Consider the following 144,179-nt stretch of genomic DNA (forward strand, 5'->3'; position numbering starts at 1 on the left):
CCAGCTGAGCCCGCCCCAGAGCGCCGACAGCGGGAAAACACCTTCCCCTTCCCCAGCCGCACCACACAAGGCCCGGCCTCAACGCTCAGTCTTCCCGCCCTCCGCCAACCGCGGCCGCCCCGCCGGCGAGAAGGGGCGGGCGGAGCGGCGGTCCCGCCCCTGCCGGAGGAGGAGGGAGAGGTTTGCCGCCGCTGCTACTCTCCCGCCGCCGCGGGGACTCGGTGCCGGGCGGTTGCTGGCGGTGCCTTCTGTCCGGTCCCGGCGACGATGTCCGGCGGGAGCAGCCGGCAGCGGGCCCGTCCCTCCTGGCACAGCACCTTCTCCCGCTTCTTCACCAGGAGCCCACCCGGCGAGGCGGCGGCGGGAGCCAACAGGTACGTGAGGGACAAGACCTGACCGGGCCGGTCGGGTGGCCGCTGCCGTCCTCTGCCCCGTCCTACCTGCCCCCAGCCGCGGAGCGGGGGACGCGGGACCGTTCCGGCTGCGCCTTCCCCCCGGTGGATGTTGGGACACCAGTGGGTGAGGGAGGGAAACGAAGCGGGGGTGCGTTCACTGCGGGCGGGGAGGGGGAGCTCCCCGGGCGCCGCGGGGCTGCGGCCCCGGCGGTGAGGTGCCGTAGGGCGGCTCGGCCGGTCACGGGGCAGGCGCGGGCCTGGCTCCTGGGCGAGAGCAGGCTCGGCGGCGGGCGAGCGGCGGCCCCGGGCGGGGCGGTGGCCTGTCACACGGAGTTTGGAACCGGAGGTGCGTGTGCGGGTGCTACCCGGGCTGCTGGCAGCGCTTGAGCCCGCGGTGGTTTTAATTTAACCCAACTTTGGCACGGCGCGGGAGGGCCTCTGCGGGCTTGTGTTGGCCGTGGGACACCAAGGGGCTCTCCTGGGGGTTGGTGGTGGGAGAGCACCGGCGTCCCGCGGCCCCGCCGAACCGTGGAGCCCCGGCTGAAACACGCGTTTGGTGCGGGAGGGAGACTCCGGGGCCGGGGCCGGGGCCGTGCCGGGGAGCGGGTGTCGGCGGTGGGGCTGTTTCCCTTCCTTGGACACTGAGAGCAGGTCCGTGAGGGGTTAGAGGGGGGTGTTTGTTTTTCTTTTGGACTGGTGTAAATCAGACGTTAATGCAATATAAATGTTACTGGTGTGCTTAAGCCTCAATGTAAAATCTGTAGTTTATGGAAAACTGGGTATTAATAACTATTTTTCTTAGTGCAGGGAGACTTTGCAAGATAAAAAGGTTTGGAAACTTGTTGTGTGTTTATTCCTCTTCCTTTTTCCTTTCCTTTTTTTTTTGGTGGTTGATTCCTACATGTGCATAGGAAAGAAGCACAGCTGAAGTTTCCTTCTGCTTCTAATGCAGCCTCATTACTGGCCCTGGTTAATTAGGGTATTTTTGTGGTGAAAAGTTGCCAGCTGGCTAGGCCTTATTTCCTCAGGTGTAGTATTTATTTTTGCATTTAACATGTTAGGTTTAATCTGTGAGTCATTCTCGATACTGCATACCTTTATGTTTGAACCGGCAGAGAGGTAAGTGCGGTTTAGTCACATAGATAGTGGGTATCACAGTAGTTCTTTCAGTGAGAAACCTTTAGGATCTTACTTTGTGTGGTTTTGGCAATCGTGAAAAGCATCAGGGCTTATTGCTATCTTATGCTGACCATCTTAAATGGTCTCTTAAGTGCACCACGAGGACTTTTAACTTTAGAGGTTTTCTTTAAGTATTCAACCAATACATCACCAAGGATTCACTGTCTGTTCATGAGCACGAAGCATTGCTTCTAATTTCCTGGGGAAAAAAAAGTTAGGAGCAAGGCTGCTGAATCAAGGACATCTTTACTGCTGTGGGAGTAGCGTGCCTGTTGTGTCTGGTGAGGTGGTTAAGATATGGGACAAGGAAAAGGCTTAGATATGGCTGAGGACCTGAAGAGGCAATACGAGAGGTTTCATCGAAGCCCTCCTTGCCAGCTCCCTGCAGCTGTGGTTTGGAATAAACAAGCATAGCGGTCGCTTTGGTGAGAAGGAGGGTGATGCTAGTGCAGTGGTTTGTGTGCTGAATAGCCTATCTGTAGATAGCGCTCATGGTAGACCTACTCCACTTAACTTGGAACTGGAGTCTATTATCTCTTTCTAAATCACAGTTTCATTTCCTGCAGATGGGAGCCTTACCTTTATTAGGAAGCTGGGATAGTCCAGCTAGGTACAAAGAGGCTCGGGTCTCTTGGCCTTGTTCTTGAGCTCCTTGCACAGTTAACTGGAGGTGCTTTCACTTCTGGAATGGAAGCAAGCAAAATCCCTCCCTGTGTGAGGAGTTCCATTTGGTATGTTAAGGAGCTTTTTTGCGTTGTGCTGGGTTGCAGCGTGGCACGTTAGTCAGGAATGCTGACGTTCTAGTATTTGGTTTCCACTGGCAGCCTTCTTCACAGATTAGCGTAATTGCATGCATTAAACAGCGCTGGGTTGGGATGAGTGCCGCAGGTTTGCTTGTCACGTTTATTTAGTGAGCTTGGCGGTGTAGAAAAATGGATGTCCGAACAAAGCGTGCGTGTGGTGAGGGGGAACCAAGGCTGCTCTCTGGCTTTATTGTTAAGGTGTGGAGTGTGTGAGGCAGGTTGGGGAATACATCTTCTGTGAAGTGTTGCAAGAAACGTGTAATATACCAGGAAGGTTAATTTCCTGTTCACATTATTGGCATTATATATGTTGGAACAAGATCAAATCTGAAATATATAGAAAGAAACTGATGTATGGAGATACTTAACCTACCATTAAGTTCCAGAAAAGCAGAAGGCCCAAGTAAAAAGGGCAGGAGAGGGAGCAGGATGTTATACAGAACCAAATACATTCCCAGTGTACCTGCATTGACCTCTGGAGGCACACATCATGCTTAATGCCTGTGCAGAACTTGTCGGTTTCCTAAATTTTAAAAACATGCAAAAATGAGCCTGTGTATGTCCAAAAGTCGTCCTCCATTTGCTCGCACAAGTTAGGCAACAGCAACTGGATGGAAGCCCCCCAACCCTATAGCCGCCCTCAGCTTGTCGGGGTAGGGAGCTCTCACCCACTCCTTCTCCAGGCACTGAGTTCAGACTTAGCGTAAAAAGAAACAAAACCCAAACCTACAGTGTCCCTGGTTTAAAATGAGAGGAAAGAATTACACTGTTTGTTAATCACTGTCTTAGACTCTTCTGAGAACCTCATTTGATGAAGAGCTTATGTTAATAACTTACCCCTAGAGCAGTTTGTAGCTCTGATGAACATGAGAATTGCTGGAGGCTTGCTTGCTTGTGGAAAGAATAACCCGTGCAGATTAGTTGCAAGTTTCATAGCAGCAAAAAGCACACCACATGCGGTAACAGCTTACTTGGCTTTCACATGAAATACAGACAAATGTGACGCATCTCCCACCGAGATTATGCTTGTGAGCATAAGTGTGTTCATGAGAGTTGGGGCTGCTTTGAACAATGGCTTAGGCACAGTTCTTTATCATTAACTTCCATCAAAGGCCGTCATTATGCTCCACTTGCTTATTTGCTGTTTTCAATAACACAAAATTGATTATTTGTTACCACAGTGCCTGTCTTGGAGTAATCTAAATCCCCAGGGTGAAAAAGATCCCATTGAATTTTCACTGTTCTAATGGGAGTCTGTTTGGTTTGGGGTTTGTTTGTTGTTTTGGTTTGGTTTTAAATGTATGTTGCTTTAGTCCATGTGGGTGAAAACAGAGCTGTTACAGTGCAAGTCAATCCACTGCAGATTCCTTCAGAAATATGCAGCTTTGGTGGCTGAGCAGTTGTTGTGTTGCAAATAAATGTGACCTTTCAGGTCATGCTAGAAGCTGCCAAAGAGGTGTAACACTTTTCACTGAGCTCTTTAACCCAGAGCTACCACCAAACTCTCCTCTAAACTATGGATTTATTTTGTTAGTTATTCTGAGTGGTGTTTAGCAGGTTCATTTTGGGTTTATGTTTTTCCCTCCAAGTGCTGTTGGTCGCTTGGTCAAATAACTATCAGTGCAAGTGTGCCTTTGTTGGGCTTGTCTAGATATTTCTTCTGCATCGCTGAAGTGTACCAGAGACATTAAACAGGGAATAGCATCCTTTTATTTGGGTTTAGAGGGCTTTCGGGTGGTTGTTTTTTTTCTGGCTGAGATTATTGTTCTGTTCATCCATTAGATTCTAACTAAGAGCTTTCAGAGATGGAAGAACTTTGTTTATTCTGCTTGAGGAGAGATTAGAGAGTCTCTTTCTTCCTCTGGGGCTGCCAGTCATTGTTCCTGTTTACAAAGAACATGTATTTTTGTAGTTGTAAAAACTGCCCATTTGGGGACTGCTGGGAACTGATTGAAAGGGGAGTAATACGTTTCAAACTTAGCTCTTTGGAAGTTACTATGGCCTGGCTGGTCTTGATTCAGATACAATTGGCACCTCTGAAGAAATCCATTGTTTGCTGGGAAAATCAATCTCTGCTTTCTAATAAACTTCCTCCCCCCCCCAATAGGTTTTGTTGTTAAAATTTAACTCAATTTTGAGTGTACATCAGGGATGATGGTTTGTGGGACTGGCAAGTGGAATACTCCCAACATAGAGAAAGATTCCAATTAGATTTCCCTAGGCAATAGGCATTATGAAAATTTTCTGTTCATTTGTTAATTTGGGGGTTTTGTTTCTTTTTGCTTCCTAGGTTTTCCTATTATGACTTTTATTGCAGGATGGTTCAAAATGGTAGCAAAGGCCCTGATCCAGCAGGTTACCAAAGTGGTTGCCTGTCAATAAATAGATAAATAGTTTTGTGCACTGTTGCGGGACCACTTGTTGTGATTAGAATTAGGTGCATACCTAGATGTCTCATGGGACTGGGGTCAGAAGGAGCAAGGCCAGCAGCTGGCCATGTATGTGTGGGACATTTCCTAAAGGAAATGGTACTAGAGTATTAATTATAATAGTAGCGTTCTGTGGAAGAAACAAAGCAACTTCCCCACACACATACACCACTCTTTTTTAAATGTTAGCAGTGTTGTCTGCTTGCCAGTTATTGGTGTAAGTGCTAGTGCTAATAAAAACCTGTTTCTCAAGTCTATGGCTTTAAGAAAGAGAGTTCTGCAAAGATGGAAACTCCTCAGCCTTCTCTGGTGAGCAAGAGGCTCACAGGTGGAGAAGAAGCAAAATTCAGAGCATGATGCTGTGGGGATTGTATTTCTTATAATTGAAACTTCTTAGAAGTATGGAAAAGAATTTCTGGAAGCGTTTTTTGATTTCATACGTTGTTTGTGTATGTACACACTCAGTATATACTATTATACTTCCAGACAGGAGCCCAGCACTATGTTGCCTAGGCTTTCGGGGGGATACCTCTATTCTTCTGGTATTTTAATTTTCACTTCTGAAATAATTCTTAGAGTTTCTAACCAACTTTACAGGATCACTTTTGAATACTTTTAAGATCAGAAGTGTGGGTTTCCTTAGTTATAGAATTTTAGAATCACAGAATGGTTTGGGTTGGAAAGGACCTCAAGATCGTCAAGTTCCAACCCCCTGCCATGGACGGGGATGCCTCACACTAGACCGTGTTGCCCAAGGCTCTTTCCAGCCTGGCCTTGAGCACTGCCAGGGATGGGGCATTTACCACTTTCCTGGGCAACCTGTGCCAGTGCCTCACCACCCTCACAGTAAAAGAATTCTTCCTTATCTCTAACCTGAACTTCCCCTGTTTCAGTTTGAACCCATCATCTCTTGTCCTATCGCTGCAGTCCCTGATGAAGAGTAGGGAAAGTCATTTTGCTTTTTCATGTCAATTTTGCTGCATGAAATACAGTCTCTAATCGTATTGTGTTAATGTGATTTCATGACTTGCGATATTTCAAAATGCAGTCTTTGCTTTCTCGATGTTGCAGTGTTCCTTAAATTGCTAAATATTTCACTGAAGGCAGTATATCTGCTTAAGCAGCTTGGAGGTCTTGGGTTCCAAGTATATGAACACTGTGGATCTGTGCTTCACCTGTCGACAGCATTGTGTAGGGAAAAATGTAGGAGGAAGTATTTCTTGTGAGCACACAAAGCAAAAATGGGAGAACCGGAGAAGTATTTTCTTGTTTTGAACTAGTAGCCTTGTGTGCCTCTACCAAGAGTGTTCTGCTGCAGCCTGACTCTAAGAGCTTGCTACATTTTACTGGTGACACCAGTCTCTCTTGCTTGTTTTATTTCCTGGGTGCTTCTTCTCAATGACATCTTCTTAAACTTTTGTTATGCGCTTTTTATCTGGAGGACAGCAATTGCTGCTGCTTTAAAGCTTTCCTGGATGTTTATTTTTAATGTCTCCTATTTTCAAGCCTTTTGTAAGTACCGTCGTTGATCCCCACTCCTGCAAACGTGCGGTTTGGTAACAGTTGTATAATGGGCTGTCCGTTCTCTATTAATGCAATAATTTTAACTTTAATAAACTTAAATCATTTATAAACCTATGTCTGGTATTATACCAAGTTATGTGCTAGTAACATATTTATTTTGTAAGAATATTGGAAACTTTAAGCAACCAGACTGGCAAATGTGGAGCAGATTCTACATAAATGTTGGTTACTATGCTTGACAGATGCCAGAAGAAAAACCTTGATGTAATCTGGTATAATCATACTGCCCAACAGCAAAGTAGGCTCTACTCAGAAGCATTTGTATTTCTTTTCTCTAGCTTTTGTATGGCTATTCAGTTCTCTCATGTAAAACGGCTTAAGTTATTCAGCACGGATGATCACGGGCCATCATACTTATTTCATTTTGTTGTAGCCTTTGAACTTAAAGGTGCATACATGTTCAGTGTAAAGACATGGTTTGGTTCTTGTATTTTAACTGTAAATTTGCATTGTAAAATGTGGCATACCTCTAATTTTACATCATCTTTATTTTCCCTGATATTTTGAGTTGCATTTTGAAAGAGGATTAGAAAAAAAATCTCTTCGTTTTATACTAACACACTCCATGTAGCTCACACAGTGCTGCTAATGCAGAACATGAAGCTGACCTAGCTTTGCAGAGAGCAGTATGTGAATAAGCAGCATAAGCAGGTCTGAAAGGAAACATTGTTTCAGTTGAAACAATCTAACTTGCCTAATGCTGTCTATAATCAAACCAATTTCGAAGTGGGATAGTTTAATTGAATGTAATACATCTTGTGCAATTCCAACACTTAAATTCAACAGCTGATTGTTAGCATTTGTTTTGACGAAGTTTCTGCCTCCTCCTGGCTCTGTTTTGTCCTTTACCTTTCTCTGCTTTCTGTTCCTTTGCTTCCACTTCCCTCCTTATTTGTTTTAAACAAAACAGCAGCCTTGCTTTCCTTTGACCCTGTAATTTCAAACTCACTAACTTGTTTCTGTAATTTCCATTTATCTTGATGTCTCTCTGTCTCCTGCCCTATGTGTGTGGCCTAAGTTTAAGCACAGGCGTAGGAGCCAGAAACTTCAGATTCTAATTTCTGTGCAAACTCTCCCCCTCTCTTTCAGACAAGCCCCAACAGCTTTGCCAGAGATGAGGAGCAGACTTTGTTACTGCTGTTACCATTTGGTGTCCCAGGAACACCATTAGCATTGGGAATCTTGCTGAGAAGTTGGCCAAAATTCTTTATTTGAAGCTTTTCAAAAAGGCAATATTCTCTGGGGGGGGTGGAGGGAAAGAAGGAAGGGAGCAGAGGAAAGAGCTCTTGTTACTATTTTATATTATATTATAAAATACTATTTTATACAATGGTATTTTAACTGTCATTTGATGCAGAAGGCAGTTTTTAGGAATCTTCATTGATTTCCTGGTGTCTTGTTGCCACTGAGCTTTATAGTTTTCCTTTCGGTTAATTTAACCTATTATGTTTAGTGTACCCCTGCTCATGTCGTTCGATATACATGCTAAAAGTTTGACTCTTTAATTGTCTGAATTCTCTTTGTAGATCAGGTTCTCATGGTTCTGCCTGCCTCACAGTGCACAAATGGCTTCACCAATGTGATATTAGTATCTAGAGTAAGGTGTTGGTATTTCACTTTTAAGCCTATTATATTTGGTTGAATTAAAGGGTAAGGATTGAATGTTGATTTACCAAGGGTACTGGATGACCTCAGGTGTTGATAAACACAATGTTGGTCCTAACGTCACTGGAGGATGGGAATTGTCGAACTCAGTTTTGTTGATGAGATTGCAGCTTTAGTTGATAAACTGCTGAAATAGTATCTTTAGACTCCTTAAGGCATCTGACTTGGTGCGGATGCACCAATTAAAGTAATTGCAAGTGTAATTGCAGTGGGCTAAATAATTGACATGTGGAGAGATATAAAAAGACCAGATGTGAAAAATAATTTTCTACTTTATGTATTTGAAGAAAATTAAAAGGATCTATTTTTGAATCAATTTATTTGTTATCTTCACAAGTAATTTGAAAGAGGACCAAGCTGGAGCATGTAAAGTTTGCAGATGACTAGAGCAATAAGTGTGGGAATTGCCGTACAGATGATGACATTAAAAGCAGACTAAGTTGTGTGGTTGACGGTTGAATATGAGCTTTGCATAAAGCAAAGTGGTGGCATGGAGAGAAAATGTGATTCTCGGATGTTTAAGTAACAGAGTACATGTATTCTGTGAATGACCTCTGGTTACTAGAGTACCTGAGTCTAGTTGTGGTGTCCACTATTTATTATGGAAAAGATGCTGCTGAACTAAAAAGGGCTCTGAGAAGAGCTCCAGAACAATTTGATGTCTGGAAAGCCTCCCTCACACAATAAAATTAAAGTAGCTCAGTAGCATTTAGTTTGTCTAAGAGAAGGTTTTGAAATGACAGGGTTACATTTTGAGGAATGGCTCTGCCTCAAGGTATGTAACTGGAAGGGAAATGAGAGTTGAGTGCTTCATGTCAGTAGATATGTGACTTGAAGAGGATATTTGAACCTGAGGCCTTTGTAATCTGTCCCACATAGATGTAGGTTGATCCCGTAGCTGAGAGATGAGGGTTGACGAATTAAACTAGTTAGCTTAATTTCAAGTAGGGAATTTAGTAGTAGTTTACGTGGGAAAAGTCGTATTTACAAATGTACATTTTCCATTGCTTGATGGTTGTTAATCAAAGCTTGTGTCTTCTGGTCAGGTGTTAAAGGCTTGTCACAAGTCTCTCTTGGTAAAATTTCTTAATCTAGATTATGCAGGAGGCCAGCTTCCATAATCATAAGGGTCTGTATGGCAAGTAGGGTAACTGCTACACATAGAAAAATACTAATCAAAAGGTCTGAATTTTTAGCAGTTATCTTTTCAATTACTACTTGGAAGCCAGAACAGAGAAGAAAACCATGCTAGTTAACCTATGGCTCTTTGCATATGTATATGCATCTGTATATACATATGCATATACATCTGCTCTTTGCAGATGTATAATACAAGTTTCATAACAACTACTAGTCTGTGGATGTGGTTTGAGACTGTAGTGTGTTGAAACTTCGTGGAGATTGGATATTTGATAGTATGGTTAGACTCGTGGTTTTCTGCTCATTCACATTCTCCATGGAGGCTCTTGCACAGATGGATTTTGAGTACTAGGTGATGAGATCCTTGTTAGCAGTCTCTCTGTTGCTCTGTTAAAATATCCTTCTGGAAGGTCACCACTGAATGCGTTGCTGTGTTGGCACTAAGTAAAATAGGAAAGAACTCATGACACCAAGATCAAATGAGGTGTTGCTTCCCAGAGAGGAGCCTTAGTTTTGTTCAGAGAGAGATAAAAACGAGGGCTCAGGAGCTGGCATTACAGCCCAGAATGCTGAAATAAAGAAACTATCAAGAAAGGTAACCTAAAAAATAACATTAGCCTAAGTGAGGACTCCAGCAGAGAGTGAATTGCATCAACAATCCCAAAAAACACATCATCTTGGGGAAAACTGTTTAGAAAATATTGGGGAGGAGATGTCACAAGTGATGTCATGAAACCTAGATAGATAAATATGTGTATAGGTCAGGCTTAGTTTATTAGCATTATGCCACTAAAGCCAAGTGTAGAAGCTTTTTGCCTCTTGGCCCCCTGGGGCATCTTTCAGGTTAAGCATTGCTTATTCTCCCACCATTGCAAGTCATCACATTAAATGGCTAAGTGGTTTCTGAGGTAATCTGAAGAGAAAACCAGTTAAAACCAAGTGATGACAGCTTAATACAGTAACAAAGAGGATTTGACTTCAGGGAGTCATCTTTCCCTGAAAAGAGAGATGGCAAAATGGTAGAGCACTTGCCTATCTGGTGACATCTGGACTGCATGAGAAGTACATGCTGGAGCTGCCACATTGGAAGACACTTTGCTTCTGAGCTGTGGGAGGAGGGAGAGTTCACATCCAGTGTGGCTCCAGTTGAGCTTTAGCCAACTGTCCCTATTTACTTAAGAGACTGCCCACTTACTTCCCCCTTCGCAAACAGCAATTAGCAGCCCTGTACCTTCTCCTTGTAAAAGAAACCTAAAATGTCACAGTGGTTTCTTTCCATTTGGTGAGCTCTGTGTGTGGTCAGCCTCACCAAAACTCGTGTGTTTGTGCTTTATTGCACTTACATGCTGCCTGTAGCTCATGGGGTTTTTTTATCTGACACAACACGTTCACAATCTGCTGCGTGCATAACGTGGGTGGGGTAGATTAATAAAGGAAGAAGGGGATGGGCTTTTAATTTGCAAGTTCCGAGGAATTGTTATGAAGAACGAAGATGGAGGAAACAGACTTCTTGCACCATACAGGGATGCCGTGAGGGCCTTTTGAAGATGTGGTTGGTTGTAGTTGTCTTGTTCTGGTTTTAGAGTTGGAAAAGATCTTGCAAAGATGTATTTAAATTTGCTCAGTTGATTTCTTTTTTCTTGACTGTGATCACTCATGTACGTTCACTAACCTGAGGCGCACACTTCTTACATGGCGCCTACTTTTTGTGTGAGCAACAATGTAGAATAATATCTCCCTCATACAAATCTCTAACCTCCCCTGCATAAGTGTAATGATTAAAAACTTGGACCACAAACCTGCTGCTGATTCAGACACCACCTGTCCATGTATTACAGAAAGGTCAAAACAGAATTTCAGGAGCAGAGGAACAGAAAGCATTAGAAAATCACACAAAGAAAGGTTTGTGCAGAAGATACAGAACGGGATCTTTTGTAACTTGAGATCAGTCTTGATTATTTAAAGAATGAGAGTGATGCTAATCAATTAGGCATGCTGGCATGACAATGTAGGAGATCCCTCAGCCTTTGCTGAAGATTGACCCATCCATGTTGGATGCTCTGATATGGAAGAGAAAAGGGAATGTCTGGCAGAAATAGCAGCAGGAAGGCAGTAGATTACAAATTTGAGTATTTGAGAGGCTTAGTTCCTAGTCTTAATTTTGACAGTGTCTTTATTATTCTGGGCATTATTTAATAATTCCATACTTGTGAGGTTTTTTCTTCATCTATAGAATGAAAGTTATATCTGTATAAGTATGTTAAACAAGTGGTTGTGACAGTTTGCAAATAACTGCCTGTATACTTCAGAAGTCTATGGAAGTAAGTTGGTGTAGCAGGGGTGTTTTCTGTCTTCCTGGGATCTCTTCCACTTCTTAAAAGCAAGCGCAAAGGTAATTCAGAACTTGGGTTAGTAGAGCCCTATTGCTGGGTATATAAGGTAACAACAGTATGTGAAGCATAGAGTTGAAGACTCCGGAGCTTCATCTTCCTAATTTAGCAAGTGCTGAAATGCTCTTCAAGAGCTGGCTGGCTGATGCAGTAAACCAACCCGTGTGGTTAAGCACAAGCCCAACTCTCTATGTGCTGAACCGGAGATAGCATGCTGAGTACCTGCCATGGCAAAGCGCTCCTAAAATGCACCAATCTGGAAAAGCTCAAGCAAGGTTGAAACTCTGTGGAGCCAAACTTTATTAGTAGAGATGTAGCCCAAACAGGCGCGGGGTAGAATCCTTAGTTCATGGTAAGCCTGTACGTAATACTAATCTGTTATTTTCAGTTCTTATCAAAGGCATCAGAATTTGGTGGTGCAGTATCATGTAGCTATGAAGTCAGCATTTCTAACAATATTTAGTTGCAGAGATTGTCCTGTAGAAAAAAATATATATATATATAAACCCTCTTAGAATACAGTTCTTGAAAGTATAACTTTTAACCACTAATTAAAAGGATAGCCTGGGCATATAAAAAGAAATTGAATGGATAATTTTCAGCATAAATACTAAATGTCTTACACATTTCCCAAGAATTAATTTTAATTGTGAATGTCATAGCTTAAGAATTGTGTTCACTACGTCTCTGGATAGACTTATATGGACAACATGGTCTTATGTTGCAGTGTAAGAATACGTGTGGCATAATTACATGAGCTCCACCATGGGATTTTTTCAACAGGGAGCACAGGGTTGTGTGTGGGCCTATGAGCTTTATTACTGTATTTTCCTCTTCGGAGAACTTTTGGAGAAAATACCGCACAGTGTTCCAAAATTTGCAATTAGTGACAGTAAAGTTACTGATGCAATGATAAGAAAGGGAAACCCCTGAAAATAGTAGGGGTTGGTAATAGGAAGTGGTAAGCTGCATCATTTGAGCCCAGTGAGCTATAGGCAGCCTTTGCTCCAGTCCAAGTACCAAACCTGGCATCAGTTACTGTGGCTGTGATGTTTAGGCTGTAAAAAGTATCTTGCCTCTTTGGGAAAAACAAAACAATTTTATCCTGAACAATCCAAAAGGCCTGTTTGCAGCAAATCAAGGTTTTGTAGTGTAAACTTCATTCATTCAGCATGAGTCATTCTGTTTCAAAGATCCATTTAGAACTAGCTAAGGGTAGAAGAGGTTCACAAAAAGTAGCTGCAGTGGTAAAGAGAGCTGCAGTGGTTGGTGCTTGCTCATTCCTGCCTGTTGAGTGGCATTCATTGCCCCTTCATTAGTGCTGGTACAAATCACTGCACTGTAAACTGGATCACAGGCTGATTTTTTACTGATTGGAAACTTCTGCTGCCCCCTTGATTTTCTTCTGCAAGACTATGGCCCTAACTGAGAGCCCTGCTCAGTTGAGTTAAGGATGGGAAGGGATAGCTGAGGCTGAGAGGAGGAAGGTGTGGAGGGTTCTAGAGCTGGTTCTGCTGACAAAGTCTGCTCATTGAGGAACTACACCCTAAAGCAAAAGGTTAAGGAATGTAGAAATGCTAGTGTAAACCATGAAAGGGTATGGGGAATTGCTTCCAGGTTTAGGTTTATTTTATGCAGGAAAGTAAAGTTTTGATACTTTTTTTATTACTTGTTGATTTTTAAGATGCTTATCTGCTGAATTGCATTCTTTTGGGTTTGGTATGTACACTATGGAATTTCACAACAATCTGTCCAAGCCTGGCTAGCTAGAAGTAATGCAGGCATATACTCTGAATACAAAGTAGGAAAGTGAAAAAAGTTTTGGGAACATATGAAGAGAAGAGCAAAACAAAGTGATAAAAGGGTGCTGGTGATCTGTGCTGGCAATACTGAAAGGGAGAGAGGATCTCATTTGTAGTCTGCAGACAAGTTCCATAAAGAGTGATCTCCTGAAGCCAGGAAGAATGTCTGGTGGAGATCAACATCATTATTCTGCTTTTATGTACAGGGAATTCTTGTTCATGTCAAGTGTATCAGCATCAGGAAAAGCTGTGCAGATCTGATAAGAGTGGGGGGGGTATATAAAAAAACCCCAAAACAAACAAAAAAACAAACCCCGAAACAGCACAAAACCAAAATGTAATGAGAAACAGTTTTATTAGTGTGCCAGATTGTCCAGAAGTGGTTGTGATATCTCCTTCATGAAACACATTAAGAGCAGAAGAAATTAATAGGGTCTGCCCTGTCTTACAGGGAAGCAAAGAACAGGCAAGACTTTTTGTCTGATGCTCTCCCTGAAAAAGCATCTTTGTGTTTATGAATGCATTATGGAAGATTACCTGGGGTGATGTGAAAGTACATGGTTTTCAACTTGAAGATGATCTTTAAAAGAGAGGAAGGAGCTTTTCTTTTGATGTGTCTGAAAAGATTTAGAAGGTCTTGAAAAACTTAATTGCAGGAAAGTGCTGTTCTCATTTTTATTCAGGGAATGTTGCCTCTGAGCAGCTGAGAAGGAAACTAAGATACAGTCAGACTGGCTTTTGTATTTGTGTGTATACCAACGTATACTTAGCTTGGATGCCTAAACCACAGAAAGAGGAAAACCTTCATTTTTGGAAGTCTTAATGAGACATGCTTACCTATGGTTAACAGTCAGCAGCAGTAGAAGTTCCAGTATGTTTAAATCCTTTCTCCAAAGATAGAACCATTGGGCTGGAAGCGACCTTACAGATCACCTAGTTGTACCCCCCTGTCTGCCATGGGCAGGGACGCCTTCCACTAGAGCAGGTTGCTCCAAGCGCTGTCCAGCTTGGCCTTGAACACTGCCAGGGATGGACAGCCACAGCTTCTCTGGGCACCCTGTGCCAGTGTTTCAGCACCTTCATAGTGAAGAACTTCTCCCTTATAACTAATAGAAATCTGCCCTCTTTCAGTTTAAAGCCATTCCCGCTTATCCTACCACTCACTACATGCCCTTGTAAAAAGTCCCTCTCCAGAGGGGGACTTTTTGTAGGCCCCCTTTAGTTATTAGAAGACTGTTAGAAGGTCTCCCCAGAGCCTTCTCATCTCCAGGCTGAACAGCCTCAACTGTCTCAGCCTGTCTTCATAGCAGAGGTGCTCCAGCCCTCTGATCAAAGCTGGATGCAGTACTGCAGGTGGGGGTCTCACGAGAGCGGAGTAGAGGGGCAGAATCACCTCCCTTGACCTGCTGGTCACGCTCCTTTTGATGCAGCCCAGCATACGGTTAGCTTTTTGGGCTGTAAGTGCACACTGCTGAATCATGTTGAGCTTGAAATCGTGGCAGAAAGACACCAAAATGCAAATAATTGGGTTTTAATTTTTATTTAAACAGCTTTCAATTCATCTCTTCCTGCAAGTTCAGAAGTAAGGGCTTGTCCATTTGTCAATAGCAAAGCTAAGTTTCTGAAATAGATGAGGGTTTTATGTGAATGATTATGACTTCTCTGCAATCCTGAGCATTTCTCACATGATATATTGGTACAAAGTTATTTTAATTCAGCTTGTGATATGCAATGCATGAACTGAAGTCTGTCATTAACATCCTCTAACATTTTCTTTGAAACATTTGTGCTTTTAAGCTGCATGTAGCACAAAGGTTTTGATTAGAATGTTTTCAGCTGGATTGTGCTTAAGGATCCTTCTAAGAATCAGAGGCAGGGGGAGAATGGTTCCCTTCATTCCAAAGATGGGTTCTGAAGAAAATTTTGACCAAGATAAACTGGCAATAGGGGTATATGAGACTTCGGATTTCTGGCGTTTAGAATGAAACAGGGAATGTTTCCTTGGCAAGAACAACATACCTGTTGTCACCTTCCTAAACTTTCGTCTGAATTTGCTTGCAAAACCATTTAATAGATCTTCACTGAACAGTGGTAGCTGTGATTTGTGGTGTTTCCATCTGCTCTGAGTACATTACACTCAATCACAGTCCTCAATATAATGGCTTGGAGTAAGTTCTAGCTGCCAGGTGTGCCAGGTAGTGCCATGGCAGTGAGTGCTGCTGTAGTAGATGATTGGTTGAACTATGCCACCTTTTGTTTTGCAGCAGAAAATAATACACAGTAAGCTAGGGTTTGGGTTAGCTGGAAGAACTGAACCGCTGTGTGCCATTTCTGAATGCTTGTGTTTGACAACCTATATGAGGTGAAACTGGCTTTTTGGAGCTTGGCTTTTTTCAGTTGCAGTATATACAGAATATGGGCTGTGGTTTGGAAAATAAGTTCTTCTGTCCTTTTAAGTTAGTGTTGTCTGGTGTTTAAATTGAATGATTCTGTGTTTGCTCTCCGGTAGACTTGAATAATACAAGTCCTCAGTGTTACAAAATATCTTTGTTTTTCAGTTCTGAAAACAAAGGGAGCGAAGCCATAAATTCCAAGAGCCACCAAAAGGAAAACACAACTCTGCCTGCACTTTTTAAGGTATGATTTTAATTTACTAATATTTTATTGAGCTAAAGCCTGCTACCTGTTCTTGTGACCACTTGCTAGTGTTCTGATGTTGGATGTATCCCCACACTGCAATGGGGCACTTGGTTAGGGTCCATTATGCCAGAGTGGGTACTAATGCACATGCAGAAGACAGAAGACCTGTCTGTGCTTCACATTCTTAAAACAAAACTGATGTCTTTACTTACATTAAAGAAGTGGGAGTCTAGTGCTAATTCTACATGTAGTTAACCAGTGAAGAAGGAAGCTATTATTTGTATGAAACTATGGTTTCGGGCATTCCTCTAAAGCCCCATTTCTACATATTTTATAAATATCTAACCAGCAAGTGTTTGCCTGCCTGAAGGTCCACTGGTTGCCAACCAAAACACTGTAAGATCTTTCTGCTGAAATGCATATGCATGTCAGCTGTTCTTAACCAGTGTTATCCATGTTAATCATGCTTGTCTTGTCCTGTAAGTATTTTACTGCAAAAAAAGGACATGCTTCTCTGTGATTAGGGCTTTTTTCCTATGTCACTTGACACAACATGGTGGTATTGTAAATAATTATGTACAGGACATTAATTATGGACAGGGCCTGGAGATGACAGCCGCCTTTGCTGCTTTCCTTTTCCTAGTTGTTTTAGTTTAATGGGGATACTATTGTGGCTACTTCCTCTAAAGGGTCTTGTCTAGCCTGCCAAATTTATCTGGGGATGCCACAGGCTTCTTAACACACTGAATCTGAGATTTCTATCCTGTGTTGCATTTATTGAGCACTAACAGCGTATGAAGAAGACAGTGGTGATCTTCCTGTATGGCCTAGAGTAGTTGCATCTTCAGTATCTAGGGTCCTTTTGTTTGGGCTTTACCAAAGGTGAAGAGACACAGCAGTTGCCTCTAAAAAGACCAGGTTTAGTCCAACAGGATTATTAGCTCAAGAACAATTCCGTGCTGAACAAAGGTGGGAAACAATGGAGTGGCACTTGTTCAGGAGCTCTGTGGCTTCAAGCCAACTTTTGTCAGTTCTGAGCTCCTGGAAAATGCTACTGAATTCCTTCCTGTCACCATAAATCATGGACTATTGGTTTTGTGGGCAGAAAGGAATCTGATAAACCAAAGACATTCTACTATAAGAGAAGTGAATTTTCTGGCTTTTTTCTTAACCCTATTTTTCAGTGTTAGATCAGTGAAACATTCAGAACTAGGTTTTCCTGTTGAAGAAAGTTTTGACTGAGGAAGGGGAATCATTTAGCATATGTGCACATGGCATCAACACCAGGAACTACTTAAAAGGCAGTATGAAGAGAGCTATGTCTCAAGGAACAAGTGGGATATGGAGGTGGAGCAAAGGGAACACAGCAGGTTTAAGTTGCCTGGAGAGTGTTTCTTTCTTGCCAAAACCTAAATCTCATTTCTTTTTCTAATTTAAAAAAGCCCAGATTCAGAATCTTTCCTGTCAAATCTAAATTCATTGCAGTAGAGTTTTCTACTTGGAACTTGTGTTTTTGTAATGCTGTACTAAAAGTAGGTGCCAGTATTAATGCTTTAGAGTTTTGTTCCAAGTATCTGATTGGCTTTCTTTTTCTTTCCATAACTTTTTGTTTAATTGTATTGTCTTTGACCTATGTTCGGAAGTCTCACAGTGTACATTACAGTATCTTTGAAATAATACCTGGTGTTTGTATAGGCTTTAGAAGAAAGGTGCGGTTTTCATACTACTAGAATGTGCTGGCTGTTCCACTGAGAGCTTCCTGTCTCGCTTACTTCCCTCTTTCTTAAGCTGATCAAAAATCTTCCGATTCACTTGAACAGTTTCATATGCATAGTAATGAGTACTTTTAGCACTATATATCCTGTGTGCACTGAAATTACAACTAGATAGTAAAAACTGAGGAGGTGAAGACAGTATTTTCTACTGCCCTCCCCTTTTTTTTGTGAAGATCTTTTTCCTACCACTGCTTCCTCCAACACACACTTGCATTTTGATAATACTACACTGTCCAATGCCCAACACTGTCCAAAATAAGCTGTCATGTGCAAAGATCACTAGAATGCAACTGAACACTGGAGAGAACTGAGGCTGTCTCGTTTGAAAGGGGTAATGTATGGTATTAAAAGATGTTTCAGGTTTTTTCATTGAGTCAGCTGGAAAAAAAAAGAAAACAGGTTTTGTTGGTATGGAAAGTGTACTTTGTGAGGAATAGTCTAAATCTATGTATCTGCATGGATGGGGTTTGGGCAGGTTTCCATTCATGTGCGTGTGTCTGAACTGTACTCCTACCTAGGCCTTTCAGGTAACTAAAGGTATTTAAAGGTATATTTTAGGCAACTAAAAGTTGAAACCATATTGTGTCTGTCTGGCACCAAGTTAATGAGTTATCATGTTTCTGATAGACTTACGTGTAGACTTGCATGCTATGATTTTGTATATTCATTGGCTATCTCAGTGGGAGGTCAGGAGCAAAATTAAGTCTCATTTAGCAGCAAAGGTTGGATGCCTAAATTATGTCTGATAGGGTGAATGAAGCTGAGAAACGTGCTGTGCTGTGGTAGTTCTTTGGCTCTTTGAAGCACTTTAGTTACCAGTTCTGTACTTTACCCCTACTATTTTTCCCCGTGATTAAATATTTAGCTCATAGAGGGAGGAAAAGCTATTTTAATAGTCACCTTATGAAAAGATGAAGCCTAATCTTTCTGTGCCAAGGTGACTTTATCAATCATCACTTGACCACTTTTGAGAAAACATTACTGGAAATATATGTGCCAGAAAGTTTGCCCCACTATTTACAGATTCTGTTTCGCTGCTGTTTCTTTTAACTAGAGCTGCAAACAGTGCTCTTTCTGAGTAAATGTTCTATTTGATTGATGTAATTGTGAAACAGATGGTTTTGTGGATGTAAACAGGTTTTGAACTTCATCTTTAGTGTTCTAAGTCTCTGTATTACATAGTGTCCAGTACACAGTAGCATATTATTAACCTCACTTCTAGCGCTACAGGGACTTTATTTCTATAAGGAATATTGCAGTAGTGCTTCCTGCAGAACTATGTTTCAGGTAATGCCCTTAAAACAGAGGTTTACAACTGGGACGTAGGTACCAGTTGGGTTGTGTGGAACCACAGAAAATTTGTGCTACCAAGTAAGCTAACACCTCTATTGTAGTGAGTGATGTGCTGGAGAACGTCATGTTATTAGAGCTTTGAAATCACACAATGCTCATGTTGTATGTGCTTGTGCCACAGGTCTAACCTACCTGTATTACAGTATGGAAGCAGTAGCAGTGGTGATGGGTGCCTGGGTTAGTTTCTGTAGTAGTAAATGCCTTAGGTCCCAGGCTTGCCCTGTCTGAGGTTTTCATCCAGCCGAAGGCTTTGCCTCAATAGTCTAGACAAATTCACTTGCCTGCCGATCATACCCAGATATCCTTCCTGTAGCGGCCCATGGAGGAAAGAGCATATTCTCCCACAAGTGATTAGGAAAGAATTCTTAACCATCTCAGCATAGCTCACTTAAGTGAGCTCTGTCAAGCACATGCAGAAGTTTGCAAAAGTAGGTATGAATGTGATATATCAAATGTGTAATTTAGAGCAGTATTTCAGTAGCATTAAATATTTTACAATTTGGCCCATAGGCTCAAGCTTGGGTGCTGGTCACCTGGGTTAACCAGAGACAGTCTCAACCTTCCTAGGAAACACAGGGGCAGAAATTACTGCAAAGATTATCTAGTCCACTGCTCTGCCCCAAGGTGAGATCTCTGTATCTGTCGTACCTGACAGAAGTTTGTTTAACTTGTTCTGAAAGACCTCGAGGGATGGAGATCTCCAAGATCTCTGCAACTTCACCAGACAACTGTTCTACTGATTTCATAAACCTTATAATTAGAATGTCTTTTTAACATCCCATCTAAAGCTTCCTTGCTACAAATTAAACCTGTTGCTGATTGTCCTCTGACAAGTACTCCTGTATGCTGTGAACATGGAGAAGAGATTATATTGTTCTGTAGCCCTGCTTTCTCACATGAATTTCATTTCAAGATAACATAAAGATGGCTATATTTAAACAGCAGACATGGGTTTAGAATTTGATGGCAAGAACTGCAGTTACGTGATAAGATGGAGCCAGATTCTTTTTGGGGTTGCAACAAATAGGACAGGAGGTAACTGGTGCAAGTTGGAACATGGGAAATTCCAGTCACTTAAAAGGACTTTTTTCCTTTTTTCTCTTTCCCTGTTTACCATACGAGTGGTCAGATATTGGAACAGGTTGGAACAATGAGGTTGCAGAATCTTTATCCTTGGAAATAGAAGCCCTGCTCTAACTAAAGCTGTTTTGAGTAGGAGTTTAGAATACCTGACCTCCTCAGCCACGTTCCTTTCAGGCTAATTTGTTCTGTAATTCTCTGTCACATCATTTTTCATTCAGTGTGTGAATTCATATAAGTTTGAAAAAATGTCCCATGAACTTGCTGAATATATGTAGCTGTTCTAGGAAATATCCCAAATTCTGACCTTAAAGTTGTACAAGAAGTTAGAGTTCATAATTAAGCCTACTGTCCTGGCTTTATTTTATATTGTGTTTATTTCATATGTATGTTATCTAACTAATTTCACCTTCAGTTTTTTATTTCACTTCAAATATCAGGGAATCATCAAGTAAAAGAGAGAAAATTATTTCATGTCTGTGAAAACATTTTCACTAAAAAGCAAGGGAAGTGTAATACTGCGAGAATTTAGAGGAAACAACAGAAATAAGCCAGATATTTCTGTTCTCTCCGACTCTTACTAGATAATGGAGTAATGAGGCAATGGTTACAATTCTTAATCTTTAATCAGAGCTTTACAGTAATTTCAGGAGAAAATTCAGAAGGGAGAAATTTTGCAGTAACTGTAAATGGTGTGAACAGAGTTTTTAGCTTTACACTTTGTCATTCCAGAGGCTTTCACCGAGTTGGCAATTCCCTGCGAAGGTGGCCTAGCAGAAGCTTTATTTCAGATTGGTACCTCCTTTACCTTTCCATTCAAAGTGGTCACCCTTGCCACCTGGGGGTTTGTTTTCTTGTCAGGAAGGATGAGTCTGGATACTTCTCAGGTTTTAGGAGAGCGCTAGAGTTTCAGACAATCATAGAATCATAGAGTAGTTAGAGTTGGAAAGGACCTTAAGATCATCCAGTTCCAACCCCCCTGCCATGGGCAGGGACACCCCACACTGAACCGTGCCACCCAAGGCCTCATCAAACCTGGCCTTGAACACCGCCAAGGATGGAGCATTCACAACCTCCCTGGGCAACCCATTCCAGTGCCTCACCACCCTCTCAGTAAAGAATTTCTTCCTTATATCCAATCTAAACTTCCCCTGTTTAAGTTTTAACCCGTTACCTCTTGTCCTGTCACTACAGTCCCTGATGAATAGTCCCTCCCCAGCATCCTTGTAGGCCCCCTTCAGATACTGGAAGGCTGCTTGTTTCATCTTTTCTTTCCTCGCCTGACAAATCAAGTCTATGTTAAGGACTCCTGGATGTTTTAAGAATTCAAATGGATAAACAAGTCCCATTCCTGAACTTTCAACAGAGGCTTTCCAAGCGTTAAATAGTCACGGAATTTAAATAGGTTTTTCTTTTAAAAAATGCAAAACTTACGAAGTGTAGCTAAAAGTCTCTTCCTGTTGTTTAACTTTTACTCCTGGTTATGAAGATGCCATGATTTCATTAGTTCCCTAGTTATTCTTATCTTCCGGGGTGGTCATGACCTGGTTTTTTCATGTCAAAACAAGCAGAGAAAGGAGGATGTGAAAGGAAAACTCCACAATATAAAAAAGCCAGAATATTCAGAGGTTCAAAGCATCAGTTACTTGTAGAGATACAGAGCTCACAATTAACTGCAATCCCCCCAAAACACCAAGGCTTTGTTAATCTTTGGGGTTTTTTTTTTACCTTTTTCTGATTATTTAAAACATATTTTTTAGTTAAGACTAAACAGTTTTTGTCAGTGGTGGAGCCCCCTTGCATCCTCTCTGTCACCACTCAAATTACCGGCATAAATAGGAAACCCCCAGTTTGATTGTGTGGTTTTTAAGTCCATTTTTCTCATGAACACTAGCAACAGTGGACTTTTAGGTGGTCTGTGCTTATCATGTATTTCACTGGCTTTTCCTGAATTTTTCTTAATAGCATGCTGGTTTTCTTGTTCCTAATCTCCCTCACTATGTCTGGTCCGTTTTCCTATATATTTTGCCTCCCATTGGTTGAGAATGCCTAACTTCCTCACAGTAGTTGGAAAAATGAAAGCCTATTTCCTTTGTGGAGTTAACAAACCTCAGTGTGTCCCACTCATTGCAAACAAGTGGGAGATTACACCAAAGAAGCTTTAGTCTCCTGGAGAAAGGAAATCTGCTGAGGAACATCAGTAATGTTTAGATTGGATATAAGGAATGAAGTTCTTTACTGTAAGGGTGGTGAGGCACTGGAATGGGTTGCCCAAGGAAGTTGTGAACGCTCCATCCCTGGCAGTGTTCAAGGCCAGGTTGGACAGAGCCTTGGGTAACATGGTTTAGTGTGAGGTGTCCCTGCCCATGGCAGGGGGTTGGAACTGCATGATCTTAAGGTCCTTTCCAACCCTAACTACGCTGTTATTCTAGTGACTCATTGTGGGGCTATATTAGTCTGCCAGCAATTCGAACTATTTCACTGTGGATTTTGTTTAGCGTGCAAAATGTACAAACTGTAACATATGAATTAGATGCTCATAACTGTTAGCTGAGATGGCTGCATTTCATTTATGTTGAAAGGTCAAAGCTAAGGCTAGGAATGTGGTTAATTTTACAGTATTAGAGGTAGCAATGTCTAAACATGCTACTTTGTGCACACAACACTTCAATCTGAAAGTCTTTTAAACTGTTTCTACATATTGGCAAACAGAAATTCTGGAGTAGTGCTGTGACCATTTCTTGGATGAGTCAGTTGGGATGTTGGGGTTAAATGGCTTTGGTGAATCAATGACAATCCTAAAATCCTGATAGCTGGCCATGTTCTCTCACAACCACAAGTGGGATGCACTGGTTAAAGTGCACACACAATACACAGAATGTCCTCCGTCAGCAGCTCCCAGTGCCGCAGGACAGGCGGTCTGTGGTCTGTGCAAGGTCTCCACGCGGCTGTCTGGAGTTTCTGCTTCATAATGAGCATTCGTTTGCTGGGAGTGCAATCTGAAATGTCTGGCTGTTGTGGCTGGAAGCTAATTCTTTGTTCACAGAGATCTGTGTTTTAATGCTGTTAATGTTTTCATTTCATTCACTTGTTAGGGCAATAAAAGAGATTGTATTCTTGGCAGACAGACATAACTCCCGCTGAATGAGAACCTCTGGCAATTTGAACTTCTGCCACCCGACTGCTGAAAGATGCCAGCTACCAGGGTGGCTGTTCTCAACTGATGCGGGAGGCAAGGCAAACCTGGCAAGGCAATCCATCTTCAGGGTGCTGTTGCGCTGCTGGAGCTGCTTTCTGCAGTTTGGGGGGCACTTACTGGTAGCAAGCCTTGTCTCCGATTGCGTAGGTACAGTTAGCCTTTAGGCGTATGTCTGTGCTGCAGTCAGGAGTGTATTACAGCCTGGAAAACATACCTAGTCTGCCATTGAGTAAATTAGCTCACATGAGAGTCACGCTTGAGACATGGCATCGTGGGCTTGTCTTCTGAGTCCCGACTGCCAGGCTTCCCTGCAGCGGTTGCTGCAGAAAGGTGAGCCCGCACAACTTGACTGCACAGTAGATGCAGCTTCAGTTACTGCTGCAGTGTCTTCAGTCACCTGATTTAAGTCATAATCTTGTTTCATGCTCTGCTGAGCTTCCCTCCTACACCAGCCTCATTGCATGTGAGGCCACAGGACCATAGGATAATTCAGATTGAAAGAAGCCCAGGATGTCATGTTGCCCAGCCTCCTGCTTAAAGCAGGCTCAGCTGTAAGGTCAGGCAAGGTTACCCAGGGCTTGCCCAGTGAGACTTTTCAGTAACTAGCTGCTAAAAGAATAAAAGCTAATTAAAGCTTTATGAAACATGTCACAAGCAGGAAAGCTCATGGAGAGTGGGAACGGGGAGGTAAGGGGAAGTCTGATGACAGTCTGCAGGCAAAAGGAGCAGAAAGACAACACCATGGCAGGAAAACTTGTATTTGCACCAGCAAGGATCTCAAAGGGGATCTGGCAGGTAGGTTTTCAGTCAGAAACTGTTGTTTGTGTGGTAAGCCTGGGAAACTGTTGGTACTGCTCTGACACTGGAGAGGACTTTTCCTTTTGTGAGTTTTATTTTCCTAACTGATGACATGAAGTATAACTAATACAAGAGTCACTGGTGGTGTGAATATCGAAGTGCTTAAGCCTAACTGCAACACAGATGCAGTTGCTCTGTTGAGGTCAACTAAAGGCCCTGACTGTTGAAAACTGATGGGATTTACCAGGGAAAGGGCTAGTTTGTGTATACCCCCTCTTGTCTTTCTTTCTTGAGCATTTGCTGGGGGTTTCTGTCAGTGACAAACTCGGAGAGAGGCATGGGAAATGGTAAGTGACGTTAAGTGAAAGTTGTCATGATACTGCCTTGTGGAATTGCCATCATACTGCTGCAAGTCAGGCACTGGTGCCTGGAGGCTCCTGCTGTGCTAAAGGCTTACTGGCTTTACAGCTCGTGTGCTTTTGTCTCAGTAATTTGAATTTGGCTTTAGCTTGAAGTGCAGACTTAGGAATCTGTAGTGCGAACAGTTCAAATGTTCAAACTTTGAATTGAGCTTTTATGGGCAAATGTTAAAGCACCGATAGCTCACGCTGTCTTTTTTTGCAAAGGTGAGGTGAAGCAGGAGGGAGAGTATATGGAGAGTAGGATTGATTATATTGAAGGGAAGAAAGAAGGATTTGCATAGTTTCTGTGTTGGGACTTAACATCCGCATGTATCTTCAAGTTAGCATGGTGTAAATGTTCTCCAGGGCTTTTTTTATGCAAGAGACTATTTATGGTTAAAGGTATGGAAGGACCCTTTCATTTCAAACTTCCTGTTCTTTTGATTTACCAAAAGATAAGTAAGGAAAGAAAGATTAAAGGGGAAGGAAAGTCTAAATAGATTTCTGTTTCTGGAAACAGAGACTACAAAACAGCTTTTCATACAGGGCATGAATTATGTTTACAAGTAAGAAGCACAGGCTTTACAAGCGTTAAGTCTCAGAGCTGCTAGGGGAAGCATTTCACATGTGGAGATGTAGCCATATTTGAAGTCTTAGTTATCTGTAGGAAAAAAGCCCCCACATGAGTTCCTGAATACAAATTACTTTAGAAAAAATAACAAACAAGTAATAACAAAAAGCTGCTAAACTTTGTCAAGTTTTTAATATGTTTTCTTTTATAGTCAATGCATTTAGCTGTTAAATTCATAGATATCATAGTAGTTAATATAAAAACTTACAGCCTGTAATGGTTTTATCTGCAGAGACAGTAATGAGATTTGTGTGCAGTTCTTGCACTGAGATATGCTTTTAAATTGACAAATTTGAGTGAATGATGCCAATCACAGAACAAGGGAGAATTGCCTTCCCTCACCAAAAGTTGTATCAAAACCTGATATTAAAGAATGCCAAGGTATTAGAGTAAAAGAAGAAACTGTGGCAGTAGAACTTTGAAGATGAATTGTAGAATCATAGAATGGTTTGGGTTGGAAAGGACCTTAAGATCATCCTGCCATGGGCAGGGACACCACATGCTGAACCATGTCACCCAAAACTCCGTCCAACCTGGCCTTAAACACCCGCAGGGATTGAGCATGTATCACTTATCTGGGCAATCTGTTCCAGCACCTCACCACCCTCACAGGGAGGAACTTCTTTCTTATATCTAACTGGAACTTCCTCAGTTTCAGTTTGAACCCATCACCCCTTGTCATATTGCTACAGTCCCTGATGAAGAGTCCCTCTCCAGCATCCTTGTAGGCCCCCTTCAGATACTGGAAGCTGCTCTGAGGTCTCCACGTAGCTTCTCTTCTCCAGGCTGAATAACCCCAGCTTTCTCAGCCTGTCTGTATGGGAAGTGCTCCAGCCCCTGTGCATCCTCATGGCCTCGGCTGGACTTGCTCCAACAGCTCCATGTCCTTATGTTGAGGACACCAGAACTATACATAGTGCTGCAAGTGCTGCAACCCTTGTTTCTGTTTTGCATTTCCTCATGCAAAGTACTTAGTTCCTATGACATAAAGTTAATTGTTCAAGAGATTCATCCTAGGTTTGCATGTTACTTGCATAGTTAGCCTAATTCTGAAAATACCAGCTCACGCTGTTGTGCATCTGTAAGCCGTACTGTTGTTTTCATTTCTGGAGCGGGCTTGGGTAGAGGTGACTTGTAAAGTAGTAAATCCTTGAATACTACAGGGATGCCTACATCCCCTTTTCTGACCCATCCACTAATGATTAGTGCAGTATGTGGGGAAGCAGGTGGGATTTGTCACAGGTGGGATGAAAAAAGGCTAGAGTTTGTGTCGGCCTGCTTTAGGAAGCTTACTTAAATGTTTAATGTGGTGAAGTGTCTTGCCTCTGTGAAGAAAACAGGTTGTATGGATTTATTAAGGACAAATTAGTGCCATTCATTCAATTTCTACTCTCACATAAACAACTCTATATTCAACACATACATCTGATCACTTAATATTAAGAAATTGTACCTGCTGTTTGTATTAAAAAGGTGAAAAAGTTGTTTCTTGAAGATTAAAGAGCAATGCTCCAGCATCACTAAGTATAACTTGCAAGGTTTTAAGAAATTGCTGTTCCCAAAGAATTATACTGTGTTCATTAAAACACTTTTTTCATGGTTAACATGGTCCTGGATGGACTATTAACAAATCAAGTTGGAATAGGATTAGTGACCTAATGAAAATGGTAGCATTCTGCTGAGATTAAATGGGTAGGTGTTGCCAAATTCAAACCAATTACTCTTACCCAAAGATATTGTTGACAGAACTAAAATTTGGATAGGACTTTTTGTTCATGTTCTCCTTCTGAGCAGAACAGATTTAATTTAAGAAAAGCAGGGGTAACTTTGTTCTGCTTTAATGAACTGGGTTGAAACAGGGATTAAAATTACAAAGGTTTTACTGGAGAGATAAAAGAGGCAGCAATATCATATGGCACCCACCAAAAAGGATGAGGATCAGGGGGAAGGTATTTCCCAGAACATCTTAGTCCAGGGAAAGAGCATTTGCAAATTGTGAAGCTGAAAACATGGTTAAATGTGGTGTTTGTGAAGCCTACCGGTGAAGCTGCATCATCTTTAGGGGCAGATGGTGTTGGCAGAAGTTGGATGGGCTTGGGCAGTGGTTCTTGGATCTGTAAGAGAAGCTGAAGAGAAACAAGGGTGTAAATTGATGAGGAACAGAGCTTGTGTTGTCCTTTGGGGTGGATGCTCAGCTGAGTTGTGGGAGGATTTAAATAAGATAAAGCCCTGCCTTAATTATTTGCAGTTAGCCGGCAGAGCTGATGGTTCAGAAGGTTCTGGGTGCAAGGATAGTGGGGTAGGACTTTGGCTGTATGGAAACTCTGCAGTTTGAGCATGGTAGACTATGGACCTGTGTGAGAATACAAATAGATTTGGAAATAAAGCTGTGCAGTTAACTGTCTATGGAGTTGAAGAAAACCTGGCTAAAGGGTGCAGCATGGCAGCGAGCAGGTAGGATCAATCTTTGGCACATGAGTTGAGTTTGTTTTATCCAAATTCTGTTCCTGATTCCCCTGGGTTTTTTGCAAGCGCAGGTTACCCTGTGTTTGAGGCTATGGTATGTTTGTGTTTTGCTGTCGTGTTCTTGCATATATTTGCAAGCTGAAAACTGTTCATCTCACAAGCACATGCACATTTGTTTGTGAAACTATGCTTTTTGAGCAGATTGGAGTCTGAAGTGTGAAAATTTGTTCCTTCTCCCTCAATTTTCCTGCCAGTTGAAGCAATTGTTCTCCATCTGTCCTGCTGTATTTTACTTCCACAGCAGCTGCTTTGTGAATCTTCTAGCCTATGTAGTCCTCTTGACTTTTCGTGGAATAAGGACCTTTTCAGTACAAAAAGAGAAGAGAGTACAAGGCTTTGTTCTGAAAATGAACCTTTGAACAACAGATCTGAAAGAAATACAATGCTTAAGAGAAAATTAAAATTGAGGAATTTGGGAATGTGGGAAAATGACAGGAAACATCATCTTTATGTGCTTCTTGTATTTCCCTTAGGTTCGTCAAAATGAAGAGAAGAACCATTCCACTGAAGAACTTAGCAAGTCTGAAATCCAGGAGGAGCTGAAAAAGGCTAATAGCCTTCCCAGTTTGATTCCTGGAATCAAAACAGCGGATAAAGACAAGCAACCCCGAGAAGGTTTCTTTCATTTTCTTGGGAGCTTATTTAATATTGCCACAAGATCTTCTTTGGTAGAATCTAAACCCTCTACCTTCCAAGATGAACCCAACAGATGTGAAAAGGATTTACAGGACACGAATACCCTTCTGGAGGACATGCAGGCAAAGAGCCCGAAAATTGAAGAGCCTGTCTGTTCTCCAGCTAGAATAAAAGAGGATTCTGTAAATAAAGATGATGCTATCTTAAATAATACTGGGAAAGATGGCTCACAGGATCTGCCAGGAGGCTGGAAACGATCTGCAGGTGGACGAAAGTAAGTTTAATAATTTAATATTGAGTGTGTTAATGTTTGTGCATGTGTGTGTGCACAGAGCTACCTTGACTAAGTTCTGCTGACTATATAATGAATGGCTGTCATTTCTAAGGATGGTTGGAGTGTCCCTGGCTCAACTTTGTGAAAAGCTCTAGTAGCAGCTACCTTAAATAAATGAGGAAAAGTAGACTATATATATTGTAACTTTAAAGACTGTTTTCTAGAAGTCTTCTGAGTGTGGATAGATACAGTGTAGATCTGTCAGTTAAGAGATGGTAAAGTTAGGAATACATGTGGTATGGTAGATCTACTTAAAAAAACCCAAAACAAACCAGCTATAAAGAGCTCATTTCCATCCGGATTGTGGGCTGAATAAAGGTTTGAATGTTTGGCCTTTTTACATCCAACTAGTTCAGTGGTTTTACTTCTACAAATAAGGTTTCCTCATTTTTAAATTAACTTTCCTGGGTTATTTGACTTGGTGATTTTCGCTTATGTGTTTTGGTTCCCCCTGTTCTTTGGGGTTTCCCTGTAATGTAAAAAAGGTTCTATAAAATACTCAATTAGCTTAAATGTGGAAGATCCTTAACATTCCTGTAATATTTCCAGAAAAGATTAAAAGAAAATAAAATGGTGCCAAAGGCACCAATGTGTGTTTGAGAGTAGAAAAGCGAAAACATTGGCTGTGGTCCACACCATGTATTAAAAAAGTCTTTCTGACTGTGCCATAAACATAGGCAATAGTATTTAAAAACCATTTGTAGCTGTTATGTTGAGTATTTGACTATATGTGCTGAACTCCAGTACAGCATAGGTTTGGAGTTAGGTGTGTATGTACACATATGATACCTGTCCAGTTTTTGGTAGGTGTGTAGATTATGGACTTGTTCACAAGCAGTGAATGTGTAAGTGATGTTTACTCAGATTTGTGATACTCCATGGGATATTGATTTTAAATTTAAGCCAAAAGTAGTGATTTGGGGTAACCATTAAGCCTGTCATAGTGCTCTTGCTTCTATTGCAGAATGGGAGGATGTACTGAGAAGAAATACATCTTTTTCTCTTTTAAAGCTAATTCAAGTTGTGCTCAGTATATTTATCTGTGGCATGTGAAGTGTTTAATCTCCATGTAGGAGGTCAGAGATTCCAAAACTAGCTGCATAATGAATTTCATTTCCATGTTGGGGATGTCTGCAGCACTATGTCCTTATTTATTATTCAGTAGACTAACAATTTGAGGTATCTTGTCATTCACCTTTATATTATAAATGTAATGGCTCATCAGGGTATGGATAGGAGCTGTGATACCTTTTCAGGTGAGACTGCTTCCACCAGCAAAATACAGTACTGTTTGTAATTGATAATAGCGATGGTTGTGTTCTCGTGAGGACTCTGGTTTGGTCTGTGACGTGTGGTTGCCTAGTATTTATTGCAGATTCTTATCGTAGCGGCACACATCTGACAGAAGCCGTTTCCAAAGTGCATGCAGCAGCCCAGCACCATCACTTCACTGACTAATACAGAGGAAAATTTCTTGTTCTTTTAGTTGTTACCTGGAGAGGCCTGGGAGCATTGCGTTATTCAGTCTAGTCCCTGAACAAACTGTGTTTCTTCAAACTTGTTGGACAGGCTGGCTTCTTGCATCAGTCTTTTGCCTGCTATTTGCTGTTTTGGTAGCATACTCTGGGAACTGATATTTTCTTGCCTCAGAGAACTTAGTCAAAGACAGTAGTCATGAATTGATCTGTTTCACTTTTTACCTCATTCCATGTGGTTTCTTATGCATTGTATCTCAGCATTATTTCTGCTGTACTTTCTTCAACACTTGCTCCTTTTCTCACTCTTGCCACCCACGGTTACTGATTGCATTATTCAGTTTGCAGAGGTAGTTTGTTCTCTATGCAGTTTTTTTCCTTATGCGCTTTCCCAACAAAGTCAATCCTTTTATATGCTGTGCTCCTCTAACTTACCTAGAATTTCTCCTGTATTCAGACAAATATGAATCTTGGAGATGCAACTGAAGGCCCAGTATGTGGTGAACTAAACATGGCAGTTGGATCCCACAATAAGTGGATTGGTGGCAGCGATGGTCAACCCTTAAGAAGTCAGTCCTTCTCTTCTTGGTTTTCATCTTCAGCCCCCTATCTGATGCAGTAAGGAGCTGATGCACACTTTGCTTCCAGGTAGAAATCTCTGACTGCCGATGGCTTTTCAAAGTGTATGCATGAGCTTTGTCTGACTTTCCCATTGTATTGATACCTCCAGGCCTGTGGATAGGAACTGTGGAAGTGCCAGAATGTTTCGGGATTTTTTTGCTGCTCTGTTCATTTGATACTGCTGCATTTGAGATCTTGACCAGGAAAGCCGATAAGGTGCTGGATAAACTGTGCACAGCTTAGAGGGTCATATGGTCTTGGTCTTCGTATGCTTCTTGTGAATTCTTCTTTAGAACGGTGTGCATTAATAAGTTTGGCTTACAGACTTTGGAAGGTGTGAGCATTAACTTACTGAAGTGACCTTCTTGCTCTGTGCAAGCACTTTTGAGTTATTTTGGGGTTTTTCAAAGTTGTGGCTGGCATTTTCATATTGACCATATTTTGACATTGACCTAGATTGTTAGATGACCTATGCGAATCAGTGTAGATTTGTCTCAGTACAAATGACCTGTCTTATGGTCAGGCAAGCATTCTAAAAATCTGTGTTGCTGGCTTGGAGGTAGAGGGAAGTTGGTCTAGATACAGAACAGAGGTTTTCTGTGGAAAATTCCTATTTTAAAATGGAAGAAAATTTGTGGGGTTTTCATTGTAGCTGTTGTAGAGTTGGCCAAGCAGCAAACCAGTCATTTTCCTTTTAGGCTCATGCTCGAAGGTAGAGTATACATCCTGCTCTATCTGGCTGAGGATGCAAGCAAGTTAATCTCAATGTAACTTTCATGTTTGTTTTTCTCTGACTAACTACACGATGGGAACTGTGTTTCTGAAGCAGTTAGTAAAGAGAAATGAAATGACAGTGCAGAAGCAGAGGTTTGTGCTGTTTGCCTTTTTAAATATTTGAATAGAGGATAACTTTTTTCCTGTTATGGAAGTGATTATGCCATGTTCTTCTCTTTTAATGTTTCTTCTTCTTTAATCATGCCATGTTTCTTCCTTTAAAAGTTTAAAGGATGCAGAGCAGGTTTTTGTCTTCAGTACTAGCGAGCTTCTTTGCTAAATATTAACTAACTGGTATTCATTTAGCATAGTTAAACTGTAAAAGTGCCCCCGATTGCTTACAGTTGGCTAGGTAGCTTTGTAAAAAAGACTAAGAAGTAGTTGCAAGTGGGTGCTGAAACCACGCAAATAATTGGGGAGTGTGGAAGCTGTAAAACAAAGGAACAGGAAGGTCCATGGATACCATGAAGGGAAGGGATGATGCGAATATGGTCTTTCACTAATCTCTTAAGGATTGGGTCCCAAAAGATAGAAGAGACATGCTAGTGATCTGTGTAAATTCAAAGGTACTACTGATTTTATTATGTTAAACTGCAATTTTAGCATTTAATGTGAAAGCAAATGGAAGCTGAGATCTTTACAAATCCTTAAGAGAACTGCATCATTACTCTTACAACTGTTGCCTTTGTCATGAAGAACATTTAAATTAATTGGTTAATTTAAACTACTGTCAAATATTTAATCGGAGGTTATCTGTGGTTAGGGAGGAGGTTGCAACAGTAAGTGAAAGAGGGACTGTTGTTCGATTGCATAACCTAACCCAAAACCAAACTAGAACTAGAATACATAACAACTTTCAGAACTAGAATACATAACAACTGGTCTCAGATGCCTCTACCCAGACAAATTCATTAACCTCATATCCTTAAAGCAAAACTTTGCGAAATACAGGGAAATCAGACTGCTCTGACCTGTAGGCTGAGGTTAATTTTGCCCTCAGTAGGAGGTTTGGCACTTGCTAAAGGCTCAAGTTTCCAGGCCTTGAGCCAAAGAAAGTGGGAGTCATGAACTCAATCTGTGGAGTACGTGTTTGTAAGGGGCAAAACGTGTAGGTCACATTATTGCTCCATCACCCTGGCTGGTTGGCTCAGAGGTAATTGTACCTGAAGGGCTTCTGCTCTTTAAGTCCAGACAGTGGAAAGTGGTAAAGAAAGAGCACAGAGAACAGAACCATGATAGATTTGGCTAAGTCTAGACAACAACTACTGTGGACATAATAATTGTAGCACTGAAGATGGCTGAGAGTTGGGTTGGCTAAGTCTGGAGTTACTACATCCGTTAGTCTTCCATTTGTCTGGGATGGTTGAAGATTTCCTTGCTCCTAGGAAGTGAAGCAAGCAATTGGGCTTGCGATGTTCTATAAAAGGTTAATGGTGAAGAGGTGAGGTTGGTAAAATGTAAGATACAGTTTTGAAGTGATGCTTAAAAAGCTGGGAGTGGAAATGAAAAATGCAAAGTAAGGTATGTACTAAGCACAGAAAAATCTCTTGGGTAAGATGGCAACTTCTGAGTATAACAGACCACTGTGGCAGAGGGTTAACTATAGAAATGAGAAGTTCATGTTTAGTTTTAGCCTTTGCATTCCTCCTTAATGACGTTAAAAGCCTGACTTCTCCCTTCTGTTATGAACCTTATGGACTTGGAAGTGCGAAAGAGCTCCCAACCCCACAACTGCAAGGATTTCTAACTGTAGGTCAAAGAGGTGAGGGGGTGATTTCAAAAACAAATGCTCAAAACAGAATGCTTTTACACTGCACCCTACCATGAGCCAAGCCATAGAATCATAGAATAGAATCATTGTCCTCATAATAGTTAAGCGAGATCATTGCAAACTATTTAATTCAGGAAATTAAACAGAAAGATAGCCTTGAGGGGAGACAAATTTCTGACCATTTATAGTTCTCCTGTATTCCACATTGTCAGGTTTTGTGAGGGGTTGTTTTGGTTTGATTTATTTTGAAGTGTAGTAAGCCTGTTGCTATACATATAATTGCATGGTATTTCCCATCTTAGTACTGTCAAAAAAACCTGACCTTTTATTTTGCTCTGCTGTAAATATGTCTAATAAAATCCTTCAGGTCTACATAATTCTGGTTCACATTTCTGTTTTGGAGCTTGTCATTCACCCTCGTGTTACAGATCAGATGCAGGCTTGTCGTGATACAGAAGCTATATACCCCTTTAGTTTGTCTGATGGATTGCGTATTGCGGTTTTGCTTCAGTCAGTAGCGGCAGCATTCATCTTTCCCTACAGATGCCTTTGGCAGACAGTCAAGAGTAAGTGAGTGGAAAATAAATCACTTAATTCCAAGCAATGGTCTCACCAGGTAATTCCTGAGGAACAAGGCAGAAGAGTGGGGAAGCTGCTGCTGCACATCTGTCTTGTGGTCAGAGCTATGTCCTCTTCTATAATTGCCTTCCCAGATCCTGGTTTACGTACAGGACCTGAACATTTAAAACCGTAAGTGTGCACAACAGCACAGCAGTGTCCATCTATCTTTGAAAGCCTTTGTTGGGTGATGACAGTAAGAGGAAAACAAGCACTGTGTTGATTACTTTGATTATACTAATACCTGCATAACAATTCTCATTGTACAGGCAACTATACATAGTTATATAGTAATAAACAGCCCATCAGAAACAGGGAGACAGCTGCTTCCCTTTGTAGTAAGAGGTTGCCTTGGTCGTGGCTCTGAAGAACACCAGGACAGCTATGGACCCCAGGTAGTCCTGCCTGCAAGTGCCCTGCATGCCTGTTTGGACCTAGATTGGTTGCTTCTGGTCATAATTCCCTGATGCGGTTTGCCACAGACAGGTGAAGCAGCACAAGGAGGAGTGGGAGGCAGAGCTATGCATCTTGGGTTGGGGAAAATGGTTAGGGAGAAGGGAGGCATAGTAATTCATCTTCTGATAGGTTTCTGTCTCCTGCATTCCGAAACAGGCTGTGGAAGTGCATTGTTGTTCAGTTCTTGGTGCTCAGGCTGATAGGGAGTCATTGCTGAGTGTGACCTGCTGCTACTTCGGAGAGGTATGAACTGTGTGGGTAGCTCTACCCTTCTAGGACAGCCTGATATGACCCAAAATGGATTTAGAAGGATGTCCTTGGGACAGCATCAGGATCATCTGGCCCCTTATTCTCTTGGTGAGCTGTGAAGGGAGGCCTCCAGCAGTGATTGCAGGGTTACTGCCCAAACTCTCATGGATGGATTAGTGTTAGGTCATTAACGAAGAGGGCTTCATTGTTCTTAAATATTTTCTTCCAGGCACATCTCTGTGTGTATCTTGATTTGAACAAGCTACCCTTTAACATTACTCATAGACATTTGGATTCAGATGAGAGCCCAGGCCTATGTGAGTCAACTGAAAGATGCTATGCTGAGATTTTAGCGACCCATTCCAACAGTGGGGTGGATGAATTTCAGGGCTCTGCTGTAGGAGAAATGCAGGTCCAAGCCTGCCTGCCAGAGAAGGGTACCTGCCCAGAGCTGGGACATGGGCCAAAGGAAAGGTTCTTGTTGGCACCAAAGCAAAGATTTCTGTGTTTCTGAAGGATGAAAGGTTCAAGTTTAAGTAATTCATAACAGATGCATGATGCAAAATGAAGCTAAACTAATTAAGCTGAGAATTAATTTACTGGGTGTTTTCTTTCCACTGAACTTTTTTTAATAAGGTTGTTAAGCTGTGCACTGTATCCAATTAATAGCGATTGTTTCTTAGAAACAGCATTTTCCAGTGTGATTTTGACATTAAGGAGCTACCTGTAGTGTAGTTGCTCAGGTGTCCTAGGCCTTTAACTTGTCAATAAGGGCTTAATCCTCATCTTTCATGAGGATCATCTCATCCTTCATCGTCACTGTTGTTGGGGTTTTAAGTAGTGCCAGAGAGAGGGTCTGAAGCTTCCTTCAGAGGGATTTCCTAGCTTTAATTCTTCATTATATATGAGGAGAAGTCACAAGTAGTGGCTTAGTGGCTTTCTTCAGCCTTGAGAAGGCTAAAAGGAGACCTTACTGCTGGCCTCAGTTCTCTTATGGAGGCCTTAGAGGCAGACTCCTCTGAGACATGTGCAGTTGGGACGAGAGGCTGCAGGAACATGGGTATTGGGAAATGTGTTTTTGCCATGAGGGTGGTCAAACCCTGTGGCATGTGCACAGGGCTCCTGTCCCAAAGGCCCATCCTCGAAGTTGCTCTGAAGTGGTAGGACGAGACCCTAAGCACCCTGATCTGGTTGGCATGGCTTGGAACAAGGGTTGAATTGAAAAGTGTGACAATATCCCACGGTCCTTTGCAGCCTGTATTAACACCTCTATGCCCAAAGACATGGCCAACTTTCACAAGGCAGCATTGTGCCATCCAGCCTGTGAATGTGATTTGGTTTTCGTTGGGATTTGAAGCGTCTTATAAACCCTCCTTGCATGTCAGCGTGAGGCAGCACAGGCACTGAAGAGGCAGGTCACAAGCATTTCAGGACCTGAATATCTGAGTGTGACAGAGGGGAAGGGAGGGCTGAACTACATGGGGTGTAGGGAAGCAAGGTAGGTGTGCATGGATACTTCCTACAGCTATGGGGCAGAAAGGTTGGCTGCTGCTGGGCACTGGAGAAGATGACAGTGAAGCATCAGTGGTGATCCCAGGCCCTTAGTGCTAGTCATGGTCTTGCGGGTGATTTGGGTCTGCCTTGTTCTGTGCATTGTTCCTTGAGACTCAAAGAGTGGCATTGCTTTCCCAGACTTGGAAGGTAATCAAAAAGTAGTACCATGAAGGGTGAAAGGAAGGAAAAGCATTCCTTCCAAGGACACAGAGACTACATTTGCTTGTATTAAAATTGTCATTGACTCTTAATTGTGCGTATGGAGCATCAGCTTTGAAATTTCCTGCTGAATCAACTGTGTGCAAATCACTTTGTTCAACCAAACTTTTGACCTTTTGAAATATACATTGTAAAGTCCCAGGACAACGAAATATTTCAAACTTCAGATTTAAATCATGAAGCTATCCCCTCTGGCTAAAAAAAATAATCATTTTCTTTCATCTGAGTTGTATATGGCAACTTTTCAGTTGGGTTTTTATGAAGATCTAATGTGTGTAGAAACCAGCTGGCCGACTAAGTTGGATTCCATCAGAAGGTTCTTTGGAGTGGCTTTAAGACAGTCGTTTCCAGACAAAGGACCTTAAATAACTCAAGAAAGTTGTCAGTTAAGTATGCAGTAGGAAAAAAGCTAAATGGAAAAAATTAAACAATAGCATGATTTTGTAATAGGGAGGGATAGACTGGAGCCACAAGAGCTGGACCGATTTAGATCAGTGGTTTTCAGCCTGTAGCCTGCACATCTGTCTTCTCTGGGAGATGCTTCTGAGGGGTCAGCGAGGAGAGATTAGAGGAGATGGTCACTCATGTGCTTAATAAAGCAGAACACTGTTGGTCTGGGGAGAAAACACCTGGAAAAGTGAAGTATGAGGGGAAAATGGCTATTGTATGTCTTGGGCACTGCTAAGCCTGATTGAGGGAGCTTGGAGCTAAGCAGTGATGCTGGTTCTAAGGGCTTTCTTGTGTGGATGCCATGCTGCGCAAATGGCCTGGGGATCTGAGATGCTGTACCCATGTAGTGCTGTACCATGCTGTATGATCTTCCTCCATCTTTTTGAAAATAGGTCTAGAGATGTCTGCTTTCCACGTTATTGTATGGTACAAAATGATACCCAGATTGGAGGGGTCACCGTCTTGATGACATACACTTGAAAAAGATGCTTACAGTATAGTCTTTATTGGATACACTGAGATGAGGCATTCAAGGTAGTAGGTTTCCTCCTGCTTTGGGGCTTCAACACCAACAAGGTTGTTTTATAATGATTGTTATGTGTATATTATTAACTAAGGCCACTTTTTGGACAAGTTATTAAAGATGTCTCCCTATGACATGTCAGAAGATGTTCACCTCTTCTTGAGTTAGCCCCACTTGAACTTCCTCTTTCTCTTTAAAAATAGAAGAAAGCTCTACAAGCACCAACTTCTGACAAATTTAATGTAACTCATGTTGACATCCTCTCTTGTTGCTGTCAAACAATCTTTTGTGAAACTGAATTAAGGCTTTATAGGGAATTGAATAGCTTCCTATGAAGAATGGAAAGAAGGAATCTCCCAGTATTTGAAATATGTGACAGAATGCACAGTGGGTTCTATGTATAATCAGGCTTTCATCTGTATCCTCATACGAGCTGAGAAAAGAACTTTGCAAAGGGTTTTTAAGGTAGGTTCTGAGCTGACACATTCATTTGGTGGTCAGAAATGAATTACTTTAAATGTCTATAAAATAAGTTTCTAGTGACCCTTTCAAAAGATCTTGTGACACAGGCTCCTCCTAAATGTATTTCATAAAGCTTACAGCTGAGTTGCTGCTGCTGCTTAGGAATGTGGGTTTTCAGTTTTTAAATGTCTTGTTGTGTTCAAATTGAATGTCCCTCTGTGTGCTCTAAAAGTAAATGCATTAGGACTAAAAGATCTGTTGGCAAGAAGCAAGCTTGGTATCAAAGGTCAGTTGCCGTGTCTGTGGAAGAAAAGGTTGGTTCCTTTTCAAAGCAGCATCTGTTGAGTAACTCCTGGTAGAAGCAAGTCTGCAGGAAAGCAGAGCTGTGTGTGTTGGGAGATACTGGCAGAGGCCAGCTACAGGATGAGGTTCTGCAGCTGAAGCGGTGCTGTAGCCAGTGCAAGTTAGGATTGGGTTTGTGCACAGAGCTCCATAGGGCAGGTTGCTTTGAGTTGTGCTAAGACTTGAAATTGGTCAATTTGAGCCTAAAATTCCCTCAGAAGACAGCAAAAAGAATTGGGACAAATGATAAAGGGAGCCACACAGGCCAGAAGAAAATTCTGAGGGTGTTTGTTTTGCATGACCATGTGTAATAAATGGTATAATGGTTTGTTGGGATCTGATCAACGTAGATACAGTACCTCATCTTTTTGGCTTCTTGTCATCCCCGAATAGGCAGTCTTCCGTAAAGTTAACCTATTCATCCCATTTCTGAATGCTTTGGATTTGAGAATTACTGAGTTCATGGTAGAAATTCGAAGGCAAAGTTGGGTATGGGAGACAAACTGAAGATTTTCCAGGTTTTTGCTGGAGCACTGGTTCTCATCACATGTTTATAGATAAGTTCTGAATTCTTACCTCTGCATCTCAGACAAAATATCAACCATGAAATGAAAAATATGCAATAAAAGTTAACTGTGTTCAAGTCATTTATTCAAGATAATAATAAATGTTGAATTATATTTATTCAAGATAATGCCTTGGTTTTGGTGGAAACTGCTTGGGAGACATGCTGTCGATGCACAACTTTCCTGTTTCCTTTATAACTTAATATACATTGCTAATATACCCTATAATCAGATTCTGTTGAAGCCTTCATCAGAGATTACAATGAATTTAACCTCAGTACAAACTTAATTTTCATGTTCTCACAATGTCTGAATTCCAATACTTGTGTATTATGGCATTATCCTGAATATACCTAGCAATGTTAAATATGCGTATAAATGACTTTATATCTCTGTTTGAATGTTTATGGATATGAATAATTTCCCTTTTAGTTCACTTGTACTCTTTGCATGTCCGAATACTGCACAAAAAGGGAGTTTACTTGTGATTTTAAATAATACTGAGCTCCCTCCTCAAAATAACATTGAAGTAAGAATCTGGGCCTCTAAAGCCTTATCCAAAAAGAGATTCTATTTCAGATTGGAGCATCCACTCCATTTTTATGTTCTTCTGTCTGTGTTGAGAGAATACATGCTCCAAATCCATACAGATAAGATTTGAAGTTACAGCTACTCAATGATACTCAAAGAAACAAAATAATTTAATTCGCTGTTCTGTTTTCCTCAGTGAATTTATGTTCTATTTATCACTTACATTATTTATCCTCAACTCGAGAGCTGTACTAACTTCTCAGTAAATGTGAACCGGTGGTAAGCTGCAAAGAGCTTTTAAAAATGCCATTAAGATTATCTTTTACCTATTGCAGTGCTTTTATATTAGAAAACAAAATCTTAGCGAACACTTCTTTTAAGGAGACCCTTCTGAAAGGAGAATGGCCATTTCCCAGACAGGTGAATGGCCGCTTCCAGCCACCAGGTTAGCAGACATAGGGCACAGTGGATTAGAGTTCGAAAGGGTTTATTCTTAGCTTAGGTGGAAGCTGCAGCAGAATGGAGTTGAAGCACAGTCTAAGAGTCTGCTTTCTCCTAAGGTGAGGAATGGAAAAGCTGATAGTCACGTTCATATTTCACTGCCTGATTTTTGTAAGAATTCTTTAACTGACAAAAAAGGGGGAAAAGGAGAAGCATTAGAAAGAAAGGTGTTTGTGATGTCTGTTAGTTTTACAAGAGAAAAGAAACTGCTCCTCCAGAAAATTGGAAGTGACAGGCTCTGAATTTATCCCTAGTATTATACAGAAAGAGCAGTGAAGGATCAGGATCACAGTTTTTCCATGGTGATTCTTTTAATTTGTTAGTTTTTGCATTCACCTTTTTTACTCTTAAATTTATGACTAATGAATGTCTAGATATTGCAATTCCTTGTCACATTTCTTACTTTGGTATTTCTTCCAGCACTTAAGCAGTCCTCATTTTTACCTGATCTCCATTCACTGTCTTTCCTTACTATCTCGTGGTTTAGAAAGCTTCACCTGTTGTATACTTTTATCCACATCCTTTTATCCTCATCCTTTCATCCTCATCCTTTCCTTAACAATATATTGTGAGCTTGGGTAAAAATCTTGAGTTTCAATTAAATATTTTAATAAACATTAGTACAGGGGTGGTTTTCCCCAGGTTTAAAGAATAAGCCTGCTTTAGTAGGGTGTAACATCTTCACAAAAGTATGCTTATTTCTGTCACTGCATCACTTGCCTTCTGCTAGACAAGTCAACATTTGGAAGTTGTTAAGTTGGCTTTTTCAGTAAATGGTGGTGTGTATGTATCATTTGTCACACAAACCAGTACTTAAGAAGAGCAGGAAAAGGAGGAAAACAGTGTGACATGTAGTCCAGAGTTTGTGCTAACCTATGGAGGAAAAAAGTATTGTACATCATCTACAGTTTGTGTTAACCTTTATTATCCCACTGGCTGTTTAGATAGTCTTTCTTGTGCTGATAACGATGATCCTCGTTACAGGCAGATGCAGCGGAAGCCAGAAGCGCCTGCAGTCACTTATGCAACGTATCGAGGTTCTGCAAGGATTAGGCAGCTACTGAAGAATCAATCAGAAACAGCTGAAAAAGGAGAAGGAAGTATTGAGAACACAGGTGCTTCAGTGGTCAGAGAAAATGGGGAAATCCATACAACTGTGCCTCTGAAATCAGAACACTTCATAAAAGAAAATGGAGAAGATAAGGGTAAAGGTCACGAAGTTGATGCCGTAGTAAATTCTTCTGCAATTAAAATGGGAAGGAAAAAGTCTGGTAAAGCTGAACATTGCATGGGTAGCAGTAAACATGAAACAACTGCAAAAGCCACAACTTCTCATGAGATAGACTTCAAACCTACACCTGCTTCAACTGCAGCAAATGTTAAAAGGACATACTCACTAGATTCATTACTGTCATCTAGTAGTAGAAATGGTGAGATCTTAACCAGTTCCACTTCCCAGATTACCAGTTCCCTTAAAACGAGTTCTGCAAATGATTTGTTCAGCAAAGAGGATGGGCTGCTGCGAGGAGCAGAAGCTGTGTTTCAGACAGACAAAAATGCCTCTTATAACTTTGGTAAAGAAAATGATTGTGGTAAAAGAGCTAATAAGGAGGTCACAAATGAAGTGCAGGATGATTGTTTACATTCACCCAAATCAAAAAGTGAGGCAGTTAATGAAGAACTACAGGTGAGTAAGGGAGAATTTTGCTGGAATCATCAAATGGATCTTCACTCGGAGCTAACGTTGGATGTCCACAGGCTTCATTCCAGTACCACTACATTTCAGCAGCGGGTGGATCAGCAGACAGGTAGTGCAAATAAAAGTAGTGATCCAAGAAGAAGTGATACAGAGGAAATTGTGGCAGCTGTAGAAGAAGAGCAAAATCCACAGAACTTTATTGCTGCTGTTCCTCTGCCTTTTAGTGAACGAGTACCTACTTTGCTTAGCATGGAGTCCAAAGGAGAAGAATGTGTAGCTGCAGGTAACCTAAGTACTTCAGTGTCATCTGTTAAAAACGATGAAGATACTGTCGTGGACAGGGGGACTTGTAATGAAGAGCTGTTAAGAAAATCAGTACATATACAAAGCGATCACCAGTTAACCTGTGTGGAGAATTCTGAGGATACTGCCACACAGCAGACCTTTTTACCTGGTCTAGAAACTGAGGGTGAGGAAACAATGAAGGTTTTACCTGAAGTTGCAGCAGAAAACCTTGCTGATGTATCATCATGCATAAATGGGTGTGAAAGCGTGAAATCTAACTTTGATGATCTGACAGCACCTCCCTCTGTAACTTACGAGTCTTCCTTTGAAACCGGAGGCTGCTGCTCAGCTCCTCTGCATCCGAGTTGCAAGTTCAAAAACAAAACTGTAGGGAAAAGAGAAGTTGGTTTGAAAGATGAGAGAGAGACACTTTCTTGTTCTGATCGTGAACATGAGAAGAACAAATCCTTTGAGCCTACAGAGATGAGCACCTCTGAAAACTCTTTTCCTGTCCACAGCCATGGTCCTGTTTCCCTTGAAAGTGTTCGAGATACTCCTGCAAAACCATTAGTTACACTCGCAGAAGGTAACACAGCAAAGCCTGCGCCCTGCTCTTTAATCCCTGTTGACAAGACAGACGATTGTACTGCTGCCACTTCTCAGATTGACAAGACTGGTAAGCCTGAGGTTGCTCCTGTTCCTCCTGAGTGTAAAGATTGCATCTTTGAACTTCCCTCTCATATATCTAAGATGCAAGAAAAAAATCGGGAGGATTTTCATTCTGCCTTAAAAAATGGAGAAAGACCTTTGACAAATGATTCTGCTTTTGTCTGTGAAGGCGACATTGATGTAGACATTGTTTCTGAATCTCCACCCATTTCTGAAGATAGGTGTATTAATTTTTCAGACAGTAGTAAGTTTAGGCTGTCACCCACAGTACTTGATTCTTCATCTGACAACCAAGGAAAAACGCCTTCTCCTGCCACTCACTCTGAAAATGGCCAGACTGCTAGATGGTCTGCTGCTGCTGAACAGGGCACCTTTATTTTTCCAGCTCCTAAGCCTAGGAGAATAAATCCAGAGGACAGAATGACCAAGGTGGCACTTTGCTCAGGAGACCCAAGAGCTTCGTGCCCAGCTGGTTCCCTGGAACCTGAGCTTAGTCTAGCTACGCTTGATAGCTCTGCTGTAGGAGTAGATGTGGGGCATGTTTGCATCCCCAGCCCCACTTCACCTACTTTGGGATCCAGAGAAGCCTGCAACCTTTCTGTTTCTGCCATGGAAATGTTGGGCATTGCTCAGGGGAACAGTAATTCTTCCAGTCACAGAACCAGTGATGGTGTAGAGGAGGCCTCCTGCATGCAACAGACGGACAGAAGTGTCTTAGCAGAGGCAATGCCTTTGAAGTCTTTGGAAACAGCATCCGAGTCAGCCTGTACTGAGAGTGCGTGCAGAAGTGCAGTAGGACAGGTGATACTTGGTTACTGTCCCTCTCCTATCTCTGAAGCCCCTTGTGTGACGGATAATGAAATAGCTGCTGCACCTACAGAGTTCAATGAGCTGTGTTCTGAGGAGGTAAGGGAAGATACTGATGTGAAGGGACAAGAACATGCCAGATTCCAAGATGCTGCTGTTTTGCTTAAAAAAGCTGAGGAAATAGTGGACTCAGTTTTACACTTGGCTGTAGAAGAAATAATAGCAAAACAAGCCATTGGTATTTGCCAGCTTTGTGGGAGCAAGGATAGTTTAATAAATACGGATATTCTACATGATCAGAAAGCTGAAACTGCGCAGCTGAAAGCAGAAGAAATCCAGTCAACTGTGCAGTCATTAAAGCATTTTAGTGAAAGCAGTAGAGGAGGCTCATTTTCAGTTACAAGAAATGAAACAAATCATCAAGATGAAAAGATGCTATCTTACACCCCTGATAGAATTGACCTGCACAGCGCACTAACACTAAAAGCAAAAGAAACAGTTGATGAAGTCATTAACTCGGCCATACAGAAATTGGCATCCAGTCAGTGGCAAGGCAGTGAAAGTAAAAGGCCTTCTGAAAAGGTCAAGCCTAAACCTAAGGCTGAAACATCAACAGTTTTAAACCTGGATATCCATTTACCTGCCAAAGCACAGAAACTAACAGAAAAGAAGGAAACCTGGACTGTAACTGTAAACTGTGAAAAGGCAGATTGCTCAGATCCTCCTTTGCTTCCAAATAATATGGCAAATGGCATAGACTGCCCCCAAAGAGGCGAAAAGATACCCAATAATGCATTTACATGTCAAGCAAATGGGTTTCTACACACTGGAAGTTCAGCAAGGCCAGAATCAGATCTTACGACACCAGTAAAAGAGAGAGACAATAGAAAGGAGTGTGAATATCTGGCTGCAGCAGAGATGGGTAGCAAAGCCAGAGCATCAGCAACTAATAGAAAATCTGATGGATCTTTACATTTAATACATAAAGATGCTACTATGACTGAAGAGATGCTTTTGTCATTGCAGTTAAAGGATTCTTGCAGTAATACAAATATGCCGGAGTGTTCATTGCAGCCAATTATAAATGATAATTTGTCATCTTTTATGCCTGATGAAGAATGTATCAGCATGCAGAGTGAATCTAAAGGCAGAAGCAGTGCCTGGGGGTCTCTGGAAGGCAGTGCAGAGGACAGTCTTTATGAACACTGCAGTAGAGAGGCTGCAGAAGTACCTGCACAAGTAAAAGCAACCTTAGAAGATTTAAAGGTAGTGGAGAGTAAAGAGGAACTAGCAGAAGGGGCAAGTGAAATAGCAGAGGTTAATACTGGATTAAATACACAGTTCATTGTACCTGAATTGTCTGTAATTGGAGAGGATGATGAAGAGGAAAACTGCTTCAGCACAGCTGTTGCCCAAAATAATGGGAATCTGAAGCAGGTACAAATGAAAGATGGAGACATGAAGAGAAATGATCAGCTTCAAAAAAATGGTCTGGATTCTGATGATGTCGTGAAGGAATCCACAGATCTTTTAGCCTTTTCTCCACTAATTGAACAGTGGGAAAACAGTTCTTTCACTATCATTTATGAAGGTGCTCTTCAAACTGAGAACAAATCTGTCTCAACTGATGACATGCAGACTTGTTTGCTTTCTTCTTCTGATTTGCATTCAGATAGTATAGATCATTTAGTGTGTGAAAGAGCAAAGAATAAGCGTGAGCCAACCTGTGTTTATGGCAAGGATAGCAAGCTGAATGAAGCAACAGATAGCCGTAGCTCAGAGTCATTTCTGAGCGTGGAGGCCAAGCGCTATAGAGTTTATCCTTTCTCTTTGTCTCCAATATACGAAGATGACAGCTCTCAAGAAGATTTACTTTCCACAGACGTGTCACCAGAAGGCCACCGTAGTGGAATATCTAAAGATAACACTGACCACGCTTCTGTGCTTTCTCTTCTCCAGTCAGTTTCTGAGCGCTTACAGTTTACTTCTCAGTTCAGTAAAGAGGAGGAGGAGGAGGAGGAAGAGGAGGACGAATCATCATATGAAGAAAATACACTTAATGTTGAGAGAGAAGACAACTGTTTTTCCAGTCAGTGGAGGAGAAATTTAAACCCAGCCCTTCAATCAAATGACCAAAATGGATCTTTGTCTTCTGAACCATCACTTTTTCTTTCAAAAGAGCTTGACTCTAAAGAGCAGCCGGAACTGTTTCCAGATGCAGCTTCTCCCAGTCAAATACCTTGCAAGCCAGTTTCACAGAAAGCTGATGCTGCTCTAGAGCATCCTCCTCCAAGTGTGTACTACCAGTACTTGAAATCTGCCAGCAGTTGCTCCTCTGAGAAGGGAACCAGGTTTGGAAGCCTTCTCCAGGATATGTTTCTGCCAAAGATTCATTGGTCTCAAGATAACACCATGCCAAAATTGAGAGAATTGTCAGCGGTAAGATGTCATGTCACCTACTGTTAGTAATCAAAGCGATTAGCCCCGATTCCAAATTGCTCTCTCCCTATTCTGCTTACTGCCTTTTTAAGGTTAATTCTTTTATCATAAGCAAAAGTAATTAAGCTGTTTAAGATCAGAGGTTGTTTTATTTGGTGCTTTTTTCTAAGTCTTCTGATAAAATAATTTTTTAAACATACTGGTTCAGCAGATAGATGAACGTGCCTTAATTTTAAAACAGAAGATGTGACTAGAACATACAACAGGAAAATACGCGTAAGAGCAAGTCTGTATAATAGTAAAACACAGACTTGTCCATGTTAAGGATATTTCAACCTGAAGGAGATAGAATTTTGCATGAAAAGTGTTATTTTGTTCCACTTCTGAGATTAGTGGAGCTGTATTGTCCAAAAAACCCAAATAAATATCTGCTTACTGGGCTATATGATTGTTTTATCATGGTCTTCTACAAATTGTAGCTCAGTTAGCAAGTAAGAAATGTAGCTACTTCTGAAGATGAGCATTTTTAGTTAGTTAGTTAGTTAGTTATAGCTTATTTAAAGCAATGGCAAATGAGAGTACGGAAACAGTTCTTTCAATATTTAGAAATTGAAAATGCCACATAGATGAATTGCGTAACTGAAGAAAGGCTTTCCATGATGTTGAGAATATTTGTCTGTTAGAAGTCTCTTTTGGTTTTGCCACTGTTAAGATATGCAGCTTATTGTTTGCTGAGAAAGGGTCATGTATTTCCAGAAGTTACAACTTTTATAATAGTTCTTCTTTCTAGCACTTATGCTTTCTGCTTATTGTTTGACTCTTTTACATCAATTCTGAATGACAGTGAAACAAGTCTCTGTTGTTTCTGCTCTGATGGTTCTGCAACTGTTTCTACAGTTGCGTATGTTTATAGAAATAGTGAACCCAGAATAATCTGTTTGTGCTTTGTGCTTCTGTTGTAGATGTTAATAGTTGTTTTCCCTGTCCTTTTAATTTCAGAACCTCATTGATAGGGCAAGTCTCAAATATAATCCAAGGCCAGGAAAGGTAAGTAAGCAGAATTTGTGTCACATAGATCAATATGATAACATGGAGTAATTTGTCACACTTTTTCTGATTTTAATGGTGCATATACTTGGGCAAAAAGTTGAATAGGTTTTATTCCATGCAGAAAATAACTGTCTACACTGCATGTTGCAATGGGCCCTCATTCATATGCATTGTATGTTGTTTCAGATTATTATTTATGATATTTATGGCGACAAAAGTAAACAAGAAGTGCATTCTGATGTGCTAGATACCACGTCCTGGATCTTTCCCATTGGAGCATTACTTAGGATAATTAGAGGATGGTAAGAAATCCAGGTCATATTTAAACAGAGTTTCCAAAAGACTGTATATGTTTCTCTTGTATTTTTATTAATTTATGACACACGTCTGATCTGCAAGAGTGTCTTTTTTTTTCTCTATAATTAGACTGATACCAGTGAAAAAAGCATGAAACAAGGCTTCAAATGCTGCAGTAAAAAAAAAGTAAATTGTTTCTCCTGGGAACTAGCTTCAAACAGAAAGTTGCTAATAGAACCACAAGTAAGTTTAGACTTCCTGCCTGAAGTGCTAAGACAGTACAGCCATAATCATCACTAGAAGCATGTGTATGCCAAAGAAAATGTTTCTTTTACAATTCAGTTCCATTATACAGTAGCTGTTGCAAAAGAACCATAAAATGAACAATCTCAGCTGCTGTTTGTAATGTAGTGTTTAGAGGAATGTGGATGCAAAAGGATATACAAGTACCCTTAAGGTAGATTTTGCAAGTGTGTCTTGGTTTGCTTTGGGAAGCTGGGTCTGGGACCATGTCAGTTGCATTGGAATTTAATTGGTGAGGCTTACAGTGAACGTTTCTGATAGTGAGCCATAGTAACAATGCATGTCACATTTATACAGTTTTGAGGCAGCCTTGTTTGGCTTTGCCCACATTTATTTCATGTGCTAAGAAATACTGAATGCCATTATTGTATGTAAATGTTTTATGCCTTGCATAGTATCTGCCTGAACAGGACATGTTTTGATGTGTCAATTAATATATTTGTTCTAGTAAAATAAGGCTTTCTATTTGCATTGTGGTTTAGCTTTTTTTCTTATACAGTTAATGTTTTAAGTGGGTTAGGCTACCTCCTGGAGGAGACCTGTGTGTTTTACTTTGAAAGCACGGAAGTACAAGCCTCATATTTATCTAAATTGAATGTGACTGCTGAGGTACAGGATAAGAAAGGTGTGATAGTTGGCTTGATAAGAAGAGCTCATTACTGAACAGCACAACACATGTGCTGTATAAGAACAGTCTTACCTAACTGCAACAACTCAGTTCATGATATCATTATTACAGTTGGATATTTTATGAGAAACCAAAGTTCCAGGGTCGGAAGTATGTACTAGAAGAAGGAGAGGCTGTGCTGGATCACCTTTGGGATCTCCCGGGCATGAAACATCATGGAAGAAACCTCACAGTTGGTTCAGTCAAACATGTAACAAAGGTATAGACTTTGCTAATAATATACTTCCATACGTAAATAATATCTGTTGGTCATACTGATCTGCTACTAGCAATGGACAATGTGTATATGCTGTGTTTCTGATCTTAATGAAATTTGCTATGAATCACTTCTTTCACTTTCAAGAGAAATTCTAGGGGTTTTGCTATGCTAAATTTCCCTTTCTTTCTGATGATAATGAGCAGATGGATTATCTTTATTTGCCACCACCTTTACCTGACACAGTAAAGGTAAAGGTAAACCCTTTTAGATATTTACCTGTCCAGTTAAATTAATTTAAATGGAATCAATTCATTTTTATTTTGTTTCTCAGAGAAGTGTTTGGCTTCTCTTTCAGAAGTTAGTAGTTGAGTTTCCAATCCCATCTATACAGTGTAGCCTCCAAAAATTACTGTCGCTCCCTCTACAACTTTGTGCCGTCGGTAGGGTGTCTGTGTGGAGGAGTGGTACACCTACAGCATCTGGCTCTGAGTACAGCCAGAAATTTAAAAAGCCCTTTGTTGAAAAGATGGGAATCAAATGTCTGAAACTAACTATAGTGCATCCATTGTTATTCAGTGAATGAGGAATATATTTACCAGGTCTTGTGATTTAAGAAGACTTAGTGCTCTTGTTTAGCATAACATTCCAATTATTCACAGGGTAATGGTCCTTTACTGCAAGTGAGTTGTCATTTGTATCACAATGTGAAGAGTTTTTCAGAAAAAGTGGGGTTTCTCTGTTCTCTACTGGTATGGAGGTCATTTTAAAATGGAGATAGCCTTTTTGTCATCAATTCGGGGCATAATGTCAAACAGTTAGAAATGCTTTTTTATTCTCTGATAGACTTAAATAAATTCAAAAGAGGGTGGCTGAAGGCATCAGTAATGAACTTAACATTTATTTGGGCTGAACTAATTAAAAGCATTTGACCAATATGGAATCTGAATATTGATCAATAATGTGGAAGGCAGCTAAATAATTGAAGAAATGCCACGATAACATGTGGAACTATGGTCTGAAGCCAAGGGAAACTGGGTGTGTCTTGGGTATCAAAGAAAACCCTTGCGTAGAAAAGACACTGCGGTGAGCTTTGTCATGCTTGCTAAAAGCCTTTGTAATACAGCTGAGTAGGTTTGAGCATTGTTTTTCTTCCAGTATGGGGTTCATTTATATGGAACACAGATGGAAAGCTTTGTTACAGTACACTAGTTCAGTAATCAACACTGTTTCTCACGTAACTTAAACCTATCGGGTATGGTTTGCTGGGATGACTTTACTGTTAATCCATAGGGCTGTATGGAGCTAGTGTGGGTGTGGAAGTCACTAAGCTGGGTTTTGTCCTGTAAACCTTGATTTGTGAAAACATCCCTCCTTTTTTAGCTTGTACTTTAGTAGCTGCTGTGGAACTGCTTTTAGAAGGCAGTTTGCCAAAGTGCTTCTTAATCTACTTTTTGTGGGAAATATAGGCATCATTTCTAACTGACAAATAGCTGTGCATTTTTCAGGCAGCTCGTGTGCTTGCAGTCTGCAGGATCACGTGTTTTACTGTCATTCCCTTTTTCATAGGGTGGGTAGCTCAGTGGCTTTTCCCCTGCCTACTTGGGTCATACTGGTTGTGTGTCCATGCTGTCTGACTTCTGATTCTTCAAGTGACTTTTTATGGTGCTTGTTTAATGGCTGCTCAGATGCCTTGAATTAGCAGATTTGCAAATTGGCTGAGTATTTGAGAAGAAAATGACTTGCCAGGAAGAGAAACCCAGATGTTTACTAAAGAAACAGTAGGAGGTACATTTAATATTATTTTTACTCTTTACTGGTGGATGCTAGTGAGCTGAGAAACAGTCTGCCAGTAGCTTTATGCTCTGATTTGGCTTCAAGCCTCCACAAAAGGCAGAGAGTCTGTTAGCTTTGCGGTTAGCTTGTGGCTTGACTTACTGTGGATACGCATTAGATGTATGCATGTGTGTTTAATTTGAAGGAATTGAGAGAAGTAGGAGGGAGATCCCAAAGGAACAGACTGTGCAGCTAGTAAAGCAAAGACCTATTTGAAGTAGAGTCTGAACCTCTACTAAGGCAAGTCAGCATGAGCCTAGGCTAGCGAAATCTGCCCGCACACACAGATTCAATGCAGCTCTTGCAGCACAGTCTCTTTAGCCAAGTCAGTTCTCTGGTCTATTGCAAATGCATATATTGGTCTTACCGGATGACTTTCTCTACCTGATTCTAGAAGACCAAAAAGGTCGTCTTCTTAAGACTTAATGTTACTTTCCTGAAAACAAGGGCTGAGAAGAGTTGCTGATGTTTCCATTCTGGAGAAATCTTGTCACCTTCCAAAATAGTGGTTTACAAGAGATCTGAAACATCAGTTTATAATCGCTGTCTACAAGAAAGCTAGGCAGAGAATAACTGGATTCCTTGTGGACTCTCCTTACGCAAAGTTCTTTTGTAATGGCAGTGTTCACAGTATTACATAAAGGGCGTGTTTCATTTGTGTGGTTTGCTAGGTGGAAAGTTATTAATTCAAGCAGGGACTACTTTGTTAGATGCAATAGGAAGACACCCAGCAGCTTCGGATTGTATCATTTGCTTGTTGGTATTTATAAGACAGTAATAATTGATTTCCTTAATATTTTCTTTTACTACCAGCCCTGTGGTGTTTTGTAGTTTGGTTTGGTGGTGATGGGTGGTAGCAAGAGTGGTACAGAGCAGGAGCACTGGGACAAAGAATTATGAGTGAGTAAGAAGGCTGGAGGACCAACAGGTTAAGATTTAAAATAAAGGAATGCTGCAGAAGCTGACATGTCATAGGGACAAGCTGTGTATCAAAAGTAAGATGCATGTCTAGACTGTATTAAAAAGCAATTGTGTGGATACCGGAAGTAATTAGGCCTGGTTTTTAATAGACTCTTCTGTCATCATTGTTTTCATATTTAGCTTAAGCAACCATACTGCAGTCATTCTTTGTCCTGGTGTTGACATAAAAGGCTACCTCATGTAAACAGGCTATTTTGATCATTTCTGTCACCACAGCTTTCAGGTCCAAGGAGAAGACTGAACAGCGATGAAATTATCTAGCCCTGCTAGTCTGTTAGGGCTGTGACCCTAGATCCAGAAGAAGGGTAAACAGCCAAGACCACCTTGAGAGGGTTGAAGGCTTTAGGTCTGTCGCTTCTGATGGAGCTCTTGGTCGCACTAGAAGAATGTCATGCCACCAAAGAGTAATATTTCACCTAAGGTCTTGAGGGTCATCTTAACCCTCTTCCAAGGAAGCCTTAACTTTTCTGTTGATCGCCGTGTTACTGTTCTGCAAGTGTCAGTTCTCTGTGAGCTAGCACGAGTATTCCCCACGCTTTTGTAAGCACCTCTGCTCCCAAAAGACCATGAGGGAAGTACAGGCACTTCTGATGACTCTGTGGGAGGTAGGAGGAGAGTACCACAGAGTGAAGGAAGACAGAGTGTGGTGCCTGGAGGCTGTGACCTACCTGAGCATCTGCTGGTTCTGTATTAGCATTGGAAATGAATACAGATAGCTAATCTGTTTGCTATGCTTTTTATTCTGTTTTTGCCTGGCGTGTCAGTAGGATAATGAATATGATATGAGTTTTGACTGCATGTGATGGGGGTGGCAAGGCCAGAGCGGTTATAGGGAGAAAACTTTCCACTTTGGGAGCTGGCCTGAAACACTGTGGTGATAGTTTTGCATGTGAATATCTTATGTCAAAATCTTGACGCCTTGCAAATGAAAGGGCTTCAGACTGAAGGATCTAGTTCTCAGCCTGAACGCTATCATGTTTATGTGGTTGTCATTTGGTTTCTGAAGATGGTGGCTTTAATAGGAGAGCTAAAGGAGCCTCTGGAAGTAATGATGCCTATTAAATATGCTCAGACAATATGAACGTGCTAGGGCAAATACTTACCGAGCTAAAGCTCCCATGCTTAAATTATATTAAGTTAATGGCATAGTACTTAAGTGTACATCTGCAGATGCATAGTGTTCACCTTAGACAGAAATCCTAAATTCCACCTTTTTCTGCAGTCTGTGAATTAACATATGTGAATTGAACTCAGTATTTAAGTCAAAATGTATATTTGTGACTTTATATTTTCTAAGCACATTTTTTTAATGTACTTCTTCCTGAAACATGTTATTACCTTTAAAAATATACATTTGAATAGCTTTTGATGACTGCCTCAGCTTACTTCATGAAAAGACATTGTGGTCTTTATCTAGTGCACATAAAAATACCATAAAAATGAGTATTTTTTTTCATGACTGTCAGAATCTGGCTTGAGAGAGATGGTGATAAACAGGAGAGATCTTAATACAAGTGCTTGTGCTTTACCTACCCTTTGGAGAACTGCTTACATTCCTCATCTCTTGAGGTGGAGCCTGCCTCATGAGCTTCCAAGTCAGGAGGGCAGACTTGAAAAGGAGAACACAGACTGGCTTTTCTGCAGACTTCAAATGAGGGGGGGAAAACCCCAACCCACAAACCAACCAAAACAAAAGAAATAAATCCAACCTCCTCCTGAATTAAAATGAAACATCCTCTGTCTCATATTCTGTCTGAGCCCACAGGCAAAGATACTTTATTTTGCTACTTGTCTAGGCTTGTAGGTACTTTGCTTCAGAATTTATCTGAAACTATCAGAGTCTAAAGTCGTAACTTGTGGAATTCTTATAGGTGCACCTTGTAGTTTTCTGTATTGAGCTTTGTTGTTGGATTCATGGGTTCCAGCCATGTTACATATCACGTATTATTAGAAAAAAACACGAACTTCATGTCTTTGTAGCTTATTAAATCACAGTTAAATATGTGAAAACTATGAAGAAATTTTTCTCTTTTAAAGTGGTCTAGCAATATACTTAGAATTGAGGAATGTTGTTCCTTAGCACTTTGCATAAAATAGCATTGTACTAGAAAGTCTTTTTTCCTAGTTTTTCTGGGTTTGCTCATCTGAATCTGGTATTGCAGTTTTTGTTCTAAAAACAAATTATGTGCATTGTTTGCAAGGTACAATACAGAGGAAACACAATTGTGCATAAGGGAGGGTTGCCAAAACAGTATACTGTGTTGCTTCAGGTCTTGTGGAAAGTGAAGTAATATCCTGAAGTCCATCTATTATAATTGCCATATTTATTGCTGGCAGTTAAATAATTACTGAAAGAACTTTGCTAACCAGGAAGAGGTATATTTCTCCATCATTCGAAAGCTCCACCCAATACCTATGTGAAAAAGGAGAGCATGAAGGTGGTGTCATGAGATGAGGTGCTCTAACTGTAAGAGCATTTGTGCCCTGTTGTTGAGTTTCTCTGCAAGCTCTTTTGCTCTGCTCTTCAGGGTCTGGAAGAAGCCAGAGACCGTGTAGGATCTCAGTCATGGACCCTGCCTGGGTCCTCAACAAATACAGTAACCATGTGTTTCTCTTGAGTGTACCCTCAGGGACAGCTTCTTATCCCTCTTCTCTAATGCACATGCAAGGGGCATCTTCCTCAAGACACATTTAGCAGGTCTCTCTATGTTGTCTGAACCCTTTGGCCTAATGCAAATGGGCCTGTGTGTCGGAAGGGTAAGGGGAATGGTGCTTTGAAGTTACCACTGAGAACTGAAGGGTTCCAGCTACAGCTGAGCAAACTATAAGCACATGAGCTGCCTTTCACTGTAACAGGAGGACTTTTCTGTAACACACCGCTGAAGCAGGACTGTATAGAAGGTCCTCATTGATTCATGATGTGTTTGAATGAAGTATTGGTAACGCATTTTATATAAATTTTATGAAATCAGTTTGGTTCAATAAAATCCCTGCAAATTCTAGAGAAAATCATGCATTCAACAAGTTGTTCTCCAACATGGTATCTATCAGTAGAAAACCCTTGCTAAGATAACAGAGGTTGCTCCATAGTAACAGGAAAATTGCTAAAGTGTCTACTTAACAAACATTTTCTGTTACTGATCTTTTTCTTTCTTTGTCTAAAATCCTGTAGATTTATTTAGCATGACAGAAAATTGAACTCATATGGCTTGAAACCATAGTTGGATGCATACAAAACTTAATTAGCACTGAGGGAGGGAGGTGAGAATGTAGTAGACATTTCTAGGAAGTTTTAGTTATGCATGCATGTGGTATGTGTATTATGGAAGCACTGTCTTTAAAAAACTTGGTATATTCTATGCATGGTTCGTCTATCAGTGAATAGTGTCAAATCCTTTACTTGGAGAGTATTTAAACTGAGCTTTCTGAAGGTAGCCCAGCAGGCATAAATGCACAGTTCTTTGAAAGTTAATGGGAGCTGCAAATTTGCTTCCTTTAGCTTTTCTAAAAGTTCAAGTCTTCATTTAAAAGAAGACTAAAACCTGTACATCGTGTGAAGCCTGGAGTTAAATTAGAAGGGTGAGGAAATGGCAAAAAAGAAGGAAACATTACTGGTTATTCTCCCATTGCAATTGCAGACTCTGTAAGTGTGGATAAGACTTACCCTTTGATTTGTTTCCACAGGACTGCGGCATTCCAGAGGTAGAGTTCTGCCTGGCAGCTGGTAGTACAGAGGGACTTCCTATCTGCATACAGGGTGCAGTTGCCAATTTAGAAGAACTGGATGTTGAGAAAAACCCTTATATAAAAGTCAAATCAGGAGTGTGAGTACTGGATGTTTTTAGCAGCATTTTGGCAGCAGGTAGAAGAGCAACATCATGGGATGAAAGTCAGTTGGTGATACAAACAATATTTGGGGGATCTTGCTACAAATCAGTTAACATACGCTATATATTCTCAGCTCTATGCTTCAGCATTGTGCCGTGTGGGTGCCTAGGAGTGGAATCAAATTTTTGAAAGCATTCTTACACTAGTTGCTGGCAGTTTTCTGTAATTCCATCTTTGAGTGGCTTTATAAATAGAAGAAGCAGCTCAGCTATAATTAGCTTTTAGTTCACTGGAGAATAGATACCGTTTCCCTAGTCACCCACCCTGTTATAGCTATAACGCTATGGCTGAGTACCAGAAAATTAATACTACATCATCCAAGCATTTCTCAAGCTACAGCCGTATCTTGACTTTCTGGAGAGAGGTGATGCAGTATGATACAGGCCTCTTGGTAACCCAGGATTTCCTGTATTGAGCAGAGTTAACTGTTTCGTGGGTAAATGGCCAACACTTCACAGTTCCTAAAGTTTGGGAGTTCTGTGCCTCTTCTCCTAAATGGTTTCAGAATGACATTATCTGTTATGAGAGCGTTGAGTTTGCTTTTCACGTGAGACAAGCCTTCCTTTCTACAGTCTCACAATGCTTGTGAAGCTTGAGATGGTGAAGGAACTAAAAACAGTCTTTGTTTCAGCAGAACTTAGTATAACTTCTAACTGTTTGTGTGTTAAGTTTTAAGAAAATAATTTTCTATATGGATCAATGCCTTTTCCTTCATTCCTTACTTGGTCGACTTAACCATGTGCCCAAATTTTACATTTGGCTTGCTTTTTGATTTAAAACACTCTGAAGGAGTCTCAGCATTTTAAATCTTAATGTCAAAATTACAACAGCCTGCTTTCCAAAGCAGTGTTGTAAATCCTTGTATGTTAATAACTGATAAAGCTAAGTGAGATTGATGTTAGAAACCTTTTAATTCCTAAGGTGACAATCCTAGGTAAAATTTGATGCGTCTCATCTTTAGTACTGACATTGGTTTTGTATACTCAAACTGTACCAAACTGGCTTCTTAAAGTAAGTGAACAAATTCGTAGTTTTCTTCTCTTTCATTTATGTTTAGCTTGGAGTGAGAAAAAGCATTTGAGATGATCTTAGCATTGATGTTGCCAATGTGTTTAAATATAGCTTTGTGTTGATGTGCTGGCGGTATCTAGAACACATTATCTAGCTCTTACGAGTACAAAAAGGAAAATTATTTTAATAAGATCTTTGTAATTTATCTAATGAGATTAATAAGTCCTTTGTCCTTATTGTTGTAGATGGCTTGCTTACTCAGACTTTAATTACAAGGGAGAGATGAAGGTCTTGGAAGAATGTGATTCACCATCTGAAATTCCTTCAGCAGATGTAAAATCTCTGCGTCCCTTAAAAATGGTGAGGCGTACACGATTTCCTAATAAGTTGTGTGCCTTCCTTTCCCTATAGTTGCTCCCCTACAGGTTTTGACTGAAATACAACTTGGGTTCTAATGTCCTTTCAGGGTTGATCCTTATACGTGTAACATTTGTCTCATGCCAAGGTGCATTCGCAGTGTTGTTACGGCATGGCAGTCACTACGGCTTGCTCGGCTTCTGTGTCTGCCCAAGTAGAACCATGTAATCAGAGGGAATGACTGATTAACTAGGTTGTATTCCTGGGAAACTGCTTTAATGAGTGAAAAATAATACAGAACTGAGAGGGATAATAAAATACGAGAGAGGTGTGGAAGGGTATAACAATTCTACTGTATGCATAGCAAGCCTACAGAAAGAGAGTTTAAAAGCCACGAAGGAGTAAGACCAAACAGCTGTCTCTTTAGTCAGTCATAGGAAGTAGGTGTCTTGTTCCCTCACAGAACATCATTCACTATCATTTCCAGAGGAAATCCATTTGTTACATTTGCTCTTTGACCACAGACATGAATATGTCTGCCTATATTTTCTCTCTCTTCTGGTGATTATAGTTTCTTCGTATTCTGCCATCTGTTCTTAAGAAATTGAAATATATACAACAAAGCTTTAAATTTTAATTTAAAAATTTGGTCCATATGAATCAGTTTAAAACAGTAAATACTTGCTTTAGATTGCTAAAACAGCAAAGGAGTACTTTTAAGTTGCTTGCACCACTGCAGGCTTGTCAATGCACTGATTTGTTTGCAGGACAGGTTTGTAGTGTCCCTGGCCTTTATGAATTATCAGTGCATTTGAGCTAGTGTTTCATTTAGCCAACACTGAAAGTGGCGAGTATAATTACAAAGACTTTGTGCTGTGAAAGTACTATGAGTGCTATAAAATACATGTCAAAGTATAATTTCAAGTTTTATATAAATACATTTATTCCCCTCTTTCCCCCCTCTCTTTTTTAGGGTGGACTAAAGGTACAAATGCCAATGAATGTCAAGGTAAGTACTGAAGATGTTGATGATGAAATGTGAGCACGCTGGAAATACAAAACCTTTATTTAAGCTGTTTTCTTTTTGTTGGGTGTATGATGTTTGATTTAAGTATTCAGTGTTTGCTGCTGAAGAAAAAAATCACTGATGCTGTATCAAGCTCGCTTTCTTACGAGTGTTTCATGAGTTGCAAAAGTAGCAATAGTCTGGTTTTCACAAAATAGGGAACGTGAATTTGCTGAAGGATTGTAAAACTTACACGAAATATGGTGAATTTTCCTGACTGATGCATCAGTCACTAATGGATGGGGATCAGGAGAGATCTTCCCATTGAACATACCAGGTTTAAAAAAAGGGAGGGAGGAGGACAGGAAGGGGCAGGAATAGGACTCTTCCTTCCTATACCCAGTCCCAATACAAGAGTTGTGAGAGGGACCAGGATCCTTTTGTGATTTGAGCAGCAGAAAGCTAATCCAGAGTTACTGCTCCTTTTCCCTTCTTTTTCTTGGTCTCTACAAAAACACTAATGCTTTAGGTAACTTTTAATTATACAAATACATGCAAGACAGAGGCATTTTTCTAATAAACATTGCAATAAATATTACTACTGTTAATACCTGATACGTGTGCTCAGCAGATGAGCAACCTTAAGAAGGTGTTAACTGCAGTCACCATAATAGTTTCAGTGAAGTACAGAGAAAGACCTCTTGTCTGCTTGTGAAGTATTAAGCTCTGCGTGTCTAGCTGTGACCATGCAGGATTCATTGAAGGCTAATATACACTGTCCAGGCACAGGATTACAGGATAAATTACAGCCGTATAGCTGCTGAGTACATTTATGTATGTAGAATTGTGTGGATAAGTATCCTTCCGTGGAAATGTCTGCAAATAGCCTGACAGGCCTATCAAAATCCAAACAGTGTCTCTTCAGCTTCTAGGGCACTCAAGAATCAGAAGGGCTGAGGAATGCAACCCTAAATTTTCTTCATAGTGATGGTTTGTTGGAGGTGGGGGGAAAAGATGTCTTCCACACCCTGTAGCAGTGCACCCACCTAAACTTCAATTTACTGTTCAGGGCATACTCAAGGCATTGTTCAATATCGTGTTTTCTAGATAATAATATATGAGAAAACCCACTTTGGGGGATGGTCCAAAGAGTTTTCAGAAAACATCAGTTCTGTCCCAGCTCTGTTTGGTAATGAAGAGGAGTTTGAGGAAATTGGATCAATACGTGTAATTGGCGGAGTGTAAGTATATTTCACTTTTATATTGACTTACTTTCAAGTGGGAAATGATAACTAAATGTTAAGTGCAAAGTGGTGATTAGAATCACTAGTAAAATATTTCTAAAAGAATATGTTTTTCTTTTGTCTATTATCATCCTTGGATAAAACCGCTTCTCCACAGCCTCAGTATTATGGTATCATAAGGGTTAGGGTTCAGAGAACCACAAAGCCTAGAGGTCCAGAGGCACTGGGGCTGTAAAATGCATGCTCAGATGAGTACAGCACTGCACCAACATTGCTCCTTGCACACCTTTCTCATGTGGGACACCCATGGTGCTGGAGAAGTGAGCCTCAGTTCCATGGTGCCGTTCAGGGTTAGGGTTAGGGTTCAGGGAGCCAGAAAGCCGAAAGGTCCAGAGACTTTGGGGCTGCAAATGTTATGCATAGGGTAGTATGACACTGCACCAGTATTGGTCTTTGGCCACCTGTAGTGCTGGGGACCTCAGCCTGAGCGCCAAGATGCCATTCAGATGGGGTTAGTTCAGAGAGCCACAAAGCCTACAGATATAGATATGGTTTATCTATCTAAGGGAATATAGGAAGATAAAACTAAATGTGTGAGGTGTGCAGTCAGTGTTTACCACTTGGATGCTGATAAATTAGGCCACTTTGTTCCTCAATGACAGTGTTCCCACAGACCTTTAATTTATATTGCTTTATACTTCTGATAATCTGTACTTAATCTGCCAAAAGGACCTTGGGTAGGTGTGGTTACTCTTCGATTTGACATTTTAATGCCTCTGAAGTCTATAAACTGTTTTATTGTCTTAATGGTTTTCCTTTGCCACCTTGTTATTATTGTTGTGTGTTATCTGGATTTAAGAATCTACCCTTATTTTCCTGCGTTGAGGCCTCAGATTGATTCTCTGTTGCCCTGCAACACACACACGTACAAAAAGGGCTGTGCAATGCCGTCTGTTCACAAGATAGACTCAGAGCCACTATTGCCAGCCATTCTAGCAAGCTACCAACTCCACATATTACTCCTTCAGCCTTTCCTGAGACTCAGCAGGATAGGACTCCTTAAAGTGTGCAGGATGCTTGCTCCTGCCAAACAGCTTAGCAACAGAATAGTTTTCAGATTCTTTTTCCTTAAGAGATTTCAGTATAAAGATTGGATAACATACATCCTTTCAGGCTGTTGTCAGAATCTTACAAGCACTAAATTCAAACTAAATTTAACTATGAATGTTCAGATAATCTATTCATAAATACATGATGTATTTGCTATCTGGGAAGCCTCAGATTATTAAAACTCATCCTTCTGTCTGTTGTGGCAGCTTTTATTTTCAATACTGTGGTAACTTAAACAGCTGAATTAATGTAAACCAAATGGTACTAAAAGTAAAGCAATCCCTGCCTGCCAAATTCCAGTGCCAACAGAATTTGTACAGCAGTTCTAATACTTACAAGGGAACTTTAATGAAAGAAATGCTTACAAGAAAGAAAAGAGGGGGAACCACTTTTTCAAAACAGAGTTTTCAAAGGTGATACAGAAATACCTTCTTTTCATTGAGCCTCATCTGCTTCTTCAAAATACTTTATAAACTTTTGTTCCCCCAGTGCTAAAACATATTCCATACACAATATATCGTATATATTCAATTCATTTTTCTATTCATATATATGTATGTTTAGATTAGAACAAGAAACAATATTAGCATGTGACTTTTTCTGTTGAAACCATTGATTTTGTTGCCAGCTCCAGCAAGGGTAGAATCTCACCATTTATTAAGACACTGAAGGGATCTGCTTGGTTTTTATCATTAGTATTTGATGGCTTACAGTGTTTTGGCCAGCCTCTGTGTAGCAAATACTGTTACTGGGAACATGGCTGACCAAGAGGAGGTACATGGAGAAGCATTGAACAAATAAGCTGTTGTAGGAGAAAGAATCACATGGTGGGCTTTTGATCGACAAAGAACACTTCATGGGTGCTGTTGTGATTTCAGACAAGTATTGCTTTGTTTGCTGAGTCTGTGATACCCATTTCAGTGTTCTTAGGATGTTCTCTTCCCCTTTTGTTACAGAAAATCATGTGTGCAGTTGTTTTGCTTTTAGCTATTTCTCTTTCTTTTGTTGTGTGGTTCGCTGTAGATGGGTTGCCTATGATAAGGAACGTTACAAAGGCCATCAGTACTTGCTGGAGGAGGGAAATTACGAAGACAGACGCTCATGGGGGGGAACTGACAGTATCCTGTCTTTCCGGTTCCTTCAGGCTGTAAGTACTTCTATGAATTTCACACAAATTGTCCACAATTCTACACATAAAGAGGATGGTTATTCTTTGTATATGGTATGGCTGTCTTGAGTTTAAGTCATTCAATCTTTTGCCCAAGTTCATTCTCATTCTTTTCTTGCTTCACGAAATCTGGACTGTGCTACATACATTGCAAAGCAGAAGCAGGTTCTAAATAGCCTTTATAAAGTTCATACAGAGAAAGTATCATGCAGAATTCATTGTCTAACCTGCCAGATTTGCCAGGTATCTCACTTCTGCCCTTCAAGATATTTGTATCTCTAGAACAGAATTTTCTTAGAAGTTGAATGTGCAGAATTGTACAATATAGCTCCTTATGAAAATAAAAATAGCTTTTCAACACAGCAGCTGTTGCAAGCCTTAGAACAGCATTACTCTGTCTCTGTGATTTTTGTGCCAGGAAATTTTGGCAGCAAAAATAATCCTGGTGACAAAATCCCTGCTACTCAAATGTGCTTAGTGGGGACAAAGATGAAATAATAAAAACTGTATCAGAGTCCAGTATAGGAAACAAAGTTAGATTTTACAGTGATGGTGAAACATGGGATTAGAACTTCTTTAGAATTTCCTTTGATTTGGGTTTTTCTTGTTTGTTTGGGGGTTAGAGAGGGGTTTTTTTCATTATAATTGAACCTCTGAGAGCTTTAAATGCAGCTGATATTTATATTCACTCGGAGATTATTCGGGCTTTTACACTCCTCATCTGAGCAGATGTGATATTCCCGAGCCAGGATTTTTGTGAAGTTTGAAGACAGGCATTTAGAGCAAACTTGCTGTCTCAACAGTCATTATTAACAAAGGCCGGGGGGGGGTGGGATTTACTGTGAACCCAGAAAGGCCATGCTTAAATTCACAATTTGCCATTTTGATTTTTGTGAAAGGCACCTAGTGAAAGCTGTATTTATAATCAAAATCTATCATGTAACTTAAAATAAAGATAGAATAAGCTGAGTGGAGGAAAAATATCCTTCCCTAAATAATCTATTTTTGAGTTTCTGGGAGAAACTGGCAGAAATTTTCTCTTAACTCTTCATTTTAAACGTGCAGAATCCTACTAAATTCTTGAGTAATCTTCCTTTTTCTTTCTTTTCAAGCTATACATAGGACACTTGAACAACTTGAATTGATCTTTTTAGATCTTTCTCTTGGCAGAGGTCATAATTACAAGCTTAGAACTGTGCACCAGCCTAGTAGGGTGACCTATGCATGCATTTAATTTGACTTGTGCCTAGAACAGTCAAGAATCTCAAGTCATTAACATTTTAAAACCATGTATCATTCACATGTGTATATCATCATGTGTCATTTAAATTGGCATATAAATATACATCAATATGTACCTATTGATAATAACAGTCTAAGTAATACTTCTCCTTAAACTGTACCATAACTAAAGACAATGAGCTCTTTGCCAGTAAAATTATTAATGGCGCTGGCATTTTGCTGTTCAGCTTGACCAACAGATTGACTGCCTCTCTGACATGCAGTAAGTACATAGGTCAGTGTTCAGGCTTGCCATATGCTCCCTTAGTGACTTCGTATATGATACTTAAGGTCAGGATATTAAAAATACTTTAGTAACAAACTCTTGTTTTCAAGAGGATCTGGCCAGAAATCCAAAACTAGTGCTGTGTGCTGAAGGCCCCTCAGTGCACAGCAAATCATAGAATCACAGAATGGTCAGGGCTGGAAACGACCTTTACGTCATCCAGTTCCAACCCCTCTGCCATGGGCAGGGACACCTCACCCTAGAACATGTCATCCAAGGCTCTCTCCAAGCTGGCCTGGAACACTGCTAGGGATGGAGCACTTACCACTTATTTGAGCAACCTGTTCCAGCACCTCACCAGCCTAGAGCCTAACAACTTCTCTGTTACCTCATAAATGCTATCAGAAGAAATGCAGTAAAGGTTGTGATGGTCTCAGACTCCATGGAGGTGTTCCCAGATACCACATCTTTATTGTTCTTCCCTAGAACTTCAGTTTTAGTCAGATGAACTCAAGACTTTCTATAGAGGAGTAAGGATTTGTGGGAATGTAGCCAAGTTGCATTACTCATGGTCAGCTCAGGTAAGGAATGGGGCTGGTTCTTTATAGGTACTCGCTGGTGCGGTGTCATATGGGGGCCTATCTAGCTAGGCTTTTTTCTTTCTTTCTCAGGCATGACACCACATGACCTTGACTGTGTTGGCTTTAAGGCCAGCCCAGACCTGAAAACAATTTAGCCTGGCTTACATGACATGAAGCTGAAAGTAATGAGCCTGTGTACCTGAGTCAGCTCTAGGCAGAGTCGGATCAAATGTCTCTGTGCTGTACTCCCAAAGCAGGGAGTGTGGTACAGAAGTATGTAAATGGCTCTGCAGAGAGCCAGGCTGGCTACGACGTGCCTCATTAGCCTGTGTCAGTAACAGCTCAGTTAATGTGGCTCAGTACTATGCAAAGCTATTCAGATGTTTCTGCACCACCATGTTCAACATGACAGGTTCCACCAGAGGTTATTAGTGCTAGGAAAGTCCAACCCATGTTTCTGTGCACATACCAGTGATTGCAGTTGAGCCAAGGCATGAAGATAATTTCTTGACAAATCAGACAGGTTAGGCATCACACACAACAGAGGGGATTGTTGCAAGGCATCCCTTCCCATCCATTGGTGAAGATGTACACAAATGTAGGCATACTGCAAGAGCTTTCAGTTTTTGTCTGTTTTCAATATTTCTGCTGTGAACAGTCATAGAATCATCTAGGTTGGAAAAGACCTTCAAGGTAGTCAAGTCCAACTGTAAACCTAACAGTGCCAAGTCCACCACTAAACCATGTCCTAAGCACCCCATCTACATGTCTTTTAAATACCTTCAGTGGTGGTGACTCCACCACTTCCCTTGAGCAGCCTGTTCCAGTGCTTGACAACCTTTTCAGTGAAGAAATTTTTCCTAATATCCAGTCTAAACCTCCCCTGGCACAACTTGAGGCCATTTCTTCCTGTCCTATTGCTTCTAACTTGGGAGAAGATAACCCCTTTGCTACAGCCTCCTGTCAGGCAGTTGTAGAGAGCGATAATGTACCCCCTGAGCTTCCTCTTCTCCAGACTAAACAACTCCAGTTCCCTCAGCTGCATCTTGTAAGACTTGTGCTCTAGACCCTTCCACCGGCTTTACTGCTCTTTGGACACACTCCAGCACCTCAATGTCTTTACAATCTCTAATGTGGTGATTTGAGGAGTGTTTTGAAAGCAGAGATAGAAAGGACTTGCAGAATTGTTTCCTTCAAAGTACTTCCAGCTCTGCTATCTGTATCTATGTTGGACACGCTGGAGTCAAATGCAGGGCTTGTTCCTGATGGCAGACAGCAGTTTGTGCTGTTTTGGGGGACAGTTGCATTTGCTTCTTTTCTGCAGTGTTACATGAGAGAATCCGTGAGGCTGGGGCTTGCCTGTGGCTGTTGTGATCAGGGAAAGAGCGACATTTGAGTTTCTTTCAGTGGAGCAGTGTATATTGCCTTTTCCCACTAATGTTTTCAAGTGTAAAATGAATTGCCTTGTTCTGAAAGTCTATTTTTAAGTTTTTCTCCTATTGCTTATTGTAAGAGAAAATTCAGGGAGAATAAATGATGGCTGAATTTGAAACATGTATTAAATGTAATTACAATTGTGGGTTTATTTCAGTATTATAAATTTAGTCAAAGAAATTATGTGTGGATTTGATCTAAATGGCTTTTCAGAAACTCTTACAAAGTCCCTCGCTTTACGACTTAAGAGTAGCTGGTTTTCTTTCTTCCCTACTCCTCCCCTCCTCCTTTTTGTATCTAACAAGTAGCCTGAAGCTGCAATGGTTCATTCATTCTGCCTGAGCTGTCACTTGAATTTCTAGTGTATACATGAAGTAGTTGCAGCTTTTTAAATAAATGAAAGGAGGAGATGGTCAACGTAGTAGGAAGACCAGGTTTACTAAACAATTTGTCCTCTTTACTGTCCTGTAAGCAATGCAGAGAAGTTGAGCCACATCAAGTGTTCGTTCTAAAATAGATTTTCATTATTAATTGTGATTGAATGCTGTACAAAGGCATAGTATCCTTTAAAGAGCTAGTTTGATGAACTGTCCAAATGAATCTGGCTGCATGCTTGGCACAATCTTAATTTCTGTGTGGTTTTCGATTGTTGTAAGTCATTGCTTTCTGAGTGTAGCCTTCAGTTTACTGCTCTCTGGTTGGTGTCTTGTGCTACAGCAGCAAGTGTTTAGTGTAATAATTCCCATGATGGTATCCTCATACATTCTTGAATCTGTGTCAGTTCCTTCATTTGCTTAATCCTTTTCTCTTGCTTGCAAGACCTACTTATTTTCAACTTACTGCAACATTGCTGAGTATTTCAGAAACACTAAAATTGATTTGAGTTCATGCTTTTTGATCGAAGTTAAAGGAATAAAGTGAATGAATTGCTGTGTTCTGTTCTCCCAAGCAGTGACTGAACTTTGTGCCTAAAATTGCTAAGTAGTTAAAAAGCTGGAGATTTGAAACCCAAATTCAGATAAGCCGGAGCTGTGCAAGTAACCTGATTAAGTAGCTATGCAAGCTGAAAGTATAAAGTAGTGTCACATGGTTATATAAAAGAGAACGTGACGGTGTCATGTGGGATTTATTTTATAGCTGTAGCGATTAATCATACAGTGGCTGTATCAAAAAGCTACAAACCTCTTGTGCTGGAAAGGTGATCTTTCCCAGTCTTTCCTCTTCATGATTGTTGCCTTATTGCTGGAAGGGATGAGGAAGGAGAGCTTAAAATAATAGACTATAGTCATAGTGATGCTCGAAGTGGTCATTTGTGAAGCTGTTGGAAGATCAATGCTGAATCCCCAACCCTGAGTCTTCTCTTTCTCACACAGGCATCATTGCACTCTCAGTTGTCCTTGTAGAGGAAAGGATGGTGCTCATGGGGCGTAGGTTCTTGCTGTCTTTGGGGGAAACCACTGAAGGCCATATCAGATTGCCAGGCTTCCAGCTAGACACTTCAATGCCAAAGTATCCCATAAAGATCCCCACAAGGGACCCAAGTCCCCTCACTGCTTTATAGAATGCCGTCTTTCAGGCAACAACTCTTTTCCAAAATGTTTTTTGTTGTGAAGTGTCACTGAGCTGTGACAGCCTGTCTTAACTCCTGTTCTGCCTCTCAGGATTTCATAGAGTCATCAGTGGCACTTTTTCAGTCTGATGATGAAGATGGGAAAGCATTAGATATCATCAATGAAGAAATCCCTGATTTGGAGCAGGCTGGATTTGGTTCAGAGACGAGGTCGATTCTTGTGCGAAGTGGAGTGTAAGTCTGCTGAAATACATGGATTGGGCTATTAAGTATTTTTGTGCTAAGTTGTGGTTGGATTCAGAAATACATTTCACATGGTGCAGGCGGTAAACATTTAGGGGAGAGCAATGTTTCTTTCCATTTCCTTGGTAAGTGGAAGGAAAGAATAATAATCTTAGGTTTTGTCTAAATCTCGTGCCTACACCTTCATTTGGATCCGGGCATTCTTGTTACTACAGAAAGGTTGTGATGTCCCTGCAGTGGTCTCATAGACTGTAGTTTCATGGTAGAGTTTTGGTAGTAATGCAGAAAAGGGATTTTAGAAAGGGATTTTAGGTATGTTAAGAACTGGGCTTCCTTTTGGGATATATACTTAAAGGATGAGCCATGCCTTATCTGTAATAAAGTCAGGCTGCTGGCACTAAGAATAAAATACTTTATAGAGAACTATTTAAACTTAAAGGAGGGGATTGAACTAACAACGTGTGGTAGAGTACCTGGTTCAAGCTGATGCAGCCTACAGGGTGGACTTGGCTAGCTTGCATATATGGAGTCCAGGAGGAAAATAAACACCACAATTGCAATAAATAAGGGAGATAAATTATACCACCTGCAGTGTCTGCTGACGGAGATAGGCAGTACTAACTGGTGGGGCAAGGGCAAAACACAGAAGAGCTAGAAGCCTAAAAAATCAAATGAGAGAACTGGAATGCTTGGGGTGAAATAACAGCTCTGACAGAGCAGATACTGCAGAAATTCACAGGAAGGATAAACAGGGGAGCTACCAACTCTCTAGGAAGGATGGAGTAAGTTATTATAGACAAGAAAGTGGTATTGTACATGAAGAATGGTATCAAGTGCTAAAACATAAAATACACTATGGAGAAAGAGCACTGTGGAATCATATGGGTGGAAATTCCAGACTTTAATAGTAATGTTAAAAGTGCAGTATTGTCATACCTACCCTAATGATGATGGTTATAGGGATCAGCAACTGTTAAGTGGCACTATAAAAGACTCAAACACTAGGACAAGTAGCAATAGTGGGTGTCATGGTTAAAGCGTGGCCAGTAACTGTGTTTGTCAAAGTAGTGTTTGCAAAGTAAAAGCAGAAAATCAAGTGTGTGATAGTTACATGCTTCTCTTTGGGTTTAGCGTTGCATTGTCTGTCAGATGGGCTTGTAAAGGAAACTCCAAAGAAAATTATTCCATTTAACTCAGTAGTTTCATCAAACTACATAGAAGAATGTGATGTTTTCAGCTTAATTTTTGTCTCGTTCTCCAGGTGGGTTGCATATCAGCAGAAATACTTCTGTGGAGAGCAATATGTATTGGAGAAAGGAAAATACAAATGTTTCTTTGACTGGGGAGGATCTAGTAAAATCATCATGTCGATTCGACCTATTAAGTTGGTGAGTTACTGGAACTTGTTAAGGGGGAAACTTAGAAGAAATAAGAGCTTTGGAGTTCAGAGTGTACAATAATGTTATAATGTGGCCTGTGCTGTTTAATCAGTTTGTCTGTTTACTTGGAAACAATTTATATGTGAATGACATAAAGTGTCTGTTCAGGATGGAGACTGAAATGGACACTCTGGATCTTTCTATCTGTTGAGAAGAATTATCAGGGAAGCTTCGTAAGAACTTCCCTTTGTCAGACTTCAGTCATGGAAAGAACAACGTGGCCTGAAAGACTTAATTTGCCTTAAAACATAGTAATTTGTAATGCCTTTATATCCACTGTCAATGGATATAAAAATACTTGACAATTTACCCGACCCACATGTTGTTGTATAGTAGAAGTCTGACTTCTTCTTTTCAGTATTTATGCTAGAATATTTGTGATGCATATAGGAAATAAGGACAGGAGATATTTTTAATCCATTATTAAATCTAAGGTAGTACAACTTGCCCAAATAGAGTAGTGTCAAAACTTCAAAACCCTGATGCAAAACAAAGCCAGTTCTCAATAATAAGTATATAAGAAGTGGTGCAACTACACTGAAAATAGGAAAGGAACATTTAACCTTATTTTGAAGAGCACATGTTGAAAAAGGTGTCAGTCTTCTGTTGTTTTTAATTCTGTCTTTTTTTCAAGAAATAGGCGCAAAAATAAATGCAGAGATATTTACATGAACTCTGATCCACATTATGTGAACTAATCAGTGCTGATGCAAGTTCTTTGTGTGAATGGCACTGAACAGTCAGACAGGTACTCATGAGCTTACAGGCAGCTGATGGCCAAGACTGGGGAAGAGAATTGTGCTGAGAGCCTGGGAAGTGTTTTTCTCTGTACTTGACTTGGTAATTAACAAATTTCAGAAACTTGACTTGGCTTCTAGGAAATGAATTGCCATTAATTTAATATATTTATATGTGTGTGTATATATTTATTATTACAGGAACCGCTTGGAATGAATGAGCCTGCACATTTGGTATGTTGACGCTATATAACAGTCCCTAGTTCTAAACTATAGTTAATAATTAAATACAGGTAATCTTAAATGTCTTGCTTCATTACTTCAAATGTATTACCATTTTCATGCAGCAGACCATTGATGGAGGAAACTGGTAGATGTGTAACAGTTTGTTTGCTAAAGTTCTGCTGTTGCTGTATTCTAAATCATACCTTTTAGTATTATGTCCTCAAAAATACAAGCAGTTCAGTAGGTTTTGAGTGACTTTGGATGGGTCTCTAGGTTTTTATTCTTTCCTTCCTCTTCCTGGTAACTCGCTATCACATGCATTTATCCTGCTCTGTGGCATATTTTCTTTCCATTATTTTGCATTGTATCTACTTGTCACTGTCTTGTTCATGTATGAAGTGAAGTAGAAAGTATAAACTGCAGAAAATTGAACTGCCCTCTTCATACCTGCATATGCATCAACAGGGGAAGTTGTGTGGTTTAGTCTCATTTGCTGGTCGCTCTGCCTTTCATAGTCTCTCAAGCATGTATAGCTACTCCTTAAGGCATAAGCACCACTTATTCCATGCTTCCTTTCTCCTCACAGTAGTATGTAACCTTAATTGAACACATCCTGGTTATAATCAATCTGTGATAAATCTCTTTTACAATAGGTTCTGACAATTTCCCTGCAAGTTGTGTGTGCTTTGGTGACAACTTATAAAAAGAAAGCGGTCTCTATAATTCACTTTTAGTCTCAAGAGCAAGTTAGTTGAAGGTTTTACACTTTTGGTCCTTATCTTACAAGGTTAGATTCCAGTAATGTACCTTTGTGATGCCTTTCTAAAACAAAAACCTGCTCTAAGTGTTTGTGCTCATCACCAAGTGTGGTCTGTCTCTCCTGCAACATTCTGTCCCAACAGAGCTCTCCTCCATTCCTGCTTTAGTTGTTTGGTTTCTCTTTTTCTGTCCCGGAGTGTGCTGCTAGCCTGGGTGATGATCTGTGGTTATATTGCTCTCCTTATGACAAGCTTTTCATTAAGCAAATTTGAACAACTTCTTTTCAAGAAACAGGACATTTCAGACAAAAGAGACTTTAGAGGTCAGTGATTATCTCACAGAAAACTTCAGTGTTTTGCCATCTGAGCACAGTTTTGCTCTTTCTTGCTTGGATAGGTATAATAGCCGTAAGCGCATGGGAAACACATGCATTGTGTTACTTAGCAGGTGGACCACACCCTGCTTTTTTCTTCAAGTATTCTAGTTCTACAATTTTATGATTAACCCAGGACTACAGGAAATGTTTCCTGTCTGAAGACATAATTGGGGTATTATTTTAGTCTTAAACACTTACTTCCTGCCAGACCTATTCATATGGCAGTTTGTGGCCAAATCCAACGACTTGCAAGTACGTTCACAGTAAGGCCTTGGTAAATGATACCGCACAAAGTAAGCAACTCAGAGGAGACCGATGGGATCCAAGCAGTTGAGGATAATTTTCTCTTCCTCTTCAACGATTCTGTTTTTCCAAGGATCTTCCAAAACCTGTTCTTTGAGTGCTTGAGTGCAGTTTTGCAGACCTTTAAGGTGAATTCCAACCTTTGAAGTTTCAGTAAATGGTGCTTTACAGTCTTTATTTCCAGTAATGCGTAAGACACAAAAAACCAACCCTGTGTGTGTATATGCACAATCACCTTTAAATACTGACATGTACTAGATAGTGTTTTGTGTCTTCTAACAGCAGTCTTAACACCATGTGGAAAGAATGCTATTCTGATTTATCACAATCCTGGTTTTCCCAGGGTTCTGCCCCAAAGCTAGAGAAGGAGGAACATCATTCGTATTGCTACAGTTCTTTTAGGAGGGGAATTATTTTGAGGAAGATTTAATGGGAAAACAATTACATAGGATAAGAAAAGGGCGGTCTTTTGGCTAAATATGAAGAGTTTTCCATTCAGATTAAAATAAAAGTCTCTTAGGTTGGAACTTCAAATCAGGATGTGTATGATCTGGCAAATCCTTAAGCATCTGAATGCTGGATCTTTGTATAAGCCGCATACTAGTTATTTTGAAGGATATACGTTTTCCCACCTTTAATAAACATAGTTCTGAGCTAAGGGAGCTGTTGTCACTGTCTACAAGATTGTGTCTTTTTGCACTTCACTTTTCAGGAACTGAAAAGCAACTAAATTCTCTTAAATCTCTTGGTGACTCCCCTGACCTTTTCCTGCCGCCATATAAATGAAGTACGTACAATGTAAGAATGCCTGAAATCACCAATTCTATAAAGCCATTCGTTTTATTTATTAAAAGTAAAACTTGGTTTTGCTCAGCAAGAACAAAGCCTCTTTCAATAGCAGCTGACTCGTACAGATAATTCAGGAAGCAGGGGTAATTGCTGTGATAAGTTGCATTTGTATTTAACATGCTGTCCGTTGACTTTTTAGGAAGCGAAACCTCATATAGTAATGTCAAATCCTGACAACGTGGAGGTAGCTGCAGTTTGAGACTAATTCCTTGGAGGTGTTTAGGAAATGTGTAAACGTGGTGCTTAGGGACATGGTTTAGGTGTGGACTCGGCACTGTTAGGTTTGCAGTTGGAATAGATCTTAAGTGTCTTATCCAATGTAAATGCTTTTATGATGCAGTGTTTTCACTGAGGAATCAGAACTTCACCCCAGCTTTTGTAAAATTAAGACCATCATTCATGATTATACATACTCTGTATAAAAATGAGTTGCAGATCTTTTTAGAAGCCTTGCATAGCACATAGCCTGTGAAGACAGACGGTGTGCGTGTGTGCATGTATATACACATACACCTTTATAGAGTTTTGAGATAAGTGGGCAGAAAACGCTATTTAATTACAGCTTAAATAGCTGCTTTCTGACATGGCAGTGCAGTTATATTTACAGAAAACCCAGACTTTATTCATTATCTTGTAGCTGGTTTGTGCTCTCTAAATTGCAGTTACAGCATGCGAGGCCAGGTTAAGCCTTTCTTGTTCTTTCTAACAGGAAACATATTTATTTCTTTTAAAAACACAGACTGAGCTTTTCCATAAAATCATTTGCCGATGTTTGTGTTTGGCCTTCTTGCTCTGTACTGGCAAAAGCATTTGATTTCTTTGGCAGGAAGCTAGGCCAATTTGGGGCATGAAGGGGGAAGTAGCTCTTGCAACAGCCATCGTGTTTTTCCTTCCATTACAGACTATGAGCTGTTCTTCTGATGCAGTTAAAGTTTTAATTCTTTTCCAGCCTTTCTTTCGGGCTTTCAAGTGAAATTAATTTCAGTTACATAGCGGCAGCCCAAGGGTACAGAATTCTAGGCAACTTTGCTATAGATCATAGGTTATATCATACTATTTTTTGTCTCCTTTTTTTCCTTTATTCTTTTACTGCAACACTTTCAATCTTGTTGCTGTATTGATCACATCTTACCAGCAGGGTATGGTTCAGCGTGACTTGAAGTTCTTCACCGCAATGTTTAAAAGCAGCTTAGCTTAACTTCAGAAGTGCATAGTGCATCTAGAAGGCTGTACCCAGTTCCCCCAGAAATTCTCCTGCTAGTCTTAAATGAGAAACTACCTGTGATCACTGCAGTCACAGAAGATTTCAAGGCCCTTTTTCAACAGGAGCCCTTTATCTTTTGACCAACCCTTCCCCATCCTGTTCTGAACACTAGATTGTTGAGCTGTAGCAAGAGTTAACTGCACTGCAGTTCAGGGGTACTTTGGATGGAAGATAACATCATTCATTCGTAGATGTCTCTTTTTCTCTGGGCCCTTGCCTGCTGCAGTTGAACTTATGCTTGATACTGGCTGCCTTAGTATCACTGGGAAGCATCTTGTACTGGGCCCAGAGCTCATAAACCACTTTATCTTTCTCAAAATAAAGCAGCTGTAGAAACACAGAAGATGCCTTTAATGAGAATTCATTCTATTTGTTGTATCTTTGTGAATTGAATGGGTACTTCTCATTGTCCCTGCTCATTGCAGGGGGGTTGGACTTAGATGATCCCTTCCAATCCAGACTATTCTATGATTGATTCTCTAAGAGCACAGCTATCTCTGTTTACATTAATGATAATGCATTTGTTTTCCTTCTAGTCATTGGTTTTGTTTTGTTTTGTTCTTGTAGCTCAAAGCTTTCAGTAATACACATTTCCAAGGAGCATGTATAGATTTCACAGCAGAAGTTTCTGATTTTACATCATTCATACCATGTTCTTTTAAGGTTCTTCGGGGATGGTAAGTCATGTTTTACGTGCCACCATTTTAAGTAATAGGAAAATTGGGGGTTTTTAACCATTACTAAATTTCAGACAGCTGCAAGTGCATAACACATGCCCATCATATTCCATCATGTATTGGACCCTTTGTCTTGCAGTGCATCTCAGTAACTTGTCCTGTCATTGCTTTGGGTAGTGCGCATTTTCCTTTCCCTGGGGGAAGTTTGCACAGTTACGGTAATTCTTTTTTTTAACTCCACTTAGAATTTATTCCAGATTTTGAAAACTTGGTGCAGAAGAAGTGTCTGCATTCCACTTGCGTCGTTTGACTCTGGAACTGAGATTTCTGTGCCACATGATCTGATTTTCCTCTTGTGGTTGCTTTGTCCCGTAGCCTTTCAAGTCACGTTACTTTTAAGCTTAACAAGAACAAACATTTTTTTATTCCTTATTTCCTTAGCAAACATTAAATCTTGAAAGAAACTTCATAAGTGGCTGAGGCAGCTAATCTCTTCTGTTATATTATTCTTGCAGTTGGCTCCTGTATTACCAAGGGGAAACCACTGACAATCACTGTGTGCTGGAAGAAGGCCTCTACGTTGACCTCAGTTCCTGTGGCTGCCCGACTGCTACAATCAAATCCCTCAAGCCTATTCAATATGTAAGGATTTCATAGCAAAAAAACCCCAACCTTTTAGAACTCTTTTCCTAGTCAGATGTCTGAAGCAAGTGCTTGTGCTAAACAAACTCTCACTCAGGGAATAGAGTGAAGTTTGGTTTCTTGGCTTACATTTTTTGGGCTGGGAACAAGCCAGGCTGCATGTATGCGTGTACGTGGTCACTTGTAGGGACATACTTTTGGGTGTTCTGGGCTCAGAGTTGCTGTCTTTTGTCCAAGTTGTATTGGTTGGCGTTTTCCTGACTGGTCTTATGGTCAGTTGACTCTGGCTGGGTGCCAGGTGGCCTCCAAAGCCACTCTATCACTGCCGCTTCTCAGCTGGACAGGGGAGAGAAAATACAATGAAAGGCTCATAGACTGAGATAAGGACAGGGAGAGACCACTCATTGGTTACCATCATGGGCAAAACAGACTCGACATGGTGAGAAATTAATTTATTACGAATCAGATCAGAGTAGGGTAATGAGAAGTAAGATGAAATCTTAAAAACACCTTCCTCCCACCCCTCCCTTCTTCCCAGGCTTAACTTTACTCCCAATTTTCTCTACCTTCTCTTACATCATTGGCACAGCGGGATGGGGAATGGGGCTTGTGGTCAGTTCATCACAACAACAAAACCAAACACTAAAAGCCATGGGCCTTGAGAGCTGGTCTTCTCTCTAGGTTACATAGAGACGGTGACTTCGGTCAAGCTATAGCTTCCCACCTGCTGAGAGCCTGGTTTTCAGCTTAAAGATCTCCTTTTCACATTAGGCTTTTGGACTCTGTTAAGAAGTTTTGACATGAAATGGTGTGTCTCATTCTAATCCCCCAGCCTGTCACCTCACAGGGAAGTTACTATGCAGTTTGGCATAGTAAGAAGCTACTGGCAGCCCTTGGTTACCAAAGGCCGAGCCCTGGGAGAAGTGTGTTTGGCAGACCAAGTGTGGGAAGCTTACGCACATCTTCCTGTACTTTGTAAATGCCTTGCACCTCATAGTTCAGTTCTGTCTTACAAATAGCCCTTGTATTTTACAAGAGCAAGGTACTAAACAGCATAAAACACTATTGAACCACACCTGTTTCACAAATAGAAATGCCCTCATCGGCTCCTAACACATTGTGTGTGCTGATAGCCCGGGACAGCGCTGAGGGGCGTTGTGTAGTACAGACGTGATGTTAAGCACGCAGCCCTAAGTTTCATCAGTGGTCAGAAACAGCCATAGTTAATTCTGTGCATTGTCCACAGTGCACTGTTCTTGGAACAGAGCCCTTTTTATTACAAGATATTTTTGTTAGCTCATTCAAGAGAACAGCAGACATATTCCCAAGTGGAATTGTTGTACAGCTTTATTGAATTCAGTTGTGACATTGGGCTCTTTATTGAGTTTTAAATACCAGCCCAAGCTCAGACCCAAGGTGTGTATCTCAATAGCTTATGTGTGAGAAGAAGAATGTTTAACCCTGACATCAAGCCCTGAATGTGCATTGTCTCCTGCTTTCCTTTAAGTGAGATGTATTTACTGTAAGTGTGACTGTTGGAAGGACTCTCACGCTTGGGGGGAGCCATGTATTGCTTCAGTGTGTGAGGTTTCTGCTTCCCAGATGCTGACTACAAGTAGAGGCCCATGTGTGGCACTGGCAGAGGGGAAACAAAATATGCTTTTAGCAGTACAAAGGACTCATAAGGCTTGCTCATTACCAGCCTTTGAAGATAGTCCAAGTCTGTTGACTGGTGTAGGTGTGGTCCAGCTGTATCTTTAAGAAGTGGATTGTTTCAGCCAGTCCTTTGGGATAGAAGAACAAATCTGTTGGAGGAAAAGGGGACGTGGGATCTGGGTATTCCCTTCCTAATTTGCCAGATTGTAGTGATTACTAACGATGTGTTACATTGGTACTGTACAGCTGAGTGAAGCCCCAGCTCTGGGCCTTTTCAGGATATATGTAAGAATACAGATGATTTGTGTGGGACTAACTCCAGAGTAGCTGTGAAACGTAGCAGTCAGCACAGGCCACTGACACATATGGGGTGTGCAGCTTGGCCACACCGAGTTCTGTATCTTACTCTGAATCAAGATGTCCTTTCTGTTCCAGTAACTAAAAGGAACATCTAGCTTTTTCTTTGCTATTGCATGCAGCAGTACCTTCAGTGTAACTTCCTGAGTTTTCACTTCAAATCTGTTAGAGTTTTGAGGGGCTTTTTGGATGTTGTCAGCTGCCACAGGGTTCCTGGGCTCTGCGTTTTGGAATGAGAATTTGGGGATTAAAGGTACATACTTGCAGTACTCCATGGCATGGGTATGCTTCTGTTGGCACAGTTTGGCAGGTCTGTAAGGAGAGTGGGAAAGGTGTTCCCTTATTCCTAGGAACCTGTTTCCTATCTTGGCTTATTCTCTGAGGTGTGTAATACTTCAGCTAAATCTTTAGGGCGCCTTACCGGTACTTTTTCCCCTCATGGTCCACTTTGCTCGGAAATGGGCTATTTTCTCCTTCTGGGAGCATTCAGGAAAAGCTGTAGGTTAATCAGAGGGTACAAAGAAGAAACAAAGCATATTTGTGTCTTGATAATGAAAAAATCATGTTCTTTGTTTTTGGTATTCTGGGAGGGAAAATAGTGTTGTAATATCCATGTGTTAATGGAGATTGCATATTGAATAGCATTGTGTTACAAGATGCCTTCCCTTCTGAAAAGGAGAATGCTTCTGAAAAACCAGTGAGTCTTTTTCATGTACTGGTTTGTAAGTGTGGAAAATATGCTAAGAAGTGTCTGTCACAGGAATGTCTATCTTAAAGTGAACAGGTAATGACACATTTTGGAAGCCCATTTAACATTAGAAGGCTACACATGTATTTAGTAGTGGTAGGAGGAACACTGGAATGAATGTAAGCTGCTTCTTACTGTTAGTAACAACTCTGCAGGCAGGCAAAAGCATAGCACAGGGTAGGGGTTGCTGCATTTGCTGCAGAGGTGCAGGTTTCCTTGCCTGCATCAGCAAGGACTTAACATCTGTGTGGCCATGGATTCATGGAAGGGAAAGTGTGGGCCACTCACCTGCTGGCGAGAGAACAGGTAAAGGCAGCTGCGCCACTCAGAGGGCCATGGTTGCTTATGGGGGCTGGTGTCCAGTGTTTGTTGCTTGAAGAGGTTAATCTTTCGGGATAGAAACCCTTACAGGATGTTCTGTCAATGTGGAGTTCAGCTCTAGTACTGCCTTTTCTCAGTCGTGTTGTTTTGCCAAACTCCCTGTAATGCTTGGCATGACTTACATGGACGAGAGCATCCAGGGCTGTTGCAGTGAGCAGTTACTTTTCCTTCTATAATGTTGTCTAACTTTAGGGCTGAGGTTAAGTCTTAACAGTTTCTAAAAACAAAAGCGAGATCTGGTTTGTAGGTTGCACGACGCCTTTGGTTTTAATTCCTTTTTGTTTGTTTTGTTTTCTTTATCTTTTCTTTTGAGGCATTCCTTATTCTTGCTGTGATAGTTTGCGTATTTCTGCATTGATTGTCTTCTCTAAGTTAAATACAGGTGTTAACTAATCTCCCCAGCATTCCTGTGAGACAAGTAATGAAATCAGATACAAAATTGAATCTGTGTTTCCCAGGGCCAGTCAGTGAGTCATTCTGTGAAGCTGGGACTGGACTGTGGGTGTTCCTGTCATCCAGCACAGTGTTCCTCTTCCTCAGCCAGGCATCCTTCCCACACTGAAGGGAGTAGCCAGGCGAGTGCAGCTTCAGTAAAGGCAGTTGTAAATGATGAGTTAGCCAAGACTAAAGGTTTTTCCAGGGATGGGGTAACACAGCTGTGGAGGCTCCTCCAATTAAGGCTGTGGTAAATGCTGTTTGCAGAGCAGCAGGGATGCAAAGTGTGGCTAGCCGGACTAGGGAAGTAATAATACCCCTGTACTGGGCACTGGTGAGGCTGCACCTCGAATCCTGTGTTCAGTTCTGGGCCCCTCACTACAGGAGAGACATGGAGGTGCTGGAGCAGGGCCAGAGAAGGGCAATGGAGCTGGTGCAGGGCCTGGAGCACAAGTGTGATGGGGAATGGCTGAGGGACCTGGGGGGTTCAGTCTGGAGAAGAGAAGGCTCAGGGGGGACTTTATCGCTCCCTACAGCTACCTGACAGGAGGATGGAGCCAGGAGGGGCTGGGCTCTGCTCCCAAATAACAAGTGATAGGACAACAAGAAATGGCCTCAAGCTGCACCAGGAGAGGTTAGACCGGTTATTGGGAAAAATTCTTCTTCGAGGGTGCTCGGGCATGGCCTGAGGCTGCCCAGGGCAGTGTGGAGTCACCGTCCCTGGAAGCGTTCAAAACCCATGTCTATGAGGCCCTCAGTGGCACGGTTCAGTGATGGTCTTGGCAGTGCTGGGTAACGGTTGGACTTAATGATCTGAAAGATCTTTTCCAACCTAGTTGATTCTGTGATAACCCTTGCAGTGGCTGGGTTACAGTCATGCCTTAGGGTGGCCCCATGGATTTCTTTCTTTGGCTTTATTAGGCTTTCCATTCAAAGTCTGCAAAATGTAAGATTGCAAAAAAAGGTATGAGGAGCTATATGTTTTGAGGTGAGCCCTTCTCAAAAGAGCTTGTTCAGTAATAATTTGCATAACTTCATAATGAGAAATGACTCTGATGTTATCCATAGCTAAAACTCTACTTGGTTTTATTATAAGCCTGTATGCAGATTCACCCGTGCACTTCGTTCTCAATTCTGGCACCTCTTGGTGAGCTTCTTTGTGTCTGTTTGCTATTGCTTTACCATGGGTCAAGCACTTAAGCCTTGTACTGCAAACAAAAGGCATTTGAAGGAAGCTCCTCTTGCACTGATCTTTGTTTAATATCAAACACTTGAGGCTTGCGTTCCATCTGTTTCTGAACTGGTAAAACATGAAATTCTATTCTGACTAGTGAAACATCAGTGGTGCCTGGCTTCTCTGTTTAAAAAAGGTAGAAGTCATTGGGGGGAAGGTCTGAGCTGAGTTGAGCCGTGCAAGAGATTTTTAGTACCTTGATTTCCTTGGCTTGCTTTTCAGCCTCTGAAATCACACGGTGGGGAGGAAAAGAATCAAGCTGTGCCACTTTCATTGCAAGGCGTGCTGCATTAGGCATAGACTACCACACCTGCTAAGTAAAGAGTATCACTGTGTTTAACAGCTTATGGCTTGAAGTGCTATGTAAACACAGCCTTCCTTAATCACTGGCCTCTTGAATGTATTAAATCTCTTCAAGTTTCTCCCTGGACACTGGCATTCAAAACCAGGGCAAGCAAAACCTATTGAAACTTGTGCTGGTTTAAGCAAGACAGTTCCTTAATGCACAAAGATCATGTAAAGTAATTCTTTAGTGCTCTGTCATTGTTGCATTGGCAAGCTTTCCCCAAAGGATGGCATTTCTAGTGTTTTCCTTGAAATAACTACAAAAGGAAGCAAAGGTAATCCTGACCCAGACATGGGAATGACTTGCCAGTTGTGGGTAAATGTAGATGTCTTCAGCTCACCTTCCAAAATCGGGGACTGGCATCCACCCAAAGCAGCTGTTGTATTCTCTGCCCAGTTGCCCTGTGCTTCCTTGGCCTGTCAGGATAGGAGGAAGGGTGGGAGCAAGATCCTCTGTAGTCAGTGTAACAGCATAGCCTCAGAACCTTGGGGTTGGCTGTTTGTAGTTTCCATGGAGCTATGAAAACAGAGAAGAAAGCCAGGCCAAGTCTTTGCTGCCAGCTGTTGGTGTAAAATGGTATATATAAAGTGAGTAATCAGCTCATTGCTCTGTGTTCAGTTATGGAAATACAAGAGCTTCAGCGCTTGAGGCAGCGGCATGTTTTATTTGTTCTGTGCTTCACATCCATGCCAAGGTCAGTGGAGTCCTGAGGGCCCACTGGAAAGGTGGTCTCTATCCTGGTGATGGGTTGTGTGTGTGTCATAGGTGCAACGTCTGCTGTGTACTAACAGGCTGGGAGCCTTAACAACCAAGTGAGGCTTTCTCAGATCTAGTAAGTTCAAACAGCCTCCACCACAGAAGAGCTAAAGTCACTTTAATTGACTCCACCAATTTGCTGTTCTGATTCTTGGTGTATAAATGGGTGTGCTGGATCAGATGACTTGTCCATCTTGTACAGCATCCCTTGTCTCTTAACATTGAATATTGCAACAACAATAGGAATTTTAGGTGTTGGGTAACAACTTCTAGCAATAAGGGTGTCAAATGGTGTTTCCCATGCTTCCTAATGCACTTTTGAAAATTGGGCCTGTTCTGGACATGGCTTCTGGTCTCCACTCAAGTGAAAACCAGTGCCAAGGGAGCAGGCTTTTGCGAACTTGTTTGTGATGATACTGCCTTCCTGAGCAAAGCAGGCTGCACTGAGTCTTGTAAGTAAGACCTTTAGTCTCATTTCAGAGTAAGCCTTTAGAGTCACCTCATCCAGCAGGTAGGTGGGAAGAACTGACATACAACATAAACACATTATGGGTTTCATTCTCCTTCTGTATTGTGCCATTAGTTTTCTAGGAGCGCAGTGGGCTTTAAATGTCTTTCTGAGTGGGTGATCCCAGGCCCTGCTTTTAAATGTGTCAGCAAACTCCCTGTCCATGCAGTGTTGCACAGCCTACATTGTCCCTGCACTGGTTGGCAGAGGAATCTCTGAGGCAGGATTTGAACAACCGGGTACATACCAAGTGCACTGAGTTGGTGCCGGTAACTTGGTAGGTCCTGAGTCCCCACTGAGCTCTTCAGGGACACTGCACTACAACACATGTTGCCTCTTCAAGCATGAAAGTCAAGTTCTCTTCATCATGCAGTGCCTGTGTCAGCTTTAATTCTGGATTTTGTTTCATTTGTCCCACCTGAGGCCATGGCTTCACTAAAGAAGAAACCCTGCGTTTTGCCTGGGCTGGCTGTCCCAGGGTAACACCTCCAGAGAACAAAGTGGCTTCCTTGGGGAGGGGTTGCTGATTGAAGCAGTTACTCAGACCTATTCCCTCTTCCTTTACCAGCTGTATCAGAATATAAATTACAGTGCTTGTGATTTTGGTTACGATACTTCCCTTACAGTTTTAGGTTAACAATGCTGGAAAACTGTACAAGTGTTCCTTGTACTAAGGCACAGACTTTATGTATTTCAGTCTGTTTCCTTTGTGCTTTTCTGCTCATCTTACAGCTGCCCCACATTTTTGTGCAAGCTGGTCTTTTTATTTGCTTTCATAGGCAATCTCTCAACTGTGGAGAAGGACATTGAATGAAAAACATTTCAGTTCTGCATGAGCTTGAAGGAGTTACTGGTCACGCTACTTCAAGATTGTCAGGAGAAAAATGGGAATGTCTCTAAAAGACATGGAGAACTTCTTAATTCTGATGGTTTTAACCTTTTTCAATCTGTAGATCCCTAAGACTTTTCAGTGAACCACTGCTAATTGAAGTCCGTAGACAGACTTGTGATTTGCCTCACTGTTGCAGATGCAATCCACAGCTCGCCCTGAAAACTACTGCTGTAACCTGTTCCATCAGTAAGAAAATGGAGTTAGGAGAAGGAACCAAGGCTCTCCTAATACAAACCAGATCAAAAAGAGATTTTTCAAATGCAAACAGAGGCCTCTCTGCATCTTGGAAGTGACTCCCTGTGTCTGGCCTGTGTCAGTGGGGCACTTTGCTGACAAAGGCACCCATAAGTCCAGAGTTTCAGCTCTGTGTCCTTTGTTACTGGATGTACATTTTCCTTTTCCTTACATTACTCCCGAGGGAGTGTGATCTAACCTAGAAGCATGTGGAAATTAAGCTAAAGTGGGCACATGTGCGTGCAGCACACACTTAACAACTGAAGTTAGACTATTCCTAGTTCAACTTTGCTTGCTTTCTTTCTTCCCTCCCAGGTTTTTGCTGAGCCCTCCATCAGTCTGTTCGCTCTGGAATGCTGCAAGGGCAGAGAGCTGCACTTCAGTGAACCAGTCAATTCTGTTTTGAATGAGGACCTTCATTTTTACACTCAGTCTGTGTGGGTGAGAAGCGGATTGTAAGTACGGAAGAACCATTCTCATCAGTTTTGCACTATGGCAGATAATAACTGAGCATGCATTTTCTCCCGATTACTGCCTTTTTTCATAGAACGTATTTTGCATTCTAACTTCTATTTTGTGACAATATAAAATGCTAAAATGTGGTTGAATGTTAGACCTACCTTTTATATCAAGACTCAAAATGAATGAAAGCTGGACAGAGGGTATATTTCCCTCTGTAAGAATCATCCTTTTATCCCTATATGGTAAGGAACAATGGAGCCCGTTCAGGTCAGACACCAGAAGTAACTTTTGATTGCTGACTTACAAAGGCAGGTGGAGTAAACTCAGAGTGCCATTATTAACTGGCTGTAAAACACCAGCTATAAACTGCAGTGATTTAACTTGAAGCGCTGCAGTGATTTGATTTAACTTGAAGTGCTGCAGTGGTTCAGTGGAGCTTGACATGCTCATCAGCTGCCAAAGAGGGCAGCAGCTTCTGAGCAAAGCTCAGAGTGGATGTGACAGCTGGAACAGTAATTTGCTCTGTTATTGGTCTAACCCCCTCCATGAGTGTCAAGACACACCCAGGATCTTCTGTGAAAACCATTTTATATCTGCAGAAGTGACCTTCTAACCTCTTCCGCATTTCTCCCGTTCACCTTTCAGAGAAGCTCCCATGTAACCCTGTTTGGGCCAGGTTTTCAGCCTCCACACCCTCAGCAGCAACAAATAACTTGCAGGATCTCATCCTGTAACTGAGACTGACTGGAAACTGGTGTTCTTCCAGTGTGACACACATTTCCTGTTTATTTAACTGTTTCCCCACCTTTTGCCACATAGACAAGGCTGTAATTGTCTTGAGAGATCTTGTGGGATGACGCAAAACCATGCAGAATTTGAACTAATTGGGCTTATAATTAGTATAGACTGTTCATGGCTTAGGTGTATCTCTGTGATTCTTATGGTGGGTTTTTCAGGTGCATCTTAGTCTGTTACCACTTAGAAGTCAAAACCCTTCTAGGAATACCTGTGATAACACTGCTGAGCACTCCTCTGAGACCTTGCTGGAAATACAGGGAGTGAGGGATCATCTGCTGCTGTTGTCTTGAGGTGCCCCAGGCTGAGGACAGGATAAACACATTCCCCCTTGGTCTGTGATCCTTTGGAGAAGGAAGGGCTTTCTCCTGGAAGAACACCCGACTTATTTCTGGTGGGAGCATGTAAATGTTCATGCCTTTGTTGGAGGTGTCACAGCCTGAAGTGTGTCCTTTTGGGGAATGTCTCTTCATGAGCTTTCTCTGCCCTCTCCCGTTGCCCATGCAGTTGGCTGTAAAGGAAAGGTGATGGCTTTGGGACCGCACAGGAGAAAAGAACTGAGAGTAAGTGCCAACAGTCCAGCCCTTTGTCCATCTTTCTCTCTGTTCCTGAGTATCCAAGCCAGGTTAGCTGCTTCCCTGGCTCTGGGGAGGGTCAGGGCAGAATGGCTGGGCTTTTGAAGCTCTCTAGGAAACAGAGCTCCCCATCCTGTCCCCATCCCTCATTGCAGCTAGGTAGCCTCCAGGTTGAGGGTGACAGATGATCGTGGGAGGTCTGTGGAGTGTCTGTGTGGGGTTTGTTTGCCTTATCTGTGATGAAGTGTTCAGGAAGGCAGATTTAGAGGGGTTTTGGCCCCTTGCCCCAGAGCCCACTGTCAGCTTTAGACAAATGACAAAGGTTTAAGTAAATATACTGGCATCTTGCTGCTAGGCCTAGGTTCAAGGATCCTTCCTGACCTCCTCGGTGGGGAATAGCCCAAGCCTGGACTGTGGCTTGGCAAAGGGGGCTTGGGGCTGAGGTACTCCAAGGTGTGGGAAAGATGGCACAGGGGAGGCTACTGGTCAGCATCAGAGCCGAGATGAGCTTTGTCTGTGTCACTGAATGCCTGAAGCCCAACCTGGCTTCACGTGGTTCTTACTGTAGCAGCTTCTGTACTGTCTTTTACATGTGTCAGCTTTGAAACTGCATTTCAAATGAGGCGCTCCAACATGCTCCAAGAACATGAACAGTGAATTCTCATTGACTTGACAATTGGCAAGAAAGAAAGTCAGGAATGCATTAGAAATATAAGGAGCACACAGTGGTGGTCAGGCTGCTCTGAATACCTGGTAGGCAGGAGGTATGGGGCTTAAATTGAAGAGACAGTGATACAGGCTCTTTATGAGGCAGTTCATGGTTGGCAGGTTCAGCCTCCCTGGAGTCCTGAGCAGGGCTGGCTGGCAGTTTCTCCACATTAGCAATGGGAAAAGGTAAATTACAGGTGCTGTGAGCGCTGTGGATGCTTAAAGAGTGCAGCCATCCCTCGTGTGCTTGGGAGCTGACCTGTAAAACAGGTAATGTGGGGAAACCAGTGTTTTCCTTGTGTTTGGATGGGTTAATGAGTCAGGCATTTAGGATTCGCTGCCTGCACAACAATGTCCTATTGATACAAACAAAACTGATCCGTGATCCAGAGGCTGCCTTTGTAAGCAGCTACACAGTACTTATTGAGCTGATGCCTGGATAACAAGAGAGCTGTATTTGCTCATGCTTTAACTCTGTGTTAAAGGGTTCAGCCATGTCCATGGCTCAGATATATTCACGACAGGAAAGTCTGTTAGAGCGTTGTGTAGGTTTTGGAGTATTTTATGTGTGCTTTCAGACAATAGCTATAGAAATAGCTATAAAAAGCTTTATTTATAACTAAAGGAAACATCACACAAGACCCTCTCATAACTGAAACGTATCACCAAGTGAAGATGGAAGTAGTGCAATTCTGGTATGTGGCTTTCTAGGTTCCAAATGCATCCCAGTGAAACCTCCATTAGTTGCATGTGGGTTCATGCAGAGGTTATTTTATTTGTGGGGAAAACTTGGGGGGAGTGGAGTTTGCAAGTTTCAGGCAGACAAACAGAAAACAGCTCTCAATTTAGACTGAAAATGGTTAAATCACTGAAATGGATGGCGTTTTGTATAGGAGCACTGCTGCGGTGGGGTTTGCTGGCTTTCATGAACCCAAGCCTGTAGTTCAGTTCTGCAGTGGCTGACGTGTAGTCTTCCATGTTCTGTTCCTGTGTGCAGGTGGATTGCATACGAGGGATGTAATTTCTTAGGAAAGCAGATTCTGCTGGAGCCCAGCGAGATTTCCAACTGGAGTGAACACAGTGGCTGGAAAGTGATTGGCTCCCTTCGTCCTGTGAAGCAGGTACTGTAGGACTGTATGAGGGCAGTTCTGGTTTTGGGCAGGAGTTAACGCACAAGTAGCAGCGCTACAACTAAGTATAATGGGGTGCATTGTGCTCCTTAAATCAGGTCAAATGATGACAGCCCAAAGGACCTATTGGAAGATAAGTGAGGCAGAAAATTCCTCTCGTGGCAGTTAGAGATCTATATTAGGCTCCAAAAGGGAAATAATTCCTGGTTCCTTTGGAGCCAAGCTTTGTTTTTCCTGAATAGCTCATTAGCATGGTCTGTAGCTGCTCTATTTTTATGGGTTTGCCATATAATGAGAAAACCAATTTTGCCTTGGCTTGATTCATAATGAACATAAATGGAAGCAATTTTATTGTGCTGTAGCCTGGATTTCCAAAAGCAGCAAAGCTTACGCATTCCCACCAGGGCTTCCCTCTCTGCCTCACCCCAAGCAATGCCAATGTTAGTCTCAGTCAGAGATTCGGGTCTCAAAACCACACAGTGCTCAGGAGCTTTGGGAAAGACGGGTGGAGAAGCAAGACTTGAGATAAAAGCCCCTCACTGAAGGAAGAGCAGGTACAGTTCTGCCCCTTGGCCTAGCCAAGATGTCTCAGGATGCATCCAGACCAGTCAAAGCAAGTGTTGGTGTGCGCCCTGTACACAGCTGTGGGAGGACAGCATCCAGGTGGATAGGAAAAGGACAGGGAAGCGCGGCAGGGAATGTGAGCAGTCGCTCCACTGGGAAAGTTTGTTTCTGCTCTGTTTCTCACAGGCAGCTTGTCTCCACTTAGTGACAAGTTCTGCTTTATTTTTAAACACAAGATTCAACTGGGAAACATCGCAGTGAAGAGAAATAGCAGTCATGAGCGCTAGTTATGCATTATCCATTACATCCCCCCTTCCCTGCAAGGAGCTGTTAGTCTAAGAAGTTGATGGCTCCCTGGAATTCTTTGGAAGTGATAACTAGAGAAGGGTGTCATTTTGGCAAATAACAATGGATATAATCTGTACTGATCTTAAAACCAGAATCCTCCCTTCAGCCAGCACTCTGAAGAGCTTTTGTATTCGGTAGCATCCTTTTTTACACTGCAGCAGTTACCCAGCCTGCTTCAGCCACTTTGTGGGGGTGTGATCCTTGCTTTGACTTGGTTTTGGTTTGACTTTGAGTTTGTGCTGTCGGCTACCAGTGCCTGGCACTTCTGTGGGTGTGTGGTGTTTTGAGACTGGGGGGATACTGCAAACCTGCACTGCTTTATATTTCTTCCTTCCATCTCCATGTCATATTACAAACCTGGCCAAGTCAAGAGATAGTGCAAGAAAAAGCAGAACATCTGAAACCCATGCAAAATGAGACACTTTTTGCTCAGTGATTTCATAATAGGATGCCTTCCTTGTACAGAATGCACTATAGTAATGCACATTAGTTTATGGGTGCTTGGTGGAAGAGAGGCTTTATTGTCTGTACCTTAAGGTTTGTTTGAATATGGAAAAAGGAGATGCAGAAAAAAGCAGACTAAAAGCTATGCTTGAGCTGGGGTTCTAGCAGAGCTGGCCTTTATAACTCACTGTTCTTTATTTGCGCCAGAATTGGTGAGGAACAGAGCAGAAGCTTGAACACTACACAATCTCCTTATTATCTGATTACACCAAGTAGACGAGGATGCCAAGGCAGCACCCTGTTTTCTGTGCATGTTCAGAACCCTCTGCTGTATGTTGCAGTTAGCAGGGGTGGAAGTTGCTGGATATGTGACTCAGTCGTGTGTCCTGAGAACAGAAAGCTTGCGGAGTACAGCCCATTTACTGGCCTTAGAATGAGTGAAATGTGCTGAACTAGACATTCACATCCTGCAGGAATTAGTTCTGTAGACATAAATACATTGTTTTAAAGCAACTTATCTGCTATTGCTGCTTACAGCTGTCTGTCTGCATGTGAAGAACACTGCTTGCTCCTTTACCATGCACATTTGTTTCCAACAAGACAAACTCTTTCTGAAACTGGAAATCACAAACTTTAGAACTGGTGTAAGATGGAGGGGAGGCATTCTCCCATCATCATCCTTAATCCCTGTGTTATAACTACCCACCTTCACGCTATTTCAGCCAGCAGTGTACCTCAGAGTGAAGAACCGAGCCCAGGGCAAATACCTGACAGTGGCTGGAAGCCTGGCTGATGTAAGAGCAACATCAGTGTGTGCATCCCCATACAACGGCAAGAACACCCAGATCTGGCACTACTGTCGTGGACTCTTCAAATCCAAGGTGAGTCTCCAGATGCTGAGGTGGGTGGGTTGTATCACTGGTGATACTTTCACCTTCACTTCTTGCTTTTACTTTAGGCTAGTGTTAACACCAGGATAGCTTTTGGCATCTCCCAGGTGTTTTGGACCAAAACTCTTACAACCTACATCCTCCTGCTATGCAGAGGCAGATTTGATCTGTCTGCTTTGGCAAGTTGGGCTGCTTTTCACATCTGTCTAAGGGGACTGGTGTTTCTGGAACTAGAAACCTGTTTCTTGTCTAAAGTTGCAAGTTTAAGTAAGTTTATTACCTCTAAAGAGTTAAGAATTTCTCTAGAAAGTAGTAAGTCTAGAAAGTAATGATTTTGTATTGATGCTGCTCTTGCTAGTATGTTATTAATATAAAAAGCTGATGATTTAACATAAGCAAGACCTGAGTTAACAAAGACCACCTCCCTTTGACCAAGCTGCTGAATGATCAGTTCCTAGCTTGCTTGCCAGGCTTGGTACCAGCTGCAAGAGGTTCACTGCAGTGTGCTCGGCACCTGAACAGAAACAAGTCAGACACAAACACAAGGCTTTGGCCTGGATCTCATTTCTCATGTCTTAGGCTAACAACGCCTGCCTGGATGTCATTGGGGGCAGAGACGTGCCTGGGGCCAAAGTGGCGCTCTGGGCAGAACATGGGAAGGACCGGCAAAGGTGGAGACTCAATGAGGATGGAACCATCAGTTCATACCTCAGCGAACAGCTGGTGCTTGACATTAAAGGTATTTAAAAAACAACCAACCAGCCAAACCTCCCATGTTCCTAGAGCATTTTGTGATTGTTGTTAATCGCCGTATTTCAGCTCTTTTTTGCACTTAAGGTTAAATATTTAATCCTGTTGTTGTGTTAGGTTTATGTCCAGTTGCTTGACAATGGCACAAGAAACAACAGGGCAGGGGTAACCTTATTCTTTAGATCCCAGAGGTTTATTTTGATCAGATTAACTGTTCTACTTGAGGGAGATCAGTAGCACTTACGGCAAGAAATGCAAGTTACAGAAGACAAAATGGTGAAGGAAAAGCAACCACAGGAGTTTAACCACCATTACTAATTCATAAATAGTTACTACAAAGCCATTAAATGCAATCGGGTGATAGTGGTGGCAGCTCTTACAGTATCTGACAGATGTGCTGCCTAGGTTACAGCACAACACAATGTTGAATGCTGGGGTTGTGAGATCCTGCTCGATAGCTCTTCAGAACTTGTTTCTTTTAGTCAATTGTTATGTATAATGGTAAAAAAAACCTCACTCTCATTTCTATGCTGTGTGTATTCAAAGGAGAGAAATGTTATTTTAAGGACCTCTAAAGGACCTCTAAGCTTGTGGTTGAAACGGATGTGCTACACCAAATCATTGCACATCTACTTGTGAATTTGTGTATTCCTTGTAGAGCAGTACGTGCCTTGAAAATCCATATAGCAGGAGCTCAGTATCTGCTGAAAGCATAACGTATGCATGGGTGCTATTTCTGTGCACCAAGGTACATTTGTGGTATGTTCTGCTTCCTGACCAATGGAGCCTCCCAGGGCTGAAGCTGACTATTTGAAGGAGACAAACAGAACAGAGGCAGCAGGGCAGAAACAACTCCCTACCTCACAGAATTTCTGGTTTTCGTCTGATTTTCCTATTTAAAGATCATACATAGGCTTCTCTGAGCATTTCTTTTTACAATTTTGCCTTCATGGTTTTGTTGGTTTTTAGGAGGAAATTATTATGACAAGAATCACATCATTATGAATCAGCTGATAGACAACAAACAGTCACAAAAATGGGATATTGAAATATTGTGAGTAAAACCCAGCACACAGATGGACCTTGTGTGTGTTATTAACACCTAGAGGGGAAAAACACTCGAACAACTACTGAAGTCACACACCACTGGAACATTAAGCAGCAACTCCTCTCTGCTTTCCTTCCTGCCAAGCACCAGCTCCTAAAAACAACTGAATTTTGCACAAATACTGAAGATGGGAGGTTGATATCATGTCTTCCTGCAGGGAAGCTGTGCTTTAGAGGCTACTCCTGTGAAGGTCACTCGTTACTTTTCATCTGGAGTATTAGAAGTAAATGAAAAGAGACTACATGTAAGTTTTGCAGGATGTGAACTGCAAGGGATAATATGGGAAAGCCTCTTTAGAAATGTTGTCTTTACCTTCCCCTCAAACTGATGGAAGCTCACTAAAGAATGAACGCAGTATGAAAGAGGTTGTGTTGGACTTCCATGTCCCAAGTGAAACTGTTTAGGCTCCAAGTGACTGTGAAGCTCAAACCGTATCTCTTGCTAAAATGCAGTTTACTTTGTTCCTAAAGACAACGTTGAACTGGAGTTACCAACTCAGCATGTGAAAAGAAGCAGTAAAGCCTGCCTTCCCCCTGCCCCGATGTTACTGGTAGGTCTTTGTCTTCATTTGTTTTAGCAGTACCAAATTTCCAGGTTCAGGAACTGGTTTTGCTGACCCATGGCCTGTTTCCAACCAATGAAATTGTGAGTTATCACTGAAGATCACCTTCAACATGGAGCTGTATCTACATGTATCAGAAGAAATGGTGCTGGGTCAGGCTAGACTTCCACAAGGGCTAGCTGCATTTAGAGCAGTAATGATTTTAAAGTCTAGCCATATTTTGTTTTGCTGTATATAGATTAATTTAATGTATTTGGTCCTGAAACCCCATCTTCCTTCAGAAGATAATTCCTAGTAGGTATTTTCAAAGGTGCTAGCAGGCTATTTCCAAACTTGTTTGGTGTAAAAAGAACAGCGTTAACTACATGTTCACATTACTGTGGCTCATCAACACCTCAGGCATCAGCCCAACGGATAAGGACATGCTGGCCCTTCCCTCAATTTCAGCACTGTGCAGCCAGCTTATGAACTATCACTTGACACAGACAGCACCAAATATGTGACTGGAGTGCAGCTGTTGCAGGCTTGAAAAGCAAATGGGCAGAATTGTAGACAGCTGTTGAACACCTGATGTGAAGTCCCCTTGGGTTACTGGTAACTTCATTTGGTTTCAGTGTCACTAAATTAATCTGTTTCATTAGAAAGGTATTTTTTTCCTTATTTGTATATTCAGGGTATATATTTCTGTAACTATTTAAAGAGTTCAGGTTAGCTGCAGATGGATATTTTGGTTTCCAAAAGCTGTAATTCTTCCAGTTGTTCATTCAAACACAATTCATCCCCAAACAAATACAACCACATAACCCTAAGTTTGCCACAGAAATGAAACAAATGGGTATCTATTTTTGTATGAAATGGAGTTCTATATAGTACTATTTAAAAATAAATCTACTTGCACTTACTATTTTACATTCTAAACTTATCCTAAGTCTGCTGTTTAAGTAACAGATTTTTCCACTGCCTGTATATATATTCTACCAGCTACAGCACTTGTTTAGCCTTTTCTATGTAAGTCAGTGTGTCAAGTGTCCTACACAGGATAGAGATTTTAAAAAGCCTGTGTAAAAAGTTCTAGTCTTTTAGACCAAGGATGACTAACGCCTCTTTGATGTGTCAGTGTTATATAGCAAAGTAAAAGCAGGCTTTTGTACTGAAGAAATTTTGAATGTAAAATACCAAGCGTGTATATTTTAATTGCATAAAACTTTTTTAGGAGGAACATTTTGCTTGTTGGTTTCTTTTTAAACAAACTAAATACAACTCTTGTTTTTAGCAGGTGGCAAAGCACGTGCCTGTAAAATACTTCCTTTCAAATGGACAGAAAAGGGATGAGGATATTAAATATGTGACTGTGACATTACATTGGGGGGCTGGAAATAGATGATCTTAAGGTCCTTTCTGAGCCTTACCATTCTATGATATTAAATATTGATGTTCATTATCTGCAGTACCTGCACTGCTCCCATCAAACTCCCCTCAATGAGCACTGAAGATGCACATTCCAGTTACAGGTTTGGCTTACTTTCATGTTAGATTGAGGTAGACATTAAATAGTATAGTTTGATTATTCCAGTGGTTTCCTGTGGTTATAGGTTGATTACAAACTATACAACCATCCAGTTTGATTACAAACTATAATCAGTGGTTACAATAGTTTGATTATTCCAGTGGTTTCCTCTCATCTGAGAGGAAAGGGGTTTTCTTGAGCAAAGTCCTCCCTCCTTTGGGAAACAGCAGACACAGCTTATCCTGAGCAGCTTTTGTTCCTTGGGGGCAAACAAACAGAACAAATGGGTTTTCTTACTGGTGAACTTTACACATTAAAAACCATGTTCCTGTCCTTAGCCCAAGCTCCTGGAGCATGCTCCATCTATACTTTTAGATGTCCTCCACATGAATGCATATAGACAGAGGAAAGGGGATACAACAGCACTATGGTGTTACTGTGAGTGAATACATCCAGTCACAGACCTGGAGTTGCAGTCATGGGATAATAAGCAGCTTACCTGTTTTTTCCCAGTGCTTGTTTTCCCAAAGCTAAGGGAAGTATTTCACATCAAAATATATATATATTGCAATGCCTTGTCAGACAGCACTACAAACCTGGATGTATAAAAAGGTATTTAATAACAAGAATCAAGAGATTCTTAATGGCTAGAAATACTACTTCTAGTAGTAGTAGTAGCTTTTCACAAAAGCATCAAATAACTTCAATTAGACATTCAGTCCATAGTGACAAGGCAAGGTTTTCCTTCTCTTCATCTGAGGCAAGGTTGAGCTCTTTAACATTAACAGTGCTGCTACACCAGATCTGCTTCAGTGCATCCAAGTATGACAAAGGAAACCGCAGTCCGTGAGTCTGCTGGGGGGAAAAGAAGAAAAAAGATCTTTCAGCAAAACACAGTGTTCCTTATTACACACATTGTGTTAGGGTCTAGTTACTGACCAGCAGGTACATGCTCCTTTCCCGTATCACACTGGTGTTTCTAAGTGCATCTTCCACACGATGCAGTATTGTCCTGCCAACTCTCAATAGAAAAATACCTCTCACCTCTTGCATGTTCTAGCATATTTTATCCAGGAGCCTGGCTTCTACACTGAAGAATGACATACCATGTTTAAATTTATACTCTTGCCTATTATCTTTGGATAGAAAAGCTTCTGTATGCACACATAGCCTTTGAACACAGTATGCCAGCACCACAGAAGACCTCCATTACTGTGGCTGGAGTCTTTAAGTCAGGAAGGTACAGTCTAGGATTTGCATATGTTGTACAGGAGCCAGCATACATCATCATCTACCCATATTCTCTGCACTGGAGGACCAGCGAGATTTACCTTAAAAGGAAAGTAACTGCCAGGCAAAAAGCTCCTTGCTGTAATTACTGGGACAAGAACAGGCTGTGTTCTGGTTTGCCTCTACAGTGTATTTGTGCAGACCCGTAGTCAAGTGGTTCAGGGCACAGACTTAAGATAGATCACTGTAGTATCATGAAGTGGAACAAAGCGTTCCAAAGCTCACAGCCGCTCTTCAGGAGTGATTATGTTTCCAGCAAAAGCACATTCTTACTCAGCAGGTACAATGGAGATGAAGCACCTGCAGTCGTTATGAACAATATTAAAGTTCCTTCTTTATATTTCAATAAAAGGAATACTCTCATCTTGCAGGATGCTCTAGTTGATACGGAACCTAACAGATTCAACGTGGCATAAACATGGTGAGTGAGGCATAGTGTTCCCTGCTGTGACCACACACTAGCATATTTAGTAGCTGTAATAAAGGATGTGCTGAAGGACACAGCAGAAAGAGACACTTTCAGCCACTGCAGTAGCTTTGTTAGCTAGTAATAAGGCATGTGCAAGAAATTCTGTTAACATATCTAACATTTGAAGCATGAGATTACATTCCCTAGTTTTACTGAACTAACCTCCTCTGTGTTGCAGTGTCATTTAGTCAAGCTCATCTAACGCAGCAAACCTGTTTTAGGTGGGTGTTTGTGGGCACAAACCTGGGGTGTGCCTTCCTCACTAGCTGTATCCTCTTCAGTCCCCATCATGTGAGTTTCTCTTTTGTTCTTTAAAGAATGATACACGTAAACCATCTCTCTGCGAATTTCATCCTAAAAGACAAGAAGAGAACAGTTACATATGACCCACAGCCTCAAATGTAGCTCACTCAAGTGACAACATAAGCCCCTTAATTCTGGAGTCCACTGCTGCATCACTGAAAGCAATGAACATTTCCAACTGAATGATCCAACAGCCATAAGGGAGCCTCCAAAACCTCTTTGAAAACGTATGTACAACCTATAACCTTTTAGCCTTAATACTGCCTCCACTAGACTCACAGGACTAATGCTCTATAGGAAGCATAGCATTTAAGGTGCATCTCCCAGAAGGTCTTAATGAACAAGTGGGCTTCAATAGATTTCCATTTTGATCCTGACTGGTCCCTTGAAGAGTCATATGCCTGTTACCATTTCTTGGTCAAAGCTGTGCAAACCAATTCAGAGCTCTGTGGGCAGGTCTCACACCAAATTTGTGTCAAAAGGCTTCCATGTGGGCTGTTATTCAGGGTTTATCTGACCAACATCAAAAGGCAAGGTGGCAAAAGAGAACAGAAAAAAGAAACAAACCCTACATAGTCTCACAGCAATAAGGACACAAACAAAACAGAGGCGAGAAGTCAGAAAGTCACAGTATGTTTGTCTGGGAGGTGTACACATTCTAGGTGTACAAAACCAGCCAATAAAGTACAAGATAGTCTGTCCCATCCACCCTCACCCTCCCTTTTTCTGATTAAGACAACAAAAAGCATTTCTACAACTCCATACTACTAAACCTCCATAACTAGGAATTAGTCTGAACACAACATACTATGAGATGCCAGCACTTATTTTGTGGAACAACTTTGTAGTGCCACTGGTCCCTGTTTAGGGACAAAGCTAACTGGGAAGTGAAGACTAAATGCAACCACAGCCAGGAGCAGCTGCAATCAAGAAAATTCCCTCTCTTGAAGGAATCTATTTTTATAATTTATTCATGCTCTCAAATACAAAGAATAAAAAACAAAAATCCATTATCAAGAGCTAGTAGCAGCTGTAATGATCTATCTGTAATGATGAGCCTCAGATAAAAGCCTACAGCTGTCCAGGAAGGCCTGTTGTCTCTGCTCAACAACAACCCCACCATCTCCTACCAAACCCTAATGGGATGCAGAATCTAACTAAGCATTAACTGCACAACCCTTTTAGACAACAGTTCACATACCTCATGCTCCCCCCCACACACCCCCGAGCCCAGGCATAGAAGGCTGGGCTTCACTGTACTTACAGAGTTCTCTTGGTCTGGTTCCACTGTAATAATTGCGTGATCTCTGAACTGCAGTCGGATTTTGCTATCAATTTTTGGAAATTTCCTACCTGTGTAATAGAAATTCTTCATTAGAAAGGAAGGAACCCAGATGGACAGCACAAACTGAGCCCTCTGTGTGCTGCCCACTCTCTTGTGGTGGGATTGCTTTGTTAACCTATGTTTAAACACCCAGGTTGTCAAACCCAGAATGCAAAAAGCAAGAGGGATTTTTTAATTCTCTCATGTTTATAACCTACAGATTTCTGTAACAGCAAGCTAGAACATAAGGTCAAACTCTAGCAGTTAAACAGTCTCAGTACACAGCAGTTTATTAAAGCTGCCAGTCTAGTACAACCTTTATTTCACTGAGAGACATGTGTCATCTCTTCTGTTAAGGGAATTAACCAGCTGGAATGTGCAAATGCACACACAGAGCCTAGCACAACATGAGGCTGATGCTAGACCATGATCTCTGCCTACCATAAAATACCATAGTTCTTAAGAGGCAGAGTCAGCAACAGCTGTACCATCACATCAGCCAGTTTGGTAACTTCAAACCTACCTGGAGTCAAAGGATCAGAGTCGCATCCCAAGCAAGGCGGCAGCCGGTTCATAATGAAATCCTTCTTCATGTCAGATGACCTCAGCTCTCTGGTGTTTTCCAGATGGTCTGCAAGCCGCCTCAAAAGGCTGCTCAGCTTTTTCACTGAGTCAGCTACATCCACCTGCTAAACATGCACATAGTTACTCACATGAATTTAAGCTAAACAGACTAGCCTAAAGAGGTGCAGTAACACAGTGAACCTGAACGTTTCTCTCTCAACTTTGCAAAGGCTAACATTTACTCCCAACACAACCCTTTCTTCTACCCATTCCCCATGAGCTGTTCACACACCAAAGATCATGTTAATTTTCTCCCACTCCACAGGTACCTGCTGTGTGCTAAAGGACTTGCTAGTGTAGCTGAAAAAGGGACCTGTTCCTTTTGCGTGGTGACCAGCAGCACAGCCAGACTACCACAATGAGATCACAGAACAATTTACAGCTTTGCTAACTTTCAAAGATTCAAAAGCTTGGCCTGACAAGAGCTACGCCTGTCTGACAGCTCCAAAGCAAACACCATTACTTTTAGATAGAAGAGACAAGCTACACAAGGACACTGCAATACAAAAGAAAGGCAGTGCAAAGAAGCAGACAATGCTTCAGATGGAGCAAACCTCTGAACAGTCAAAGACTTCAAAAGAAATGATTGTGCTACTGGACAAAATAGTGCCTTTGCGTCGAGCTTTCAGAGCAGAACAACAAGATACATGCTTGCCTCAGTGCTGAAGTTCCAGCTGGATGCACTGTTGTTCCCTTTAGTCCCACCTACTTACCATAAGCAGCTTCCTTGGTATGCTTGTCCGCAGTGCCACATCTTCCTTTGCTGTATCAAACACAAGGCCAGGAATTGCATCCAGTAAGAAATCTCCCCAAGAGCTGAAGGACAGGAATTAAAAAAATAATAATAATTACTAAAATAGTTGCACTGAAATAAAACAGACAACTGATGTCAAGGGCTGGAAACCCAGTGCTCTGGTTCCAAATCTGCTTCATGCCTTTAGCCCTTCCGTTACCCCTCTGTAGCCCCAGGCAGTAGCTCACTCTCATCTCAACTGTATGTACATCCTCACTAGTTCCAGGTCAGTGGCACAGAGGAAAGGAACTGGCTTGAGAAGGGTCCAGTTTGTTCTCATTCAGGCACTTGCCATTCACCAGCGGATTCAGCTTAAAGCCAACCTCAGTGAATTAAGAAATTACTACCAGAAATTATCCAACTGCATGCACTGCACACAATGAAGCGTGTGGGGTTTTGTCATTTAACATGCTTTTGCGACACTTCTACTGAAGGAAGTAATGCACTCGGAGTTATCAAATCCTTAAATCAGCTTTTATCTTTACTACAGACTTAACTGTGACTTCAGGAACAAGATCCCTAACATATCTCTACAGCTATTTCAACAATACTTAACAGGCACCCTGTAGGTGCCTTGTGTTAAATCCCTACTGTTAGCCTACATACTTTGAACAACAACAATAAAAAAAGGCCTTTGATACCTTGTGCTTCTGTCCCCCAATTGCAAGAACAAACAAGAGGAGGGGAGGGAGAACTACTGCCCGCACCCTCTGCCCAGCTTGAGTCAAGCTCATCAGGAATGGGTGTGCTGCTCATTCAAAAGTGCTCTCCTGTCCACATGTGGCCTCTTTCCCCACCACATCCTCAGAGGCTGGTTTAATGGGCAAACAACTCAGGCAAATGACCAGTGTCCACTGCTGTCAGCAGACTCCACAAAACTAGGGCAAGGAGCAGAGCAGGGCCTGTCCTCCAGCACATGCTTCACCCTCTGCTCTTGCCCTGTCTCAGCACTCTCCATCTCCAGCACTGATCTCTGTACACTAATTTAGAGGGCTGGTTTTTTTTAAACACCCCAGTTGAGTTTGCAGGTATAACATTACCTTCCACATTAAAGTCCACCTCTGCTAAATAATAAAATAACAAATTAAAAAGCAATCAAGCTTGTGGCACAAAAACCTGGTAAACAGGTGGCCTCCTTCTCCCAACCCCCAAACCTTCAATTACTGCTACCTGAACACTACCTTAGATTCTGTAACTAACACCAGGGCACATACATAATAGTGAGGTGCCAACATATATTCATATCATTACATCTCTGGGGCAAAGGCAACATGCCCTATCCCTGTGTTACTCACAGAAAAACAAACCACACAAGGGCTAAATAGAATGAACACAGAGAAGAGCTAAGCAGGGCTCATTTTAAGGGGGTTTTCATTTTAAGAAACAGGACATTGCTTCTTTGAAACACTGATTTCAGGTCTGTGCTATTCACACACATTATCTGGCAGAAAACCATTTCAGAGAAGCCACACTAAAAAAAGGCTAAAGAATACTTACTTGTTTTGGTAGGTACTGATGGTCACGTGTGTAGAATAGGAGATCCCTGGAGGAGTGTCAGCTTGGTGAATAGTCCCTCTTGGGAAGTACAGCAAGTCACCTGGCTGCAAGGAAATGAAGGAGAATTGATTCAGGGCACCTGGTCAAACCTAAATGTAGTCAAAATAGAGACAATACTCCCTGAGCAGAAAGACTGACAGCATCTGTTCTTTAAAACAACAAAATAAGAGAGATCCACCATTGTACACTTTAGTAACATAGAAAATAATAGAAACTAGTAACATAGAAACACTCTTAAGCCAGAAGTCCAATACCTTAAACTTTCCAACTTACTGTCAATATTTACTAGACACCAATCTGAAAATAGGAAGCAAGCCTTTACCATGATAGAACATGCATACCCCAACTCAGCTGCCTAAAGGGGATAAAGAAGCAGCAGAGATGAACCTGCTGACGATACAATGGGTTAGCAGAGGAACAATACAAAGTGAATTTGGTAAAATCACATTAAAAGAAAAGGTCAATATCCCACAAGAAAAGCCAAATATTCTATTAAGATGTTAATCTGTTACAATACTGTTGTCTGAAACTTCCAGTTAAAACACTTAAACAAGCACAACCCTCCTCCTACCTATGTTTCTTCTCACCTATCTAAATTAAATCTCCACACTGATAAAAATTTAGATCCAGGAGAGTCAAGATAAGACAGAAGCATGAAGTACACAAAATTGCCTCCAAGAAGGAAAAAATCAGTTTACTTATGGCTTCTCCTATACAGATTTATATAGTTGGATATTACAGTCAAAAATCATAAAGCAACAGTGGTGAAATTTGATCCCATTTTAATTTTACCATTCTTTAAATTCAGTCACATCACCTACTTAGAGCCCAGTGAACTGTGACACAAATACACTTCAAGTGAATGCTACTTGAGTTTTCACTGAAAGGTCTCTTCAGATAATGAGGCTTCATAGGACTTGGCAAGGTCAAGTCTCCTCATCCATTTCTGACAAGCTTTAGTGAAGCATCATAGATCAGCTTTTTATGATCTGCTTGCTCTGAAGCAAGCCTGTCTCTGTCATTAATAAATTGCCTTCCTTTCCAGTGCAGGGGCTACATTAACCAACTAAGAGTACTTTTAATTCTCTTCATTTGCTATGTTGCACATCCCCAATAAGAAATAAACTGGAAGAAGGGTCACACAGGGGAAGGGTAAGAGCCCTGAATACCTATCAGAGTGGTGACAAACTAGTCTGCAAGAGAAGTTATTTCATTCTGGAGCACCCTATGCCTACCGCTAAGAAGCCAGGATCATGATTTTTCTGAGCACTCTTCACTGCAAAGGCCAGCTCTTAGCGATCTTATCTGCTGAACAGTCTCATCATCACCATTCACATGAGCCAAAAATCACAACACTCCCCCATTAAAATAACCAGAATCTTCAGATTCCAGGTGGCAACACCCAGGCTGGGGGAGGACAGAGCATGTGACAAGAGACAACACAGATCTGATCACTTTGCTGCCTTCTTACTTCTTAACTGGAGAAAGGAGAGGAGAACAACGGAGAAGTACCAGGAAATCAAAATGGAAAACCATATAAAAAAAGGACAGATCACCTCCTATCAGATAACCTGCGCTTGACATCACTAACAAACCAGCCACTGCCACAGCCTGTTGGGACCTTACACACAAACCAGCGTGCCTTTGCTCTCACTCACCTACCGGGTTTCAGTGGGATGAGAGAACACCACCAGTACAGTCTCTAACTGGTCCATTTGCTCTAAACTGCCCGAGGAAGGCAGACTGCAGGCAGGAATACAAAAAAGGAGAAAGGAAATATTCTAGCAAGATGTTTGGGCAGGGAATCTGAGAGCATCGCTGTCAGAGACAGCTTCAGACAAACAATGAAAATCTGACAGAAGAAATGGGTCATGGGAACTGCAGAACATCAAACAGAAGAAAAATAACCCTAAAAAAACCCTTACATCATTTATAAGCCCTTTCCAGAAGCCAGTACTGTCACCCCATTAATGCCAGTAAAATGGCTTGTGAGAAACATCATGATTCCATAAAAATCAAAGGCATTGAAGTCCAGCCCAAAATGTTCCTGAAATTAAAAAGAGACTTGTAATTTACTAGGCTTTGCATCACCCAATAGGTCATGACAACTGTGAACATTGCCAGCTATCAAACTACACAGCTCATGATGTCAGTATCATATCAAACCTGTCATACAGAAACTACCTACAGTCAAAGGCAGGACTGAACAATGGGAAGAGCAGAGACCTTGCAGAGAGAGGCCCTACAGACAGGCCACAAGGCAGAGAAACTAATGAGGCTACCAACAGAGCAGTGCTGTCTGCAGGATAAACACCATGCTTCAAAAGCACACACACGTAGAGCAGAATGGGACAAGTATCAGATGCCCTGCTGTCAAAGGGGCTGCATTCATTAATCTTCATGAAATGCTCTTTTTATTCCAAATAACAAAAAAAGTCATACTGTTTTGGGGTTTGGGAAAGGAAAAAGAAAAATAAGAAAAACAATACATAAAATTAATATGGGGTTTAGTTCATGCTTTTGTTTAACAGCCAAAGGTAAATATTTAAAACTGATTCACCAGAACAGTGACAACCTTCGGCAAAGCAGTTAGTCTCAGTGCATAGAAGGATTAGCCTGATGGATTACAGACAGCATGTAAAAGCATTAAGATGTTTCATAACCATATACAAGCCTAGGGTTTTTCATGCACACAACTCCAGAAACATGATCCAGGAGTCAGGATGCCCAACTTGGGGAATACTGGAGTATTTCCAGAAATAACTGGTTTTTTGGTCCATTATTTAAATCCTACAGCAAAGCAAACCTTTGAAAAAGGACAGGTTAGACAACTGTCACCCAAATCTCTTGTGCTGATGGTGTTTTGTGCACCAGTCCTCCCCTCAACTTCACAACCACCATTATTCAGAATACTGCCTTTAAGAAACAGGCCATTTAAAATGTGACTACTTTTCTGGCAACCACAACCCAGGCCATGTAAAACAATTCAATTATAATACCTTTAATATGAATTCATGCGTGGGATTCCCAATCCTGTCCTCTGATTCAACGTTATATTCCCGAGCTAAATGGACTGTTGGTTTATAGAGCCGCCAGTGTTTCTCGCCTTCCAGCTGAAGGATAAACACCTGCAAAAGACCATCAATCCAGATGCATAAGGAGGCATTGCTGCCCCTCACGCATCCAACTGACCAGGAATTCTGAGTCATTCTGACTTGGAAAGTCTGTGGAACCATGCCAGAAATCAGGGTTAGAAAGCAAACAAAAGTGACAGAAGTTGCTTTTCTGCAAACAGAAGAAGCAGATTTTACCTTCCCTGCTCTCAGCACCTCCACAGCACAGCAGGATTCCTTTCATATTACTTTTTAGATGTCTACAATGCAGAAATTTACATTTGAACTATTTCTTTAGGCTCTAATTAGAGAGCAACAGAGAAAAGAGTTGTGAAGTGTGATCTGTTTCATCCTAAGGTAGGCATTTAGAAATCACTGTTTCTCTCCAGTCCCTTAAGTAAGTGCCAGATAACTAAATCAAAAGTAATGCCTATCACACAGATACTCAAAATCTCAGGTGAGAGAGGTCTTTATCACCATTCACTGACAAACAAAGTATCAGAAACATGCTGTGAGCATCTAGGGTTGATGACATACACCAGAACATGCAGACTGTGTGGCTGCTGAACAGCAAGCATAAGGAAAACAAAACTCTAGGTGTATTTAAGGGAAATTAAAATAACAAAGAGCAAAAAAATAAATGTAAGGGTTTGGGGGCTTTTTGGTTGGTTTAAGTGGGACAGGCCAACTTTTTTTTTCCAATGCAGTGCCTATTGGAATGCTTCTTTTAAAAGCTGATTTAAAATGCATTTGGACCACAGGATTTCTCTATACCAGCAAATTCTTAAGAACAGCAGGACAGCAAATAGGAACCAGTACAACCTGTCTGCTTTCTCTATCCACCTGAAAGAAGGACAAGCGCTTAGTTAAGGAGAAAACCTCTAGATGCTCAGGGGTCTGAATGAAGTGAAAATGAAGAAAAGGTGCTACAAAGCTTCTGCAAGGGGGGAAACTATCTTTTCATCTAATGGAAATAACCAGGTCTGGAAAGCACAGTTCATGTGACATTACCATTAGATATGCTATTTTCAGTAAAATTATAGAAGGAAAACTACTACAAGCACTTGCAGCCAACTACTGTTAAGTTTTCAGTGGGAAGAAAAGACAAACATTTTTCCTATGGGGAGGGCAAAAAAACGACACATCCATTGCCACTAATAAAAGCCCATGCAGAGTTTCACAGCCGAGGTTGTGCTGCCCTACCTCAACATCATCATAGTGAGGGGGCAGGCCCTGGGACCCCTGGGGAGTCATGTAAACATTGGATCCAACCAAAGACCCAAAGTAGCACTCCAGCTTCTCCTGAATCTTCCACAGCTCCTCCTTAAAAAGAAAGCATGTTGTTACTGCTGAACTGCTCAGCCAAGACAGGCTGCCACCCAGCCCACAGCCTCCCCATCACTGGAGAGGTTCCTCTAGAGGATGATCACATCCCCACAGGAAGACAGGCTGCAAAGGCAGACACTCTGTACAAGTGTTTCTCCTGCAGTGAAGGTAATTGGTAAGCCAAGAAGTCTGGTGCCCCACTGGTGTTTGTTCTCTTGCCTGTAACATTTTTAGGTTGCACAAATAAACAAGACTAGACAGAAGCAAATACATCATCCTACAAACCATAGAGCATGTGAAGACAGTAAATACATGCAGGACTTGCATTACATGGGCTAGCATCAAAGAGAGCATACAAACATTGGAGACCTTTTTCCACTGACTCCAATTGTTTGGGTATACATAACATTATATACATAATATATACATACAATATAATATTTGAGAACAAATATTTATCTACATCTCACATGTGACAGACAGTGCCACAATGGGATGACAGTCATATCAGAAAACCCCCAGACCTGCACAAGTGCAAATTCAAACAGAATTTAGGTAGGTTCAACTCAAGCTGCGTGATTTCAGCATAAACCATGCAACATTTCAACTTCACCTGCAGATGCCCCTGCAGCTACAAACCAAGATCAGCCAGTGACACTAAGCTTCAAACTCAAATGCCAGTTTGGGTCTTTATGGACCACTTCACAATTACATTGTATTGGCACTGAGGGACAAAAAAAAGACTCCCTAAATCCAAATACTTTACAAGTATGGAAATCCTTCACACAACTGTGCAGACAACATTGCCTCATTCTCATATATGAAGACTGCAAAAGCATCAAAAAAACAAGAGAGGACACTCAGCCAAAAAAGGGTGGAACACTTCCACGGTACAATTCAGAGCCAGTCACTGGCAAGAATGGTGGAGGGTCCTGGAAACATTTTACATGGTTTCACACCTTGTCCTCCATTAAAGGAAAGCAATACAAAAGCCCCTGTTTGCACAAACAAACACAAACAAACCCCACAACAGTGGGGCAGAAGTGATAATTTAAGACACAGATACATAATCGATGTTGTGCAGTTCTTTTTCTAAACTTGTATGTGACAAAGCAAAAAACTGCTTTGACACATAAACTAAAGAATACTTAGTTCTATAGCACAAATCAGAGTTTGTTCTTACTAAAGAGCACTGAAACATGATGGGCTGTGCAAAACTACAAGTTTGAATTACTGCAGTTCATGTATGGATTTCAGCAGGTCACCGCTGTCCCCCTACATTTACTGGGGCAGAGATGAATCTCTGTCTAGTATGACTGAAGCAAAGTGTATCACATTATAAAGCATGTATGGATTATATTCAATTAAACAAACCAACCTTAAATCTCTGAGGCTGATGAAATTGTATTGTCGCCTTTTTCTGGTCAAAATCCTTCTTCAGCTGCATGTAGTTCACTTTGCCTTCTTTATTTAAAACTTTCTTTTTTCCATTCACACATCTGCAGATATTTAGATCCCGCCCATAGTACAGACCCCGGCCACACAGTTCCTTCAGATCCGACAACTGGAACAGGGACTGGTAGTAGGCAGCCAGCAGGGGATTGTTCCTCTGAACAAGCAATGGCTTTTGCTCCCAATACTCCCTGAAAAACACCTCTTGTTTGATGGGAGAGATCAAGCTTCCGAAGAGGCTATCTGGGTTCTCAAAACTCATGGCTGATGGAGAACAAGCTGCTTCCACCTTTGCTCGTTTACATTGTGTGGGCCCATCTTTTCCCATGTCAACATGCTTCCCTCCTTTCTTGGGCATGTTCCTGTTGAAGAGGAGAGAGAACCAAAACAGTCAACCAGCAACAAAACCTCAAGAGCTCATGGGCCCAGAGCAGCTCCTCTTGCCTTATCCAGGGGGATAATCAGAGCAAGCTGGGAACAGCTCTGCTTTCTGATGCCGACTGTGTGCTCCCAGCAGCAGAAAAAGGAAAGCCCACAACAGGCCTCCAGTCCTCTCTCAAACCTCAGCAAACTCCAAAGGGCTTCATCTGGAGCCATTGCTCACAGAAGCTCAAATCCCACAACTGAGTTTACGCTAAAGAATATGCAACAAAACCCAATTAGCACACAACAGCTCTTTCCAAATGCTGGAATCCACCTATCGGAAGAACACGTGGTAGATTGGTCTTCTGTAGGAAGAGATGCAAATTGTTAAAAAGACTCAGTCAGCTTTCAGAGGGTTTAATGACAACATGCAGGAGGGGGTGGAGAAAGGGGATGGGATCAGAAACTTGTACCCTATTACACTTCCTTGAAATGCATTAACATGGGGGGAAAAAAGGCACAATGAAGACTTCCCAACAACTTTCTAGGCAGAGCACAATGGAGGAGGATGTATGGCATTTCAAGTGCAAACCCAACCAGTTCAACCCAGTGGTTTGGTGTGGTGTGTTCTATGCTAAGCTTTCCTGGCTTACACAGCACAAACCAAACATCTACACAGCCGTATAGTTACCAGCCTAAAGCTTTTTAACAGGACCTACAGAAAAGGCAGCTACTGCAGTGAAGGGACACTGACACTGGTACAACAGCATGCACTCACATCTACACAATACAGTGAACAGAAAACACAGGGGAAAGTGGCACAGGAAGATGGAAGCCAAGTGACAGGCTAGATGGCTGTGAGGGCAGGAGCAGTAAGTAACCAGGTTCAGTGGGTGTGGATGATTCAATTGGCAGGAGGGCTACAGCAGCTGCCAAAGAAACAGAAAAACACACAGCAAACTCCCTGCAGGTGAAGCAGGCTTTAAGAACATGAAGCTTGAGGTCTCAGGCCCCAGGAACAATTTTATGCTAAATTATGTGGCAGTGCCAGGCATCCAGCCATGCTCACCACACAGTGGCAGTGGCCCATACCTCAGCCTCTGAAGCAGTCTCCATACTCTATCTTGAATGACCATGCTTAGCAAAACCAAGTTTGCAGAAGAGAGGGAACATTGTTAGGCCTTTCTGTTGATGCTACGCAATTACACCAAAAACTAAAATCATAACAATTCTGCTTTCATTTCTACCAAGCTGCCAAACTTGATGGCTTATGTATCATAAAAAGATTTTTTTTTTCATTCAAGTACATTTAATTTTAAAGTTGCAAGTAATTTAATTTCTTTTCCCAGGTAGACAATATGCTTGGTACCATCATGTAGAAATAAAAAAGTTAATTCACAAAGGGTTTAGCTGCTAAATTGTCAAGAAAGTTAAGGTACAAACAAGTAACGGTAGGTCCAACACCATAGTATGTGCAGACATATTTGCCATAACTTTAAGTATGCACCAGCATTTCATCCCCCAGAGCGGCTCAGAGCACCGGGCAGCAGTAAAAGCCTGCCTGAGAAGCTGAGTTAAGTATCCTGACAATGAGCCAGCACCAAGTCCCCTAGCACAGCAGCTTGCCTGCTAGGGCTGGGCTGGCCAACTCAAGCTGACTCTGGGCATGTCTGAGCAAGTCTGTGAAGCCAACACAATCAGTTACAGTATGCTGATGCCTTCATTTTGAATTAAAAACAACTCAGCTTTACTCCCAAAATTAAATGCTCTCATTTACTAAGATGCTTTTACTTACACAGATCCCTTATCATGAAGCTTATACTCCACTTCTGGTATTTACACACAGTACTGTTTCTCCTGCACAGCACTATGCAGGTCCCTCGCTGATCCACTAACTCTTGGGCACTGTTTTATCAGTAGTTCCTGTAACATCCTGTACCTCAACAGTAACCTGCAGTCTCCTTCATCCTGTAGGAGGGAACCCACATCACCACCTTCCTAATAGAAGGCACATTCCTGGCTGCAGCAAGCTACATTTTTCTGTGAGGCAAGAAAATGCTTAAGAAGGTAAAAAAAAAAGACTGAAAGTGAGTCCCCAGTTGCCAGTAACATCTGAAGATGCTGCTGACACCAAGATCTACAACTGATACCCCCAAATGCCAGCAACACAAATGCAACCAACCCCGAACTGCCAGTTTCAAATTCCAGACCTAAGTCCTTCGTATATATCATCCTCTCAGCTCACACTGTATTTAACAAAGACAAATTCAGATACATGCTATTTATAGAATGCAGCTTCACTTATACAATGTGCTGTTCCATTGTGTTTTGCTAGTTATAACTGTAGAAACACAGAATGGTTTAGGTTAGAAGAGATCATGTAGCCCAACCCCCTGCCATGGGCAGGGACACCTTCCACTAGAACAAGTTGCTCCAGGCCCTATCCAACCTGGCCTTGAGCACTGCCTGGGATGGGGCAGGCACAGCTTCTCTGGGCAACCTGTGCCAGCGCCTCAGCACGAGAAAAGAATCATTCTTGTATCTAACCTAAATCTACCTTCTTTCAGTTTAAAACCGCTGCCCCCTGTCCCGTCACTACCTGCCCTGGTAAAAAGTCCCTCTCCAGATTTCTTACCGTATTTAACTACTGAAGGGCTGGCAATAAGGTCTCCCCAGAGCCTTCTCTTCTCCAGGCTGACCCAGCCCAACTCTCTCAGCATGTCTTCACAGCAGGGGTGCTGCAGCCCCCAATCATCTCTGTGACCCTCCTCTGGACTCGCTCAGGCAGGTCCATGTCCCTCTTAGATCCCAGAGCTGAATGCAGTGCTCCAGGTGGGGTTCTGCCAGCACAGAGGGGGAAAACCACCTCCACGGACTTACTGGTCTCACTCCTTTTGATGCAGCCCAGCATACAGCTGGCTTTCTAGGCTGTAAATGCACACTGGGACTCATATCAAACTTTTTATCTACCAGTACCCCCAAGTCTTTCCCTGCGGGTCTAGACAAAAAACACATCAACAGAACGGACCTGCTCCACACGGGAGCTATTTCACACCAGTGTTTTCAACTCGCGCACCACATGCACCCATTCATGACCTCAGGCCTCGGAACTGGCCTAGCAGCGGCGGGGCTCTCAGCTCCCTCCGAAGCGATGGGAAGGAGGATGGCCACAGGGACTCGGAGGCCACGCTGCTGCCCCGCACGGCCGCACCACGCTCTATCCAACTCTTCCCGAAGGGAAAACCGCATTAACCCGTGCTCCCAGCAGCAGCCAGCGCTCCTTGGCCCCAAGCCAGCCTCACGGCCACGGTGCCTGCAGCCGCACCCGCCGCGCACACGGTGACGGTGCCTCAGCCGCTGTAACCCCTTCAGAGCCCCGCCGGGTCAGCCACAGCGCGCCCCGCACCATGGACGCTTCCCCCCACGACCTAGAGGGTACCGGGGCTGGCGGGCGGCCCGCTCCTCCCGCCGCCATCAGCCCTTCTTTACCCCAGCACCCCCGCCCCGCGGCGCGCACTCACCCAGGAGGCGGCCGGAGGAAATGGCGGCGGAGGCGGGGTGGAAGCGCCGGTGTTACGGAAGGCAGCGTTTCCGGGCCCCGGCGGGAGCACCTGGCCGCGGCTACCGCTGAGAGCCGGGAGCGGGGATCTGTTCGAACGGCTCCGGCCTCCTTCCGAGGCCCTCGGCGGTCTCTGCCTCCGCCGTGGAAGAGGCTCCACGCCGCTGCCCGCTGCGGCGGGGGAAACGCGTTGTCCCGTCGTGCGGAGGAAGCGGCGGCTCGAAGGACGCGGAGCAGAAACGGCGCTCGCCGGTGTTCGGGCCGTAATGGGGCCCGTGTTTCACGCTGTTTAACCTCGCGGAGTGGCGAGATCGCGATGTTACCGCTCCCATCCTATGCAGTTTTAAAGCAATCGCCACCTGAAAGCAATCGCCACCTGAAAACAATCAGTGCAAGAAGTTTTTCTTCGTCTGCCCAAGTTATTTGGCCATTATCTGCGAGAGATAAAAGTATTCCTCTATTTCCCAGTATTACACACCCGTATCTCCACTGAAGTTGGAGATAACATGGATTAGATGGGATATACAACATAAAACCTTGTGGTTGGTTGTATAACGTTTGCCTTTGTGCACACAGAAGAGCCTGGTTTTAGCTGTATTACTGTTTCCTGAACCAAAATCTTGTTTCAGAGCCCATCTGAGGCCTCTCAAAGAAATCTTTGGAATCCTCACTGAGCACATGAAAACCTCTAGGAATATTCTTAGTTACCCTCATTAAAGATGTCTCTTAGTTGTTGGATTTACATGGGCTGAAAGACATCAGGAAAATTGTTAGGTAGGCTTTGCTAAAGGTTTGATCTCATGTACTGACAACTTGAGGCATGCAAAGCAGAAATACAGTATACAAAATGCACCAGGAAAAGGTGCATTTTGGATACCTCAGCAGCCTTGCATTACATGGCTAATGTAAGTAAAAAGTTAGATGGGGCATAAGTTAGTTACTAGAATGACCTTCTGATGACAGGTGAAAGAGGGGACTGTGTTCTATCAGCTCCTTATGGAAGTAATCATAGAATAGTTAAGGTTGGAAAGGACCTTAAGATCATCCAGTTCCAACCCCCCTGCCATGGGCAGGGACACCTCACACTAAACCATGTCACCTAAGGCCTCATCCAACCTGGCCTTGAACACCGCCAAGGATGGAGCATTCACAACTTCCCTGGACAACCCATTCCAGCGCCTCACCACCCTCTCAGTAAAGAATTTCTTCCTTAGATCCAATCTAAACTTCCCCTGTTTAAATTTTAACCCATTACCCCTTGTCCTATCACTACAGTCCCTAATGAAGAGTCCCTCCCGAGCATCCCTGTAGCCCCCTTCAGACACTGGAAGGCTGCTATTGAGGTCTCCACGCAGCCTTCTCTTCTCCAGGCTGAACAGCCCCAACTTTCTCAGCCTGTCTCCATACGGGAGGTGCTCCAGCCCCTGATCATCCTCGTGGCCTCCTCGGGACTTGTTCCAACAGTTCCATGTCGTTTTTAATAGAATCATAATATATATAAATCCATAAATAGATCATATAAGATAATGGAGCCTTGCACGTTTAAAATACCCGTTCAAATTCCTCCCTTCATGGGAGATGGGCTCCCCCTTGCGGTGTAGTTGTTGCTCGCACAGCAGTCACTCCTGCTTCCTGGCACTAGGTGGAACTTTTGGAACAAACGAAACGTGATTCCAGCGGGTTCCGCGTTCATGGATGCAGGCAGCAAACTCCTGCGTGCTGAATACAGAGACCGGCAAAATGCAATAAACGGGAAAAGGGGATGGAAGAGAGGAGGAAGCAAACACTGCTCATCCTGTTCAGTCCTTGTTCCTCTACCACCTGGACCGCTGTGGTCACCAGCTGACCTGAAGTACAGGTTAATCAGCATGTGGGTGGGTTACCAGAGGAGAGGTTTTGCCAGCCGTGACCGTAAAGTCATCCTAATTGCACAAATGTGCACAAATTAGTAAGATTCCTCGATAAAGTATTTTTCTTTCATTGAGCTGTGACTTCCGAAGAAAAAGAAGACATTTCCTTCTTTATAATTCTGGCTTAGCTCATCACAATGTTATTCAACATTTAAGAGGCTGCAAAATGTATTAAATTGTGACTATTTGAGTGTAAAGACTCTGCAACAGTTGGGATATTCAAAGGTATACCTTTGTGTAGCTCCCTGAAAAACAGGTTGCTGGCATGAAATTCTGCTTACTTCTTCCTTTACTACTTTCTTCTTTACTACTTCCTTTACTTTCTTACTTTACTACTTAAAGCTTTGACGAATAAATAGTCCTTCAGACATAAAAGTTTGCATCATCTACATCAAGACCTACAGGATGTTTTCTTGCTACAGATGGGTGTAGCAGCAGATGCTAAAAATAGGGAGGCCACATCCTGCACCTCAGCTGGTCACAGAAGCCGTAACAAGCTGTTATTTCTGTTCCAAAAATCCACAAAGTATTCTCAGCATAACTGCTTGAATACCACTAGGATGAATAGTCAAACAAGTATGTATTTATGTAATGGCCATGATGTTTTAGCTGTTAGTAAACGCTCTGGGATGTAAACTCTGTACTTCTGACTGGCTGCAAAACCAGCCACAAGTAACAGGAATGGAAAACACACTTCCATGCTGGCCTGTGTAGACAAGTTGACTAAAAGTATTTATTACCATCCTTTTCTAGAAGACACTACAAGGCTCAGACAAGGTTCATATGATTTTTTGTCAGCCCTCCTGCACCCTCTAAACAAGAAATAATGTATTTGAATACCGTTTGCTGTTTTCCACTATTTATACAAGCAATAGATTTTTGAAGTATAATTGATCCTGATATCATCCCTGTCACTGCATTAAGAAGATAAAAACTATAAGCTTTGCTGTAAAAGTATGCAGTTAAGTTTCATCATCATGACATGCAATCTTACAATGAAACTTGCTATATAGTACTATCTGCTTTGCCAATGGTTACAGTCACAGTTGACAATAACTGACAGTTTCCTCCACCAAAGCAATCTGTGCAGCTTTCAGGCACCTGTATAGGATGTGCCTGGAAGGTAAATGCAGGCAGGAATCTCTTCTCCTGCACAGCTCCCTGTGTGGGCCTGTTTGCTGGACAGCCTACATGGAGCTTGTGTGCTGCCTGCAGGGCTTCTGTTGCTGCAGATCCTGTAATAAATTCAGAAGAGGGAACTGGTTTGGGTCAAGAAACACAAGGGGATTTTTGTCTTTTGGAGGCTGAGGATCCACTCTTGACTACACAACAAATACCTCTGCCTGTAAGGCAGATAACAAAAGCTATGTGAGAACATTGTTATGATAGTTGATGAGAAAAGTTTAGGACACATTACACATCTGGAGTAATTAGATGGGATCTTCTCAGGCAACGTGGAACATCTGTGCAGGATGCCTCCATAATGGCAGTGCAGTAACAAGGATGTCATGGTAATTTCTTTGTACATCTATATTACACATTTTCTCAGCTTGAGGTGTGCTGTTGCCAAAGCCTGTGTGTCCTCTGGCTTTATGTTCCCAGCATTGTCATGCCTGATACGGTTCTGCTTTCCATGACAGGATTTCCTGGAAGAGTATCAAAGCTGTCTTAGCTCTGACCATTTGTTTGGCAGCACACTGGCTGCCAAAGTACCCACTCCATCAGATTTCAGTCACTCACCATGCAGTGTGTCACCATCTTCTCCAGCTCTGTCACTCCAGCTTGGTAAATGCAGATTTTAGAAGCAGGAAGAGACATCACCGTGTGATGAGCAAAACAATACTGGAGCAGGAAAAACAAATAAACCAGAGCGTGGTTCAGGCTTCCAAATTTATTCCCATTTCCTAATCTTGACCAAGCAGTGACCAAGCATTGACCTTGTGACATTTGTTCCTACCACGAATTACCATTTTGACGTGACTTGGTAAATATAAACTCACTCCATTAAATGACAGATGAACCCAAGGAATGTAAGTGGAAAATGCTCCTAATTTGGGAAAGTCACAAAAATAATCTTGATTCTTTTCTGGAGCCGTGAACACTTTTTGTGTGTGTCCCTTAATATTCTTAACTCAACCTCCTTAGCTTGAACCTAAGGATATTTCCATGCAGGATTCATCTGGGACCAACAGGATTCCTGTAGAGGGCACAGCTGCTTCCTTTTATTTCCCATGTGTCTCAGTGTGGTGTCTTGAACTGTGCTGGGGATCACTCCTGCAAGCAGGTGTATGTAGCTCCTCCTCACTGTTACATCCAATCTCAAAAGCCAAAGGGAGAGGGAGTGTTGTAGAACCCCAAGCTCACATATACAACATAAATCAGAAGAACCAGGTTGTGCTGAAGATGTGGTTGGTTTGTTTTCCTGACCAAGTTTCCTACAATCTCTGCCTGGATAATACCTCAAGTGCGAGATGCTATCTGTTCAGGTGTGTGACACAGGGCTCCCTTAGTGAGCAAACTGCTCCTATGTTACTGCGGTAGCAGTTTGTGCATTGGATTGCTCCAATGGAGCGTTGCAACAGTCCAGCTGAAGAAGAAACCAGACTCCTGGGAGTTTCTCATTAACAGCTTTGCTGCTAACCAAACCAGCCTTGGTATGGCACACAAGTCAGTACCAGAACCTTTTAACCCTTCCCTGTACTGCTGGTGCACTGTTTTTAAAGCACGATGCTACCCTCATACACAAATTACTGTATAGCTTATAATCAGCTTTGTTTGTATGCACAAGCCCTAGTAAAAAAAGTTGAACACAATATACACACTGGTGAATATAATCCTGGAATATGTATCAATAACATGATCGTTCCGTAAAATAATCCTGCCCACACTTCCCTTCAGAGATCTCTTCCTCTTTATGTGAGTTGTGTCCACATTGGAGACACTGGCTGCATGTGCCCGAGTCTCATTCTCTTCACAGTGGTCTGGACAAGCAGTCAGGTGCATGTCCACATCTGTGTCGTGAAAGAAGCCATCGAAAGCCATTGCTTGCACTTCATCAATACTATACATTCCTGAAGGCTGGCAACAAAGACTAGTTATTCTGTGTCTAGCAGGAGCCATGTTAGTAAATCAGAAATAAATAAACCAGAAAACAAAGCAAGCTTTCTCTTCAGTGTTGTTCCTTCTGTGGAGAGCACATGGAGAACAGGGCTCCCTCACAGTAGCGCTATCTGTAGAGTCTGCCCCACAGACAACAAAAACTTTGTGGTTTTAACTCTGATATTTCAACGAAGGAGTTTCCATGAGGGGATATTCTTGCATCAAAGGTTTTAAGTGAGTGCTTCATAGAAAGCAAACGTTCAACTTGTGTACATTTCTGCTTCAGGCACACTTTGATAAGAATGACCTTGTCATTCGTCTGGTCTTGGGACAAAAAGACACCATTAAACTCATCGTCATAACTGAAAATGGCAAAGCAGAAGTTAAAATACACTCTGCTTCACAGGAAATGGGAAGGAAAATCACACGACTGCATTCTGTGATGTATTTCAGAGAGAAGAACACCACTTTGATCAATAGGTATTTGAGAAGAGAATGAAGATCACCTTCCTCTGGGGAGAGGGGAATCAGGAGGTGCACTCCCTAACCTCTGCCACAAGAAAAGGAAGGGAGAGAAAGCACAGCTTTCTCAACATCTCAGAGAGGATGATAGATTTCCTCCCTTCAGCCAAGTAGAATAAAGGGGGATACAGAATGGAGTCACAGACATGGCTACTGCGCTGCTCTCACAGCAGTCTATCAGGATTACTCTATGGCTTCTGTGGTGCTTTCTGAAGGCAACAAAACACAGAGAGGATTGTGCCTTGCCCCGGTTTTGAGTTGCTTTCTCTCTTCAGTTGTGTGAGATAGTTCACTGGTGCTTATTCGATGACAGACAGGAAGACAAAAAGGCAGCTGGTCCATAAATACACATCCACAGTGTTTATGTCAGACACTTGAGGCACTTACTCCTGTCATGATGGTTGACATTGTCACTGCTGTAGTTATACCTGCCAAAGGAAAAAGGGGAGGTTATCATAATGCTGGCCACTTGGTTCTGTTCAGCTCAGCTTTGCTTGGGCAGCACAGCTCTGTGAGGGCATATCATTGACACTGCCTTTAACTTCATTGCATGGGCTCTGAAGAGCAGAGTGAACCTATTACATACAATACTGAAACAAGTAAATCATCTCTCTGCTCAGTGCGTGCAGTCAGAGCTGCAGCACACCAGGGTTGAACAGCGGGAACACAAGACTGGTGATTCGGCAGCGTAAGGACCACATTTCTGTGACAGCTTTAAGCACTGCTGTGGAGAAGTGAAAGCAGGTTTGTGGGCTTCCCTCCCTTCCCAGAGCCAGGGGCTCCACTGCCCACCTTCTTGTCCCAGAGCACTAAAGAATCACGGGTTTCCCTCCCAACCCTTCTCAAATTGTACTTCTTGGGAACATGTATGGGCTTGTGTGTCTTTGTCATGACTCCATGTCTCTCTAAAAACACTAGAATAAAAATGCTGTATCTATTGAAACTAAGAAACAGGTTTTGTTTGCTTCAGCGTGTCCAGAATTTCACCCTCATCCCTTCAAGCTCTTCTTACACGCAGGAATTTGTCTCATTTTGGTTTGCTCTGTCTCAGGAAAACACCCAAGACCAACAACCAAATGAGGCCCTGCTTTTAAAGAGATGAATGTAACACTGGAAGTGAAGACATCTCAGTAATACCTGTGAGGCAGCACTGGCTGATGGCATGGCTTTTCAGCTGGATCTCACTGTAGACTTTCTCCAGTTTTATGCTAGTTCAAGTCCATTGGAACACACGGGAGTTTTCCCTCTCCCTCTCTGCAAGTTCCTTGGGTTGAAAGATGGTGTTTGAAATATATCACGTAAGAGGAAATCAATTTATTTGAAATATGTATACTCTAGGCTAGGGAGCTAAGCTTTTTAAACTTTGCTGTTAACATTGCCTATAAATTATGTATGCTTATGCTAATGAAATGTGCATTATTCATAGAATTCCTGATGCATAACCGTCTGCAGAAATCCGTATATAAATTAAAGAACATGATCAGCAAAACCATCTTGACAACATTACAAATGACCTACTAAGAATTAAAACTTTATTTTTAAAGATGAAGTTAAAATTCCTTATAAACAAATGGAGTTGCTGGATGCATTAATAAAAGGAGGTAGCAGGTACCGTAACTTGTTTTTCAACTAACAAATAAGAAGCTAAATAAGTGTAAATAAGAAGCTAAGGTAACTTCAAAACCTCTCCCTTGTCCATTCTGTACTTCCCAGAAGTTAAAGGTTTGTTAAAGGTTTGTTAAAGGTTAACCTATGCTAAAGGTTTACCAAGTGATACCCTGGTAGGAATGTCTCTTCTGTCAATCCAAAATGAAACCCAAGACATCATAGAACCGTAGAATCATAGAATAGTTAGGGTTAGAAAGGATCTTAAGATCATCTAGTTCCAACCCCCTGCCATGGGCAGGGACACCCCACACTAAACCATGGCACACAAGGCTCTGTTCAACCTGGCCTTGAACACTGCCAGGAATGGAGCATTCACAACCTCCCTGGGCAACCCATTCCAGTGCCTCACCACCCTCACAGTAAAGAATTTCTTCCTTATATCCAATCTAAACTTCCCCTGTTTAAGTTTTAACCCGTTACCCCTTGTCCTGTCACTACAGTCCCTAATGAAGAGTCCCTCCCCAGCATCCTTGTAGGCCCTCTTCAGATACTGGAAGGCTGCTATGAGGTCTCCACGCAGCCTTCTCTTCTGCAGGCTGAACAGCCCCAACTTTCTCAGCCTGTCTCCATCACCATCAGTATGGCAGGGAAATAGGATTGTAGCACAAAAAAAGAAAATACGCCTCCAAAGTGCAAAGTTTATAAAAAGTCGATTGTACCAACCTATTGAAAACCTATTTTGGGGGGAGAAGAGAGCTGTGTCATTTGTGAGCTCTGTTCACTGGCCTTCTCCTTTCAGCTGGAATGGCGCATTCTCATCAGTAATAGTAAATACCTAAGAAATAGTGCTGCCACCTTGATTTTATATACTGCTTTATTATCTGTCCTTCATCCCTCATTAAAATACCGCTGCCTTGGGAGCCAAGCATCATGACTGCATAAATAAAATACTATGTTATAGCTGAGGTTAGGAAATTGAAAAAGGAAGTAAATAGACTTCAAGTGAAACTGCCTGGAGAATACGGACAGAAGATAACTGTCCAGTCCCGCTAGGACAGCAAAACCAACACCCTGCTCCCCCAAAAAGCAGCCTGCCTTATGTCATGCTGCAGATGCCCTGCAGTGAGCAGCACTTCTAGCCTCAGATCGGTTTGCCTGCTGAGCGTTGACTTTAGGGGAAAGGGTGCCGTCTAGTGGACTTTGGTGGCACTGTTTGTCTGTGCGGCAGAGCATGTGTGCTGTACCTCCTGCAACGGGAGGGAAATCAGTGTGGTGAAGAGAAGACAGAAGTGCCTGGCTGCGCAGCGTCTGCTGACCAGTGCAAATAGAGACATTAACGAGCCTGTGTTGGAGCTTGTCGTGCCATCACAAAGAGGTGCTTTATAGAACATAATCTATCAACAAACACCCCATCTAATATTAAACACGCTGTCGTGGTTTAAGCCCAGAGGTAACTCAGAACCATGCAGCCACTCTCTCACTCCCCCGCCTTCCTCCCCCCTGCTCCCAGAGGAATAGAGAGGGAGAATCGAAAGAATGTAGCTCCCACGGGTTGAGATAAGAACAGTCCAGTGACTCAGGTATAACACAAACCACTGCTGCTACCGCCCATAATAATAATGATAAGGGAAATAACAAGGGAAGAGAATACAACCGCTCACCACCTGCTGACTGATACCCAGCCCAACTGAGCAGTGATCTAGCCCTTCCGGGTAACTGCCCCCCATTTCTATACTGGGCATGACGTGCTGTGGTATGGAATACCTCCTTGGCTAGTTTGGGTCAGGTGTCCTGTCTCTGCTTCCTCCAGGCTTCCCCTCCTCCCTGGCAGAGCACGAGACTCACAAAGTCCTTGGTCAGAGTAAACATTACTGAGCAGCAACTAAAACCATCGGTGTTATCAGCGCTGTTCCCAGGCTGAAAGCCAAAACCACAGCACTGCACCAGCTACTAAGAAGGAAAAAATGACTGCTACTGCTGAACCCAGGACACACGCTTTATGCATTTTCCTTTGTGAAGAAGGTTTTGGGGTTTAAAAATTATTGTCTCAAAAATGGATTGGAATTGTTGCTCCTTTGGAGGCGAGGGAACTCCAAAAGCCTAAATGCCACACATGTGTAGTTCTCTGAGGTGCACAGGAAATAATATGCAGAACCTAAAATGCAGAAGGCTGCTCTGTGAGCAGCATTTTTGTCTTTTTTTGCCCAAGATTCTTCAGGGGACAATGGCTCCCATTAGAGTTGTGCTGATTGTTCCCCACTATTCCTTACTTCAAGGGCAGGGTTTGTGTGATCACTTGCATCCAACAAGAAGCAAAATAAAAGAACAAAAGAAAGTGAAGGTTCCTGTGAGAAAGAAAACCTCAAAGCCAAAGAAAAGTATGTGCTTACAAAGGGCAGTGTTCTAATGAACAAATATGGTACACGCATTGTTTAGGTGACTTAAAGTCTTTCCTTCCACCTTTACCCTGCTGACTAAGCTCATTGTCAAAACATCTACATGTAAATGTTAAGCAGTTACACTGCAAAAGTCAAAGGTGCTGTGAAGGTGCTGCAAAGGGCTGGGTACTGGGCTGGTGTGGGGTTGCACTGCTGTGCACAAGGCCATTTTTGCTTGCCTAAGTGTTTTCTGATGAGGATAGCAAGGCAGAAAGAAGCCAGCTGAGCTCCCAGAACCCAGTTCCAACACTCAGTGGTAGCAGTTTGAGGGAAAACATCCCAGTCTCCTTCTTATAACAATGGCTCTGGAGCTCTGTTCGTAGCTCATACACAAGCAAGAGATAAGGATGGAGAATCTGATCATGCTGTGAATTCCTTACTGCTTCGGCTGCATCATAATTTAAACTGATATTACTGTGTTCAATATCAGCCATGGCAGACCTGAATGGATCTCTTTTAAATGCAAAAAGAAGCTGTCATATGAATAAAATACAGTAAATAAATCTATTTGCAGCCTTCCTGTATGTCTTTAAGGTTTTTCCCAAAGTGTTATGCATTTCATCATATTATATGGAATAATTTCTATTTACTTAATCTGCCTTGATATGAAGGCAGATATATCAAGGTGATATATCCACACTGGATGATGTCCACACTGAAATGAGTTGCCTCTGACTGGTTAATACAGCAGCAAACATGCTATTTGATCTGCTTAAAAACATATGGTTAGACAACTTATGTAGAGAAGTATTTAAGAATTTATAATTGCATGTACAAATGCATAGAGTCACAGAATCATAGAATAGTTAGGGTTGGAAAGGACCTTAAGATCATCCAGTTCCAACCCCCTGCCATGGGCAGGGACACCTCACACTAAACCATGGCACCCAAGGCTCTGTCCAACCTGGCCTTGAACACCACCAGGGATGGAGCGTTCACAACTTCCTTGGGCAACCCATTCCAGTGCCTCACCACCCTCTCAGTAAAGAATTTCTTCCTTATATCCAAACTTCCCCTGTTTGAGTTTTAACCCGTTACCCCTTGTCCTGTCACTACAGTCCCTGATGAAGAGTCCCTCCCCAGCATCCCTATAGCCCCCCTTCAGATACCGGAAGGCTGCAAAAGCAAATAAAGCCCAGCTTGCATGAAATCAAGGCTATAATAAACTCCTAAAGCCTTGTGCAGTTTGCCAGAAAGTATAGTTCTATAGGGAGAAATAAAAACCTGTCTGGGGCAGATACCTGTAGTTAAACAATGTAGCACTGACATAAAGGGATTTTTTTCCTGCAACTTTATGTGTAAACATGGAACATTAAGAAAACCATGAATTACACCTCAATAGGTTATAAATGCTCTCATGTGGAAACCTTCTAGTTAGGAGACTTTTAGTGCCATATTACAACTCCAAAAATGATGAGATTTTAGACAATAAAACACACTGGGGTTCCTCGTGTTTTCTCTCTAGTATTTGACCCTTTAGGGTTTGCATTTTCAAGCTTTCCTATAGAACTAGGTCCCAAAGATTCCTGTAAAATCAGTACTCCAAGGGCTTTAAAAGAAGCACGACAAGTTTGCAAGAGCTCACACCAGCATGTGTTTGGTTGTGCATTGGTTTTGATTCTTATTGTCAGATGTTAAGTTACAAGTATTATGGCCTCTTCTTCTAATATCCAGAAAGTACTACCCTGGTAATGTAAGGAAAACCAAGGACCTGGGCCAACAGACCAGTGTGATTGACAGACCTCATTTTATCTGAGATCTCTACACAGTAACAGTCATTTCTTAGCAATGAATTTGAACTTGAAAAGTCATTCTGCATGATTGTGTCCTGTGCTTCTGTCTTCTAATGGCAGGGGCTCACTATAGCAATACCGCTGTAAAAAGCTAGTCCACTGGAAGCACTGAATTCTTTAACGAAAACTGCTATTTGATCTGCTTAAAAACATATGGTTAGACTACTTAGATAGAGAAGTATTTAAGAATTTATAATTGCATGTACAAATGCATAGAATCACAGAATCATAGAATAGTTTGGGTTGGAAAGGACCTTAAGATCATCCAGTTCCAACCCCCCTGCCATGGGCAGGGACACCCCACACTAAACCATGTCACCCAAGGCCTCATCCAACCTGGCCTTGAACTCCGCCAGGGATGGAGCACTCACAACTTCATCTTTTCTGGGGGTCAGGGCTTGACCTTTCTGCTGCATCAAGCAAACCTAGGGTTTTGTCAGCATCTGATCTCCCTGCACGTTCCCTTTGCCTACCTGAAATCACGGCCTCCAGTTATCTCCTCCAATGAGTCCCTGGGGAGGCTGTGTTGGTGATGGCCTTCAATGGGACTCATTAATGCTTCAAGATACTTGTGGTTTTTCTTCTGACTTTGCCTTATGGCAAGGTGTGTGCAATCACCTCTCAGCACCTGAGGTTCAAGAACTCAGCATCAAAAGCACTGTGGGGCTTATTAAAATGAAGCAAGCCCTAACAAACAATGTCTCTGCTCATAATTTCCTTCTGGTCTTGTAGAGTTTATGAGAGAGGTTTCCTGGTGTAGTTATGAAGAACGACTTCAAAGAGCTGCTCATAGACATCACTTTTCATTTTCAAGTGTGCAGTTGATTACTTTTCAGTAGCAGAGGTGACAGCAGCCTTCTCTGACTGATTGGAGCCAGGGTCTCTCTAAGGTAGCCGGGACTGGTTGGAATGGAAACACACTCCTAAACTGTATGCCAAGGACAAGCTGCCACCAATGAGGTTCAGCTTCAACAAAGTGAGAAAACACCCTTGAAAGAAAAAACCCTTCCTTAGGAAACCTCTGCAATCTCCATCACTCAGTGTCCAGCGGAAACCTCTGCAATGAATTGTGCAAATCATGAGGAGCTGAAGAAAAATTCCAGCAGACACATGGCTCCTCAGGGCTTTCTGTGTTTGAATGAGCCCCTTGGTGGTGCTGAGCCCATGCACCTCAGCTACTGACAGGAGACTGAAGAGCCCTCTCATGAAGTCAAACTCAGAAGCAATTCCCAAGTCCCTTGAAGCATCACTGGGCCCCGCTGAGGTCATTCCTGACAAAGCCTCCCCAGAGACTCGTTAGAGCAGAGCACTGGAGGCCGTGATCACAGGGCAGGCAAAGGCAAAGTGCAGCAGCTCTGATGCTGAGAACACCCCTGGGTTGTCTGATGAAGGAGGATAGGCAAGCCCTGAACCCCAACCCCTGGCTCAGGCTCTTCCTGGGGATGTGGGGAGTGTGATGCCAAGTGAAGGATAATGGGATGACACCTTCTGGCCTCCCCAGGGAGGTGCTTGGATGCACTGGTGCCCGATGGCCATGATGATGATGTGCCTTCTCATAAGCCTTAGTGGCAGGGACATTATAGCCAAGGGGACAAAGACCTGGGTTCTGTCAGGGACTTTCAGCCAACACCCTTGGCCATCTGCACCACAGCCCATCCTGCACTGTCCCATGCCTGTGCCTGTTCCTTTGCAGGCTGCAGCCACGCAATGTACTTGCCCACCATCTTCTCACCCCAGTATGTCTATACCTGTTCCTGGCATCTCTCCATCCTCACCAGCTGTTTCTTTACACACACATCATGGAAACCCCTCATTTGGATCAAGGGAAAACACGGAGAGTTGATGCAAAGTGTTCAAGCGTTTCAGCTGATGAGGACGTGCTCATCCTTTTAAACACGTGAGAAGTGCCTCAGGCAGCACTCTTCTGTCTGACCATATGTACCCAGTGCTACCTCCAGAGGACCCCGTGTCTCTGAAGGCCACCCCTGGGGCTGGCAGCTGTCACACTGAGAGACCCCATCAGATCTGTGTTCTCTGTGTTTCTGTGTGAAGATTTGGCAAAATCTTCTATTTATGTCTAGGTGAACGTACAGAAAAACATCGAGTGTGTGCAGGTTCTCAGCCAAACCCATTTCCTACCAGCACTCTCAAGGGAGAATCTTTATTCTGAGGAATAACTGTATTGATCCTGGCTTTGTCCTTCTGTCCCCTGCCCCACTGGGCGCTGTGATCGGGGTTCCCTCAGCTGCCCTCCTTGTGCTGAGCACATCCTGAAGATGCCTCCTGGGTGTGCTGCCTGTGTGCGGCCATTTCCAGCCACTGGGAAGCTTTGGCTCATCTGTTCCATCCCTGTGCCCACAGGCTGGGTGTCTGTCTGCCTCCTGGGCAGCCTGTTCCCCTCCAGCCTCCCTGCACTTCCCACTGTGTTGGACCTCCCAGGGCAGGGGGTCCCTGCCCATCCACGCTCTTGGCAGACCCTGCTCATCCCTGCACATCAGACTGGCTTCCTCCTGGGCTTGGAGGATGTTGTCCATGATGATCCAAGAGGCACCCACAGCCCCTTCTACCTCCAGAACATCCCAGGCGACCTGAAATCAGCTATCCCACAGTCCTGCATTGTCATTCTGCTATTTGTGCTTCTCCAGCAGCTCATGGTCACTGCAGCCATGGCTGCCCTCCTCTTCCCATCTCCAGCCAGACCCACCTTGTCTGTCAGTAAGGCACCAGCCCTGCTCAGCTCACCCAGTGCCTTTGTTGGGATGCTGGAGCAACCAGAAAGCTGATTTCATTCCCTCTTCATTCCCACTACACTGGGGACATACCACACAGATGAAGTTGCTGAAGGATCATTTATTTTCCTTAAATACAATGAGATCCCCATTGACGCAGTCTGTGGGTCACGCAAGACGGGCAGATATTGAAGTAGCAGGGGACGAATACTGACATGTCTTTGAAGACAACAACTTCAGAAGTGGAAAAAACCCCAACTGTAAAACAGGAAAGGCAGACTTGGCCTGTTAATGACCTACACTGGGAGCCCTTTGCAGAGGAAAGCAGTCCGTGTATGGCTGCTGAAACACATCCAGTCACCAGCTTCCTCAGAGCATCCCTGAGCTCCTGGTTCCTCATAGATGAGGGGGTTCACTGCTGGAGGAACCATCAAGTACAGCAGTGACACCACCAGATCCAGGGATGGAGAGGAGATGGAGGGGGGCTTCAGGCAGGCAAATGTGCCACTGGTAACAAAGAGGGAGAGCATGGCCAGGTGAGGGAAGGCTTTGTAGTGCCCCTGCTCAGAGGGGATCCTCAGCATGGCCCTGATGTCTGCACATAGGACAGCACCATGAACACAAAATACCCAAATGATAAAGAGGCAGCAATCACAAGAAGCCCAACTTCCCAGAGGTAGGAATGTGAGCAGGAGAGCTTGAGGATCTGAGGGAGAGGGGAGGCAAAGAGAAAGGGAAAGGAAGAAAGGAAAACCTCCTCTCTAAAGTCCAAAGTCTGATTTTTATAGTGTCCAAAACCTCCTTTTATCATAGAATCATAGAATAGTTAGGGTTGGAAAGGACCTTAAGATCATCCAGTTCCAACCCCCTGCCATGGGCAGGGACACCTCACACTAAACCATGGCACCCAAGGCTCTGTCCAACCTGGCCTTGAACATGGCTATGAGATCTCCATGCAGCCTTCTCTTCTCCAGGCTGAACTTTCCAGTCTTAGGTTTCACTTCTAAAACCTCATTTTGTGCTTCAAAGCCTCATTTGCAGGGTTGAAAGGCTCAGGTTCAGTTTACAAAGTCTTTTCAGACTCCAGGATGCCATTTTTAGGATCCAGCCAGGCATTTTTCTGAGTCCAAGCAGCCTCTTGAGTGTCCAAGCCCTAATGTGGGGGCTCCAAACCCCTCTTGTAAGGCTCAAAGCCCATTTTAGGTTCCAAAGCCTCATTTTTAGGGTCTAAAGCTCAGATTCTGCATTTGAAAGACTCCTTTTGGGGATCCAAACCCTCATTTTAGGGTACAAACAGCTCATCTAGGGATCTGTCCTGGTTTTCGATGGAATAGTATTAATTCTCTTCCCTGTAGCTGGTGCAGAACTGTCTTCTGCCTTTATTCTGGCAATAACACTGATAACACACCGATGGTTTAGTTGTTGCTCAGTACCGCTTACCCTGATCAAGGACTTTTCAGTCTCATGCTCTGCCAGTGAGGAGGGACACAAGAAGCTGGGAGGAAGCAGAGACAGGACACCTGACCCAAACTAGCCAAAGGGGTATTCTATACCACAGCACATCATGCCCATTATAGAAACTGGGGGGAGTTATCCAGAAGGAATGGGTCACTGCTGGGCATCGCTCAGTGGGTGCTGAGCAATTGTACTGGGCATCACTGCTGGTTAGTGTTTTCCTTTCCCCTGTCTAGCTTTATGCTCTGTCCCCTTTAAACCATGTCAGTTCTGCAGGAGCAAAGTTGTTTGTACAGTTGCTAGTAGTGGTAAGATTTTACCTTTTCCCTTCTTGCTCCATGTTTGGTTTTTAACTTCTTGCCATGCTTTTGTTCTTGTTTTTTCAAAAGCGCTCTGGCTGGTGGGTGAGTTATTTCTTTATTTATAATTCCCGGGGGTTCCCAACCCGCTCCTTGCTTCTGCAGCTGCAGAACCCCAGGTTTTCCACTTGGGTCCTTCCCTCCGTGTATGTCCCGAGCCTGTCCCCGGGTCCGTCGTGTTCCCATCAGCAGCCTGGCGGAGGCGCGGAGCGGCTCCTGCTCCCCAGCTCCCTGTGCCCATAGTTGTGGTCGCTGCCGTTTCCCTGCCACGGGCAGATTCTCGGTCTGGAGCTGAGGGTTGCTTTTCTCCAGGGGGGTCCTGTCTGCGGCTGGGGCGGGGGGAGCTGGCCCCAGCTGTCCGCGCTGTCGGGTCTGGCGACGGGACTGTTTGCCTGCGGGATTTGCGTTAATAGTGCGCAATGTAGGGAACGCAGGAATCTTTCTTGTTTGTTTTCCATGCGGATTGAAATAGAAGGAAGCACTTGATGCGATGGAACCATCCCTTTATTGCGGGATTGCGGGATGAAGGATGCTGCTGGCGTGCGGGGTGCGGAGGAGCACAGCGTGGCTGCTGCGGGGCCCAGAGGTTGGTCTCCTAGCGAGACTGACTCTGCCGGTCCCCCAAAGGCTCGCCGAGCCGCGTTAGCCAGGACCAGCCCCCGAAAGCAGCACGGGGAAGGCTGGATGCAGCCCTCCGGGGTGGGGAGTTTGCCCGCGATGAACAACGGCGGCGCTCATCGGGGGAAGCGAGCGGGACGGGGTCCGGGCACCGGCGGGAAGCGTCGAGGCAGCAGGGAAAAGGGATCAAGGGAGGAACAGGCTCCCCGCGGAGGGCTCGGACAGGGAGTGCCGCGGAGATGCTGGGCAGAGCCCGCTCCGCCGTCCCACGGGCTCCCGCTCCGTCCGGTGGCAGCGGGCGTCCGAAGCGCGCAGGGGCACAGCCACAGTGCCTGTCGCAGGGGTATCGCTGCGGTTGCAGTAGCGGCAGTGCCTATTGCAGGGGTTGGAGTACCTGCAGTGCCTGTTGCTGGGGTTGGAGTAGCCGCAGCGCCTGTTGTTGGGCAACATTTTGTCTTCAAAGTGAAAAAATTATTTGGAAGACCTATTTAAACCCAAGTAGTAACCTAACAAATACGTTGTCATTGCAGAAACCATCAGAATCAAGAGAGAATTGTTAAAGCAGGAGAATTCTGCACTAATGTAGAAGATGGGCTTTTATCACTCAACAGGCAGAAAATGCAGAGAATGCAATGGACGAGCTGTGAAAACTGGAGCGGACCATTCCCTCCACAGAAAGCCAGTTCCAATCCCATCCTCGCGGCACTTGTCCAGTTTGATCCAAATCCATTCTTCATTAATGTGGTGATCGAGGGAGTCAGGTTCAGATCCTCAAATCCAGAGTGGTGGGATCAGGTGCCACGAGGCGCCCTGCACAGTGATGGGTGTTCAGCCGTCATGGAAGTGATCACATTCAATATTATCCAGCATCACACAGTTTAATTCACTGGCTATTCTCACCCGAAGTCAAATCTCCTTCAGGTACACACCAGACTTCCTCATCCTCCTGCATTACCCACAAAGTGCAACATGTATAGGAGATGCACAGCACCAGCTTTCAGCCCTGGCCCTTTAGGCTTAGGAGCAGGGACTGGATGTGAAATCTCCCATGACATATCAGATCCTGTATTAAAGACAGAAGCAGTTTTATCCTAATTATTATTACTAATGTGAACAGACCTAAACGTGAGCATATGCACTACTGCTGCGTGCAGTTATGCCACCAACATGGCTATCCACCCTTGCTTACCCACCTATAGCTCCATCCGCGTAATGCCTCTCTGGGCAGCTCCCTCCGGTTTTGTGGACTGGATTTACATGTCTACAGGTTGTAAATCAAAGAGGACGTTCCCTGCCTTCCTCCCAGTTCTCCTTTCCTGGAACACCTTGTCCATATCCAAGTCTGCACTGACCTCTAGTGCCTGCTGCAAGGAATTTAGGATGGCCGGAGAGAAGCTTGGTTAACCTCCACAGCAGGTCAGCGCAGAATTGAGAAGTCTTTTTCTTCTCACAGTATCACAGTATGTTAGAGATTGGAAGGGACCTCAAAAGATCATCTAGTCCAATCCCCCTGCCAGAGCAGGAACACCTAGGTAAGGTTACACAGAAATGTGTCCAGGCGGGTTTTGAATGTCTCTAGAGAAGGAGACTCCACAACCTCCCTGGGCAGCCTGTTCCAGTGGTTACTACTTCTGCTGCTTCTTCTGATTCTTCTACTGCTGCTTCTGCTTGTTCTTAGAGTTTCAGTGATTCTTCTGATTCTTCTGCTTCATTTCTGCTTCTACTTCTGCTTTTTCTTCTGCTTCTGGGTGTGCTTCTGCCTTTCCTGCTTCTTTAGCATCTTCTGCTTCTTTTCCTTCTGCATCTGCTTTTTCTGCTTCTTCTTCAGTTCCTACTTTTCATTCTGCTTATCGGGCTGCACCTGCTTTTCCAGCTTCTGCTGTTACTTCTGATTCTCCTGCTTCTTTTGCTTCTGCCTCTGATTCTATGTCTTCCTCTGCTGTCTTTTTTCTGCTTCTATGTCTGCTTCTGTTTCTATTGATCCTCCTGCTTCTTTGACATTTGCACTTTGGGAGCTGATTTCTGTCCTGGTGATGCACAGTTATATGTGATCGGCTTCTTATGTCTTCACCTTAGTCAGAGCTGGAGGAGATCGTGATCTCAGTGAGACTTACTGCACTGAGTGTGAGGACGCAGTTGTCTTTCTCCCACGGCTCAGAGCTGTCGTAGAGGTTAACCAAGCTCCCCTCCCTCCCACCGGCCACCTTCAATTCGTTGCAGTAGGCATTAGAGGTCAGTGCAGACTTGGATATGGGCAAGGTGCTCCCGGGAAGGAGAACTGGGAGAGCAGAAGAATGCAGAAGGTTCAGAAGAGGCAGAAGCAGACCCAGAGCAGAAGCAGCAGCAGAGAAAGAAGCAGAAGAACAAGGCAGAGAGGCCGAAGGACAAGGACTGATCTTTGGATCTGAAGATTTGGTACTTTAACATCTGTGGTGCTATAAACTCCCATTAGATAATTGTGAGATGTGCATTAAGCAATGTATTTTGACCTTGACTACTCAGACCTCAATCGTTCAACCTTTCCAGTTCTTATAAAAGGGGTCAGGTCCTCTGATGTCTGCTAATTAAGATTAAACATGAAAATGTTTCAAATCTGTCTGAAACCTCAAAACATATTTAGTACATCAGCAGAGAGATGAAAACTGTGGAAGCGGGGAGGGGAGAAGGAAATGAAGGGCCCAGTTCATCAGAATACTGTTGATTTTGACACTGAGATGTTGGAGGCCGTGTCAATATTTCAAACAACACATCAATCCCTGTGGTCAGTCCTCTGCATTGGCATTGGAAGAGACTTGGAAGCAATGCCCTGTAGCCTACCAAGTGACCTTGCCTTCCTGTGCTTTTGTGTTCTGCCCTGAACATCACTGTCAAAAACCTTACGGCCTTCCAAAACAACACTTGTTATTTTATGCCAGCACAATACGCTGAATTAGCTTGTGGAGGGATCAAACAAGCACCAGATATGATGATTCTGTCTAAAATGGAGCTACAGAGGCTAGGTAACTGGTTAGTGCTTCCTATTGGATGTGACCAATATGACTTTCACCTCAGAAACACAGGACTAAAAAATTCATTCCAAGTGAGGCTGAAACTGGGGTCCTGCACCTTCTGGTGCATCTTCTAGTCTGCTTCTTTCTGTTTTGCATGTCCCATGCAACCGCAAACTGTGTCCTTAGACACTAGATACCTTGTTCCACAAGTTGCCTTACCGTGATTATCACCCCAGGACACCAGTACTATTCAAGCAATGAATATTAGAGAACATTGCTACTTTTTACAACCAGCTGAATCACAGCTAAAGCAGCAACCTTCATCCAGATGTATTATTTAAAAAAACGAAGCCTTTCCTGGAGCTGACTAAGCCCTGGGACTGGGCAGAATACAGGGATCTGTGCCACGAAGTAGTACAGAGCAAATGGCCACGCTCCCAGTGGGGTTACTGCATTAAAGATGCACATCTGAAGCAGTATATTTGAAATGCCATGGCAGTCAGGTGAAGTTCCTGGACCCCAGGAACATCCCTGTTCTCCCCAGAAGGGCAGGCGAGAGCCAGGAGCTGCCTGCAAGCCCTCTGGCCCCATGTGGCAGCAGCAGCACAGACCAACCACAGTGCCGGGGGTCTGAGCTGGACTCTGCCAGTGCCCTCTCCCACGTCCTCAGACGCCCCTGTGCACCCTCACCAGGGTGTCCTCACCCCAGTGAATACCAGTTTCCCCCAGCAGCCTTTTCCACACTCACTGGTCTGAGCTCTCTCCAGCAGAGCCAGAGCCAGGCTGGATGGGTCTGTCCTCATGGCAGTTGCTCCAAGAAAGGGCTGGGGAGCAGAAAGCAGCCAGGATCTGCACCCGGAGAAGGGAGCCTGCAGTCACAGCCACAGCTGGGAACTAAAAGCAGCTGTGGACAAACCCAGCAGCAGAAGGCAGGTGGAGGCAGTTAAGTGCCTCTGGCTACTCACGAGCATTAAGGCACTAAGGAGCTGCCAGCTCCCCTGGTCCTGCTCCGGCTCTTTGGAGGCATCTCAGGAATCTCAGTCTCTCATCCAGACTGGAGGTCCCAGGTCGTGCCTGGGTATGTGGGGATGTCCCACCTGCACAGCCCAGAGAACACATCTCATTGCAGGATGTGGCAAATCCAGCAGCACTGGCATCACATGGGGACCTTAAACCACAGAAATGCACCCAAAAAAGGGCATTAATTGCATTACAGGGGACCCCTGACACAGCTCCCCCCTGGACCACCAGCCCTGAGGGCATGGTACTGACCCCAAGCTGTCAGGGCGCAATGGAGGAGGGATGTAGAGAAAAGAGCTGTGGGAGCAGGGAGGTGCTGTGGGAACATCACAGCAGCCCAGGCTGTCCAAGCACAGGAACATGGAATAGGGGTTATATGGATGGGGAGAGCAAGGTGCATGTTCCTCGGGGGAAACGACACATCCCATGAATAAGGGTGTCTGTAGGCAAAGGTCTCGTGTCTCAGGGGGGTGATTTTTAGTACTATCATGAACCAAGCTCCTGTAGGAACACAGTTGTCTTCTGTTTTACTGGTCCTGTCAAAATCACACCTGCCTTCCTCCTCTTTCTGAAGTTAGTTGTTACCCTTCCTCTTACCCAGATGGTTCACTGACCAGTCTTCCACCTCTCCTCAAGCTCTGGGAGCTTGAAGGAATTCCGTGCTCCATGGAATTCTAAACTCCACTTCTACAAAACCGTCACTTTTTCATTGTCTCAGTGTTGTGTGCGGTCATTCCCTTCCCAGCCATGGTCAGTCAGTAAAGCATCTTGAGAAATAGAGTGAGGAATTAAGGCAGGAATGAACACACACCCCAAACCCATTCCAGATGGATTTCCAGCAGCTCTAACCCTCACTCTCACCCCAAACCAGACCTAACCCAAACCCTTCAGAGCCACAAGAGCTGTTGCTGCTGGAAATCCATCTGGAATGGGATTTGGGGCCCTGCCCTGCCTGCCCAGACTGGATCCTGGCTGCTTTCGTAAGGCAGGATCTTTAGAGATGAGCTTAAAGGTGTCCAGGACTCACCTTGCACCTCTGCTGCAACCTCCCTGCAACCCTATGGCTGCATCATGGTGTAACACCACATTTGGGCATGCTGAAGTGAAATGCCAAAGGTCTTGGTTGTCTCAGATCCAACTCCTCTGCCATTCTGCACTCACACTGCATTGTACATCCCAACCTCTGCTGCTGAGCCCTCCTGAGCTCCTGTACTCGGGTTCTAGAAGTAATGCTGCCCTTGTTTCTCTCCCCCGAGAATGGTCCCAGCCCCACAGACACCAGCAAAGTCACGCCAGGCCTGTTTCCTTCCTGCCTGGCTCCAGTTACAGCTGTGGTCACTGGCTACAGAAAATTACCATGCCCAGAACCCGTTTCCTGTTAACTTCTCATCTAATAAAAGGCAGAGAACAGGCAGTTAAACCACACAGGAGAAAGAAGAACACAAATTGCCACATTATACCCGTTGGGTGCCCTTTCAGTACTGTCCTGGAGCTAAACATGCTGGTTCTGTGTCCTGGTATGTACTTCTGAGCTCCAAGAACAGTGACAAATGAGATCCCAAAACAAGACCCTGCCTCAGCACATGGCCACGTGAGCTACACAGTGGGGAGCTCTTTGCAGTTTCCCTCCTCCAAAGGGCAGAGTCTTCCAATCCCTCAGCAGCATCTCTGTGAATTCATTTGGAATTGACCTTTCCTGACCGTGTGGGCTGTGACTGACACAGACTATTGCAGGGGGAAGGCTTTCTAGTGTCTGTAAAGCCACCACCTCCATCAGAAACACTTCGCGTTGTGCTGTCCTAAGTTGTCACCAAGTTACTCACTCGCTCTTGCTTTCCCTGGGGGAATAAACCCAGAGCTTCCTTCTTCCCCTGTGGATGAGCTTCCAGAACGTAGAGCCAGAAATCCTTGCTGCGACATAAATCCTGGTCTTATGTCAGTGTGATGCTTGATACCGGGTTTACTCTCTGGCCTGCCCAGGCTGTCGTTACCCTCTCAGCCAGTCCTCACGTTGTGTGTCATGATGGCACACGTGCCCGTGACACTGTGCTGGAGCAGTGCAGACAGCAGGTAAGCTGCAACTCACACACACACACATTATTGAAGAGAAACCCCAAAGCACTCACCCTGAGGTGGATATATGTCGGGAAGGATTGCTCCAGGATACAATGCAGAGGGGAGCGTTGTCCTCTGAGGGATCACAAGCATCTACAGTAAATGTCCCACGCGACAGCAATGTCACAGGCCCTGCAAGAACAAAACCAAGTCTGTAACTGCAAGCATAACTCGCCTCCTGCACAGCAATTCCCCTCTAAGCACTGAAAGACTTTCACATTAGGAGAAGCAATAAGAGCACAAGGCAGCCCTGCAACGCATCAACACTTTGTGAGCCGTTCTGAGGGGAAGAAAGCAAATATTCACCCCATCACACCTACAAGGAACTCACCTGGGACACAAATCTGTGCCCTGCTCTGCTGGCTGCAGGCTCTGTCCCCACAGCAGCAGCACTATATGCACAAAGAGCACCTCCAGCTCCACAGGGACACTTCCATTCTTCCCCAGCAGAAAAGGCAGCTTTGGAAGGAGGTGTTTTGCTTTCCAGATGATTCTTTCTCTTCATCAAGCCAGGCAGGATTCTCAGAAGCCCCCAGGGCATATAACAAAATGTAAATGCCTGATCCAAGCATGAGATCGATGCTCCTGTCCCTGTACAGAATCCACAGAGACCTCCTGGCTTCTTACAGCCAGCCGTGATGCTGGACACAAATGGTGACAACCTGGTGCTGCCCTTGAAGTGCTTGGGATGAGCTTGGGATCTGGGAAAGCTGGAGATGTTTCTCCCTTGTTCCCACAGGTATTATTTTAAATGGGTCTTTCTGATTTCAGCTGGTACTCTGAGGCTGAGGTGCTCCATTGGTTTTTGCCTCGATTCTCTCCTCCCACATCTCTGAAGCCCCTGAAACTCAAGATAGGGACTGGGGAGTGAAGTCCCTCTCAACATAGGAGAAAATCAGGGTAAAGACCACCTGAGGAACCTGAGCATACACAAAGTCCATGGGACCTGAGGAGATGCATCTTCAGGGTCCCGAGGGAATTGGCCAATGGATTTGCCAAACCACTCTCCATCATGTTTGAAAAGCCATGGTAGTCAGGCGAAGTCCCCAGTGACTGCAGGAAAGGGAATATCGCCCCATTGCTAAAAAGGGTAATAAGGACCCTGCAAACTACAGACCAGTCAGCCTCACTTCAGTGCCTGGCAAGATCAGGGAGCAAATCCTCCTGGAAGACATGGCAAAACATATGGAAGACATGTGCTTAGAGGCAACATATGTGCTTAGAGGCAACCAACATGGCTTCACCAATGTAATGACTAATTGAGTGGCCTTATACGATGGAATGACATCAGAGGACAAGGGAAATGGTACTGATGTCAACTACCTGGGCTTCTGTAAGGCCTTTGACACAACATTCTTGCTGCTAAATGGGAACGATATGGATTTGGCAGGTGGGCTGTTAGATGAATAAGGAACTAGCCGGATGGCCACTTCCAATGGCTCAAAGTCTGAGTGGAAATGAGTAACAAATAACGTCCCTCAGGGGACTAGTACTATTCAATATATTCATAAATGACACGGGTGGTGGGATCGAGTGCACTCTCAGCAAGTTTGCTGCAGTTGGTATGCTTGAGGGAAGAGGCACCATCCAAAAGGACCTTAACAAGCTTGAGAAGTCGTGCAAACCCCATGAAGTTCAACAAGCCCAAGTGCAAGGTTCTGCACTTGGGTTGCAGCAATCGCCAGGGTCAGTACAAGCTGGGGCATGAATGGCTTGAGTGGAGCCCTGTGGAGAAGGATCTGATGGAGGTGGTGTGTTTTACTTGCTATCCAGTTCAACAAGCATATATGGTTTCTAAAATACAGGTTCTGCTCACCATTACTGACAGATTGCTTTTTTCTTTAGCCTCCAACTAACCTGCTTGAAACATAGCTTGAAACAACCTCAAGAGTTGAGTGCTAGAATGGATTCTGCAGCCCACCTGCTTTCTCTGAACACATATACTGACTGTCTACCACAGCTCCTCTGTCTAAATGAGCTCCAGTTCATCTGGAGTCTGTTCATTTAATCTGGGATGCTACTTGCCAGAGTTTCCCTTCCAAAATAAGCTTCTTTGGAAATAGTTACTTGCCTTGCTACACTGAAAAAGTCTTCTTTGTTCATAGGGACATAGGTGCAAAATGTTAACCTAGATGGTCAAACGTGAGATGGGTAGATGAGGAAATGAGGTGTAGTCTCGGTACATTGGCGATGGAGTGTGTACAGCGTCAACTTGGGATGGTGTCTCTGTGGAAAACTGTGTTAGAGAATGAGCTTTTCTGCCATTCCTCGCAGGAGCTGCAGTTGCACCGGGTCAAATTAAGAAAGAAATAAAGATGTCCCCAGATGGGATGTCTGAGTCACTGCCTCTCTAAGGAAGAACTGAGGTGGGACAATGCCTCATTTACCATTGCACAGGGAACAAAAGGAAGCAATAAATATGTGATTTTCGTATGTCAACACCAGTGGTTCTTAGCAAGGCCCCAGGGTGCTGTGATCCCAGTCCCAAGAGGGGCTGAGCACTGCTGAGCTCCTTCAAGGACTATGAGAGATGCAGCTATTCTGCTCCTTTCCAGATGAGCCCCTCTGGCTGCAGTTTAGAAGCCTGCAGTGGAAAATACCAAACTTTTAATTAGATCCACAGAGACATCCACAAAGTTGTCCAAATGAGTCTGAAACTAACTTCCAATAACATCTAGAGTTGTACTCTCCAGGTGTCTGCTCCGGTCTGCAGCTCATTTTGAACAACTCCAAAAGGCTTTCAGGGTAGATGTAAAGAGAACCATTAACATCACCTAGTGTCATGTATATACTCCTTTCACATGACCAGGGTGGACTTTCTCACTGCTTGGTCTCACAGTGGTCCAGCTCCACCTTCCTCTTCCCCATCCCAATATTTCTAAGTCCTTGTTATTCCACTGGCATTTTTTCACTCTTTTATGGTTTTAGGTACTTATATATGCAACTGTGATGCTTCAATGATGCTATGATTCTTCTCTTGCCTTAACAACAATATGAGGTCATGTCCTTTTGTGTTGAGTCCTGCCATTTTAGGTTCATGGGATTATCTTGTTCAGAACTTGACTGATGATGTGGATAAGGAGGAGTGGTCACAGAGTGAGACCTAATGTGACAGGCTATCACATGGCAAGAGGAAGAGTTGAAAAGGGCAGCTAACAGGAACCTCAGATTTTCAGAACAAGTGAAGGGTGATGCCCCTAAGGGCGGTGGAGAGGCTGAGGATGTCTGTACTGATCACTTTGCAGAAACCATCAGATGCCCAGGAAAGCTGAAAACCCAGAACAACCGTGAAGCAAGTTCTCAGTCAGATAAAACCCGTTTAGATCTGTCTTCAGAATGTCACTCTTCCTTCCTGCCTTCATCTTTTCTTAACTACAGGAGTCCAAGTTAGTCTTTTCCAGGGCCTGTAGCTTCATTATCAGTTTGTCTTTTTCATTTTCACTTCCTGTTTTCAGTTTAAATCTCTTAATCCTCTCTTTCATTACTTCCCATTTTACATTTGGCCTTTCTCCCTCTGGTTCTAAACAAGTTTTTTTCCAATAACTTCATTTTTTTCCATACAGGTAAAGCCTGCACGTTTATGACAGCATTCAGTGGTACGTGCCACCCTTTTCCTAGGAGAGATGCAAGACGATGCCTTTGGCTGGGTTAGAGTATGAGTAAGTACAATGAGGTGAAAGAAACGCCCCACCTTTAACAAACCATGAGGAGTCAAGTGCCAGGCTGCCTACCTTTGATTTTCTGCTTTGGCAAAACTCTGTTTTGGCTGTCTTCTGGTTCAGCATCTTTCCTGGAGTGAGTTCCCAGCCAGTGCTTATCAAGCCAAACAACAGAAACTCAGCGAGAGCAGAGTGATGCTTGTTCTCACCAAGGCGAATGGATGCCAGTCATCCTGCTGGTACCACCTCAGCCAGTTTCAGTTCCTGGTTCCCAGAAAGCTCTGAACATTATGGCAATAAGGAAACACTGCTTCTCCTAAAGGCTATGCACAATTGTTCCAGTGTCTTGTCTCTGTGGGAGGCAGCATTTCTTGACTCCTGTTAACTACAAAATAGGGATCCAGTACCTGTTAAAAAAAGTCTATTTCAAGATGCAGCAATTTTCAGCCCCTGGCCCAGCTATATCCTGAGCATGATCAGCCTCACTGGAGTCACAAATGCACTTCCTCAAGTGATAGTAACATTGATTTTCACATTGCCATTATTATGTTTTCATTAGGGTGAATCTTAGATTTTGCCAGTCACCAAAACCAATTCAAGCAATCTACCTTAAACCTGCCTTGATTTCTCTAGTTAAATAAGTCACCACAATGTTTCTGAATAACAAAGTAGCTTCTGCAGCTGCTTTTAAAGCCACACCGTCTGCTTTCTACAACAGAATGATACCCCCAGAGGATCAACATTGCTGTGCTTTTGCATTCAAAGATCTGTGATCTTTCTTATCCTCTTTATTCCCTTTTAGCACTGGCTAGTTACTTCATGTTGCTCGAACATTACTTTTGGCCTGCTGAGCAGCTTTGTGTCTCTGGGTTAAGTCAGAGCCTAAGGGCTGTCTGGGCTGAAAGCGCTGCTTCCTGGGCTGTCACTGGAACTGGCCATCCCTCTGCTCCAGGCTTCCTGGTACATGTTTCAGCTCTATCCATTTTTGCCCAGATTGTTCCCGATTACACTAAGCTTCCCAGAAATGCTTCCCAGCAACTTCATCGTCTCCCTTGCCTTCTTTGGAGCAGGCTGGCAGTTCATGGGTGTGGATAGGCAAGCACAGCACTGGTCCTTTTTCTGAAGACCAAGGGGAACATCCTCTGAAGCATGTTGCAATTGCTAATAGAAACTGATATGATGTGATTCATTAACTGTAGATGGATTCCAAGAAGCTCTTCATACAAATTCGGGCTAAAGCAGGCCAGTCCCAAAGCTTTGCAGGTGTGTACTGGGAAAATAACCACACAGGTACGGTGCGGGGGAGAAGAGGAGGGCTGAACTCTGCAGCAAGGAGGAACGTACATCTGTAACACGCTGCAGACTCGAGACATGCAAACACTAATGCTAACGTGCAGCTTTTATTAATCTATTATGAATTTGGCTGTGAGCTGATGCAATGAAAATGCTGGGAACCTGAAAGGTGTGGTCTAAAGGAGGAAGTACGGAGTCGCTTTGACATGCATATTCTCATCCTCTCCTGCTCATTGTTTGTCTGGTTGCTGGCACTGGGGTGCATACCTCACTCCAGCTAACGCTCCCCTGTTTGGTGAGCCATGTTTTGGAGGTAATGTGTAGGCGTGTGTTGAAATGTTGCTGGGAGGGGTAAGCTGCATGTTAATAAACGGCAGCTTATCTAAACACACACAAACTGAAACAGTAATTTGCCTTACTTATCCAGTGTAAGGCTGGGCACTATTGTAGAAGAAAATAAATCAGTGCATCTTACTGCTGACTCTGTAGTATTGGTTACTGGGTACATGCTGATTCACCTGGGTTCACCTCCAGTCCAGCAGCAGAAAGTGGCCATCTGAAGATGGGAAAGTTGGAACAGATTTGTCAAAATGGTTCCTTGCAATTCTTTACGCATTGTTACCAATGTACCAGATTTTCTCCTGCGGTTTGGGTTAAAGGTGAGGGTAAATATAAATTAAAGTAAGAAATAGCACCTAGGTCCCTGAATTTTACTTTATAACAGAGAGAGAGACTATACATAAGTTAATCAGCTGGTGTTCTGAAATTCTCAGAATTTGCTAGAGGGAGAAATCTTACTCTGCCAAGCATTTGACTAAAATAGATTCATCACTGTAAAGATTTACTTCCACTTATAATCTTCCCAATTTACTAGGTGGAATTATAAAATAACCAGCTCCTCAATTTTACTCCTGGTACAGCTGCAGAGACAACATGCCACAGAGAGAGGCTTTAGGGCTGTTGTTTTATTCATTGCTATACAACACCACCTACAAATTCCAGCCAGATTCAGAATTCAGCTTTGTAAATGCTTTTAAGGGCATTCTGTGCCCTGAATTGTTTGCAGCATCTTAAACAATAAAAAAAGCGTAGGGAAAAAAGTTGAAAATTAAGGGAGTGAAGTGGGAGACGAAAGAGGATAGACTCTACCTCCGCCATATCTTTAATTCCAAGAAGTGACATGACAGGTTTAAGAAAAGAGTAAGAACATTTAAATACAACTTTGGATTCTGAGTTCGGCATAATTTCATAATTGTGGCACAACTGAATCCCAGCTAGTGGCCTTGGAGGAGCCAAATCTCTGCAAGTAGTTCAGTTCGTGACAGCAAAGCTGCTCAGGTACACACAGGTCTGCTCCTGTCCATCCTGCATGTCTGACCAAGGCTGAACAGTATTGTAGACTCAAAGAAAGATTTAGATGGGAGGGGACCATGGAGATCTTTACACCTGCTCCAAGCACAGCTAGCACCACAGCTAGATCAGGATGCTCATGCCCTTGTCAAGTTGATCTTTTGCAGGGCCTGTAGCTTAATTCTCAACATGTGAACATCGCCAAGAAAGAAGACCTCCCAGCCTCTCAGGACACTGTTCCAGTGCTGGACCACCCTCTTGAGTAGAAGAGTTTTATTTCTTTATAGTCAATCAGAATGTTGTGAATGTTTCACTGAGAGTACTCTGGCTCGCTTGTCTGTGTAGCTCCCCCCAATATCTAGCTAAAGTAATCAGTTAGATCTCTCTTTGGCCTCCTCTTTGCCAGGCTGAACAAACTTAACTTCCTCAGCCTCTCCATGCTCTTTTCGAGCTCATTATCATTTCTCCTATGGGGAACTGCAACAGCGGACACAGTATTCCAGATGTGGTTTCATGTGTGACAGATAAAGGTGAATAATCACTTCCCTTTACCTGTTGGCTACATACTTGCTATTGCAGGGCAGTATGTGGTTCGTCTTTCTTGCCTCTTCCTGGCTCATGTTCATCTTGGTGTCCACTGGAAGCCAAGGGTCTTTTCTGCAGAGCTGCTCCCAACACAATTAGTCCCCAGACTGATCTGATGCATGGGGTATTTTTGTCCCTAGATGACTATGCCATATAGATAAACTATTATAGAAGACTATTTTGAAAGGTAGACTTCCTCTAAACAGTGTTCTGTGAAAAATCCTAAGGTACCATATATATATATATTTCTGCCAAGCTCAGTTAAAGGAAAGCAGTTACATTTTACTGTCCAAAACTTTGCCTTTGCCTCTCTCTTCTATCTACATAAGCTTACAGATCTCTTTAATGATTCCAGTGTAAGTGGGCAGGCATGAACCTAACAATGAGAATAAAAAGAAATCTGGCCTGAGTAATTTCAGTCCTATCCGCCGCTGAACAGTGATTTCATCTGAGTCAATAAGAAATAATGGATCATCTGAACTGCTGAAACCTCCACACACAGTTCTACAGATGGCTTTGAAGTTTTTACATCTGCTTTGGTTTGCTTTTAAGTGTGAGTTTGGTTTAAGCTTACTTAAAGATCTCCTGATTTATTTCTATTTAAGAAGAGTAGCAATGCATCCTGATAATTAAATCAGCCCAATGAACAATCAGCTCCTTTCAACTGCTTCAGTGAAAGGAGCAACAGCCCTCTAGGAGGGTGCCACAACGCTGCCTTCCGCTGAAGGTGCAATTGCATCCTGTTGCTTGATGTAGAGAAAAACTGCAAACTTCCTTTTCTTGGGAGGAATGGAACTGCCTGTCATTCATGCAAGGAGGGAAGAGGCAACAGGGAAGAGGAGAGACCTCTGTGTCACATTATATATAAGGAGCTGGATCCTGCAGAAGAGGAGAGAGGATGATTATGAAATGCTGAGAGAGAACATTTCCTCTAAGGACACTCACAGCCAGAGGGACCCCAGTCTGGGCAAGAGGCAGAATCTCAGCCCAGACTGAACTGCGCACATCATCAGGAGGAAGAAGTCTCCATTTCCTTATCTTCTAACCCAGAAACGGTATGTTCTCACTGAAGAGATCACTTTCAAATGAAAAGAAGGGAACCCCTTTTTTCTTACCCACTCTTTAGCTTTGTTGTGTTTAGTAGAATCCTCCTAAAGTCTTGGTGCTTGGAGTGAGGAGAGCCACAGCTGGTTCCTAGTGATTCCAGTCAGCAGTCATCATGTACCAATCCATCACTCCTGTTTTCTGTGAAGACTGACTACTTGCATGCAGTGTCAAGAAAGCTTTATAGTCAGACTGTTAGGAGAGCTATCTTGGAGGTTCTGCAGGAGCAAAAGGTGGATGTAGGAGTTAGCCATGGCTTTATAAACCCCGAAAACTGTGTCTAGAAGTAGTCCTTGTTGCTTTTGCAGGACCACTGCTCCCTCTGCACTCTCTGAAGAGCTCCTTCTCGATCACTGACTGTCGATTATTTTTGTCTCGAGGCTTATGGTAAAGTTTCTTCCTGAGTTAGTAATTTTGCTGACTTAGGCTCTGAAGCACACACATTTAATTCCTAGTTTTGCACCTGAGGTAATATAATTGTGGATGTTTTCATTATTCACCTGAGTCCCCAGATGTTTTGAATCCTGCTGAGATGCTGGATCACAAGGAAACCAGCACATTCTAGTGATTGCAGTAGCAAAAGTAAAGGCAAAGGTGTATAGGCTTATCAGATTCACTTCCCCAACTTTATTGATAAATTCTTTCTGTACCTTTTTAAAGATGTCTTCTTTCCAGGAAAATCCCTGTCTTCACTAACAATTTTTTCCATCAGCTTCCCATTTCCTCTATTTTATTCTTGATGCCATTGGAATATTTAACTGATTTTCCAGCTTCTTTCATACTTAAATATTGCTGGATTTTTTTCATATGAGCAGACGTCTTCAGGGTATCTCTGCTTTTATTCCTGTTTTACAGAAAGTGTACAAAGAGTTGGAATTATTCCTTACAGTAAATAGTACATTACATGATGAACACAAGAGCAATCAGCACTGGTCACCTGTGACCAGTATATGTAATTTATTATTATAAGGCTCTCTACATCCTTGTCTTTTCTAGATCTTTACAACTTAAACAGCTTTGCATCACTTCACATTCCTAGGAACTTTCCATTCTTTCTGTGATAAGCAAGACCTCATTCTATCTAAGTCCAAGCTATTAGCTTTGTATTTTCTTTATACAGAGCACATTGCCATGGACATCTTTGTTTTGACTTTGGAAAGTTGTTTACTTTAACTCTGATGCCATAGGGCTGAGCCAGGCATAAAGATGTAAGCAGCCAAAATGCCAGCTCTAATTTTAGAATACTCATGTCTAACCACTGACCCCTTCCATTTGAAACCCTGTTTCCAAATGAACCTTGAGGCAGATTCGTTGTAGGGAAGGGAGAAGGCAGGCAGTGAACACCTTGAATTCCCATTAATTGGAGTCGGATTGTAGAGCAGAAACTCCAGCTCAGTGTCTGGTTGTCCCTGTACATCTCTGGCACAGATGTACAGAACTGCAGTATTGGTGTGAATAGAGAACAAACAGGTCTGCCAAGGAGTGGAAGCACCAGAAAGAGCAGTAGCAGAATGTCTGCAAGACCTAAGTGTTGATGGTCATCAAGATCCTAACACATCCATCTACAGCTTCTTTCGACACTCAGATTAGGAGGGAGCATCCAATTATGACTCTCAAAAGCAGGACAGGATGGAGTGCCTAATCAGTGTCACCTCCTAACGGGTACCTAATGCATGTTTAAAACCTTCACGTGATCACCAACCTAAGAACAACTCAGAAGATGTGATGAAGACACAACAGATGGCATTCCTTGTCATCAATGTCACGGCAAAGAATCCTAAGTGGATCATTTGGGCACAAGAACTTTGGTGGTTGTGAGAATACGGGTCTGAGAGTGTTAAATGATGCTAAGCGAAATCAGTTTTGGTTTTAAATGAAATCGTCTTCCTTCTCACACAGTGTGCTTTAACATTATTTCCTATATGGAATTGATTGCCAGGCACTGGGTCAAATTCAACTGTCTCCCTTCTGTTTCTCTCCCTTTAGATGCCATGTGAAGGCTGCATGGAGAGGGATAATAAGAGCACTGATGCAACCATGGAGTTCCTCCTGCTCGGCTTCTCAGAGCTGCTCTGTCTGCGAGTCCTCCTCTTCCTTATCTTTCTCGTTGTCCATTTGGTCACATTGGCAGGGAATGTGATGATCTTCATGGCAGTGGTTATGGAGACTTCCCGTCCTCCCATGCTTTCCTTCCTCTGTCTGCTCTCTGTCATTGAGCTTTGCTATACCTTAGTCATTGTCCCAAAGGCACTCCTCGGCCTGATAGTGGTGGACGGCAGCACCATTTCTTTCATAGGCTGTGCTGCACAAATGCACCTTTTTGTGGCACTCGGCGGGGCTGAATGCTTCCTCCTGGTAGCCATGTCGTACGACCGATACGTTGCCATCTGCCAGCCACTTCACTACGTGGCTGTGATGAGCGAGGGGTTCTGCCTCAGGCTGGCTGTTGCATGCTGTCTGGGAAGCTTTGCTATCGCCCTGGGGTTGACAGTGGCTGTTTTCCGCCTACCTTTCTGTCGGTCTCATCGTATCAACCACTTCTTCTGCGATGTCCCTGCTGTGCTGCACCTCACCTGTACACAGGGTTACTCCTCTGAGCTGCCTTTGCTGGCTGCCTGTGTGCTCCTCCTGCTGCTCCCCTTTCTCCTTATCCTGACCTCGTATGTTTGCATTGCTTTTGCTCTGTTACACATCACCTCCTCCGTGGGAAGGGGCAAGGCCTTTTCCACTTGCATTACACACTTGGCCATCACCTTGCTACACTATGGATGTGCCACCTTCATGTATATTCGTCCTAAGTCCAGTTACTCACCAGATCGAGACAAGATGGTGTCTCTGGTCTACACCAACATTACTCCATTACTGTATCCCCTCATTTATAGCGTGAGGAACAAGGAAATCAAGAGGGTCCTCAGGAAAATGTTCAGGAGGAAGAAAATAGCTCAGCTGAACTCTGATTCTATCAGAGCTGTTAGATGCGTATGTGATAAATTTTAGTACAACAAACGTGCTTGTTGGAAAATAGCCCCATAACCATGTTAGGACCAGATCCTACAGCAAATATCCAGGCAGAATTCAACATACATCAACACATGAATGACAGAAAGACACCTCTGCTAAAAAAAACCCACCCAGACCAAACAAACAAAAAAGGATCTCTAACATAGCATTTTACCTCAAAGGAAATGCTCTAATGACTTTTGAGGATGAAAAGCTTTGATCCATTCGTGGTCTTACTTCTGTGATCACAGACATGCTTACAATCATGGTCATCTCAGAACAAAAGATCAACACAGAATTATTTAAAGCTGCTGCATTGGTTTCATTATATTTCCATCAAGATGAAAGCAGAAGCTGGAAACTGGGAAGTAAATAAAAGAGTTTAGCCTGGTCAGTTCATCAGAACAAAAAATCTAAAGGTGGTTATGGGAAGGTTGGAAGAAGAAAGCCCATACCTAGAAAGAAAAGGAAATTAAGTAGTGGCCTTCTCCAAATGTAGCAGAAGACTGCACTCCAGTGTCCCGTCACTAGATCATCCATGTAAAATCATCTTACTTTGAGTTATTCTAGATAATGAAAATGAAAGTGTCATCGGTTTGACAAGAATATGACTTTCCTATGCCGGTTTTGCAGGCAGCAATCTTTCGTTTTGTAAGGAGATGCTTTAGGTTTGAATTGTTCCTATGGCAACATAAAGGCTAAGAAACTGGCCTTATCATGTGACTTTTACCAGGAATGACTGTATCATATAAACAAGGATGCCTGAGAAGTGTTGAAATCCATTGTCGTAAGATGAATAATACCACTGTCACTGTTATTGTCATTTCTTTAACAAAACCAGTGAGACACAAGAGTCTGAAAGGTACAATGTAGTGTTATTTTGTGTGTTTCCTACATGTAGGCAGAACAGGATGACTCAGACAAATTATGGAAGATCAGTTTTGGACAGGAACGGGGTGAGGGGGGGAAGAAGAAACTTCATTATTTTATTCAATGCTTCCCTCCTCCGTGGCTCTTTAAAGCCTCAAACAGAGCCTATGATTCAGGACCCACCTCTTACATATCAAATTGGTGGGGAAAAGTGAAATAAATTAAAAGGTTTGCTTCTGTTTCTCTCTCTAATCCAAAGGAATTTCATCACCCCAGCTGCCCTCAGCTCTTTCCCTTGGCAGGCTGAGAGAGCAGAGTGATATTTGCTTTCTCTGGGATACAATCATTAAAAATTATGGCAAGTGGATTTGAATAATGTAAAAAATTGGCACTGTAGCTAAAGCAGTTAACTTGGAGCCATCAGACAAGAGAGAAAAGTGGAACTGAAAACTCACATTAAAAGCCGTCTTCAAGTTGACAGTCTAGTCAGCCTGAAACATTAACACAGACTACTGGCTCTCATGTCAATGAATACCTAATTACTGCTGTAAGCAAAGGTTTAGCTTCACTACTGAAAATTATCAAAGTTGGAGTGAACATTTTAATCACCTGCCAGTTCTTCCAAAAATGAGAAGCGGAAAAGCACATCACTTACAAACAGAGAAGCAGCTCAGAATTACATTAGAGAAGTACTTTGAATCAAATTCTATTAAGTAACTGTAATGACCATAGGACAAAACGGAAGCATCAATTCCAAATCCTGACACATCCACCAAGCCTTGAAGTTAATCCTGCTGAAAGCATTGGGCTCAAGGAGAGACCTTTCTGAGATTGGTAGGATTCTACATCAGAGGTTTCTAACCTGCTTCTAGGAGATATTGATATGCTCAAATCATGGCAATAAAATAAATAGCAATAAAAATAAAGGACAGAAAACACTGAGGTTTATAATAGGGTCAAAACCTTGGTAGATGCCCTCGTGTTTCTGTAGCTGCTGTAGGCATGGGGTAGCAGAGATATAACTGTCTGCTGCTAGCTGTGAGAAGATAGTAGGGCTGTGTCCTTCACTAGAGATGTTCCTTGTGAACAACTGCACCTCAGCAGGTCTCTCCTCAGTGTAAGAATATGGATGATGCCTTTGGGAGGGATGACATGACTGAAGCAGCAGCCAGGCTAGACTCCCAGCTCTTTAGCTCTGAGATACACGTGGGAAGCACAAGCAGTGAAGGCGTTCTGCAAAGACACTGTTTCCACTCAATGTTCTTGCAAATGAATGGAGTGAGGAGATATCCCAGAGCATCCCACTATCCTCATCAGTATTCCCACACCCATTCACAGCACCCTTGGCACCCTTGCCCAGCTGTGTTGAGTGCAGGGCTTTGCTGTATAGATCTGTAGAGAGAACTCAGGGGTGAGAGTGGGAAGAGGGACGTTTATGAGGCAAGAGCAGCAACAATGTGTAGGAGACATCAGAACCGCTTCTTTTTGAATGTTATCTTTCAATTGCCCAGAGCTGCCTGAGGTCCCTCTTCCACACACCCACCATCCACCTTTACAAGTGGCTATTTCAGTGCTATTGACCCAGAACCGGGATAGTGCCCAAGTGAAGTAAGACAGAAACATCCCTGATGCATGAGCACAGAAAAAAAATAAAGATAATCATAGAACAGTTAGGGTTGGAAAGGACCTTAAGATCATCCAGTTCCAACCCCCCTGCCATGGGCAGGGACACCTCACACTAAACCATGTCACCCAAGGCTCTGTCCAACCTGGCCTTGAACACCGCCAGGGATGGAGCATTCACAACCTCCCTGGGCAACCCATTCCAGTGCCTCACCACCCTCACAGTAAAGAATTTCTTCCTTAGATCCAATCTAAACTTCCCCTGTGTAAGTTTGAACCCGTTACCCCTTGTCCTATCACTACAGCCCCTAATGAAGAGTCCCTCTCCAGCATCCTTTTCAGAGCTTCACAGGGAACAGCAGGGTCCAGTCAGGCAGTGCAGAGTTAGACAAGTGTATATTCCACTGCAACCAAAGATGGATAGGGCATCACAACTGTTTGGGTTGGGTAGGGTTTCAAGACCACCCAGTATATGAGTACAGTTGGGCAACTGCCTTCCATGAAATGGTCCTGTCCTTTCTCACAAGAATGCTTACACCTCCAAATTTGCAGGGGCCTGACACTGGCAAACACATGAAGTTTTTCAATGAAACTAGCTAAGATATCTCTAAGAATCCCTTCATGGTTTATACAGCTATAAAAAACAAGTATTCATCCTTGCAATTAATTTTGTAAAGGCTGCCCTGAACAAGGCACTGGATGAGAACACAGATCAGTGTTTCTCTCAGTGGTTTAGCACCAGTAAGGCTGTAAGATCACATAAAAACTAAGGGGAATTTGGAGGATGATGGCAGAGACATTGCATAACATTCAGGATACTCAAGATCCACTACCTTGAATGGCACATACCATTCAAAGAGGTACCTTCACTCAAGGAGATACTTCAAGGTGGTATCTTGAGTGCTGCTACCAGTACCACTGATACCAGTAGGGCACCAGGGACATCTCCTTTTTAGTATAGAGA

The 144,179-nt window shown here is 42.8% G+C and overlaps 3 protein-coding genes across 5 annotated transcripts; 2 read left to right on the forward strand and 1 right to left on the reverse strand.

Annotated features, from left to right (window-relative positions):
• The first annotated feature begins 217 nt into the window (after window positions 1–217).
• On the forward strand, window positions 218–90,566 carry CRYBG3 (crystallin beta-gamma domain containing 3). 3 transcript variants are annotated; one of them, XR_013956427.1, is made up of 23 exons: window positions 218–374; window positions 15,946–16,024; window positions 28,264–28,700; window positions 40,857–45,771; window positions 46,771–46,818; window positions 47,008–47,123; window positions 48,161–48,308; window positions 54,807–54,946; window positions 56,267–56,381; window positions 57,352–57,387; window positions 58,492–58,625; window positions 60,762–60,885; window positions 66,090–66,232; window positions 67,503–67,629; window positions 68,619–68,651; window positions 72,761–72,870; window positions 73,386–73,512; window positions 81,375–81,514; window positions 84,597–84,720; window positions 86,808–86,966; window positions 87,555–87,714; window positions 88,695–89,077; window positions 89,428–90,566. XR_013956427.1 is itself a non-coding variant. In XM_080613275.1 (22 exons), exons 1-22 carry the CDS (start codon window positions 268–270, stop codon window positions 88,781–88,783), a joined length of 7,611 nt encoding a protein of 2,536 aa, XP_080469401.1. In that variant the 5' UTR covers window positions 218–267; the 3' UTR covers window positions 88,784–90,566. The 3 variants fall into 3 exon arrangements, 1 of the variants encoding a protein (XP_080469401.1); XM_080613275.1 differs by having other exon boundaries at window positions 88,695–90,566; XR_013956428.1 differs by lacking the exons at window positions 72,761–72,870; window positions 84,597–84,720; window positions 86,808–86,966; ... (1 more) ...; window positions 88,695–89,077; window positions 89,428–90,566 and having other exon boundaries at window positions 81,375–81,396.
• A 1,029-nt stretch (window positions 90,567–91,595) lies between these two features.
• On the reverse strand, window positions 91,596–103,511 carry RIOX2 (ribosomal oxygenase 2; the record flags this gene model as incomplete). Its single annotated transcript, XM_080613282.1, has 9 exons — window positions 91,596–91,757; window positions 92,905–93,015; window positions 94,229–94,317; window positions 94,812–94,977; window positions 95,626–95,728; window positions 97,203–97,306; window positions 100,262–100,390; window positions 101,579–101,698; window positions 103,080–103,511. 9 exons carry the CDS (start codon window positions 103,509–103,511, stop codon window positions 91,596–91,598), a joined length of 1,416 nt encoding a protein of 471 aa, XP_080469408.1.
• A 36,197-nt stretch (window positions 103,512–139,708) lies between these two features.
• Window positions 139,709–140,719, forward strand: LOC308218859 (olfactory receptor 10AC1-like; the record flags this gene model as incomplete). The annotated part of the gene is made up of 1 exon (XM_080613283.1): window positions 139,709–140,719. The coding sequence occupies one exon, from the start codon at window positions 139,709–139,711 to the stop codon at window positions 140,717–140,719; it is 1,011 nt and encodes a 336-aa protein (XP_080469409.1).
• Between the last annotated feature and the right edge of the window lie 3,460 nt (window positions 140,720–144,179).

This window comes from Psittacula echo, assembly GCF_963264785.1.
Source record: "Psittacula echo genome assembly, chromosome: 3".
Classification (NCBI taxonomy): Eukaryota; Metazoa; Chordata; class Aves; order Psittaciformes; family Psittacidae; genus Psittacula; species Psittacula echo.

Bases quoted from the DNA above. Each gene is read 5' to 3' on its own strand.
- CRYBG3 (XM_080613275.1), top strand. From the start codon at position 268: ATGTCCGGCGGGAGCAGCCGGCAGCGGGCCCGTCCCTCCTGGCACAGC. The intron at 57,388-58,491 runs GTAAGTACTGAA...CGTGTTTTCTAG, and splicing joins AAATGCCAATGAATGTCAAG to ATAATAATATATGAGAAAAC. The intron at 66,233-67,502 runs GTAAGTCTGCTG...CTCGTTCTCCAG, and splicing joins ATTCTTGTGCGAAGTGGAGT to GTGGGTTGCATATCAGCAGA.